At 31.0% G+C, this 118,148-nt stretch overlaps 3 protein-coding genes across 10 annotated transcripts; 1 reads left to right on the forward strand and 2 right to left on the reverse strand.

Annotated features, from left to right (window-relative positions):
* The first annotated feature begins 17,294 nt into the window (after positions 1 to 17,294).
* Positions 17,295 to 29,897, forward strand: LOC143223880 (uncharacterized). The gene is made up of 8 exons (XM_076452354.1): positions 17,295 to 17,481; positions 18,870 to 18,995; positions 21,421 to 22,351; positions 22,420 to 22,963; positions 24,440 to 24,595; positions 24,965 to 25,227; positions 27,181 to 27,325; positions 27,519 to 29,897. The coding sequence occupies exons 1-8, from the start codon at positions 17,439 to 17,441 to the stop codon at positions 27,756 to 27,758; spliced, it is 2,448 nt and encodes an 815-aa protein (XP_076308469.1). The 5' UTR covers positions 17,295 to 17,438; the 3' UTR covers positions 27,759 to 29,897.
* On the reverse strand, positions 29,098 to 57,546 carry TyrRS (Tyrosyl-tRNA synthetase). Of its 8 annotated transcripts, none has more exons than XM_076517759.1 (15): positions 57,373 to 57,546; positions 49,947 to 50,043; positions 47,954 to 48,100; positions 45,012 to 45,187; positions 44,418 to 44,547; positions 43,027 to 43,107; positions 42,554 to 42,605; positions 41,347 to 41,529; positions 41,032 to 41,117; positions 38,270 to 38,402; positions 36,890 to 36,904; positions 34,279 to 34,358; positions 33,132 to 33,328; positions 31,130 to 31,274; positions 29,098 to 29,732 (listed from the first exon to the last, which is right to left on the reverse strand). In XM_076517759.1, the coding sequence occupies exons 2-15, from the start codon at positions 50,016 to 50,018 to the stop codon at positions 29,622 to 29,624; spliced, it is 1,608 nt and encodes a 535-aa protein (XP_076373874.1). In that variant the 5' UTR covers positions 50,019 to 50,043; positions 57,373 to 57,546; the 3' UTR covers positions 29,098 to 29,621. The 8 variants fall into 8 exon arrangements, with proteins under 8 accessions (XP_076373874.1, XP_076373873.1, XP_076373877.1 ...); XM_076517758.1 differs by having other exon boundaries at positions 49,947 to 50,074; positions 57,373 to 57,509; XM_076517762.1 differs by lacking the exon at positions 57,373 to 57,546 and adding an exon at positions 52,347 to 52,635.
* Positions 57,547 to 64,992: 7,446 nt separating this feature from the next.
* On the reverse strand, positions 64,993 to 113,485 carry Cul5 (cullin 5). The gene is made up of 18 exons (XM_076517766.1): positions 113,437 to 113,485; positions 111,361 to 111,470; positions 106,701 to 106,800; positions 105,753 to 105,932; positions 104,227 to 104,368; positions 102,987 to 103,207; positions 100,371 to 100,464; positions 91,009 to 91,139; positions 89,952 to 90,059; positions 86,216 to 86,280; positions 83,465 to 83,597; positions 80,318 to 80,449; positions 78,018 to 78,141; positions 76,888 to 77,060; positions 76,620 to 76,781; positions 72,944 to 73,062; positions 68,221 to 68,344; positions 64,993 to 65,648 (listed from the first exon to the last, which is right to left on the reverse strand). Exons 1-18 carry the CDS (start codon positions 113,452 to 113,454, stop codon positions 65,454 to 65,456), a joined length of 2,331 nt encoding a protein of 776 aa, XP_076373881.1. The 5' UTR covers positions 113,455 to 113,485; the 3' UTR covers positions 64,993 to 65,453.
* Between the last annotated feature and the right edge of the window lie 4,663 nt (positions 113,486 to 118,148).

A 118,148-nucleotide genomic window follows, 5' to 3' on the forward strand; every position in this document is an offset into this window, starting at 1 on the left:
ATTTATTGTACCAATTGAGCTTCTCACCTAGATGAGTTTTGGCAACAATTTGAACCGATCACGAACTAAATTAACATATAACATTGATAAATACATGCTTTACAAAATTATACAATAGTAACAACTCCGATTTCACAATATTTTACTTTTACAAACTTAAGCTGTAATGCTTTTGAAAAGTTCCAGACTTTTTAAAACATGAATTAAAGAGGCTGTTACATTGAATATTATAAATATATTTTGTTACAACTTTGTTCAGAACACGTGTCTAAACGTCACTAAAACACGGAACAGAAATACATTTTGGTTTTATATGTGGTAATATTAATACAGAAGCATAGACACACACACATGTATATATGCATTTACATTTATACAACTTGATGTCTAAAGTATGTCGAAAACAAGTCACAGATATGATTAGACAATATGTCAATTACAATACATAAACCAATAAACAGTTTGAAGCTAATGGTAGTAAAGCGGTCAATACAATAATAGAAATTACACTGTAAATAGCTTACGGAGACTTTAGACATATCAGTGACAAAATCCAGGAAACTATTATGGAAGACACAGCAAATAGAAACTACGTTTGAAATCACCGATTTTCTGTCATTTCTGATAACAAAAAGTATACGGTTTAGCGAGTCAGGATTATATTGGTAGCTGAAAGCTTTTAATGTGCGTAAAATAATCAGACTAGCTTGTCGAAGTAACGTCATGAAATCGAACAAAGTAGGTTGTTACTGAAAAGTAAAGTGTATATCGATTAGCCAAAATACGTTATTCGACATATAATGAAAACAATACATTATTCAATGTGTAAAATACATATAATTAAATGATACGGGAAGAAGTGCCCTTAGCAGAATTCCAAGAATCAACAAGTCTCCTAAACAGTATTCCAGAAATGTAAAAGTATCTTAAATAGTATTCCACGAATAGAGAAGTTTTCTAAGCAGTGATCCATGAAGTCTGAACTTGATCACCTGAAACATTATGATGAAACATTACAAAAGGAAACAGTTCGTTATACTAGGTCCGGCATGGCCAAGCGTGTTAAGTCGTTCGACTCATAAACTGAGAATGGCGCGTTGGAATCCCAGTCGCACCAAACATGCTCGCCCTTTCAGCCGTGGGAACATTATAATGTGACGGTCAATCCCACTATTCGTTGGTAAAAGAGTAGCCCAAGAGTTGGCGGTGGTGGATAGTGATGACTACCTGCCTTCCCTCTAGTCTTACACTGCTAAATTAGGGACGGCTAGTGCAGATAACCCTTGCGTAGCTTTGTGCGAAATTCAAAACAAACAAACAAATCATTATACTAATGTAAAAAAAAAATGGATATTGTTTGGTTAACAATAAACTTTCGATTAGTTGATTAAACTATTGATTCAAATTTTTTTATTGGTCATAAAATGTAAAATAAATTCCCCATATTTACTGAACTGTTTATTAAACATTAAACTTTTTATTAAAGAATATTGATATCATAAAGATATCATATCTTGTTTAAATGTGAATTTTACAGAAAAAAAACAAACTTTGCTGTCAAAAGAACTACTCATACTGATTAATTTTGCAGGTTCACATTTTTTATAAAAATATGTGCTAATAAATGAAACGTAGAACTTGGTGCAGAAAGTGTGTGGCAATCCGAACGTTTTAGTTTTTACGTTTGCAACTAGGATAGGTACTGTGACGTAATAGTTGCCAAACAAACCGCCAACGCCAGCGCATTGAATGTAAATAAACATGGCCAATGCATACAAAGAAACAGAGGCGGAGTCTGTTTTGACTTTGTGTTCTGAACAGTGTCGAGTAGTGTCCTATCAATTCAAACCTACTCTGAACGAACCTAGAACAGTTACTTTTGACACAGATTTGACAAGTTCTAGTGATGAGGACAGTTCCACGAGCGAAAGTGGCGGAACTGTGAGTGATACTGATAGCGGCCAGGCCGGTTACGAGTCAATCATACCGCCAGTGGAAGAATGGTAAGCCTAAGTCATGACAACAAATATGGTCTATATTATTTTACGTGCAATTTTAAGCATCTCGAAACCTGTCTGGTGTTTATAAATTATTGGTATCACAGACTGGGTTTTATTTGTTTATACTTTGCCGACTATGGTAACTAATACTCGGCTCTTCCACAATCATTGTACCTGGTATTTATGACTCGTAACAAAATGAATTTTAATTAACGTCATAATTCTGTTTATAAAATTAAACTAGATGTAGCAGGCTGAATAGTTAATTTAATATTTACCATAAATGTATAATTTATACGACATATTCCTTTTCTACAACCATAAGCAACGCAGTAAACCATGTTATCATAAAACAAACATAAAGTAACAATATCAAGACAAAAAATTGTATAACAAGGTATGTAATCCGAAAAAAACACCGATAGATTTACATAAAACACCACCACTGAAAGGAACAAAATGATCGGCCCGCAACGAAGCGTGTTTGGCAACTATTACGTCATAGTTGTAAAACGTCACGGAAACAGCCAAACGACCGAGAGGAACTTGTGTTCGAGGATCGCATATTTTGTTTCATTTATTACTCAAAAACTAGAGAGTTTAAAAATATGGCAACCACACAGGAATTTTACCTAACCAAAGTACATTTTCTAAGGTAATTATTAAATTTGTTGAAAATTCACCTTTAAGGTACAAGACTTACGTAACTGTTACCTGCTAATAATAAAACTGATTCAAAACCAATAAGTTATTGTAAGCTGCTGCCTGCAAACAATAAAGTTGATTCACAACAAATCAGTTATTGTAAGCTGTTGCCTTCTAACAAAAAAACTGATTCACAGCCAATCAGTTATTGTAAGCTGCTGCCTACTAACAATAAAAATGATTCACAACCAATCAGTTATTGTAAGCTGCTGCCTACTAACAATAAAAATGATTCACAACCAATCAGTTATTGTAAGCTGCTGCCTTCTAATAATAAAACTGATTCACAACCAATCAGTTATTGTAAGCTGTTGCCTGCAAACAATAAAAATGATTCACAACCAATCAGTTATTGTAAGCTGTTGCTTACTAACAATAAAACTTATTCACAGCCAATCAGTTATTGTAAGCTGCTGCCTACTAACAATAAAACTGATTCACAACAAATCAGTTATTATAAGCTGCATCCTACTAACAATAAAATCATTTATAACCATTGAACTTTGGCCTGTATGAGAAGAAATAAATATAATAGTTATTCAACAAAGTCTGTCAAAAAGTTACTGGTTTATAAATAGTATGTACCTCAAGTTGTACTATGGGCATTTATTAAGAAGCAGAAAACAGACTATAAAGACAAACAACAGGCCAGTAGTCAATTAGAAAAGTCGCAGAGGAAGACCAAAGGATATCTTTGTAGAACAACATTATAAAAAGTAAAGATCTGGACAAAACAAAGGCCTAACACAGCGGAGAGCCTTCACAGCTGTCCTGTGGAACAACTGACGTCTCGAAGGGATTGAAGACATACAGAACTAGTCTTTATAATGATGACACTACTTAAATAACGCACTCTGATGGGCACTTCATGAAAATAGTTTTTTAATTTTAAAAAATCGTCAATTCTCTTATTTTATCTCGTATTGTGATATTAAATAGGAAGACGATAGGAAAGTTCTAATTTTGTTTGTAGTTAAGCACAAACAAAATAATGGGCTATCTTTGTTCTGCCTACCTCGGGCATCGAAACCCAGATTATAGCGTTGTAAGTCCGCGGACATACCCGCTGTGCCACTGAGGGGCGAAAAGAGTTCTAAGACTGACATTTACCAATTAAATACGAGTTACGATCACTCATGTGCACTTAGGTAAGCGTCGCAGTCTTCTAGTTGATAAAAGAAATACGATAAAATTTCACCAAATAAACAAAATAAAACACGATTTTGTGTCGACCGTGGATTATTTGAAACATAATAAGAGAGGATTTCTTAACCAAGCCTTTAAATAACAAAATACAAACAGAAAAACTGGCAGTTATCAATGATGTCGAGAAACCCACTTGTTGAGAAATTTATATGCAAAAACGGCTCGTTTGGGTTGAGAAAATATTTTACATAGAAGAGCGAACAACGTTTCGACCTTCTTCGGTCATCGTCAGGTTCACAAAGAAAGAGGTAACTGACCGGAAGCTGACCACATATTTGAAAGGGGTTGTGTAACTGAGTGTCGGAATGTAGAGGGCGGTATCAGATGTTTGAATATATAATTTTATTTATTTTATTATATTAATATAGGTATAAAGGCGTTCCTTTATATTGGTTTATTTTAGGTTTAAGTTGTTGTATAAGTAAGGCTTCTTTAATTTTGCGTTTGTTTATGTTTGTTTCTTTATTTAGTATTTGAGTGTTTTCTATGGTTATGTTGTGTTTATTTGACTTGCAGTGTTCGAAAACGTGTGAAGGTGACTTTTATGTTCTTTGAATCTGGTTTCCATTTTTCTACTTGTTTCTCTAATATAGAAGTTGTGGCAGTTATCACATTGTATTTTATAAATAATGTTGGTGTTGTGTTTGTCAGTGTAGTTTTTACATAGTATAGACCTCAGTTTTGTGCCTGGTTTTTTGAATAAATTTGGTATTAACTGGAATGTCATATTTTGTTACTAATTTTTGCCAAATGTAGGTTATTTGTTTGCTGATGTCAGGAATATATGGTATACAGCAGTATATGGTTTCGTGATTTTTTGATTCGTGAGCTGTATTTACTTTAGTTGGTTGATTTTGCTTTCTGTCTAGGTGTGTGCGTATAATGTTTTCTACGGTTTGTGGAGGAAACTTATTGATGTTGATGAAGTATTGTTTTATTTTGTCTAATTCATCGTTAATTTTATCTGGTGAGCATAGTTTTATGGCTGTGTTTATTTGGTTTCTTAGTATGTTGAGTTTTTGTTTTGTTTCATGTGCTGAGTCCCAAGGAATGTATAGTCCAGTATGGGTGATTTTTCGGTGGATTTCTGTTTTGAATTGTGAGTCGGTTCTTGTAATTTTGAGGTTAAGAAATGATATTTGATTGCTTTCTTCCTGTTCACATGTGAAGTTAATGTTGGGATGTATAGAGTTAATGTGATTGAAAAAATTAAGTATGTGTTCTGTAGATTTGAATCCCGCAACCGTGTCATCTACATATCTGTACCAGTATAGTGGTGGATGTAATGCTGTGTTAATTGCTTGTGTTTCAACTTGTGTCATAAAAATATTGGCTAGAACTGGTGATACTGGGTTGCCCATGCTTAGGCCATTTGTTTGTATATAGTTTTGGTTGTTGAACATGAAGTTTGTCTTTATCGTGGTGAATTCTATGAGGGTTGCTAACTGGTTACTGGGAATTTCTATAGTTGGGTTAGGGTCTCGGATATAGAGTTCTAAGGCTATCTTGCAGGCTTCAGTGGTTGGAACTTCTGTAAAGAGGGATATAACATCGAAACTGGCCATTAAGGCTTTATGATTAAGTTGATTTAGATTAGACTTGAAATTAAAAGAGTCTTTGATGAATGAGCTGGCTGATGTTACATATTTGGAGAATGCCCATGCTATGTATTTACCAAGATTGTAATTAAACGATTCATATGTGGACATTATTGGTCGTAATGGACAATCTGGTTTATGAGGTTTGGAGATGCCGTATATTTGCGGTGTGCGTGAGTCGGTTTTACGTAGGTAGGAATAAAGTGTTTGTGAAATTGTGTTGGCTTTTTTCATTTGTAGTAGTAATTTGTTCAGTTGCGTCTCGTGTGTCTTTGTTGGATTTGTGTGTATTGGTTTAAATTTGTTCGTGTCTGATAGGATGTTATTCATTTTTTGGATGTATTCATTCGTGTTCATTATGACTATAGCGTTACCTTTATCTGCTTTTAGAATTTTTATGTTTTTGTCTTGTTTTAGGTTTTTAATGGAATTAATGTCTCTTTTTGTAAGGTTGTTTTTTTAGTTTTCTGTTTTGTGAAATTATGTTGATGGTTTTGTGAGAAAATTCTTTGAAAAAATCGTTTAAGATGTTGTTTTTAGGTGTTTCTGGAAAATATAATTTGTAATTTTACCTGGGAAGTTTGGCTGTTGGATGTCAATAAAATTATCTAAGTTGTCTTCTTTCTGTTGCTTGTGTTTGGTTGTTTCCTTGTTTTTCTTCTCTGTAGAAAGTATCACAAGTCTCCTGGCTAGGTCTTCTAAACATGTTTTGATTTCTATGGTTGGAATGTACCTGGGTACTATTGCGAAGTTGAGTCCTTTGTTAAGTAGATGTTTCTCGTCTGTGTTTAATTGACGGTCGGATCTGTTAATTATGAGGTTAGTCAACGGTTTGTTATACTGATTATGCCAAAAAAGTCTGCTAAAACAAACCAAAGTTTGATCTCAAATTATGTCTTTTTTTTATAAATCTCTTTCTTTTATAGTACATGAAGGAAGAGTGTATTTCATTTGTGCAAAGAGCCTTTGGTAAATACTATACTTGTCAGTTAAGACTAAAAGTTAATTGTTTCGTACAGAACATCACATTATAAACTGATAATTCTTAAGCTTTTGTAGAGAAGGAACAGTGATGAAACATCACAACAAAACTTGAAAAGTTAAACAATTCAACAGTTATTTCCCAAAAATTAGTAATGAGTAATTTTAAACATGCAATATGATAACCTAGTGGGCCGTTTGCAACTGTCTTTTGTCATTCCGATAAAATCAAATCACATTGTTTCTAAGGAAAGAAAGGTGACTGCAGTGCATTTTGGCAGAAATGTTTTGGTTTTGATGTACAATAGAGAGCTCAGCTGCACTAGTAACTGAAGGAATTTTTATGCTCGATGTCACTGCTCCTTGCATTTTACCAAGCACAAGTGGAAAAAAACTGCTATTAAATTAGTGCTTTTTGACAACCTTGGTAGTCACCAACACAAGCCAGGTAATAGCGTGGGTATTTCTGATATTATATCCTCTTCCTGAGTTTGCTATTCCTTCCCAACTTCAGCCTGAAGATTCAGCTTAGCCTTCACAGATCTTGTGTTTCAGATTTGTGATGTTTAGTCTCTTTCTCCTATCACTTATTCCACACAACCTTCCTTGTTATACCTTCAAGATCCTGTGATCAACATGTTTTTTCTTACCAATGGTTGGACTGTCGATTTTTTGATCAACAGTTGTTGGGTTCGTTATTACTACTTTATGAGATATATCAGCATCACATTACCTTCTATCACCCGTCACTGTCTGATGATGGTTCATTCAGATAACTCTATAGCAGTGGCACTTAGTCCAGAGTGTTTCTATTTTCAGATCTTGGGTCTTCTATACTGGGCCCGTGAGTATCATATTCATCTTATTGCATGTCATTGCTTGCTACTTCCAATCTGATCATGGATTGTCTTTCATGCCTGCACCGAATCTATCTCATGGAGTGTTATTAGATATAATCGTTTTCCGTGATCTTTGTTTTCTATGGGATTCTTCCCAATTAAATGCATTTGCCACGTTTCTAAATACTAAGTTCCCCCTCTTTTAGTCGCTTGCAACATATCCAAAGGCCCTAGCTTTTTATGCTTTCAGCAAGGACTAGTCTCACAAATACCTTTATTTGTACCCTCCCATCTGATTGTTTCATTGGGTGATTCCCTGGTATGCTCCATTCCTTTTGGGATCCTTCTGAATGCACCTTAATGGCCAGCACAACCTTGGTTTCCGAGTTTACAGCGTCTACTCCTCTTATCACTAGTTCCTCTTCCACTGTTTTCCTCCTTTTTTTGTCATCCGTGATCCCCTGTTCTGCATCACAATCTTTTCATCCTGCATATTCATGTCTGGCTTTTATCCAGTCATTGGTGAAAAGATATGGTTTCACATGTAAGTCACCTCCTTGTTAGCTATTTTAATCTGTCCATATTCTATGGTAGTGTACCAACGCAAGTGGAAAGTCTTTGGCTCTAGTGGCAGAATTTCTCACTTGCCTCTTCAACCATAGGGCTTCGAACTCCTTGATTTCCAGATACCATTGGGATTTTACTTTCACTGTTCTCGTGCATTCCTTCTGGTTTCAGAGGCCTCCTACCCTTCTGAATTAGGACATTAGTGTGGCCATCCTTTCCTTATTCTCTTTGCTTCATCTGTCACTTTAGACCCATTTTCTCTTCTCTTGGCCTGTGGACATCGTAGGTCTGATTTGTTTACATTTCACATATTATTTATCACCTTACCTATCTTCTCATTTATTCCTATCATTCCTTTCTACCTAAGACTGTAGCAGCTTGAGAAGGTTGTTCCTACTTTACTCCTATTTCCCTTTCTTCTACCCTTACCCTTGTCTGGGCCCCAAAAGACTTCTATGTCTGATAAGGGTTCTACATTGTTATATTGTTCATACTGTTACCCTCTGGGGTATGTGTAATCATCTTTATTCCTTGGCAGTTCTCCTCACTTTGTGATCTTCCCCTCCTTCCCTTATGAATTGGGTCTGTCTTTTTGTCTATTTATTCTACTCCCCTTCACCATATTTCTTCTGTACTTTGTTCCATGTTTCCTTCCATCAATTCTATTATCTTATATTTTTCTCGCTTCACGTCATCGTCGTCCATTAGAGTTGGCACATGGACCACACCAAGTATGTTCATCTCCCACTATTCTTATTGAATCATGCTTTCTTCCACGTCGGGGTTCCATCTTCCACCTCTGGCTGTGCTCCACACTTTGTTGCAACTTTAACTGGTAAGTTTTGTTAATTTTCTTTCTTTTTTTTAATCATACAGATCCCGCTCTATGGCGAGTGATGCCCGACCAGCTATTCTTTTATTTCAAATCTGCACCGTAAGCTATTGACTCGCGCTTTCTTATCCATTGCTCCATACACTCATCGTCAAAATGGAGTGTTCTACGAGATCACTGGAAAGTTATCTACCTCGTGATTATTGCTTTATTAACATATCTGTTATGAACCATACCATCCACAGACTTCATGGGTAAAGCAGAAAGGGATAGCTGCCCATTCTTGCCATGCCTTGAGTGAATAACTCAGTATGATCTGCTTTTTAAACTTAAGATTTATTGGTTCCCCATTGCATTGTTTCCACTGGTGACGTTCTTTTGGACTCTTCACTGCATTCTCACACTTCTTCCTTGATTGGAGTATGGGTATACTTACCAATTTCCAGTTCCGAGCTGGTGGGGCGATTGATCATGGAGGTACCCTTCTGAATGGATTACACGAAAACTTTATCTGTAACCATTCAGTAGAGAGTAGGGTGTTAGTGTTCCACTAGTGTAGATGTGACGTGGTCTGCACAGGTGTTTATATATCTCCTTTCTGGTGGACAAGGCCTTCTGATTACAATACATGTAACTGATCCATCTCCTTACATCTCCTTCTGGACAAATGGTTATGGCGCTCGACTCGTAATCTAAGAATCGCGGGTTCGAATCCCCGTCACATCAAACATGCTTGCCCTATCAGCCGTGGAGGTGTTTTAATGTGACAGTCAATTCGACTATTCATTGGCAAAAGAGTAGCCCAAGGGTTGGTGATGACTAGCTGCCTTTTCTCTAGTCTTACACTTACAGTCTTACAGACAACCCTTGTGAAGCTTTGTGCGAAATTCAAAACAAACCATCTCCTTAAAGGGTAGCGTGGCATCCTGGTGCTATTTACACAGCCACTGCAGTTGATCCATCACCTTACTGGATAATGTGGCCTCCTTATGCTATTTACACAATGATTGGAGTCAATTCGTTCCTTTCTTGGGAGACGTGGCTTCATGGTACAGTTTATACAACTACTGAAGTTTGTCCATCACCATGTAATATTACGTGGCCTCCTTGTATTATTTATAATACTGTGTAGTTCATCCGTCACTTGGTTGGTTGATGTAGTCTCCTACTATTACTTTACATAATAATTAGTGTTGATCCGTCACCTTACTGGATGACAAAGCTTTTTGTTACACATTAAATATCAAGTAATCCCTTAAGTAATGTCCGATTTTAGGTTCACAAAAAAGAGAAAGGATTTTAAACGTTTTAATGTCATTTAATCAATAATGTACGTTTCATAATGATTGTTATTTCCTGCCAACTATTCACAAGCTTCTGAATGCCAATTTTATAAACTTCTTGGGGTTTGAAGGAAAAGAATGTAGAGAGGATAGTTTTGACATCTTAATGTATTCCAAGCCCTTTTTCATCAAAATGTTTCTGCAAACTTCGGAATGTATGATAATCAGATGGGGCAAGGTCTGGGAAATAAGGAGAATGTGAAAGTTTTTTTTCGCAATCTTGCTCCTCAATCTTTGCAGATGTTGTCCTTGCTTATGGGGCCGTGCATTATCCTGGTGTAACACAACACCTTTAGGACTGATCAAAGCAGGCCTCTTTTATTTTAGAGCAACATTCAAATGCTCTAACTGTTAACAATAGAAGCCTGATGTAATCGTTACACTGAGTGGCAGCAACTCGAAGTGAATCACATCAATAATATCCCATTAAACGCTTAACAAGACATTCCTTGGGTGGAGGTCAATTTTTGGGCTGTACTTTAGCCAGTTTACCTGCACTGATCCAATTGCCTGCGGCGCTTAACATTTTAATAAGATTTATATGCAAAAACGGCTCGTTTGGGTTGAGAAAATATTTTACATAGAAGAGCGAACATCGTCAGGTTCACGTGACCTGACGATGACCGAAGAAGGTTGAAACGTTGTTCGCTCTTCTATGTAAAATATTTTCTCAACCCAAACGAGCCGTTTTTGCATATAAATTTCTCAACAAGTGGGTTTCTCGACATCACTGATTTTAATAAGATATCCATTTTTCATCTCCAGTCACTAACTTGTTTAAGAAAGTTGAGCTACGTTCACGAGAGTGCAAAGAAGTGCAAATGTCTACTCTTGCTCTAAGGATGGCTTCTGTTAAATCATGGGGGGCCCATTTTCCACGTTTTGACACCTTTCCAAGCTGTTGCAGATGAGAGTGAACTGTTGAATTTGTTGAATTAAGCTTCTGAGCTAGTTCTTCAAGTGTTATAGCACAATCTTCATCAAGTACAGCCAGCAGCAAGTCATCATTGAACTCAACAGGACGACATGAACGTGGCGCATCACTTCTGGTAAACTTCTGAAACCACCTTCGACATTTTCTTTCACTGAGAGACTCCGCACCATAAACACTTTGAATGTTTTGTATAGTTTCTGCTGCACTATTGCTTCTTTTAAACTCGTAAAATATACCTAATGTGCTCCTCAGACACATCCATCTTCACAAGGCCTTATTTAATTAATGATCTGAAAAAGTAGAGTTGGGTTAGTTTCCTTTATTTGTCTGAACATTTTTACATACGTCCTGCTACATATTTTAGTCATTAAAGCCTTCTACAATGACATAAATGATGATGCACTTTCTGTATTAAATTTTCGGACATTACTTATGGGATGACTTGATACATACTGGAGTTGATCCACTACAAATGCAGTTCATCCCTTTGATTGGGAGCCTCTCCCAATATGGACGTCGTTTCCCAGCTAATCTTGTGAGAGGAATTAAGTATCTATCAGAAATACATTTTCAGTATAGGCAGTGGCGGATTTAAATTTTTGTGGACCCAGAGCTAGTAATACTTGTGGATCATACATCCCATGTAATTTTACATACAATAAAATTATCAATGGGCCCCTATTAAAACCATGGACCCTCGGACTGAGCCTCCTCTGGTCTCTACCTAAATACGCCAGTGAGTATTGGAAAATAATAACATATGATAACAAAAAGATTATTAGTATAGGAGATACTTTATTCCACATGCAGAATGTTAATTCTGGTAAGACGTCTGCTGTATCAAAGTTATTATAGACTGCTTTTTCGACTTTGGAGAATGTAATGCGGATGCTGTTTTCACAACAACTGAGAACAAAGCAACTTGCTTACAACTAGAACAGCACTTATTCTTGATGACGAGAAACCCACTTGAAATAAAAATGTATCTCATAACCGCTGGTATGGGCATTAACTCTTTTATTGATAAGCAGAGAACAACGTTTCGACCTTCCTAGGTCATCTTCATATCTTTGTTAACGTGAAGATAACTAAGGAAGGTCGAAACGTTGTTCTCTGCTTATCAGTAAAAGTGATGACCCGTCATAGCCAGGTGGTTAAGGCACTCGACTCGTAATCCAAAGGTCGTGGGCTTGAATTCCTGTCACAGCAAACATGTTCGCCCTTTCAGTGGTGACGGTCAATCCCACTATTCGTTGGTAAAAGGGTAGACCAAGAGTTGGCAGTGGGTGGTAATGACGAGGTGCATTCTCTCTAGTCTTACACTGCTTAATTGGGAACGGCTAGCGAAGATAGCCCTCGAGTAGCTTTGCGCAAAATTCACAAACAAACAATAAAAGTGTTAATACCCATACCAGCCGTTTTAAGATACAGAACATTTAACCACTGTATATCAGTGTAAGTGCAGTAGTTGTAGTATTAGAGTGGTATAGAACAACATTTCTCAACCTTTTTTATGCCAGGGACCAGCTCACTGTTTCCATATACTGTCATGAACCACTACAATTTAAGTACAATGAAAAAATATTACACATTAAATTTGAATACTCTGTTAAATTCTGTTTGGCTTGTTTTATAAAATCCCATGGACTGGTGCTAGTCCAGAGACCAGGGGTTTAAAGAGACTGATGGAGAAAACTGACAAGATTGCTGCAGTGGAGTGTATTATTTTATTAGCTAGTGTAAAACCCGTACATTAAAAATATGTATTGATTGCATGGAAAACTACAATGCCTATTTGTATTGTAGATTTTACCATTCACTACCTTATACTGTGACTTGGTCTTTTGATCTTTTTGCAGATAAATTGACGAGTTTTGATATCAATGCTTTCTGTGATTTTGACTTAGCACAAAGCAGTAGCTAGAATTTTTCCACTACTCTCATTGTGTGAAAGTGTTTAAGCTTATACTTTCTCTTTGAATTTGGAAACTTAAACTTTTTGTGCGTCATTGAGGTCATTCTTTATCTTAAGGTTAACCATAGCGTTGAGCTGAAAGATTTGAGGAAGACTTCACTGATCATTACTTTTATAAATTATAATGATCTTCCAGCCCCATCACCAAAGAATATGAACTATTCCAATTTTTGAGATTATCTAGCCTTTAAAGGACGAGAGTGAAAACGAGATGCTGAATAAAACAAGTGGCAATTTGACTTCTGACTTCTCTGGACCATTAGAGGTTACATCAAAAGAGCACAGACCTTCAACGTCATCCTTTAGTGGTTAAAGCCCAAGAGTTGGCGGTGGGTTGATCACTAGCTGCCTTCTCTCTAGTTTTACACTGCAAAATTAGGGATGGCTGGCGCAGATAGTCATCGTGTAGCTTTGCGCGAAATTCAAAAACAAACAAACAAAAAACCTTCTGTCAAAATTAGGGTCAGCTAGCACAAGTAGATTTAAGTAGAGTTTAACAAATAACAATTAGTTATCAGCAGAAACCCTGGACATCTGCAGATATTTTACTTGGGAGGTCAGTGTTCAAAGTTTTGCCATTACAGGCAAGAGAGTAAGCAAACTCCCACAATCACATTTGATGGGTTTAATATTTGTAAGTTAAGTTTAAGCTATACTGCAGTCTTATAACTATATATGCTCTATAACAGAAAATTTTGTTTAACCCAAACCACACTGTCTCATGAGATGTCTAAACGACTGCATGAGACTCTTTTGTAACCTGGTATTGCTGGCGTGTAGCAATAGATTAACTCCAATCACACTGTGTCAGGGATCAAGGGATGTTAACAAGACCACGTCAGTCTGTTTTAAGATCTGAGTGAGAAATGTTATGTTCAATATCTAAAAAAAACAAAACCACCGTGGAAGTAAAATCCGTGATGACGAGAAAACCCACTTTTCTCAACCCATACCAGCCGTACATATATACATGGTAGCAAAAGTTTTTCGTTATTTAGGTAATACCCACCTTGCACGAAAGAGACACTCTGTGTAAAAATTTTTTAAAGAAAAATGTGCATTGTCATTTGTTACCAATGTGGAGAACTAAATGTTTAATGTCAGCCAACTAATCATTAATAGTGAATTTCTAGATGCTTGGCCACTCCAGCTTTCAGTTGTCACACTAATGGTGATCTCTTTGTGGAACTATATGAAATCATTGGTGTACAATGAATGATGACCATACACAGACAGCTTCTTGATCTTAAGAATAGCATTCAATGTCAACTTCAGTAGTCAGCTGCATGCTGATTACGTACTGAGATGAACGAAATTAGTTCAGCAAAAATGTTTGTTTGTTTTGAATTTCATGCAAAGCTACACGAGAGTTGTATGCGCTAGTCATCCCTAATTTAGCACCCACTGCAAACTTTTGGGCTACTCTTTTACCAACGAATAGTGGGATTGAACGTAACTTCATAATACTCCCAGGATTAAAAGGGCGAGCATGTTTAGTGTTACGATGCTAAGGATTTCACAGCCTTTTTTTTCAAAACAAAATATTAAGTATACATGAAGAACGTGTTACATAAAACACGATATATAAGAAATATTAGCTATATATCAGGTATTTTAGATAAATAGCACTATATATGTAAACATTCTTATTCGGAATATATTTACAAGATATTGTATCAAGCTTAAACATAAGATCTATTCTGTGCTTTGTATCGATTTTACACAAATGGAAGACCTTCATTTTGTAGCGAGGCACACATTGAAGCTAATAACAATATTTACTGAATGGAATTCAGGGGAATTTCTTGTTGTACGTCACTGATATTTTTTCTTTAAATTGTCAATATATATTATTTCTTTGGCTTCTCTCCTATATTTTACAATTTGTTTTCCTATGTTAAGCAATAACTGGTATATATATATATATATTTCATTGGATATGATAACAGAGCATATTTTCTTTAATATTGCGCTGAAGGTAATAATACCACTTGCTTTATCGATAAAATTAAATGATTCACTTTCACATGATTTTCGACTTCGTAAATTTCTCGCCAAATAATTATCTATTTCGAAATATGTTTTATTGTAATACACATTTTTGCATTCTTTTATGACGTAATCACTTTATTTGTCATCATTTCCTCCATCATCACAATAGTCAAGTGAGGGCAAACGTCTTTATCAGTAAAATCCATATTGTTCTGTTCATTGTGTGCAATTTCAACATTGATAAACACAATATTTTTCTTGTAATTTACCTGTAGTCGTTTTCTTATACCTTTTATTGCATTATTAATCTTTGTCAATACACTTTTTGACTGTTTTCTCTTACGTCTACGACTCAACAGAAATTGATAATCTATTACATTCACAACGACAATAAAACCATGTTAAGCGCTTTGAAGATATAGACTCTTTTATATTGTGTAAGACAAAGGTTCAATTTTTAATCAAGATTGTATTTTTTACAACATTCCTTGAAATAATCGTTAGCAATTTTGATCCACTCCTTCACTGAAGCTAAAAACAGACTAAATCATTGTCAAAGAAGGAATTCGAAGAAAATCTTATTCTCCAATAAATGTAGGTGGTGCATCTGGGAAGCAAGATTTTAAACTCTGAAAATTGGTTTGGTTTATTTTGGAATTTCGCACAAAGCAACTTGAGGACTATTTCCGCTAACCTTCTGTAATACAGCAGTAATAGACTAGAAGAAAGAAGCTAGTCATTACTTTTGGACTACTCTTTACCAACAAATAATGGGATTGATCTCAATACTATAACGTTTCTGTGGCTAAAAGGACAAGCACGTTCGGTAGCGGGGACACAAATCGTGACCCGCAGATTATGATTCGAGCGTCCAAACCATCAAGCCATGCTAAACCTAACTCTGAAAATATATTTCAAATGACCCATGCGTATGTACACGTATGTATTTCCACTGACATATAGGCACTCAGTTGCTTGAAGCATTGTTTCCCAAACTTAAGTGTTCTTGTACCACTTTTGAGATTTCAGCTTTATCGTTTTATCACCGAAGGGGATAGTCAGTGATGTCCGAATGCTGTCTGAGGGAAGAACCCCCCAAGTGGCTCAGCGGTATGTCTGCGGCCTTATAACGCTAAAAACCGGGTTTCGATACCTGTGGTGGGCAGAGCACAGATAGCCCATTGTGTAGCTTTGTGCTTGATCCAAAACAACAACAACAACCTGAGGGAAGAGGATAGTCACTTAACAAACGCACATAATATACAAAAGAAAACAAAAAATGCACAGAAAATTATTAATTTTATTAATGCTGTCAATTAAGTGTAAGTGTAAAGTAACAATCATTACATTTAAATTTGCATAAGTATCTGGAAATAAACAAATTGATGACTGTTCAAATGCAAGGGGTGGAACTGCTTGTGACCAGACAGCAGGACATGAATATTCGACTTGATGTAGATTAGCTTAAAACAAACAATGCAGATACCTCATGGTGTCGGACCCAGGTGTGAAATTTTTTAAATTGGATATTCCCGTTTATTTTCTGTCCCTTCCAGATACCTGGTACCTTTAACCCAGTGTTTATCAGTGTCAATTTTGTAGTTACTCTGATAAACGAGAACCGAAATTACATTGAAATGTACAACTAAGATATAAAATGAAAACTTTTGAACAGAAAATAAATTTTATAGAATGTCTTAATATTATTATAATATTGAATATCATTAAGTAAAGGCCTTGTTCTAAGATTGATTTATTTCTTTTCTAATTTCTATATTTTTCCTTAAAATAGGTCCCCCCGCTAGTACAGCGGTATGTTTTCGGATTTACAACGTTAAAATCAGGGGTTCGATTCCCCTCGATGGGCTCATCAGATAGCCCGATGTGGCTTTGCTATAAGAAAAAACACACCTTAAAATATTTTTATTATATTTCATCACTATTTCAACTTTGTTTATCTGAGAGACCACTGAGAAAGAGAGTATCGACCCTGAACGTCTTTTTTTTATGGTTTTCGGTCATTGCGCTTAGTTTGAATGAAAGTATAGAGTGGTTGAAACGGAAATGCAAGAATATCGTAATTCTATGTTATTTAGTTGACTGTTATATAGCTTGTAAATATTAGCAAGATTTTTGAACTAGTTTTAAAGTTAATATTAAGTTGTATAAGTTAAATTTAAAGGGTTAATATAGTGTAGCTCAGGAATGGTATTAAAAAACAGTTTTAATGATCGTGATTGTAGAAATGTAACAAACTTGCGTTCGGATTCACTGACTGTCTACAAATTATCATTCAGAAGTAAATTTATACATTATAAGGAGTCTGTGTAACACACTTTATTTGGAGTTTTATAAACAGTAACAAGATCCTGATTTTATGTCGACGTTAGTCTACATCGTCAGGAAACAGTAAACCGTTTCATGTATATTATCTTGATTATAAATGTAAATTATAACTGAACTTTGATGTATAATCTTATTCCAGGACTTCAAAAAACTATGGGAGCAGGTAGGCCTTGTAAATATTTGTTTATTTCAAATAATGTATAGTTATACTGTTTAAATTATACTGATTCTCGTCTTACTAATCTTAATATTTATAGGTGCAACTACGAAAGTTTAACTTAAATTTCGAATGGATTATTTTACATTTTCAGCATTTGTAAACTTCAAAATTTTGCCAAAATAAATTGGGTGTGCTGCTAAAAATTAAGAAGCTTAAATTATTTAAGAAGATGTATTCATAGCAGAGACCATTTTAATTAGCAATAGTTCAAAAATTAATAAACTAGGAGTTATTATGAAGCACTGTCCTATCCTGACTTTTTATTCCAGTTAATTTTATTATGGCTATGTAATTGCCCGTTTTTAAACTGATGGAACACGTTTCATTTAATTTTTTTTAACTTGACCCACTTTTGAAGTATGGGCATGATTCATGATTATGTTTTAGATTCCTTCTTTTTTATGCTATGTGTAAATGAAAAAGTTGTTTAAGCAGGGGAGAAATTCTGTGGGTACATGTTTGAACTGCTTTGTTTATATATACATTTTCTTTTCCCTTTTTCCAAAAGGGTTCACTTCACCTAGCTGAGAACCTCTACTCTTTTGAGAATTTCTCTCCTAGTTTTTAGGTGTAATTATTTTGGTATGCCACATGAAGAAAAAAATTTTATGTGCATGTCTTTGAGTTATGATTTTGTGAATGAAATAATCAAAAGTATTAAATAATATTTGTTTATATTTTAGTTCACGTTTTCTAATTATCTTAATTAATAAATCAAGTAAATAAGTTTTAAAATGTAAAGTTTCTTTTTTTGTGAAATATTTCTGGAAAACATGAAAATGATTTGGAAAAGTGAAAAATTAAGTAAACATGTTTAATATTTTAATATTTGCTAACTCCTACTAACATATTTTTTTATATGGTTAAACCTTGTTTGTTTTAAAGACAGTTAATTTTTTTTCAAGTTGAATTCATTACTTTTGAAAAAGTATTCATATTAATACTGAAAGAAGTATTAATATTATTTTAGTAATCATAAAAACTAACCTACACTACTTATTGTGGTATTTTAAATGTAACAAATCAAATTACATTATTAATATAATCTAAGAAAGAAATTTAGGAAAAATGTTTAGTAAATGTATAATATTGAGATAATGTGTATTAATCTTGATCTAATTAAAATTTTTATGTTCACATATATTGAAGAAATTATTTTTTTTTAATTTCAGTAAAATGTATTAAAGATCTGAAAACTAAACTTAGAAGAATTTATTTTAGGAACTCAGCTAGACATGATTACATATAGTTGAATTAATCAGTCATAATTTTGGAACATTTTTCTTCTAACAATTACCATGTACAATGATTCACTAGTTACTTTATGCTAGGGGTGGTGGCTGCTGTTTTAAAAGTACATAAGAAAATAAAAGAACTCGAAAACAAATATTTAGAAACAAAGAAACAGTTGGAAAACTTGTGGGATCAAACAGACACAACAGATGAAGATGAACATGGTAATTGATATTTATTATTGGTCTTTTTTTTGTTTTATTTGTTTAGCATTGTTTTAGTGTGGATGTTTTTTAGTATATAAAAAATAGATCCTTGGAGTAGAATCAGTAGTTTAGAATATTGAGTTTACATATTAGGTTGCTTAGAAATAAATGTCCTTTTTGAACTGCAAAGTTTGGAAAAGTGTAAATCAAAGCAAGCCCAATTTCCTTCAACACACTTTTGCTAACGTGTAACGATGCTGTTTATGCCCCTGCTATAGAAATCAGAGTTTCTGTGGTCAGTGAACTTGCTGAAAGCTCCTTCTGCAGCTACCTGGTTTTGAAAGCGTTTATTGTTCGAAAAGTTGTCAAAGTGTTTGAAATAATGAAAATTTGTAGGGGAAGGGTTTGGGGAATAAAGTGAATGAGGCAGATCTTTGATTCCCAATTTGTTCAATTATTGGAGCATCATCCTTGGCATGTGGGGACAAGCATGGTCATGAAGAAAAATAGGGTCTCTTTGATTGACCAGAGCTGGTTGTTTCCCATGCAACTTTCAGTGCATTTTAGCCAGTTCTTGACAGTATTTGTCTGCTGTAGTTACTTCCCCTGGATTCAAAACATTATAGTGAATTATGCCAGCCACAGTCAACCATACAGACACCTTGACCTTTCTTTGGTGAAACTTGGGCTTTGTTAAATGCTTTGGGACTGTTTTGTGATTTGAGCCATTGTGCAGATCATTTTCAATTGTTGTACAAATACACTTTTTTTTTTCATTTCATGTCACTATTTGTTCAAGAAATGGATCGTTTCAGTTCCTCCATAGCAGATGAGGTCTCCTAATGCCGATTTTGTTGATTTTCAGTCAGCTCATGCAGAACCCACTTATCCAATTTTTTTCTTTCCAATTGCACTCAAGTAGTTGGCAATGCTTGATTTGCTTGTGCCTCGCTTTTGTGCAAACTCATATACTGTTGTGCAAGGGTCTGTCTCAACTGCTTCCCTTAATGTGTTTTCATCTAAGGATGGCTTCCTTCCATGACCTTTGTGGTCTTCCAGACTTTCTTCTCCATGTTGAAACCAATGCTGAACTGTATGTTCAGTAACAGATCCTTGGGGGCTGTGAAACTTACTCTGGATAGAGTTGAAACAGCAGACAATTAAGACAGCCTGTAAGCAACAATAAGTTGCTCAATATTCAGCTTGTAAATGTCATTGTGAGGATTCCAACATTTATTTCTGGACAACCTAATAGAATCTATGATTTTTTTCACCAAGCCTGTAAGTGTGATTCTTGTAGTTAGAAAGGTATTAGAATATATCCACAATCACATGGAAGCACATTTAATTAACTATTCTCTAAATAGTTTTAGATATCATATCAACCTATTGGAAATTTTGGTTAAGATTTAGGTATTTGAATAAGAACGGTGCTTCAGAATTAACAAAATCTTTGAAGTATATACACCTTTTGATATGTTTACATGCAGCTAATCTCCTGGGGGAGATGTACATATTATTTCAGATTCAATGAAAAAAGCTTTACTTGGTATTTGAAAATAGATGCTATACAGTTCACAACAAAAATAATATACAAGTCTTGTTTTTGTAGAGATCCTTAGCTTATCAAACCATGTCAGATTTGAGAACTTTTTGTTAAAGTTGGATCCATAAGATTTTAACATATTGGTACCAAGAAAGAGGAAGTCTTAAATTGTTATTTATATATCATATCCAACAGATTTTATCTTTGTATATAATTGGAAATATAGTGCAATAAAGCTTTGAAAACCTTTTTTTCCAAATAGTAATCTTTTATTGATAGTAATGATTCTTGTAAACATGGAGATGATAATTTTGGTTTTTAATAGGTAACAGTATTTTATGTATTAAAATTTAATTTTTTTGTTTAAAATTGTTTGTTTTTTGATTAAAATCTCCACCTACCAACAAAAACTTTCGTACACATTCTGCATATTTGATAGCCCTTGATGAGTGCATTGTAGTTGATGCTATTTATCTTGAAAATTAGATTCAATACTAATAAAGGATGCACTTTTTGGGATAGAAACTTGGAAAGAAGGTAAATTTTGAGAGAATATGGAATTTTTGAAAGACAAGAACTAGGATGGAATTATTGGCAAAAGTTTTGAGCAGTTACAGAAATAATAAAATTAAGATTATTTTGTTACTTTATATAAAATAATGCTGAAATGTCATTTGAGTAATGTGGAGTTTTGGTTCCTTAGCTATCTTTAGCACAGGAACAAAAAATAGACAGCTTACTAGAATAATAGTTGGTTTATGATAGTAGGTTCAAGTGTGTGTGAAGTTGCTTCATTTTTGTTTAATTTAACTATGACTAATTATTTATAATTTCTATAGATTTTGGTCAAGGTTCAGATCATTGGAAATTCATGTTTTATTGTTTTTGTTTTTGCAGAACTGAAAAATCTGCTGTTTTTATCAGAAGCACAGTGTGATTTACTTGAAGAACAACTTCTTTATGCCCGTAATGTTTTGACAAAAAAATTAGATGTGAAAACTGTGCCTTCTTCTGATCCAGGTAGTTCTTGTTCCAAAGTTAGCACTGTGGAAAATCTCCGCACTGATTATTCTCAAAATTTTCTGTGGAGATCATCTTATGCAGAAGATGGACATGTGGAAAGAACTGATAGTACAAGAACTGGCAATAACTGGAGTTTGACAACTCCTCAGAAAGTATTTGATTATCCCAATAAAAAAACAGAAACCAAGAAACAAGTTAAAAAACAGCAAATTCCTGTAGATCAGATAAACCCAGAACTTCTGCAAGACAGTAATAGGATGTGGAATAGTGAAATGCACATAACAAAGATAAAAACACTTCATGCTAATGAGGAACAGAAATTCCTAAACAACAATCACCATCCAGATGATAAGGTACCTATCAAACCTGCTACTTCTCTACCTACAAAGGAACTTGAAACATTAACTACAGAAAATGAAAAGCAGTTTCAAATTTCATTTTCAAATGAAATGCAGAAGCAGTCCCAAACTAAAAGTAAAGAAACCATTGTTAAATATTTAAAAAATCAAATTGTAGAACATAGAGAGATACAATTTCAAAATATAACATCTGAACCCACTGTGAAAGAATTTCAAAATCAGTCAAGAAAACCTATTGAAAAATATTTTCAAACTTCAACCCCAAATCTCAGAGAGAACCAGTTTCAAAATCAAATTGTGCAAACTAAAAGGAAACAATTACAAAATGCAACTACAGAACCTGTAGAAAAACATTTTCAATCTTCAACTCCAGATCTTAAAGAAAAACAGTTTCAAAACCAAGCTTCTGAACCTATTGAGAAAGAGTTTCAAAATCAATCAACAGAGTTTCAAAATCAATCAACAGAACCAACACAAACTACAAGTTCCAAAATGAAAAGAACCTATTTTCCAGAACTTCAACTCCAAATCTTGAACCAGTAGAAAAATATTTTCAAACTTCAACTCCAAATCTTGGAGAGAAGCAGTTCCAAAGTCAAACAATACAAGCTACAAGGAAACAATTCCAAAATGAAACTAAAGAACCTGTGGAAACAAATTTTCAAACATCAACTCCAGATGTCAACAAGAGGCAGTTTCAACCTCAAACTACACCAACTATAAACCAACAGTTTCTGAATTTAACTTCAGAACCTATAGAGAAACAATTCCAAAACCAAGAAACAGACTTTGCTCAGGAACCTTTTGAAACTCCAGTCTTAGATTCTAAGCAGGTTCAAAATTCAAGAGCAAAATTATTGAAAAGCCAACAGTTAATATCTGTCACTACAACAATGAAAGAAAAACATTTTCCATCTTTTAATATGGAACCCTCAAAACATCAGCTCCAAACTCCATCTTCAGTCAAAAAACAAGGAAGATCTAAAAAAGTAAGAACTTTGCATTCAAGCCTAGAAAATGAAGAAAAAAGTTTGGGGAAAAAAGATAGAAATACAAAGGTAAGTGTAAACTAAAATTTTTTGTGTTATTAAATCAAAACATGTTTGTTCAACATTTTTAAGTTTAAAAGAAATGAACTTCATTTTTAAAAAATTGAGAACTTTCAAATAGTGTATTTAAAATTTCAACTTAATTTTCTTTGTTGAAAGTGATATTTAAGCCAAATGCTCACAAAAATTTTCAAGTTACATTTCCTCATTATTTGATAGCATGTACCTAGTTGGAGGGGGGGGAGAAAGAAAATCTTGTAGTAGCATAAACAAGCGTGTACTTTGAATATAAACAAAGATTTCTTATTTTAACATTATGAATTTGTGGCATAAAACCATTACAAATAGGTTTCTTTTACTTATAATTTATTAATATGGAGAGAGTTTGATCTTTGGTAAGTTCTCACCCAAAACATTGCCAAACCAAGATTCAGATTTATACTAGGCCTATACAGAAAGCTAATGAATTTAAGGCCAATGCCATGTTAATTAATCTACTGCTAGTTATTACAGTCATGTAGGGATGTATATAAATTGAAACATTTACCATATTTCCTGGCACTGAAGATGCATCCCCATTCTAATTAGCTAAATTTTGAAAAAAAGATAAACATCAGAATATAAGGTCACAGCATGTTTGGTGGATTGTTTAGTGATGTACGGTACATAAATCTTCTTGCCCACTTCTCGTTTTTTGATCTATATGCTTATCCTATTTACCTTTTAAAGTGTTCACCTTATATTACCATTTGAATATCTGTATTATTACCAGTAACAAAGTTATTCTAAGCTTGAGGAGTTAAAGAGAGTGCTGGTATTACAGCACCAGATGTACAGTGACCTGCTCTTGTTTATTTATTTGTTATTTAATACTAAGTAACTTACACATTTCATTCTGGGTTGTGTAGAGGGGCTTGGATTACTGTCTAGTATCAAAATGCTTCCTTTGGACTTAGGTTTAGGCCTATGAGCAAAATAACCTTCAGCCTGGAAGATGCAGAGTAAAATTTTTAGACTTATTTTGGAGAAAAAATAGCAGCTTCAAAGCTAAAAATATGGTATGTCTTATTACTATAATATAAATATATTTCTTTTCAACCAAGCTAAATTTGTGTGTGGAGACAAGTAGAAAAAATTTCATTGATTCACCATTGGAAGTTTTGCACAATATTAAGTAGTTAGCTGGATGGTTACTACTTAAACAAAATTGTGTATGGTTGCCATATGAGTAAAACAAGTAATATAGGTTGTGACAACTTGTTGTATACTAGGAATTGCATCTTTGAAACATTCTAGGTTTAGTGCATGTAATAGGTTGTATAGTTTGTTTGTGTTTTATACCTTTTAATTAAAAGTATTAGGTTCAAGTCGTTTTGTATGCTACTAAATTAACCTTTAGAAAAATCCATTACCTATTTGAAGATTTTCATCATGAAACATTGTAAGTTATATAAATGTATAAAAAAAATAATGGTACAATTTCAGTGTGATTACCTTCTCCCTCAACAAAGAATCAGGTGGAGAAGGCAGAGAACTGCATCATGTTCAGATATTCCACAAGCTAGGGCTAGTAAGGAACATGCAGGAATTATTAGACATTTTCAGCTCCGAGTTCGAGATATTCCTTTTGTAGCAGGAAAGGTAGAAATTAAACAAGGTTTTAAGCTGAATTTAAGTGTATAAAAGTAACTTAAAAAAGCATGTGAAGAAATTATTCTTAAAACATTGCACATTGGCAGTATTTTTATGTATGAAAGAAAAAATTAGCATGTTATTTTTGTAATATTTCATATACACTATTATTATATGCATAAATAATTTTTAAACTGTCAATTGTTGCATCAGTGAAAAGTGGTATGTTGAAGGCTAATATTCAATTATACGCTTGTATTTTTTTACAAACAAAGAATAATGTATACACTATTTACTTCAGTCTTTTTGTTGATCTATATGTAACATAATTGTTATCTTTTGATATTATATATATTTGAGTTTTCAAATTGTTTTTAGTCAACCTCTGCCAGCCATTCTGTGACAGTTAACATGCAAAATTTGATAGCTATGTTGAAGAAACACAACCCTAAACTTTGTACAAGAGGTGCCCATCGACATTCTTGTAGTGTACCCAGGAATGAATCCAGAATTCCTGTAGAGGAATTTGTTCAGCCTAGCAAGCCCTTGAGGAGTGTAAGAAGTCTTGGTAATTTAGATGTTTGTAAGGACTTCAGTGAACTTCTGACTGGGTTACAGGATGAGTTTGAACTACTGGCATTGTGAGTATTCCTTATTGACTTGATATACATGACCTTTGTTATTTTGACTGAACTTGTAACTACCATGAAACTACACATACTGTAATTTTAATGTGGTAGCATCTTCATGAAATTTATCAAGCTGGCAGTAAGCATTTCAAGTTTGTGCATGATTTTTTCAGTTATGTATTTTTACTCACGATGAGTCGCTGAAGTCAATCTAATTTTTATCTTTCATTTTCATAAACCTCTTACGTATGTTTTTAGTAAAAATATCTGTCTACCTTAACACTGTAAATAGATTCACTCCATGTAACTAATCTTGTAACCACCACATAAAAATGACACATATCTAAGTTACCTTTTTATCTTCTCTAGAATGATTGCATATTATTATGTACAATTACACATATTCATTCTTACAGTCAAAGTTAATACAATTTAATATTCACTGTTATTTAAATTTATAGGATTACTATCACTTCAAGCCAGAGCAAATTATCTCAGTAGGGAACTCTTTGTAAAAACAGCATTACATTATCAGCATATTGTGCTTGTGTTACTTAATTTAAGAAATTCCACTTGTATTTTTAGCCATTGTTTTTTGTTGGAATTTTGTAGTCCTTTATTTTAAATATGCATTTTAAAAGCACAAAATATAAATGCATAACAACAACAAAAAACTTTCCTACAACTATTATAATATAACTGGGTTATAACTAAACTGTTTGTGCTACAATAGTTTCCTTATTTTTTTCAAGGCAACCTTGATGATAGCAAATTAAATGTAAAGCTAAATAATTCTAAACTGGTAACAAGAACAAGCTAACCTCAAGATTTTAATTTACTGCTTTCTTTGTTACCCTATTGCTTATAAATAACCCAAGAGCAAGTGTTAGAATTATACACTTTTTGTTTAGAGCATATGCTAAGAAGGGTGTGGCATGTAACTCATTACAGCATGGAAAGCAGAGGCTATAAGTGGATATAACTTATGTAAAAGTTCTTGGAAACCTAGAAGATGATTTCAAGATGGACAATTTGGAATAGAGGTGTCACGTCAAAGATCAAGAATTTATTTAAATATATACTTTTGGAATTTAAACTTTTTACGTGTATTGATAATTTAAAGTGTAGTTCTGAAAAAGAAAAGTCATGACATATTTTGACTTACCCATATACAAAGGGTTAATTTGTTTTTATTATTACTTAATAGTGTAATTTGGTTCCTAATGTTCATATATTTTCCTTTCCCCTGTATTTTTATTAGTTTTTTCAATCTGAACTACTGTAATTTCATCAGAATGTGACATTTTAAGGAATATTTAATGATGTAAATGACTGTTGACAGACAATGCTGTGATGTTTTCAAATTTTTTATGGTAGGATATTGAAAAGAGAATAGTTAATTAGAACAAATGTGATCATTTAGGAAACCGTAGGAACTTTTGAGTTGCACACCAGATTTTGGTACCCTATGATAGTGTAGATGAGGTTTGTGTGATGATTTAATAAACTAAATGGAAAGATATGCATTACACCACATATGAACAAAACTCCAGTATTAAATTTAAAAGTTTTTGTTATTAAAAAGCCCAGTTTTAATTCCAATATTAAGTAGATCATAGAAGTGAATCAGATTAGCTATATTTTTATATATTTGTTCACAAACAAAAATTCAGTTGGTTGTCATAATACTGATAACTTGTGTGGGTGGATTCTATTACTTGTTTTACAGAATATTCATATTTTAACAATTTTGTATATTTAATTTTAGTTGATTTAGGAGCAGAAATTTCGAATGGTATTAGAACTAATGTGACTTAGTTAACCCTTTCCTTTTCACACCTATTTTTAAAACTAATAGAAATGAACTTCACCAACAGGGAAAAATAAAAATATTCTTTATATTGTCTAGTTAATAGATCATTTAACCACATGTGAAAAATAACTTTATCTTTTATTGCTGAACAGAGAACATGCTAAAGTTAGGAAATATTTTACAAGAGCAACTGATCCAATTATCTTAACCCAGCTGGAAAAAGAAGAGAGTAAAATCAACCAGCGGTTGGACATAAAGAGACAGCAAATTGAACATCTTCAAAAACTGCAATCTCTGGTAATAATTTTTTTCCTTTTTTAAAATTACTGATGGGGTACTACATTATTAGAAAAGATGTTTGTTTAATACCTTTAAAAGTTAGAACAGTGTCAACATTTTTGTTGCAACTTAAATTTAAATTAATACAGCAATTTTTATTCTCTGTTCATATTTGTCTAAATTAATTCATTTTAAATTTGTCATATTTCAGATACAACAAGACTATAGAAAACACAAGACTATCTTAAATCCTAATACCTTGGGAAAAGTTCAGGTAACAACAGAAATAACCACTATGCCACCAGCTGCAGGAGGCTCAGTTGAAGTCTGTACAACTACCACTAGTCCTAGCCTTGATCAACAACCACCCAGCACAGTACAAGAAAGGAGACAGCTTCTTCATGACCTGCAAGACTTGCAGGCAGTACTTATGGAACATACTGCTTTGTAAAAGTTTTTAAAACTGTTATCTGTTTGGATAATTTACTCTGTACATTATGGATTTGTACTTCTAGGTTATGGTTTAGTTTAGTATGTGTTAGTACTAGGAACCTGACATTCACATGTGATACATGGTGCATGTAATATAAAGTCATGTTTCATGAACATTTTCATTCTAAAATATTTTCGTACTTATTGTCTTTGGATTTCACTTGGAGGTAGTTTTATTAAAGTTGATGAAATACATTTTACAAAGAGCATTTTATAAAATACATTAAAAGTGCTTCCAAAAATTAAGTGATTAGTTATTTTGTATATTTTTCTAAAAAACAAATTACATTGTATGAAAAATGAAATTTTAAATTAATATGTATACTGGAATGTTTTTTTATACCCTCAGTGGATATATAAATTCTTGTACCTGTACAAAAAAGGTTACTTGCATTGCTCTGTGCTTTTGGAGTTTCTTAATGTCTTAGTGAAATGTTCAGCTGGTAGGTTCTTGTTTTTAACATGTTTTGATACTACTAATGAATATTTTATATGGGACAACTTTATCCTTTTCAAAGAAGCAAATATGAAATGGCAATATTCATTACTCAACAAAAGTTTTAATAGTCTAATTATGAAATGTCCAAGTCCCCATTCCCCACTAACCTGCACAAAATGTTAGAATAAATAGGTATGGTTGTGAATAGATGCACACCTTAATGTAATTCTACTCATTACAGCTGTATGATTTTAGTTCCTTTCTAGAACAAATTACTGATGAAATCCTTTGAATGTGTTAATTAGCAATCATCATTGTCAAAGATGAGAAAATTGGTTTTTGTTTTTTAAATGCAGGAAAAAGCTCTTTTCAGGTGGTAACCAATATTAAAACTGAATACAGCACTATTAGACAGGGCAAAACATCATATACTGTTAGACAATATATGATAGAAAGTTCAGTGTTCTTAATATACAAATATTTATTTCATTAATGAATAATACCAAATTTGTCACATTTCAACATGATAATTTTAAAAAATAATCTTAGGGAAATGTAACTGAAAGTAGTTAATTATTTTCTTAAAATATTTAATCTATAAAGAAAGTGTTCAATGAAGTTTCTTCATTGCTAATTTTGGTACAACTGAGATCAGTGTTCTGAAAATACAATTTTATGTTGCAGAAATCAGCTAAGTAATGATGTATCTGTACACATTAATTACTCTGATTTTCTACATCAGAATACTGTTAACATATCTCCTTACTTTTAAATATCTTTTATAGTGGTACACAAGTAATCCATTGGTAACTGAGATTGAGATCTACAGATGCACTAAAAAATGATAGAAGACTAAAAATTATACTGAAAAGTAACATTTTATTTGTGAAGTAAAAGATCTTATTTCAAGCTATTTTGAGAACAGAATTTGGTGTAGGAGCTCCAGTTCTAATATCCAGCAATGATTTACCAAAATCAGTATATATACAGTTAAACTATAACCTTGAAGAATGGTTAAATGCTAAAGTTATCCCTTTAACTTTGCTTGTGTTTAAATTTCATCTTCATGCTTTGGTGATTAGTATTCCTCAACTCTTTACTGGACAAAAAAGTTTCATTCAAGAATAAAGGATATTTACACATTCATAAATATGTTTTACTATTTATATTAAAATTTAGAACATAATAGTTTATTACACATTTACCATCAATGAAGTAAGATTTTGTACACCATTTAAAGAATTAAGCGTTATAGGAAAGAATACATTACATTAGTATTTGGGCCGTTGAAGAGTACCTACGTTTTTTTTTTTCTTAAGTAAAGGCATTTGAGTTTAAATATATAACTTCATGTTCACACTAGTTATTGTTTTAGTGCTTTTGTTATTTTATTGGTGCTCCCTTTAATGACTTGCAGACAACTTTACCACATCTTGTCACAAGTGGGTTGTTTTGCCACTCAGCTATGCAGTCAGGAGATGTTTTTAAGTCAGCCTAATACATAATAAAAAAAATAGTGAAAGGACATTTTTGTAATATTTGTAATGAATAATAAAGTTACAAAAAACAACATCCTTTTAGTACTTGGAAAGTACAATTATCTGACTTTTCACAATTATGTTCCTCTTTCAATAAATCAGTGATACACCATTCCCAAAACTTAGTTGTTGTTTTGTAAACATGTATGTATATACACACACACACACAAGTTCAAAGTTTAATTGTAATTCTCAAATTACTAATTTATTGGACACACAGTTCACGTCTGATAAAGTATATGCCCTACACAATATTAAGTAATTTGACGTTTTTGTCATAACACTTGGTGTAAAAATGGCTAAAGTCTGCAGTTTCCATGTAAAAGACATAGGAAGCAGCAACAATAACTAATTTATGGCAATAGTAATAAAAACTGTTTTGTATGTAGATCTGTGTGTGTGTATTTACATATATTTGATGCTTGAACAGTATAGATGGATTTGAGGTTTAAACTACAACAATCCAACTTAACATTACCTCATATTAATATCAATCAGTTGTGTAAAAGGTAAATGGAGAGTAAGTACAAATTCCTTCAGGTTTTAAGGATTACAAACTAGATTAAATATCATCACACAATGGACCAATATTAACATTTATACTGAACTTTTCTTTATTATCCATACCTTAGAACCAATGACAGAAACTATCTTTTCTCATTCATAACACTGCATACTTTGATTACTTCCTTTACAATGAATGGTTAGTACAAATAATCTTCTATTTCATTATCTTGGAAAAATCATTCTTAAAACATTTTTGTGCTTGAATACAAAGAATTAGGCTAACCAACTAAAGGCAATAGATTTTCCTTAATAAATATTTAACTTGTTTATGCAATATATAATTATTACTTTAAAAACAAAATAAACTAGTGGTAGTTTTATAGTTGGGTTAAATAATTTAACCTAGTACAATTATCTTTTCATAATTTTTTAATGGTGTTATTTGCCTTTTCAAGTATTAAGTTTTTTATAGTTTTAACACTATAGAAGTGATTAATACAACTTCATACAGTTTAATGGAATGACCTGAATAATTAAGTTGTTTTATTCATCCTTACCTTTTTTATATTTAACATTAATACATTAAATGTTTGACTTGTATGTGAAAGACTGCACAATCAAATTAAAGATCAGATATTTTTCTATGAAACTCACAAGTAAAATTATTTTTGAAGTTTTCTCAGGAGTTTTTCATCACGCATAAGCTTATATCTTAGCCTAAAGAAACAAATAATAAATCAATTCCATAAATAACTTCTATTATCCTACATATAAACCATTTTGTATATTGAGAAAAACAACAACTAGTTTTATCTTAAATATACATTTATAATTAGTAATTCTAACCTGGAGTTTCTCCCAGATTTTCTTTTTAGGGTTAAGTTGTTCATCTGATTGAATACCAAGAATGTCATATCCTTCAACATAAACTTTATCCCCAGGATTACTGTCTAATGGTAGTTGTAGCGGTTCCACTTGTCTCGGCTCTTCTCTAGCATGATTGATGTGTTAAAAGATAATCACAAACTTAGCTTTTAAAGTTTCTAAGCAATTTTAATTATCACAAAATATACTATTTGTGAAGTAATGACAAAAAGGTTTTTATATTGAATTAATGTACATGTAAAAACTAGCTCCTAATTATTGTTATTGCTTATTTTTGTAAAAATGTTAAATAATTCACTAATTGAAAAAACTTTGTTGTCACCAGCATTATTTTCTCCTTATTACTTACATGATTTTACATCCAGTTGAATCTTACATCTTATTTCTCAAAGGAAGTTTACTGGGCAAATTTAAACAATTTAAAGAATCCTTTGGTAGTGAAAAAAAAGTGTTAAAATATTTGTGTTTGCTCATTATTTAAAATGGTTTGGAAAAGATGCTGATACATATGGATTGAGTTTTATACTTTTATAAAATGTTAGGTACTGTCAGTCCTACTCTAAAGGTTTAAAGACCAAGCTCTTTCTGCTACATAAAACTAATGAAAATGTACTGTAATATGCAAAGAGAAAAGGTAACTTATGGACATACGTAAGATGTGCTACTTAGGACACATAGTTAGGTTTGAGAGATGTTTGACAAAGATTTTAATGGGTAATATCAAATGAGGAAGAGCAAGAGGCTAGTAGAAACTTGTATCTTTTCTTGTCATTACAAAATGGACTGGGTACAAGAAGCTCAAATTAAGACAGCTAGTGCAGGAATCATGGAAAAGAAAACAATGACAAATTTCTCTGTTTAGTCCTATCCTCTTTTTGGTTTACTTTTTAATTATAATGGTGAAAATAATTAAAGTTCTTAGCATCAAGAATATACATTTTAAAGTTCTTATTATGTATTTTCTAAATTTGTTTTTCATTTAATGATTCTAGAAGTATAAGATGCAATAAATATACATATTTTACACACACATTTATATAAATTACAAAGATATCAAAAATCTATTCTGTCAGACATATCAAATGCTGAATAATTTTGAACCATATGAGATAATGCAGCATTTTCCAAGTGTGAGGTGTAACCTCTCATGATTTTTTGTGAGGTGGCAGTGATTAGGAGTACAGTCAATATTAAAATTAAGCATTTTAATATACTCTTATTTGTGAAAGTAATTATTATACCATATACAGAACTTTAACGTGTAACTGTATACTGTGTCTCACCACTTAATATGCTCATTTAAAAGAGAGAGAGAAGTGCATGAATATTAGATGTTTGCAAAATGTTGACATAATCAATAACCTCTGAATAAAACTATGTTTACATTTCAATTAGTTTTACACAAAATTTTATTCATTAACCACTTAAGTGTTTTCTGTTACTTTTTTATACATCTTATTTAAAAGATGAAGGTATTTTAATATCACGTAATTTACAGGTACATCTGGCAAAAACGTTTTATACATCTATTAACATATGACAAGTAGTAGTTTTATGTTATAATATTAAAATATTTTCATAAACTAACAACAGAAGTGTGACAACTTATAGTCAAAATTATCAATAATGTTTTCCTATTATTCCACAATATAATTATTAAGGTCTACTTTTGTCTAGGGTATTTTTACATATAAGACAGAAGTAATCTGAGATACATGGGTTAATACTGAGAAGAATGTGATGTAAAAATTCTTTTTTTTTAAATATAAATTCAACACCTTCAGTATTTTTGTCTTCATTCTACAATGGTCTAGCAGTATGTCAAATGATATGAACATTTGTTTTCCTTTTAAAAACGTTCATAAAGAACCAACATGAGATAATTTGTTTTAATGTTAATTTTTAGTTCTAGTAATATTTTTGTTAAAATCCTGCAGTGTGATTTCTTCAGGCAAAAACTTACATAGAAGCACATAGAATCATTCCATGGGATTCTATGCCTCTCATTTTAGCTGGTTTCAAGTTGCAAAGTACTACCACTAAACGACCAATAAGGTCATCAGCTGGAATTAGTTTAGCCAGTCCACTGATTATAGTCCGAGGGCCAGTTTCATCTCCAACGTCAACTTGAGACACATACAAACTGTCTGCATCAGGATGCTGCACAAAGAGAGATTGACAACAGTGATAAGTTTCATATCTTACCGACAATAACATAGAAACATTATGTTAAATATAACAGAATAATTTCAGGAATTTCTAGACCTAATGATTTAATCAATACCAGTTAAATAAAACTAAATAAGAGAGTAAAATATAAGGCTTACTTTCTATTTTTAGGATAACACAAGCAACTAATATAACCTTCAATGTTCATTTAATACAATCTGTTTAGTGAGATCCACTGGTGGTGGTTTCTTCAGTTTATCACACAAACATTTATCTGAAGGATGTTTTTATCCACTTAATTAAAAATTATTTTCAAAAAATACTCGTTATGTATATTACCACTTTTTAAATAAGAACAATTTAAAAACTTTTGGCATTAAACTGATATATGTAATAACAATATATTGTGGTATGTACATTTATGTAATGTCACAATTTGTAATTTTCATGAGCAACACCTATACAAGAATTTGCAAGGTAGGCCTATAACCACTTAATAATGAGTAATGTAATGTGGTTATATTTCTCCACTTTTTATTACAATTCCACCATCAACCATAAAATTCTGATATAAGTAGTTGGTTAATTTCATATTACTACATTTTTAGATCTTTGATGACCTATAAGTTGCTGTTCTAACACTTGTGAAAGTAGTCCATGGATATGTAGGTTTATGTTTAGTTCTGAAATTCAACTGTTCAAAAGTATGATACATGTATCATGCAGAGAAGCTAAATGAACAGAGAAAAATAGCATACATGTCCAAAATATACTTGTGTGTCTAAATCTACTAAATAATATATCTACAACAGAGAAAAGGGGTATAACATGTAATGATAAATCAGGGTCTTGATTTCACAAAAAAGGCACATCAAGTAATTTCAACACATAGTAATCACATCATAGACTTTCATTAGCTGCACATCAACATTATTTCTCACCATTTGCACATCCATTATCTTTCCCACTCTCAAGTCTAATCTAACAGGAGAAATTTCATCATCTGTGTTAGCTTTTCCTCCTAAAAAAAACAACAACAAAAGCCAGTGATTATGCAGAAGTTAAAAACTAACTTGAAAGTAACACTATGGATTTTAGTTAGGTAAGCACACCAATTTACCATACAACTTCCCAACTGAAAAACATTTTATAACCAAAATTATAAAGCTTCTCAAAAATTTTTAGTTTTTAAAATTACAATTTTTGTTAGAAGTATAGGCCTAGCTAATCACCTACTACTGAAGATAAACATATACTCAACCAGTGGTGATTCAACAGTAAAAATTCTAAAGAGTTTTTCTTCACGAGATATACTAGTGTATTATCTCAATCATTCTCCATACAATAAAGATTTGGCATAATATAATTAACCTGGAAGCTTTTATCTCAAATGCTACATGGTGAATAAAAAACTATTACTGTCATGACAACCTTCAATGGTTCTCTAATTAATGATTATTATCAGGTTAAAAAACTTGTTCCTCTGGCCTACTTAAGTTTATAACACAAGTTATGATACACTTTGTGTGGATTTCTCAGATGGTTATTGTACTTTAAATTATCACACTATTAAGTAAAACCTATTAAAAGAGGTGAGAACATTAGCATAAAGACCTATTAAAACATCAACTATTTTGAAAATAAAGACTGAAGCTATCCATAAAATATTCCACTCTAAAAACTAAACTGAGTTTAGGTTTTATTTTTTGTTTATCATGGAAAATGAACTGCAAGAAAGAGAACAACAAAATTCATTTATTTTAACTGTATGTAAAAGGACTTAAGAACTAACATACTTTCGCTAAGTTAGACAAGTTATTCAGCAGTGACTGACCAAATCTACTTGTTACATTTATCTATAACAAATGGTATGGTTTCAAATTTTATATTTAAAGCATGAAAATTTTCAAAGCAGAATTAAAACCAAACTTATTTGTGGGACAAATAAATAAAAATTATGTTACTTCTTAAAGCCACAAAGTTAATAAGAAGTGAGAATCTACATATTTGACATCAAGTGTGCAACAGGGACCAAGGCAGGGGCTATATCATTTAAAAGAAACTGAAAACTGTTAAGAAGATGAATTGTTTGTTTTTGCAGGATTTTAAAGGTCTAGTATGGTAATAATATGATGTAAAAAGAAAATTTTGTCCATTCTTACTGTCACATCTACCTTAAACATAATTAGTTTAAGAATGTTTTGACATAAAATAAATTAATTATCACACAAAATGTCTATTAATGATCCTTAATTGTAAAGAAAGTTATATACTCAAACTTTGAAAGCTGAAAAAAATCTTCCTGTACAAATATTTATGCATTTACTTTTGGTTTCTGTTAATGGAAGAAAGTTGAGAGGTTGATTATGGGTGTATCTTTTAAAACTATTACTTCAAAACAGAATCATCTATAGTACCTTCCTTAATTCTTAAAGGGCTTAAAATTTCCTGTTAGAAAATAACAAAAGTATAACTTTGTATCTTCATAAAAAATTAGGAATAAATTAATTAATGTAAATAAAAGAAAAATGTTTCATTAATTATTTTAAAAAATTAAATAGAAACAAATTTAAAATTAATCCAGCCTTGCCAAGAGATTAATTACATCTGCGACATTATAGTAGTGGTAATGACACCAAACATGATAAAGTATTATGTTTAAATTACTGAAGTATTCCACTTTTAATTTTAATATAAAATAAGTTTTGCTGCAATTCAAATTATCTTGTATAGAAACACAACTTGTGAGAACTGTAATTGTTTGGTGGGAACTTAATCTGACACATAGCTGTATTTATAAATCAAAAACAAAACTTAAAACTAGTATACTTATCAATTAAGAAATATGTTTTGTTTGTTGTTGTTGTTTTTTAAATTCTAGCTACAAAAATGTATTAGAACCTTTCTCCTAATGACTTATTCTTTGATTTTTGAAGATGGAAGATGTTTTGCTGAGAGATTATTACAAAAACATAACCATATTAGTTATTTATTACATACTCAGTTCAAAATATGTTTGATAAGTAAAGTGGATGGTTATTGATACTTACTAATCAACAAACTGTTGGGCACATTAACTGGTTACATTCAACTAAAAAAATATTATTGCATGAAACTTGGATAGCTGGGATAATCATGAACAGTAATAATCAAAAATAAAAATTTTAATATATTATTTTCATAAATTATGACACTAATATACCATGCTGAACTACCTAACAATAATTGAGAAGTTATAATGGCCATATTTTGGTTACATGGATAATTAAAATAACTGAAAAACTAGTTGTGATTTGTTGATTATTTTTGTGTCATTAATTTATTATTTTGTCCAACATTAATCAGTGTTGTCAATGCTCACAGGCTATTAATTATACTGATTAACTGAGTTAAACCTTCAGCCCTACTAAGTGGAACCTGTTAATTAATCCTTTATATAATCTAACTGATCAAAAAATTAATCCACACTGCTAAACCTAAACACCAAAAACTATAATCATCTCATATTAAGTGGCTAAAAATTATATGTTAGTTAGAAATATAAAACCTCACCTTTTGTTGAAGCATCTGGTCCCATCAACCACAGGAAATAAGAAAAAGTGTAAAGGTTAATGGTTAATAAGTTCACCATCCTGAGATTAGTTAGAACATAGCACCACCAATTATCAAAAACACCTTGTCTCTTCATAGAAAATTAGGAACAAGTTAATTCATGTAAAGAAAAGAAAGATTTTCAATTTTCAACTACAAAATGTAGTTCAAACTTTTAATGTTACAAGTTCTACAAAATATTCTTATTATAATTTTCTGTGTTAAGTACAATGATACTGTGAACCTGAAAATTTTATTTAAAAATAAGTTTCACTTTAGCCTCAAAAAATTGAATACAAATTATTCAGTAAATGAAAGCTTAAGTTGATAAGATGTAATAAAAAACAACAACTTTGTATCAAATAAATAACACTATGTGACACAAATTTTGTTCCTGGATAGTATGTGTTATTTCTTAATTGCTTATGTTGTAAAAGTACAGAAAATGACCATTATTCCCTTCAAACTTTGCTTTTATGACCTAGATAATGAAATTTAGAAATTAACCTATTTTCTATGTAAAAACGGGCAAATTTGCACATTTTCATTTACATAAGGTCTAAATAAAACAACATATGAATCAAGATTTACATGTATTTATACTAGAGTTATACAAAAATAAACAAAAATGTTTAGAAGTGAGTAGTTTTCGAGATTTGCAACTGCAATGTAAATCACTTTCACATATCAGCCCCAAATATAGTCTCCCATCATGTTTTTGTTATACGCTCCAAGGTCACAAAAGAAAAGTTTGAAGAGAAAAATAGGTCTTTTCCATTTACTTTAAGCATAAGCAATTGGGAAATAATACTTTCTGCCCAGAAACATGAAAAAGTAAAAATTTTGTTACATAGTGTAATTTGTATTTGGTACCCAAATAGTAAAACATACCCTAAACAAAACTATTTAAAAAGACTGATGCAAGGATATAACTTAGTACAGAAAATAATGAAATTATAAACAAGATGGTTTATTGCACATTTATTTATGCAATCTTCTGGCTGTACTATTCTTTATAAATAATCAAATATGCATAGTAATGGTCTTATCTAAGCTATTTTCTTCACTGTAACTAATCCCTTATTTGTTTATCTAACAGTTTCAGGTAACCAAAGGTTTACACACACAAAATAATTATCCACAGTGTGTGTAATTTCTTTGATATGAATCTTACCCAAGTTCAAATGAATTATAAAAAAACAAAAAAACAAACAATATCTTTATGAGAGAGAGTGAAAAGAAATGATTATGAAATGTTTTATGATTAATTTTCCTTCTTATTAATTATGCTTTGCTTAAAGATTAATCAGTTTTTGGGATATTGTTATTAAGCCTACTTACTCTTGCCTACAACAGGGTAAGCAGTAGCTGCCAATTTCTTGAGCTTAGGATCCTCAAATGTTTTTCGAATGGGTTCCAGAAGTCGATTGAGGTACTTCTCCACTGCATTTTTAAGATCACCTGGATGAAGTTTCTAAATTTGAAAAAAAAAAAAAAAAAAAAAACCCTTACATTAAAGTGCAAGCTTAAAGATATTTATGTTTGCTGTAGCCTGACCAATCCAACAGGTTCTTCTTTCAATATGCTGACACTTCCAATAACATTTGCCAACTGATAAGTTTTTATCACCATATAATGGTTAGGATATTGTTAAATACATATAACTGTTTTAAGTACAGCTCAAGTGTTAAACTTAGTAATATTTAGAAGTGATAGTTTATCACAGGTTTATGTAACTGTGCAAATCATGTGTTGTGTAATTCAACTATTTTAAATTGGCAACTATTGTATTATTGCATCATGTTTTAGAATTTTGGGTTTATCTCAAAAGTGATATATCATCTCATAGCATGTTGAAAATTCTAGTCATAAGTTTCTACTTATAAATATGCATCAAAATATAGTTCAAACAAAACAAAGCTAATAATAGATATAATCAAACAGATCTAGACTGTTGGTTTGTAAGTTTAGCTGTAAATAGTGTATGTTGGAACTTTTTTTCTGAGTGATATTATTGCAGACTGTACTGTAACAACAGAGTATAAAAGTAAAGATTTTCTTGTCAATTGTGTTACAAAATTATTGAACAAACCCGTGTGGATTTTTACCAAAGGGAGACAATTATTTAAACCTCTAGATACAACTGTGGTAACCAACAGTTATAGTAATAACAAAGCAAGAAGAATAATTTGTCATGTCAAATTTTGTTCTAGGGTCATCAAACCAGCCTGAAAGGACATTGACAACAACAACAATAAAAAAGAGAGTTATTTGAAGCTCTGGATACAACTTTGATAACCAACAGTGTGATGTATGTGAAATTATCATAAATTATATTTTCTTAACAAAGTACAGTATAATAATTAATCTTGTGTTCTAGTGTAATGAACTATCCAGAGAGGGCTTTGTGAAGGTTTTACAGTTTACCAATCTAAATGCTATTCTTTGTACTATAAACATTTTTCATACAAGTAGGAATCTGAGCACACCATCATATTTTGTGGAACTTACATTCAAAATTTTATAAATGTATGTAAATAAATTTTGAATCAAACTGTAGTTTCTATTCAAATTTCAGCATTATACATTAACTTTTCACCTTAAAAGTAAATATTAGAAAAATTGGCTAAATATTAATTTTTTGTGTCACATGGTACAGTGTATCCAGTTTTAGCTAATATTATCAGAATTATCAATACCAACAAGCTGGAATATAAAATAAGAACCTCCTACTTTTCTTACTGCTGAGATATCGTATTTACTAAACACCAATAATGGCTCCACCCACCTTCCTCATTTAAACAAACTTGTTTACCTATGCCTATTTTTCTTAATTACATGTTTACAACCAATTCAAAGTATACATTTTGAACTACATGAACCTGCCAGTTTTCCTAAATTACTTGTGCAGGTAAAGCTGTCGTAACCACTGGAGAATTTGAGAAGTGGTGATAAAGGTAACATTATGATTAGAAATGAGATATAGACAAAAATACAGTTTAGTTAGAAAGCTTGATAAATTACAGTGAATTTTTGTGGTATTCATATGGTAATTTATAATTTTTTTTGTTATTTCAAAATGTATATATAAAACAAAAAATTATCTTCTTTATGTTCTTCATGTGCAAAATTCAATGAGGCTCTCAGTTATGGTGTACAAGTGCAAACTCTTTATAATGTAAACAGAAGTAGAGATCATTACTTTCTGTATAAATTTTATTTACTGTTCTGTGTTTTAAAAAAATAAGTAAAATATAAGAATTTAGTTGTAAACAATAATATGTATATTCAATATATGGTAGCTGAAATATTGTATTTTACAAAATGTTGGTACACTAGTACTAAAACATTTGTATTCTGTAGAGGACAATTTTCTGCTGTTTCATACAGTAAAATAATCTTAACATTCATGAAGTGACTTGTAACTTGTGTGGTGCAATTATTACTTATACATGGTTTAAAGATATAACAAATAACTGATAAAGATAAATAAATGTATACTGTTACAAGATTTTAGCTACTTAGAATAAATAATTATTGCTTCCTATTATAATTTGTAGTCACTCTTAAAAATAAAGGGTAATTTAGGTTTACTTCACTTTTTTTTTAATGGTGGTAACAAAGAAATAAAATCAACTAAGTTCATATAGTTAAGGTAGAGAAGATACAAGATTTAAATAGTTTTTCATAAAATAAATTTCATATTGCAAACAAAATATGACAATTTTCTGATAAAAAAAGTATTTTTCATCTTAAAATCAAAAGTACTTTGCATGTTTGATAGACAACATTCTGAAAGCAAACACTGACAAGCATAACTTTAATTAAAATACTTATTAAAAAGCAAAATATTCTGGTATTTTGTGTACAAAAGCCTTATAGTCTTTATTGCTAGTTTGCAAGACTTCATATGAATGTGTGCAAACATTATCAGAAGGTATGGTATGACTAATCTAAAGGTTATTTTAATGGTTATGTAGACTAGTCCTGTAGTCAAAATTAACAAAGTAAAAAGTCTTTGAAAATACTGATGTTAAAAACACATACTAGCAATGATACACCCTAAAATTTAATGTGGAATAGTTAATAAAACTAGTTCTTACTAGTTCAGTGAAGTCATTTTCTAAGGACTCATAATCTTTGTAGGACACATTTCCTCCATTTTTGGAACTTCTTTCAACAACAAAATCTATATAAAATAGATTAAGCAAAATTTAGATATTTTACAAATCTATAGGTTTATAAAAAAAATAATAATAATAACTGTGCTTAAGTTATTTCCTAGAAGCTTGCAATAGAAGAGCAAATATCAGAACCAAAGGTGAAAATTTGCATTTTTTATATTATCTATAAAATATTTCACTTCCTACAATAACACACACACACACAAATTTCTGAAAAACCAAGCACAAACACACCTTCACCTTTGAATACAGAGAAAATAACATGATGTACAAAAGCTAAAACACCATTTTCTTCTTTGTTTCCAGGTTCACAGAATGCTTTCTTTAATTTCTTTTTAACTGTAGCCTGAGTGTCAAGCAAGTCAATCTTTGAGTCTTCTTCCGATGCACTCATCTTACCACCTGTCAACCCTGGAACTGAAGGAGAAATTGCATATAAAACAACATATTTCAACATTAAATAAAAATTATTTACTGAAAGGCAGCTTAACTGAAAAAAAATTACTAGCATAACACACAATATTAAATTTTTATATATATCTATATTGGGATGCCACAACAGACTGGACAGACTTTCACTGTTAGTTGAGTTCTGATGTTTAATGACAAAAACTTAATAGAAAACACGAGTAAAGAAACTGAGAAGAAAATCTGAAATATACTGAATTTTATCTAACGTTCACTTTCAAATCAGTTTTCTCCTGAACAACATAATCTGGTGTACATCAAGTGTATTGTTATCAAATTTAGCAGTATAGTATTACCAAATATCACCAGAATCTTCATAATAGTTTATTATCTAATACATTTTCTAGAAGTTATATCTCATAGCTAAAACAGTAAAATTATTTATTTCCAATAATGCAGAAAACATGCATTAATACTGTAATGACTGGGGACCAAGATTAAATAACATAAAACATTAAAAAGACTTGTGGACTTCTTAATTTAGATGTTTTTATTTTAATTACCAATAAATAACCAAACTTATAATAATGGTCAGTATAAAGAAAGAGCAGAATATTCTATAAGAAATAAAAAGGGGAGAAAAATAATTGTAACAAACATTAACTGTCTCTTTCTTTTTTACTTAAATGTTTATACACAGTTTTATATCAGCATTTCATACACAAAAACGTCTACTGTTTCTCAAATATTAACAAAAGATATTGAGTTCAAATGAAAAGAGTTCTATTTTAATATCGCTTCTAAAATAAGCCATATATTTTGAACCACCAGTGTAACATTTAAAACAAATAATTTGAGAATTTATGTAGTTGAAGTAAAATGAAATTATAATTTGTAAGCTTTTTCTACTTAACCTCTTTCTGCTAAACATTTCTATTTTATAATTAATGGTTACAATAAGTGTTATAAAGAATTTCAATAAAGACGTGTGTGTGTGTGTGTGTGTTCTAATTTAAGGAATTATTCTACTTACCCATGGGGTTCATCAAGTGAATCCTCTTTGTATAACCTAGCTGTGGCAAGTACTGAAATATGTATTCACACTTTCAATAAGTTTGTTAGTTTTATGAAGTAAAACTATACTAAAAATCTTAAATTAATATACACACAGTTTCACATCTTCTATGACACAAGTTAATTCTTCAGGAAAAATTTAATTTCTATTAAATATCATAGCATATCAATGTTTAAAACAAACAACTGACCATTCTAATTTATTTCCAGCTACACAACTTACATGTACAGTCACCTAACAAAAAGTAAGAATAACGTTTACACGGATGAACAATTTTAATTGTATTTTTAACAAATTATGTACTATCAATGATCATTTCCTTCATAACCTAGTTTTACACTTTTCATCACCTACAAAATATTACATGGCATCTTTATTCAAAAGCATCTCAAGATTTTGTTGTTCATAACTGTTGAAATAAAGAAAATAACCTTTTCAGCAAATGTAAAAATCTTCCTTTGATCAACTCCTCCAAACTGAGCATCAACTTTAAGATATTCTTCATCCAAAGCCTGGAAACAAACAAAGAGTCTGTCAAATACCCTGATTCTATATTTCAAAACTGAATGATTAAAACTACATTTATGTTCACATTACCTTAACTAATTCACTTATAATAAACAAAGAACATAAAAATTTAAATTAATATGTTTATAGCAGAGATGATTTATAACTTGGATTCTTTACAATGATACATGTGATGGCATCCAATAAAATTTCAAAAACAAGTGGATTTTCAACATGATGTGTACAATTTTTAAACTTGTTTTATACCAACTTAAGATTATTCAGTAGTGAAATCCTCAAAGAGGTAATCAGCTGGGTGGAATGGACCTGTCTTTGCAAGTGAAAATACTACATTTAGACTAAAAAATCACAATCTGAGTGTCAATCAATAAATGTTTTGTGATGGAACAATGGAATGCATGTGCATCTGAAAAAACAGTTCAAATAAGTCCTGGTACAAGCATCTCCTTAAAAAATAAGTTCTGTTACCCAGTACTGGTGAGTACCAGCCTAATTTCAGCCCTGAGGTTATTGTCACTTAGTTAACATAAAACTAAGAATATCTTCTTATATAAGCCATTAGATTTTAGTGTTCCTAAAACAGCATTATTGAATAGTATTTTTTTGTCTTGTGCATATGTGACCAATCTCCATTGATATGAAAAGTTTAGAATGTTCTTATAGCATAAGCCCATAAACCATTTTCATTCTACTTTTACTTACCTAAGTAGACTAGCTGTGTCAAATGAGCTCAGCCAACTTAAGTGGTGACAGATCATTAATGTCAGTTTAGTTGTTTTCATCAATACCATCAAAAGTTGGCAGGCATAATGTAGGTCAATATCACATTACTTACCTGCAGCTACAGAAATTAAAACAACTATATTACTTAATTCTACAACTACAGCAAATAAACATTATAATACTGTTTAGGGAATGAAGCACAAAATTACACTGTGTACTCTATCAATTTTCAGATTCCCAAAGAAACTAATGAGAGAGATTACAAAATTGTATCATTAATACAATTACAGAACCTTTTATATATATCTAAAAACTGAAAATAAACAATGTAACAACCCTATGTACAATTATATCAAGAGTGCTTAAAGAGCTAAACCAATCAATCCAACACATCCATCTGAAACTGTTTTTAATTGCAGAAAACACTAAAAAACAACTTTGACAGAAGTAAAAGCTGTAGTGTTTACACTGAAGTTTAGAGGGAAAATAAGATGGTAGTTACAAAATCCTGAATCTCCAACCTCTATGGTTTAATGCAATTTTAAAATGTTGCAAATTAGGATCTTGTTACCTGAAGTCCTGGATAAAGAAGACTACTTATTAGTGGATGATCCACTTGTTTCACCACTTCTGCTCCTGCTTTTTTAGCATCATGCTCTGTTACCATAGACACAAGTCTGTAAACATCCTTTGTAAACTCCCTGAGAACCATTAAGATTTAATGTATAAAGAACATATGCTTTAAAAATATAAAACACAACACTGAATTATGATAAAAGCTTTTATTCATTATTTCATTATAAAGACAAATTATACTTATTTATATTTATATTACATCTGTGACAAAAAATTGAACAAAAATAACAAAATTCATCAAATGCACTAAAACTTTAGAATGAAGTAATTCTGGAGTTCTGTGGTATTTTTTTCTTTGGACTCAAGAATAAAAGTTGATATTCTTTGTAGAAAAAACAATAACTGATATATGTTTCCTTTTTTAAATTGTAAGTTTTTATTGTATTTTTTTCTAAAGTGTTAATACTATGTGATATCTCATAATTCATCTATTTCTAACAAAATCAGTAATTATATGAAGAACAGAACTTACAGTATAAAGTGTAAGTTAAGATAATAGTCACTTTGTGAATTAAAATTACATTCTTACTTTGTGAACTGATAATCTGACCCCTTTACAAACTTCAGTTTCTCAAGAGGTACTCCAATCGACTGAAGCATTGCCTTTATTGCGTGCTCATAATACTGGGTTCGTAGTTCAAGAAGTTCCCAGGGTGCTTTCATGTTATCCAGGTAGGCATGCAGGTCAGCAAATAATATTGTTACCTGAATTCACCATACAAATATAGATACCATTAAAACTATTTGCTCCAGCTAACTTTATCTGTTAAAAAACAACAACATTTGGGATTTAAAATATGGTTACCATACTGATGTCAACCTTTCATTTCATAATAATTATAATTAGTCCTCACAGCCTATTCAGTTGCTGTGGTCCAAATAACAGAGAAACCTAACAAAATAATAGTGACAAACATGGCACAAAGAGAAGCAATGTGATAAAAGAATCTGAAAATGACTGTAATGAAACATATAGGCAGCTTATACAGTCTTTTTCTTCAGTGGTAAGCTATGAATACCACTAGAAACTTTTCAATTCAAATATACCACATCTTTGAAACTTAAAACTAAATGCCTAATACTGATGTAAAAGGAAAGCAATATTGACACTATAGTTATACATTCAATGTAAAAACTTCAATGGCAATTGATAGTCAATAGTGGTAGACTTAAGATGTACTGAGAAATGATATGAAATATATTTTTCATGCAAGCATAAACTGTTCTTAAAAATAAGAGAGTACCCCATAAAAATTTATTTCATTTACCTACTAACCCACAACTAAATGTACCTTGAGACATTCTAACCACATCAATATCACTTTGTTATAAATATTTTGTGGAAGTAATAAAAAATGCAAAGTTTATACCAGTTTTCAGCCAGATGATATTTCTTCTAGTTGCCATTAGCCCTTTTGTAATGGCCATGTCATTGTGTTTGTTGACTTGCGTTCAAAGTGTTACTGAACTACTATTCACATCAGTAAGTCTGGTACCAAATTGTTGATTATAATTCAAATTTGAATATTACATGACTTAATTTCTTAACTTGAAAGTAAATATTAAAATAACACATCTAAATATCACTTTTTTTGTGATTCACGTGGTATGTTGAATGCAGCACTGGTTAAAATTAGATGTTTGTGATGTCAAAATACAATAGTTTGTACAAATTAGGAACTCAAATTACCAATATTGACAAGCTAGAACACAAAATAATAATCTAATATCTTTTTATTTTGCTGAGATATAGCTTATATATGGAATCAAACAGTACCCCTGTTCACCTCTTTCCATTTTTGGAAACAGTCCTTTATATTCACTTACTTCAATATATTACATGCTAATAACCAATTGACAGCACAGAATGTCCTACTAGTGGTTTCTTCTCAGCCATTTCAACCTGTCAAAAGGCTACCAGCTTCTTTAAAACCAAAATTTCAAGGAGGTAGTTTGTATCTTTAGTTTGCTCAAAGTTTCATATTTATTATGCTTAATAAATTATAGTGGAATTCTATGGTATTGATACATTAATTTATGTGTTTTGGTTATTCAACTGTATATATAAAACTTTAAAAATTATAGTTTCATATCCTCCATATGCAAAATTTTAAGACTTAGCAACCTACATCCAGCAGCAACCAAGCTGAAAAGTCATAGTCAGAAGAGAAAATTGTGTGCTTTACTTCTTTATTTTCTATCTTTTAAGAAACTAAGCACATAGTAATAATCTATATATATATATATTGCATAATATAATATATAATAACTGAAATGTGACTTTATACTACAAAATACTGTTCACTAAGACAGAGCCAAGACCAGATCACTTTGTAAAGACTAATAGTCAGTTTTATATTACTGGATACAGTAACGTGAGTGCATGTGCACTGCACCAATGCAAGTTATGCAATGTTAGTCAGGCATGACTAGAAGGTCAACACATTAAAAAATAATAACTGTGTATAAATATATAATATTATGAAATTTAAGATGCTTAAACATTTGTGTTATAATTTGTGCTTCTAGAATGAAAAGCAGAAAATTTATATTTATTTCCTAATTTTTTTTATGGTGGTTACATGGTCAGTCAAATTTACAGACCCTACATAGGGTGGAGAGAATAAGAGACAAAACATAGTCTTACTGAAAACAAACATCTGAAATGTATTTAAGAGGTTTTAGAGATTACACAAATAATACTTGTAATTTTAGAGATGAAGAATAGTTTTAATCATAACAGAAAAATCACTTCCCACTTAGACAAGTGACAAACAAATCTTTATTAAAAATACTTCATTAAAAAATCAAATACTACATTTACAAAAATGTTTTAATCTTTACTAAAAGTCTACCAAAGTTGTGAAGATACACATTCTGCATCAAAAGTTATAGTTCAAATACTTACCATGTGCAAATGTGTATAAGAACTTGTGTATATCATACAAAGCCCATTGTGAAAGTGTTACACAGACAAATTGGTAAATGTAATATCAGTAATGTATGCAAAATATAAATTTTCTCATTGTAGATGAAACCACTTTAAAATACATATGTTCAGCTAAGTAACAATTCATTAAACATTCAAAATTAGAAACATCAAACAAGAAGCACAAGTAAAAATACATATTCATCTACATTAAACACAATAAAATGATTAAAATATCAAATATATAATTCTCATTAGTTGTGTGACTGAAAAAATTACTGCATTTCTCATTTTAAAACCTTGTATGTCTATCAGTACATTGATAACATTCCTTTTGACTCGTTACAAATTACCACTACCAAAGTTCATGATTTTAAACTTTTTACCCCATTTAAACACAAGCTTGTGAGGGAATAGTTTCTATATTTCAAATTTTGATTTTATTTATAAAATAAAAAACATTAGAATCTAAATTCAAATTCTAGGAGTAAATTAACCAAGTACCAGAAAACAGCAAAATGTAAGTATCATTTAACACACACCTCACATCCAGCCTTCAGAAAATCTGCTATTTTTGTCATTGGAACAAAGTATGCTACATGAGGTTTTCCTGTAGTGGCTGTTCCCCAATAAATTTTCAAATCTCGATCTTTTAAGATTTCATTCATTCGATCTTCACCAATTATTTCCTGGAATATAATAAACAAGACTGATAAGAATAAGCCATCCAACAGCAGAACAAGTTATGAAATAAATATCAATATATTTTCAGTCCAATGACAACTCAAGCTGTTCATCACTGAACTTACAAATATAAAATACCTTTCCTTACATTTACTAAAAGCATTTTTAATATTAGAGAATCAATATTTAACATTACTTTCATATCACAAAAAGTGTAATCGGACATTATTACATCCATGATATACTAAGAAGTATACTGCAGTTTTGTACTATGGAGTTAAACTAAATCTTTCAAATACCTTAATTAATAATAGAAAACTAGAAACTGCAGCATACAACTGAACTTATTTTATTTAGCTTTATGGGTTATGTGTCGCAGTAATTACTTCTGCCACCAAAGATGGATGGAAATTATGTTTTCACCCCTGTGGGTGTTTCTCAGCAAGATTTCTTGAAAATGGCTGAAGGGATTTGGACAAAAGTTGAAATACATTTGGACTATGAGCCAGTTTAAAAGTGATTTGGTTTTGGATGGTGAAGGTCACAGCAAGGTCATGAAAAACTAAAAAAATGTCTATCTTTTAATACTGGAACAGATTTTTCATACTAATTTTGCTCTGCAACCCAGTAATAAATGATCAGATTTTGATGAAACTTAGTGAACATATGTAGAATACTATTCCTCATTATCTTGCCAAAAACTGTGTGTCTGTTAGTAGTGACAGACATTTTGACACATTTTCATATTTTTTGAGAGCTGAATACGATCAGAGGTATGCTTTCTACAGAGTGCCCTCTAGTTGTATAATTTTTCCTGAAGCCAATAACTTAAATGAACTATACTGGTTTAACTAAAGTAAATTTCAGTTCTTAAAGTATGCAATTAATTACAAAAACTTACTTCAAAAGTGGCATAAAACTATTTTATCTTTTCTCAAACTTAAAACACATAAGAATGATAACTTTGTTGTAACACAAAACAAAACACAACACACACGGAATAAGAAGAAGAGGACCGGTTATTTATTGTGTACATCTTTATGACTGACAATCTACATATAAACATACTCCGTGCATGCGTGTGTGTGCAATTTATAAATATACTTGCATTGAAACAGATTTAAACACAAGAAATATGTAATGCCTCTAAACCTTCTTTTACTTCCTATCACCTTAACAGTGACAAACAAGATTTGGCAGATAAACGAGAATTTTTTTTTCTCCCCTTTATCTGTATTTCTTGAAATACTACAATATAACAAAGTGCATAAGAATCCTTTAAACAATACACACATTAACTCTTAAATGCCTGAGTAAAAGTTACTGAGTTAAGTAAAAAGTTTCATTAAATACATCCAATGAATTTTAAACACATTTCATATTAATTAATATACATATATTTTTTGGTTATTTTCTCTGCCCATTCAAGCAAGTTACTTAGATCAACATTGTGAGCAAAATGAAATTGATATGGTCAAGTGTAAAATGATCTCTAAGAATAACAACCCTCCACCTCATACTGAAAAATCAGACTCAGGTAATGACTCCTTAGGCACTATGACAGCTAAAAGATTCCAGTTTGACTGAACTCCATTAGGGAAAACCTTATGCTTTCTCAGATTCAAAAACTAATAATTAGTCTTTTGTATTAGAGATACAAACATGATTTTCTTAATTTCTCATTAATTACTTGAGTTTCACTTTATCAAAAACTGCTTTAAATGAAACAAAACTGGAAATCTGGAATAATAAAAACACATTTTTATTACTTGGGTGAAAGTATTGAAGATAAAGAAAAGTATCTTGTATATATAAAACTTAATAGTAACAACTGTACAGAAAAATACTTACCTGCAAATTTCTTTTAATCATAAGTGCTTTCCCTTCCATACCTGTTGTGTCTCCATTCATGTAGTTTGACATTTTATAGTTTTAGTTGTATTGTCCTCTACATACACAGTGAAGAAAAATTTCTTGAGCTGAATGAAGATGTTAAAAATTTTACTACTACTTAATGTTACCCAAATACTGAATATAAACACTTGAAAAAACTAAATACCTACAACATTACATACAATCCCAGTGACTTTTTATACTTTCATTCTCTACAGATATAACTTTTTTGGAAAATATTTGTACATTAAACTTAAATGGAATATTATAATGTAACACACCAAACTTTTATTAAAAGTAAGAAACCAAAACACCATTCCATAAATTATTATACAACTTTATAAACAAGATTTAATTTTACCTTTTAAACAACACAAACTAGTTTTACTTTTAATAATAATAGGGTTAACTAGAAATTTGTTTGGCTTTAAGATAGAATAAATAATAGATAATAACAACAAAAGTAACAGCAAATAATCATCATTAATATATATGCATACACACACACGGAGCCTACCTGTTGTCCTGTAATTTTAAAGTCATAATCAAGTTTACAGATACGTTGGTACGAATAACGCTTATTTCTGTTCTTGAACTTTTTTAAGCCTAAAAGTCTAAATTTGAGACTAGCGTGTTAAAATTCGCTCAGTTTCAGATCCCTTTTCCCACCGGTTTATTTTTGAAAATAAAAACTCTATAAGATAACTATGGTTGTGTTTAATCAGACAGAAAACTAATATACATAACAATGACAGTTTGCTACAAACAGTACACTAACTTTCGAAGTAGTTACTATCACAATATCGTCTTCGTATGATGCAATCCGATATAAAGCTTGAATCACAGAACGATTTCCAGCTTAATTTAATATAGTATTAGATTAAGATTTAATGGAGGGCTCAATACAATAAAATATTATTGTTTACGATTTGTTTTGAACTGAAACAGGCTTATTGTATTTATCAAGAGTATATTAGTAGTTAATAAATAAATAAATAAACGTTTAGGACGAGATGTGAAATAATTAGATTTGATTTTGAATTTCAACCAAAGCTACACGAGGGCTGCCTGCACTGGCCATCCCTAATTTAGCTGTAAAGGACTAGAAGGAAGGCATCTAGTTAACACCATCCACCGTCAACTTTTGAGCAACTATTATACCAACAAATAGTGGAACTAGCTGTCACATTATAACATACCCACAGCTGAAAAGGTGAGCATGTTTGGTGAGACGGGGATTCGAACCAGCCACTCTCAAGTACACTAATTACAGTTAGAGTTTAATAAATGAGTAATGTCGATATATAAAAGTTAAAATAAGTTTTGTTTTTAAACACAAGATACGAAATTGGCACTATGAAATGCTATACACGCCACGGGTCTCGAATTTGGAATTTTAGCGTTATAAGCTCTCAAGCTTACAGCTAGCTGAGCCACAAAAAAGCTTTAAAATAAGACTTATAAAAGGAAAGCTTTTAATATAATTTTTTATACTTTTGTTAACTTCCTGAGGGTAGAACGCTAATGTATTAAGTTTTCCAATGGTTAATCCTTACATATGCAATACTTACATACTATCCAAAATTCAGTACCCAAAAATTAGTTCAGTACCCAACTTTAATCAAGGCTGACTAGCCGTGGGGTGTATAATACGTCAATCCCACTAGTTGTACAAGAGTTGGCAAGTTTCTAACACAGCAATAGTTATACCATAATCAATTTTGGAATCGATAACCACGAAAAAAAAACCCAAAACACAGTATACAGAAAGTTCAAATAGCTCTTGTAATTAGTTCCATTAAGTTTCCAGGTCATCTTTTCTAACGGTACTGATAATTATAATTTAAAAACGGGTTAGCTCACAAGTTAACGGTATGTTTTTAAACTTACAACACTAAAATTTTCGGTTCGATTCCACACAATGAACAAAATTCACACAGTTCAGTATATAGCTTTAGAGTAAGAAAACAACGCCATTCCACCTGATCAAAATATGATGTTCCTAAAAAGCAGATTTGTGTATTAGTTTTTTGCTTTTGTTTTTTGTTGTGGGAAGAGGAGATACGACTTTACCTTGTATAAGAATTATCTTTCTATAACAATTTTAACACAAACAAGACTTCGTCATATATTTTCACCATCTGGTCAGGTCAAAATTTTCAAAATACAAGGAGTCTGAGAGAAGTATTACGTTTATGATTTACAAAGTTAGAAGCTAAAACGAGCCATTTATTTATAATTTAGGTATAGATAAAAAAATAACAGTTATACAATATAGATAAAATGTGACTATAATCACACATCACGAATTTTTAACAAATATAACGCAAAAAATAATTTATCCAAACAATAATCTACCTATGTCAAGGCTAACAACAACGCGTGGTGCAAAAACTTGTAGTCCTGGAGTAAATGGTGCGTAGATAACCACAGAAACACGGAAACATTAATACATATATAGACAATGGTTTTTTGTTTTTCTTAAATCATTCATGTACAGCTCAGCTTGACATGCTCACGAGTGTCCGTTCAACTAGCACCGAGTCACTTCCCTTTGTTTACGATTAGCCCCTACCCTCTGACGTCATTACAAAAGAAAAACCTGACAATACCTGGCATATTTATTTCAAGTTACAGCTCTTACAGTAAGAAAGATTTGTTTTAGAACATGTACGATGTTTGAATCACTCAGACGATCATTCTTAAGTAAAAACAAATCATACTCACTGTAAAATTTGTAAATTGTAATAAAATATACTTAATCAGCAAGTAAACTCAAAACTGAAACTATTAATATTTGACACAACGGTTGAACCGATTTTAAAGAATATTAAAACTTTAGTCGAAATAAATTTTAAAAAACGTGGTTACACTTTGAAAATATAATTTCAGTTACAAAATGAATGTGTTCATTTTTATTCTCACAATAAATAAACTTACAATTGCGATTTGGAAAATCCTGGTATTTTGGTTTTTATTCGTATTCAAAGATATTTTCAACCAAAAGGCAGCTTATAAGATATTTAAATAACCATGTAAAAGAGCTTAGGACTGGCCGAGGATTCACTTATGATTATTTCTAATTTTCAGCTCATGAGTAACGAGAAGGCAGTCAATCAGCAGCACTCGCTTTTTCCCAATAACGTACCAACAGTAAAAAGTACAGACGTTTTCCACAGCATCGATCGTTATACTGGAATCTTCTATCCAGGGAAGGAATCTAGTCACCACCACCCACAACCAACTCTTTTATCAACGTAACATTTGGCCCTAACATTATAACGTCCACAGGGCTGAAAGGACAGGTGTGTTTGGTGTGACAGGGATTCGAACCCGCGACCCTCAGATAACGATGGCCTTAACCATCTGACCATGCCGGACCTTTCAAGGTTAACAATCAAGCATAATAAAATATTCGTAATATTTGTATGTTCTTCTTAGTACTAATGGTATATATTTTTTTAATTTAAGTACAACGAAGTTTCTAAAACGTTAGTACGTTCCTTTGAAAAGAAATAAAATACATTTTCTTTCATAAAATAATGTACAATACAACTAAAGTACACAAACTTCTTCAATTACCTTTCCTATAAATATAATGCTGTGCTACCAACAGTGTAAGCGGTATTTCTAGAGTCTGTTTTGGAGAATGAACTCGACTTTTCAGCAACCGCTACGAACTATTTATTTTTTTCAAACTTGTCGCTGTAGTCACAACAAGCTGAATCTAACCTAAATCTAAAAATACCGTCCAATGTCGTAACACAATAGCTGCATATTTCATAACTTGCAATGTGGTAAAATTCAGAATAAATGACAGATACAAAATTAACGCATGAGTTGTTAACTTTTTAGTAGTTTATTCACTATGAATTTAATAATAAAAAAACAGAATTCAGGTGGTGTATTGAAAGTACAAGAACTAGCTGTATTGACAAGGCCTTAAACCACTTGTATTTCATTTGTAAAGTACAATATAAAGATTTTGCTTTGCAATAGCAATGCATGCCTTTTTTCTTCAAACTTAGGACGATAAGATATTTGATCAAAACTGTGTCAACAAATAAAATTGTTTGTTTTTTAATTTCGCGCAAAGCTACACGAGGGCTATCTGCGCTAGCCGTCCCTAATTTAGCAGTGTAAGACCAGAGGGAAGGCAGCCAGTCATCACCACCTACTGCCAACTCTTGGGCTACTCTTTTATCATCACATTATAACGCTCCCACGGCTGAAAGGGCGAGCATGTTTAGTGTGACAGGGATTCGAACCCGCGACCCTCAGTTTACCAGTCGATTGCCTTCACCACCTGGCCATGCCGGGCCACCATTATTAAAGGAAGTTGCACTTTAAGAAGTCTGCAATTTTGATACATTGTTTAGGCATCGTATTCGTAATTAAAGTAATTAGTATGGATGGCAACTGTCTGACATTGAAACACAAATGTAGAAGACGATGTTTCGAAAGTTTTCGCCTTTCGAAACTTAGTCTGCTAGAACAAAAAGCTGCCGTCCCTTCAGTTTAGTTTCACCAAACCTACAACTAAATCACATAAAAGTAAAAACTTCCCAAAATATATCTGTTATTAGTTTAGGAAAAACCAAAATCATTGTTATATTTTTAATCAATAGTTTATGATAAAACATTTTACACTTTTTACAACAAACCAAAATACGTTGTAGAGAAATATCTATTTTTCTTTACCACTGAATCCGAAAAGCTCAGCGGAGAATAATTTGCACATAATGCATGATTTCCTATTCTTATATCCAATGCGGTTTTAATACTTATTTTAAATACTAACGTATCCGCTAAATGTAGTAGATGTAATCTGTTTCTCAAACTGTAATAACACTTAAATTCAGTTCTTCTTTCGAAACTATTTAATAAACTAATCGTACACTAAAGCTCGTCTGTTGTCTGGCTTTCACATTTATTCTAATGAACAACTTTAGGCTTAGCAAAGTTGTTACTTTTGTTTGTTTGTTTGTTTTGTTTTTAATTTCGCACATAGCTACACGAGGGCTATCTGCGCTAGCCGTCCCTAATTTAGCAGTGCAAGATTAGAGGGAAGGCAGCTAGTCATCACCATCCACCGCTAACTATTGGGCTACTCTTTTACCAATGAATAGTGGGATTGACCGTCACATTATAATGCTCACACGGCTGAAAGGGCGATCATGTTTGGTGTGACGGGGATTCGAAACCACGACCCTCAGATTACGAGTCGAACGTCTCAACCCACCCAGCCATGCCGAGCGAAATTTGTTACTAACCGGTAAGAATGCATAAATACAGCGTACAGCTTTATCAGCAATTACTCAATTTAGAAGTAAACTACAATAGAAGTGTATACACTGTACTTTTGAAACAATAATTTATTTCTTTTCAAATATGAAGACTAAAGTCGGATTTTGTTATTATTTATATAGCTTTAAAACACTTAATACAGAGGTTTAGCATGTTATATTAAAATGATTTTGAAGCCTTATCAAATAATTACAGTCCATCTCTGATCATGCTCTGTTTGATCACAGTACATTTTGAAAGAAGAACTGTAAAAGGCTCTGTCGTAAAGATATCATGTCCGAAACACATCTTTCTTGGTTGACTTTCCATTTGCCTTCTGATGTACGAGGATGCAAATCTCTACGCCCTTTTCAACACTGATCCTCATAAAAATCCACAGGTAATGTTTCCGGCCACTCTACGGGCATTAGTTTATTCGGAATGGTAAGAATATCAGCTTTATTCTTCATCTGCTTTAGGTTTAGGAAAATTAAACAGATATGTTGTGGAAGCAGCTTGTGTACATGTGATTATCGTCCCTTTTCCAGACGGAACCCTTTATGTTGCGTGCTGTTGCCCAAGGCACGTGAACGGGTTTTCCCACTGATTTTTAGGTTCGTGAGTTTTCACTTGTTTCAAAGAGCTGCATTTTGCTTACCATGGCTAGGATACAACTTGTTCTGGGTGGTTTTGGTGCCCCAAATTTATCCATACTCCTTTGTTGTACAATGCTGTTAAGAAATTCTACATCCCCGATCTCAGCAGATATTTATGAGCTGAGTCTACGAATATTTTGCGTCGAAAATGATAGTTACATAAATACTCTTCCTTAAAGCAACCAATTCTCAACAGAATCACATTATCTACATAACGCCACTATCAAAATGTAGTTCTGATACACGCGTCCTACTATAATTTTATATCAGCTGTGGTTGTCAGGAAAATGGAATATTCAAAACTGCTTTAATATAACATACTGAGCCCTGTATACATTAAATTCATCCCCCATTAGAAACATATATTTCAAAAATATTGGCACTTATTACACGTATTGGTTAAAACCCTTATTGGATACGGAAGTTATCATATGGTTAACATATTATATATATTTACTTTCGTTCACACCTTTTTAGACTCACTGGTGTAAATTTCTTCCATTAATGCTATTGTCGTATGACCATTAACAAGAATAACTTTCTGGTCTGACATTTCTTTTTTGTTACTATATGTTTCATTAATCTCTACCCTAATTCTTATTTATAAAGACTTTGACAAAAATGCTCATAATTACAATTCACTTAGTTAATTTAGTTCACACTCCAACAGTTGTTGAATTTCATAAAACTAATGATTACAAACAGTACCTGGACTTTTACCATATCTGACTTATTCCAGACATCCTAATGAGCACTGGTATTGGATGAAAGGTTTCGTTGGCGCTGGTCATGGCAGATATAATATTACACATTCTTTGCTTTATTTATGTGCTATGAATAGTTTTACAATATTTATATAAATATATTTCGCCATCACGACATACGTAAACAAAAGTACCTTTTACTCTTATGATCCTTATGTAACGTATATCATAAACACGAATTCGTAACTTTAGATGTGCAAAATAAAGAAATGACGGAAAAACACGAATGACAATCACACGCTTCAACTGTAACATTAAAGGCTACGATATATAAACTGTATAAAATTTAATATTCGGTTATTTTTTTTACGCACGTGGCAGTGGTGGTGTCATAACTCGTTGCCATATGCGTACGATTCGATAATGTAGCAGTAAAATGTTATCTCAGAACAAATTATCATACAATTTAAATAGTTATTTTAGTTATACCTACTTACAATAAATGATATTTTCAAAAGACAATTTTTTACAACATACACTTTTAAAGCTCTTAAAGTTGTACATCTTTTCATTTGCAACACATTAATTTTTGTTATAATTTTACTTTTAGGCTTAAGCTGCCACATGAATTTACAACAAAAATTAATATTACTAATGTCATTAATGTAATATAAAATTTCATATCAATGCTGCTAAATTTTTTGCTAAGTTTAATCAGGAACGAGTAATGTTACTCACAAGTATATAGATGCACTTAAGCAAATTCAAGGATAGAGTTAGTCACAAATACTTCACCGAAAGTTTCTGGAAAGATTTTACTACCCTTTCCAACGTTTCATCCAGGCATTACCCAAAAGACGTGGCACCAACATAAGACACAGAAACGAAACTTTATCAATATATCATGTGCTGCCATCTAATGGAAGCAATAAAAATGAAGTCAGTGGCATTTTCAGTTCAAGTTACGGTTTTTTACGAGTTTCTCTGAAAGCTATTCCTTAACTGTCATTGATTTAACAGTGGTAGACTAGAAGGAAGCTAGTCAACACCACCCACTGCAAACTCATTTATCAACGAATAATGAGATTAAACGTATTGTTATAACGCCTCCGTGACTGAAAATGCGAGTCCAATATTTTGATATTCAATAAGATCATGCCAGGTCTCAAAGTTATATTCATAATCTTCTTAGTTATGGAAAACGAGTAAAAGGGTTGTCATGACGAAGTCGGCACTCATTTGATGATACCATTTGCAATATCTATCAAACATTCTTATAATAATTCTTATAAACTTCTTTACAGAAGTTCCAACCACTGAAGCCTGCAAGATAGCCTTAGAACTCTATATCCGAGACCCTAACCCAACCATAGAAATTCCCAGTAACCAGTTAGCAACCCTCATAGAGTTCACCACGATAAAGACAAACTTCATGTTCAACAACCAAAACTATATACAAACAAATGGCCTAAGCATGGGCAACCCAGTATCACCAGTTCTAGCCAATATTTTTATGACACAAGTTGAAACACAAGCAATTAACACAGCATTACATCCACCACTATACTGGTACAGATATGTAGATGACACGGTTGCGGGATTCAAATCTACAGAACACATACTTAAATTTTTCAATCACATTGACTCTTTACATCCCAACATTAACTTCACATGTGAACAGGAAGAAAGCAATCAAATATCATTTCTTAACCTCAAAATTACAAGAGCCGACACACAATTCAAAACAGAAATCCACCGAAAAATCACCCATACTGGACTATACATTCCTTGGGACTCAGTACATGAAACAAAACAAAAACTCAACATACTAAGAAACCAAATAAACACAGCCATAAAACTATGCTCACCAGATAAAATTAACGATGAATTAGACAAAATAAAACAAAAACTTCATCAACATCAATAAGTTTCCCCCACAAACTGTAGAAAACATTATACGCACACACCTAGACAAAAAGCAAAATCAACCAACTAAAGTAAATATATCTCATGAATCAAAAAATCACGAAACCATATACTGCTGTATACCATATATTCCTGACATCAGCAGACAAATAACCAACATTTGGCAAAAACTACTAACAAAATATGACATTCCAGTTAATACCAAATTTATTCAAAAACCAGGCACAAAACTGAGGTCTATACTATAAAAACTACACTGACAAACACCACACCAACATTCTTTACAAAATACAATGTGATAACTGCCACGACTTCTATATTGGAGAAACAAGTAGAAAAATGGAAACCAGATTCAAAGAACATAAAAAGTCACCTTCACACGTTTTCGAACACTGCAAGTCAAATAAACACAACATAACCATAGAAAACACTCAAATACTAAATAAAGAAACAAACATAAACAAACGCAAAATTAAAGAAGCCTTACTTATACAACAACTTAAACCCAAAATAAACCAAAATAAAGGAACGCCTTTATACCTATATTAACATAATAAAATAAATAAAATTATATATTCAAACATCTAACACCGCCCTCTACATTCCGACACTCAGTTACACAACCCCTTTCAAACATGTGGTCAGCTTCCGGTCAGTTACCTCCTTCTTTGACGATGACCGAAGAAGGTCGAAACGTTGTTCGCTCTTCTATGTAAAATATTTTCTCAACCCAAACGAGCCGTTTTTGCATATAAATTTCTCAACAAGTGGGTTTCTCGATATCACTGATTATTACATCAATCTCTTATTAATACTCCAAAATTTTAGAAATATTAAATAAACATGTTCAACAAGCAAATGTTCTACAAACAAATGTTAACACTTCTAACTCAGAGTTCTATACTATTGTTACGTCTTTTTTTCTTGTGCTTATAGTTATTATTTTTAATATTAGCTTCTGGTTGGTGAAAAAATTTCCAATATGTAGTTGCCATAGAATACTTTTAAGAAATGGATAGGCTGACTAATAGGATGAATGAGTAACGTCATTGCACAAGGTTTTGTTTTAAAGTAACCTTGAAGTATATTTATTCAATTTGATATACCGTCTAACTGTTTCATGTAATGAAGTGACCTTCTTCAAAAACAAATAATTGAAATCAAAATGCAAAACTGGAAAATCATTTTACTTGATATTTAATTCTAAATCAAAAATTACAAAGTAAAATCTAAGAATTTTTAAAGAAAACTTTGATACAAAGTTGCATAAAGCTCTTATTGTACCTTATCAGTGATACTTAAACTCCATTGTGGTGGACATAATTAGTCTTGCAAAATTAAAAAAGTTAAATCTGATGTTTAGGAAGCTAAAACCTAGTATCTATTTTATCAAACTGGATTTTCTAATTGGTATATTTTATAAGCAAATATCTAAACCACTTTGTTATGAAACAAGCTTTCACTTTAACATTAATATGAAAATTTTTATGCTTTTAATTTCTTTGTATTTACTGTATTTCAGAAGTTAAAATGTTTAAATATATAAATATGCTATAGATGTATACAATGAAGCATCAAAGCCAGTCTGGCCAGGTATAATAGAAAATTATTGTAGCTGTTATACCCTTTTGAAACCAATATTTTTAAACATAATAATTCTTGATTTTTAGGTATTTGCAAAAGATACATATTATCCTGAAAATATAAGCTGTGTTATTAAATGAACAAACAATAAATATGAAATCAGCCATCACAGAACTGAAAGGATGAATTATTCAAGCTCTAATTGACAATCATAACATTGTTATTTCATAAAAACAATGGATCATAACAAAGTTCAAAATAATGTATCTGATATTGTAAGTATAATGCTTCAAAATACATTTTAATAATATTGCAAAATAAAAACTTCTGGGAGGAAATTAGGTTAAGTGAATCATACACATGGTGCAATATTATAATGGAAGGAGTCAATAAAAATTATAAAATACTTTTACAATTGAACCTTCAATTTATTGGATACATACACTAAAAAAATTTGAATTACAGATAGTTCTTTATAGTTCTTTATCTGTACATTTAAATGCATAAGTGTTTATCAGAACTATTATTAAAGTATATTGATAAATTTCAGTATCTAATTTCAAAGAATATGTTGGAGAATATAATTTACACTCCTTTAACACAGAATAAAGGTCAAGGCATAGTATAACTTATCACACATTCTAAAAAAACAGGTAGTGCATCCTGTTAAAGGATCAATATATATATATATATATAATGATCTCCTTACTAACATACCTTTCTTTAAATGAAATGTAAAATGCTAGTTAGTGAAGAAAAATTTCTAGGTTGAAATATGACTGCAGAAAGAAACCAACAAATATTAACGGAAAAGTCCTTATTTAATAATATTTGCCATAAAATAATAATGTTAAGCTTCTTGTATTTTTAACCCTACACAATTTTCCACACACTCAAAAAAGTATAACAGTATTTCAACCACACTGTCTACCTCATTTACAAGTTGAAATACCATTATTCTCTCATCTTTCAGCAAAAAATCCAAGAGGACTGAATAAAGACTGTACTGTTTAAAAATACAATAAGCATAATACTGTTATTTTATAATAAACATAATTTCGTGTAATTATGGTTCGCCAGTAAAAAGCATTCACACCATAACAAAACAGATCTTAGCTTAAAAAAATGTTTACTGGGAACAAAAAATCCTTCACTTTATGAGAAAAATAAAAAAAAGTAAAAGGATAATGGCTATGACAAAGGCAAACAGTAAGATCCTAAAATAAACTGATGAGAAATTTGTATACATTTTACATTAGTTTCAACAGTATAATTAACTATTAGATGACAATTAAAAACAGGATTTCTTTAACATTTCAAATGCACAAACTGTTATGTGATTAAAATAAAAATGAAAAAAATCCCTTTATTTTTATTCAACTACTTATTTTCTCCATCCAAAAATCATCTACAGATTTTTTTTCTCCTTAAAGATATACAATAAATAAAGAGCTGGTGACCAAAAAAAGTAATTACATGTTCTTCTTATGTTGATTAATGTAAACATATATATTGTTATTTTTGCGTAAATTATTAAGTAGGGTGACAATACATCTGTGGATGAAGAATGTTGTACCCAATTTTTTAAAAAAAACACCCTCAAATTCCTCAAGTTTCATTTCTTATATTTGTTATAAAGTCTGCAGCAAAAATATAGTAGAAATAAACATTCAACCAATTATTAGTTTAGGTGTAGCTATGTCATGCAACAACACTGATGTAGTTAAAATAGGTAAAACATTGAATATGCCATAGAATATTTCTTTAAACAATAATATCCTAAGATATATGTATAAAAAAGTAACTAATAAGGCAAGAGTCCATGGTTTTGCTTTACAAAATATGGTCACTAAATTATAAGGTCAGTCTGCTTCAGGTAAAAGTGATTGTGCAGAATTTCCTATGCACTTATTGAATTATATTATAGTGACAAAAAGTAAGTTATTCGGAACACTCATAAACAAGTATCAGTTATTTATCTACCTAATCTTTAGCTCTAATTGCTGCATGTTTTAAGATTTAACTTTTGTTCTACTTACACAGGGTGTTCGGAAAGTCACTGTGTGGTTTTGTAATCATATTTTATTCAGTCTATTTCAAGCTAGCAACTGATAGCGGTGTTTAGAAACAAAATAAGAAGGATCCAGGCCTGTATTGATGCTAATGGGGTCATTTTCAACATTGTTTATAATTGTCATTCATATTTACCTCCTGTATTCTATATTAAAACGTCTATTAATAAATATATAAGTGCATAGTGAGTTTCCAAACACCCTGTATTTGCAAAAATTTGGAAGGTGAAATTGTATGCATTAACTTTACTTAGAAAAGAATTTTTCTAAAACATATAAATCTTGTATAAAAGCATATGTAGTAGTTTTCTGTTTGCACTACCATATCCAGTGTTTATGATTAATCATATTTCTGATATAAAACTTCACAACCCACCACACGTACCAAGCTAAAAGGCACAAACTGAATTCTTAATTACAGTTTGCATTTCTACTAGTATCATTATCTATACAAACACCCTTTTTTTGACATATAACTGGCACATACATAATGCAAATTTTAGTATCTTGAAGATTCTTCTAAACTTTTTTGTTGCACTGCAGTTAGATATTTAGTTTTTAAATTTATTTTTGCACAGAGCTACACAAGGATTCATTTATCTGTGCTAGTTGTCCTTACGTTTGAACTGATAGACTAGAGGGGAGGCAACTAGTTAAGAGCACCCATCACCAATTCCTGGGTTCTCTAAACAAATAGTACAATATGACTCACTTTTATAATATAGCCGTGGCCTAAAAGTGTGAAGCATGATTTTACATCAATCTCCCAATCAGTCAGCAGAATTTGTTCCCATGTTTAACCAAGTAAAAGGGTTGACTGTTACTTTCATAAGTGCTGTATTTGCAGAGATGTTACTGTAACTTAGAACTTACAATCTGCATCCCTCTATGCTAACTACTAAGCCAAACCCATTCCCCATATTCTTATAATTATTTTACAAATCTACCGATAACAGAAATGTAAAAATGAATTATTTACTGATAGTATGATGTTTATTTAAGAGTTCTTCATGATTGTATTTCAAATTATTTGGTTGTATTCTATGTTCTAAAGAAATATTTTTGAAAAATAGGATTTTCATTTTGCTTTAGAAAAATGAAAATATAGATTCAGAGCTTTAACAACGTTTAGAAACAAATAGTTACAGTAAATTTTTGTTATCTCAGTTAAAGATGGACACTCTGTCCTAACAAAATCATTAAGAAAAGAAACGCTAGCTACTCTGAACACGAATAAAAAGTTACTATATCATGTGAATTATTATTAAGAATGAAAATGTTTTATTAACAATACAAAGTTATTTTCTTGTTGAAGGTATTATAACAGTATGAAGATTCCATGTTTTTCTCTTGCAGTCCTCCTACATTTACATTGGCTGTGACCTTCATCTGATGAAGTTTGAATAGGATACAGTTAATAACAAACAGCTGAAAAAAAAACAATAACAAAAACAATGATTACACTTTTTTTTTGTTCTCTACATAAATTATTTTTATTTTGAGACTGGAACTCATATGATCCAAGTAAATTTTGCCTATCACTATTACATAGCTTTACATCTCATACGGTAGCCGAGATTTATAAAGCCACAAATGTATATTTGTTTTTAAACAATGCAATCTATAACATCCCAAATGTAGGAACAATAACCTGGCTGTTAATTTTTATATACTTAATATTAAATGATGAAAAGAATTTAAAACTAGTACTTACAGCCAGAAAGGGCCATAAATTCATAAAGTGGCACAGTAAAACTATTATCAAAACATGCCTATTGTCTTGCTAGATAACAGTATTGGTGATGTGTCTAAAATACAAGTCAATAGACACTTAAACACGTTTAACAACTATTGCATGGGCTGGAGACAATGAAATTTATAGTGTGAAGGATACATGAAACTGGATTTGGAAAATATTTTGATACAACTATAGAACAAACAATTAAAATTTGCTATAAAGAAGTAACTTTTTGTAATTATATTTTTTCCAATAATCTCTGCTGTTTTTATTAGAATTAGATTTGTACTAAAAAATTCAGTCTTTCAAGAATCTGCTGTAAATCAAGAAAAATAAAATAAAGTTATAATTATCTTCACATATGTGTACTACTTGTATAAAAATCATTTATGTTGTGCTTTACTTGAACAACGTAAATTAATTAAAAGAAATCTCAAAATGCATCATACAGAATTAGGGTTTGGTGAAACACAAGAGACTTATGTACATGAGAAATAAATTATTGGTAGCCATCAGTTTCTGGTTCCACAACACATTTCAGTTTTTGTACTTGATGAAAGAAACAAGCAAAAAGTTAAAATGGAATACTGTACTAGTGTTAATATTCACAAGATGCTCATTTTAAATTAAAATTATCTGTGAAAATCTACCATTTCCTAGTCAGCTCCAGTTGTGTACTTACCATTTCTGATGAAATACTTTAAAATGTGTATACAACTACAGTTTGTTTCACAGAAAATTTGAAAAAAACAATAGAACTAGGATTTGGTTGAATGGAACATAGAAATTTGGTAAAACAGAAAACAAAATACTGGTGGCAATGAACTTCTTGCTAAAAAGTATTTTCCTATTTTGATACTTGACAAAAAAAAAAGCAAAATGTTAGTATCACTGAGCACAATATTTGTCTTAATATTAATATGGTTTTTGTTTTCAGATATAGTTACATGTAAATTTATTATTTCCTTGTCTATTTAAGTTGCACAACTCCCACTTTTGACGAAATAAACTGATATATATGTATTCAAATATAGCTTGTTTTTCACATGGAAATACTTCAACAGCAACTTTATTTGTTAAAATCAACAGCATCTACTATTGTGAACACAGTGATCCTGCATAGCAACACTCTTCCATTACCTGTTTCCTTGTAGTCATTATTTATACAACATAAAAATACGCCAATAGAAATGATAAATTATAAACAACAAAACAATGCTTCACAATATACTTCAATTTAGTTTCTTTATTTGCAGCAACCAATGATTCCTTTCATGATTTTTGCTTTCCTTTGTGGATGTCATTGTTTCAGATATGCAGGTCTCCACTGTATTCTTACATGCCAGATTCTTTGGATTTACAGCCAAATGTATAAATAATATTAAATTTCTAAGCAGAAACTGCAACTTTTCCATCCAAAGAAAATACTTCTTCCAGGCCAAAGCTTTGCTGCATTTCACTATAACACAAATCTTCTCTCTTTTTCCAGTTAACTAAGTTTAGGCCATGTAAATAAAAACATTGATATTTTCTTCATCCCTCCTCATGTACTTGTGGTCAATAAGCCATTCAATCTGTTCTTTAATCATTTTTTTGGAAGGTAGGAACATGTTTTTCAGAATTTCAACAAGCTCAGTCTGTAACTGTGCATTGGTAATCTTCTTCCTCATTTTCATTATTTTCACTATTGCTTCCTGTAGCACAGAAAATAATAGATATCAGGTTCAATAAATCATATACATATATATATTTTTTTTATAATTACTCTTAACTTTGCTGTATCGTCTGATGAAATGGTAGTAAAACAATATCAGTTGTATCTAGTTTAGCATCTTGTATGTCTTGTGATTATGCTAAAATATTCAATTACCAGTTATTCTCAACTTAAACAATTTCATGACATATGAATAGTAAAATGTATATTGAAACAAAATAACCATTATCAAATTCTGACATCTTTATCCATGAACAGGCATATCAACAGTAAAGTGTACTAAGAAGTAATTACTGGAAACTGGATGTTGGTATGCTAGTGACCTATATTAATCTATGCATAGTGTAAAACAGTAACTACTGGACTGTGACTACTAGCAACCCACAAATATATGTGTCAACAATAATCACTGTAGTTTTTACTACTTGACTATGACTGTTAACAATCAATATCAGAGCAGTAACAGTATAAATACCATTCATGATGTTAGAAAAAACATGTAGGTTTATGAAGTCTTGATAGAAATAAAACAGAAACCCTGTAATCCATGCACTTTCACTAAAGTGCTCAGATTACAAGGTTTTTATTTCATTTCTAGTTTGATTACCATAATTTTCTGAATGCAATACATATTTTTCTTGCTAAAAATTTATTTAGACGTTAAGGTGTATATAATCTGTGGGAAGAAATGTGAATGTTTTTCCTTCACAGCCAGTACAAACCATCTTTTCCAACACATGTTGTGAACAGTATCCTTCACAGCCAGCACAAACCATCTTTTCCAACAAATGTTGTGAACAGTGATGCATACTTTCTACAAACATTACCATCTGATGTGTCTTATTTCTCTCTGTTTATAAGCTATAAATGCAAATTTTCTCCTGTTTTCATTCATTTTTAGTATCTTTAAAGATGAGTTTTGAAATAAAATGATGAAGAACTTAGATAAAATACTTTATTAAAAATTCTTTTTTTTTTTTATCAACAAGATCTGTGATGTTTACTAAAGATGTCAAATTTTTGTATAAAGATACAGAAAACAAAAACTTATAGTATGGTAACTGATATTCACTTTGGAGTCACATGATTAATTGAATTATACAAGATCGTAATGAGAAGGTTAAGGATTTTTTGTTTGTGTTGTTAGCTGTATTTTTAAATCAACTTTATGAAAAGAAAATGGCCAAGTACTCTAAGTATTGAACTAAATGTCAGTACCTGACCATAAACAGCCAGTAAAGCTTTGTTTTGTTAGGTTTTGACTTGATAGTGTATTTTTAAATTAGTCTTATGAAATGAATAACATCATTTGTATGTACAAGCAGGTAGGAAATATTTTAGAACAAATTACATGTACCTCATTGTAGCAAAGCTACTTCATATGGCCATGACTAACAAACAAAGACTGTAAATTGGTCTGCAAAAATGTTTATTTTCAAACATAGAAAGTACAAAAGTAAACTTCCAATTAAAGATTATGTGGACACTTTTAACACACTTGTCATCAAAGGGCTATTTTGTTCACAGTTTCTCAACATTTTAGGTGCTTATTATTATTTAGGTTTAATTGACTCTTTGTTCATAAAGATAACAGTGTATATTATACTTGGGAGCATATTATGTTTGAAAAACTGTGGAAAAAAGTTGTTCCTAATTAACTATGACTGTTGGAAAATTATAGTTATCAACACTAAAATGATGTAAAATAATTAATTAATACACTAGTGATTGAAAAACCAACCAATCCTGTAAATAATATGAAGTTCAACAACTAGACTGATAATAATGGCAAAGTAAATAATCTGTCAACAGTACAGACTACAACACTTAACAACTGACACAGACTAATGGTAAAGTGATGCTCAACTGAGACTCATGGCAAACTAAATAATCATATCCATTGTAAGTATCAGTATTAAATGTTTTAATATTATTATGGTTTAAAAGATTATTTACTTATTTAATAATTAAACATTTTAAATATTGTTTGCTTCTTCAAGATAAGTTGTATGACAATTATAAAAAAAGTATCTGTCTGGGGACTATCTCATCACAACTTTAAAATTATACATATTTTAAATTTTTTGTTTTGTTGGAATTCTCTTATTGGTACATATTTGTCTCAAAATCCTTATGTGTATATTTTTTTATGGGTGGGTGGGTTAAAAATTAAATACTAAGAATAAAATATTATGAAAAACTGAAAAATTTCAACATCAACAAAATTATTACAAAAAGTCTTTAAAGTATTTTTTAGCATTAAAGTTGTAATTTATAAATTCTTACATGGGGTACTTTGTTCTCTAGAATACAAATATTTTTACAGTATTATTTCCATACAGTAAGTAAATATTACTTTAGTAATACTGTTGGGCATTCATCATCATTTCTGGAACCATTTTCAAATTTAAGGATGATAAAACGTACTATACTGCTAATGTTAATTGGAATTGCTAATAAAAAAAAAAGTTATAACTGTTTCTTGTTTAACAACTTATAAATAGTATTTACTCTTAAAAGCCAATATGCTGAACCAGCATGAAAAGTCTTACCTGTGTTCTTAATATCCTAAGCTGAACTATACTGTCATTGTCTTCTTCCTTACTCTTTTCTGTAGACAACTGCAACCGGCCTATTAGATTAACCTTGCCTCTCCTCTGAACTTTACCATTCTTACTAGTTTAAAAAGAAAGTTCATTTTAGAATATTTTACACAAAAAATTAATTAATTTCAACATAAAAATATGTTACTGAAAAAAACATGTTAACATTTATCTTGAAAATTGGTGAACTTATAGACATATCAGTTTTTTTTTTTAAATTATGGAAACTGTTTCTAGCTATTAAGACATAACAAAACATAAGCATAATTATGTACATAAAAATATTATTTCAACTCTTTTACCTTTAGTATATCATTACATACTGAGTAACTTGGTAATAAAATACTGTAATTTTTTTCCTATTCACATAAATAACTTTTAGTTTATCATTCTGGAGTACAGCTTATATCCTCACAATGACTAAATGCCATTTTTAATGATTGATTTTTTGAGTGCTTTATCTAGACAGTTTGCAAACAAATTTAATTTACTTGTTTATAATGAAGTTTGGTTAACATCTTTCATACATATTTTAACTAAAATTGAGTCCAAAAATAAAAGTATTGTGCAGATAATTTTGGTTTCACAAACACAGTCCTCACACCTACCTCTTTTAAATTGAGTTATACAATTAACCCAATCACTACTCAATACTAACATTTTGCATAGTCTATGCAAGTCTTGCCATATATATTTCCAACAATAAAATTAGTGGATGAAATTGTTTGAAACTTCATTACTAAACATACACAATAACTGTATTTTTATTTCAGGTTATTGCTTTACTGCAGCCACACTTTTATTTATTGTGCTGAATAAATTGTGAGGTTAGAAGCGTGAATATCATACATTTGCCATAAATTATAACAGCTGTTAGGGGTCACTTTCATTCAGTCCAGCACAGATGCATTTGAATATTGCTGTAGATATGAATGTATGTAACAGTTTCCCATAACAGGTGGTTTGAATAATATTGCCTGACCCTTGTTAAATGATACATCATGTTGCAAGAGGTTACCAAAGGTTACAGACTCCATAAATTAAAAACAAAATCACTTTACAGAACTCAAAAGATTAGTCCTTCTCACATTCCTCTCATTATAGGCAAGATTTATTTGGAATTTGAAACTTAAGCTTTTCAGTGTATTGAAATTCCAACTGTGAATGTCACAGCTTCCCCTGTATTATTGAGACAAATGTATTTAGTCTGTTTCACAACAAATATACAGGTTTTATAGTTGTCACTTGTACACTGAGCTTTAAACCCTTTGCAAAATATCAGAATAAGCTCCATATATGTCTGTTGGACTGTTTTAATTATAAACAGCAAAAACAGAAGTGTGGGCCTTACCCCAAACAGAGTAAGAAGGAAAAATTAAAAATATAAAATCCTTATGTGGTACTAGTAGAATGTACACATCACACAAGGTTATCATTCCAAATGCTAAACTATATTTTTATTATGACCTAAATATAAAATTACACCAAAATTATTAAACTCAAAACCACTAATTAAAATACAAAAGGATATAAAAATGGCATACTCTTCCAATTCAAACTGCTAAGCCTAATTCAAGAAAAGATCATGCACTCGCTACTTGATAAATCTTAACCTAACATTCATGGATCAATTTATTTCCTAAAAATGTATCTATTTTGCATTGATTTTTCACCATAATAATTAATATAGATAGATATAATATAGCATGATTTAAGCTACTATGGAAAAACAATAAAAGTCACATACATCCCATGATGTTTTTTACAGAAGCAAATTTTCTAAGGCTTATAAAAAGTAGTATTGACCACTACCAAATACGAACTCAACATAAAATGAGAGTTAGAATAATAAGCACCACCATGCTCATGTTGTAAAATACAGAAAGCAGCATTTCATCACATGCTTTGGTTATCATCTTATGATTTGTCAAATGTGAAATACAGCAATTGGAATAACATGGTACTGAAGTGACACCTTCATCTGGGATTGGCTAAGATTTTAGAACTGAGGTTTAACATGTCTAGATGCTGATTTATAAAGAAAACAGAATAAAAAAGGTTTAGATACCAATCATAGCTGGTAGAACCAGTACTAAAGTGCAAGAAAATTTTTTTTATAATATTTAAACTATTTTTCTTAGAGAGTGCTTTTTTGTAGTGTCAATCATATTTTGGTATTTTTTTAGATTAAATTTCTCTTCAAAAATTCATTGAACAATATAATATAGCACAAATAATTGAATGTTATGCTACTATTTACAAAAACAAAACATGAAATTCAATAAAAGATAAGTTCTCTATAAGTTTCTCAATTCAAAAAATGTAATTTTGACCACATGATAAGACAAAATGGCTCCAGTAGGTAAGGGATTAAGTATTTAATTTAAAATTACTTCCATCTATGAAGGTTATAAAACAGTGCTAAGACCAAAAGTAAAAATTAAATTTTCCTCATGGTAACTAAAATGCATGATGGAGGTTTCCCTTACTAATTAACCTTTATTGGAGGCAAAGCATCACAAGACACTGACATATGGGGCTTGTGCCCTGATTCTATTTGGCAGGACCTCAAATCCCCAGATGGTGTCTTGAAAAATCAGAAGAGAAAACTATAATCTGTATAATGCTGAAAATTCCTGAGCTACGAATATTTTAAGCACCTAATGACACCTCTAATTGGGTGTTTACATCCAGTAATTTATCTACTATATACGTAATTATGTTGGTTTTTTTCCCATAACTAAAGCCTTCTATTTATTATTCAACCATCATCTGTACTCCTTCATAATTCATTGTAATCCTGTTAACCAAAGAAAATGTTTTAACAAATGTTGAGAAATGAGCAGCATTAAAAAAGCTTTCTATCTTTGAGGTGTATGAGTAAACTCTGAAAACTTAAAATTAGTTTTAAATGTGTTTAACTGCTAAGTGCACAAAACATTTTCATGCCTATAGACAATCAATTTAGATTGTACTCATAAAATATCAAAATTACAAACTTCAGTCAACAGAATTTTGCCTTAGCACATGAAAAGACTAAACAATAATCTTTCTAACAATGTAAGCTTGGTTGAGATCTATGTTATATATTGCTTCTTGCAGTTTAGCACAGAATGAACTTGTGAAAATATGTTTCAAGCTTGATAAAATCAAATATTCAGTGATGTACAAGGAAACATGACAGACTCACCATACATATTTCAAACATATTTATAATAATATTTGTATCATAATGCTAGTAGTTAGTAAGTATGTTTTTTCTCGCTGTTCAGAACATTATTAGAAAGATCCTTGTAACAAAATTACTAGTTCTGCAATAATCAGTCCATAGGTCTTATGTAATGAAGTAGACAGAGACAAACCAGACAACAATATTTTACTTACCTTTAATTCATTATAATTATGAAGCAAAATAAACTTAAAATATTTGCCCCAACAGAAAAAAATGTTCACCTTTTAGAAGTTCTTAGGTCATGGGGTATTGTAATTTTTTATTTACGTTAATTTCTTGAACCTATGTGTTTTCCTAACATTGTGATTATATTTTATTAGATTTTGTTGAAAATGTAACTGAGAAATTATTCATTCATTGTAGGATATAGTTAACTAGCATTTTCTTTATTCATTTCAATATTATGAACACTGCAAGCAGTGCATGTGTCATAACAATATTTCTACAATGATTTCATAAAGTGAGGAATATTGACTCCAATAAATATTTTCTCCGATTTTAAAACTTTGTACTCTAAATTTTCCCCATTTTGAAAATATGGTCTCTTCCCAAAACATGTAGATTAATCAGTGATATTACATCACTGTCTTGCTGAAGCTAAAAATATATTATAAAAATATGTTTTTCAAACTAATGACTGACCTGAGTTGGCAAGATAAGTATTTTATCAATCTCTGAGGGTCTGAACATCATTTATGATCTTTTCATTGTTTTATTGAAAGTTAAAATCAATCCCTTTTGTAACATGTATATACTTTTTTAAGGGTACAATATTTCTTAAATACTGAACATTTTCCTTCATATGTACTTCAAATTATGAGTCTGCCAAAACAGAAGGGGTTGCTAACTAAAGAAAAAAGTTTATCATATCAAGAAACTCCTATTCTACTTTTCTTGTCTATCTACCACTTTAGAGCTTGCTTAAGTAGGTGACAGCAACAGAAGCAGATGACAGGTGTTACAGCTCTTCAACAGTTCCAAAGTAAACAGTTTAACTTTACAATAAAAATTTATTTAGCTGAACATTATGAAGGTATAAAAGTATCAGTTACCAAACAATAAGAAGTATTAAAAGAAGAATAAAGAGAAAAAAACATGATATCCATTCTGAGAACCTGAAACTCATTTTAAAATAATGTTCATACTTTCAAAACTAACTGCAATACTATTCAAAGTTAACTAATTCAAGTAGCACTTTGACTATTTAACAGTTGTAAACTATCCTTGAATCAAAAGAGGTTTTCAACTGTGTCACTTTGTTCTTGAATATCCAACACACACAAAAATATTAATAACTTAATTTCTGTTGAAAAACTATCACCAGTTCAGCATAAAAAGTTCAGTTTCAAAAAATATCAATTAGAATAAGTTCAAGGCTGTTGCATGCATAGATTATTCATCCTGAGCTACTGCAAATAATGAATTATTTACTGTACTTACATTACAGCAAACTCTTGATTAACCCAGAACACAGTGCTGTCTATAAAGTCCTTTGGAGATTTTGCCTCAGGTTCACTAAGTAATACTTGCCGCTTTAACTTAGGAAATGCAACAAGAGACTAAAATAAAAATCATATTGATTACTAGGTGTATTTATTCCCATCAATAAGTTTACATACATATACAGTATAACTAAATATATGCAATCAAAATGCTAATTTTTCAACTTGGGAAATGCAAAATGCTACTTACAAAATTTTATTATTAGTGCTTCAGAACACACAATTTACTTAAATGAAAATCATACTTCTTTTCATTAGGTAACTTTCTCATTACTCCAGCTGTATCATGCACCACTTCCAATCCAAGTATTCTTCACCCATGTGTGAAATGTGTAAGATATAAAGGCAGAAAATGAGAATAGCACATCCATGTGAGAGAAAGTGTGGCACAAAAGTGATCTTAGGTACAAAAAGATATTATAACTCAATCTCACAATGAGAATGATGGGTAAATAAAAATGGAACCTTGGGTGTAGAGTGGATAGAGCATGGTGAGCTGTACTTGGTAAGTTAAATACATCCAAAATCCTCTCACAGGATACTGACATCTGCACAAGGGTAGAATGATTATCATACCATTTTCACCTCACAACCAGGAACTCAGGATTTAGAACCACTCTGATTCCTGGATATGAATCAAGGTCTAGAGCTCTGAGATATTGATTTAGGAACTTGATATCTGATATCAAAAGGAAGTCTATGACATGTAATCAACTCCCCTAAAAGTGGAACGGGCCGGGACTATCCGAATGGCAATAACATTCCTGTTGTAAGAGGATGAGGGATAGAAAAGGACAGAACTGTGACAATCCTATGAACCACTGCTGTGACCCACAAAACAGTTTGAGGAAATCGAAGGAAGACAGACAGACAATCCTACACCTCTGTGAGGACTTATGGTTATTGGTTCACTTGAAATCAAAAACTGCTTGTGAAATATTGACATCCATACTTGGGTAGGCTGAGGGCTCCCAGCTGAAGGGGTAAACTGCATTAAGTCTCACTCCATTGTATTGGTTATTAATGACAAGATATTATGTCATCAACATATGCAGAACATCACTGCTATACTCTGTAAATGAATGGTTATTGGATGGAGCCCATTCAGCAGGGTGTTTCCTTGGTCAGCTACCCTAGTGGCTTGGAAATGGAAAGTGGCAAGGGGAAGAAAGGAGAGTGAAAATGTGTTGGAGAGTCTGAAGGAACATCATCACTAGATATGGTGCAATGGGAGACCACAAAACCTTATTCTGAAAAGCAAACCATATTAAGTTATTTGCTCCAGGCATGGTAGAGATGGGCAACAATCCCTTTCTACTTTACTCAAGAAGTCCATGAGTCCAGGACAGGCATGTTTATGATGTAAAATATCAAGAGGTTATTTGTCTGTCAGCTATCTGGTGAAACACCCCATCTCAACAGTGAGTGTGGAAAGCCATGGAAGATAAAGCACGAGTCAAAATGGCTGGACAGTGAGGATTTATATTTTAAAAATTACATGGTCAGGCATCATTTGCCACTGCATAGAATCCATATGAGAAAAGCCAAGGAAAGAATGAAAGTTTGAATACAAATGTACAAGATAGAGTCACACTGAAGTTGGAAGAATGGCCACAAGTGGTAGATGAAACCTAGATGAAGAAGAAAACATGATATGATGGAGTTTGTGAGAGATGAATATACTGGGAGTGGTCCACATGCCTAACTGCAGAATATTCTCCACTAGACAATGATGGTAAGAAACAAGGGAGAAAGTGAGTGTTGTATCAGATGAGAGGACACCTGGAACAAAGGCCAGGAAGAAACCAGACCAAATTAATCAAATGCAGACACAATTAGTAAGGATAAAAGATGAGATATCATGAAGGAAGGAGGATTGCCAGGAGATGAAGGTTCAGGATCATGTACCTCAAAAGGAAGCAGTATGGGCTATATAACAATGAAAATCCCTGACATGACCAGATCTAGATAAGGTATAGGATAAGGCTGTCCAATATTAGGAAAGTGAGGAGACCAAAGACCCAGGTGAGAAATTCCACCACACAAGTAATGGTAAGCTTGTCAGTGGGAAACCCCATGGTTGTAGGTAGATCAACTACGGAATACCTCCATGGAAAATGGAGAGATTGAACTAGATAACAAAGAAACAATTTGACATGTGAAACTGGATCTTCTTGCAAAGAACTGGACAAAAGCCAGGTGTGAAGATGCAGGACTTGACTGTTGGGATGTACAACAATAAGGAACAATCAGAAGAATCCAACAAGTAGTAGAGTGGACAAGAGAAATCACCTCATGAAGTAATCAAATGTGTGTGCACATAAAGTTGCTTGTGCAACCCTGCTGAAAGCATCGACTGCCAGAACCTGTGAATGAGGTACAAGCAACCAAAGGAGAGGTAACTTCATGTTGAGGCCTGTAGCAAAAGCATCCACATGGGGAGAACTCCCACCAGTGGCAAAGACCCCTAAAAAAGAGGGGTCTTACTGTTGTGTGTTTTATGCACATTCATTAAAATAATGTAAATTATCGTCAGCACGTTTTACAATTTCAAAATAGCATTTATAGTAATTTCAATGATGTTTAAAGATTTGTTGTTTTTAAATTCATACTTTAAACACTTGTTTATTTTATGTTTTTAGTATTATTGCATATCAAAATGAAAATGGAGGATGGTGTAAAAGTGAACAATTTTCGGATGCAAGTTGTCAAAATGTGTTTAATTTAACATGCTTCACTATGTTTATTACAGATTTCATAAACTGGCATTTTATACCAATTTATTCACTGTTTCATAATTATTGCCAACATCATATATACATACTCATTCGATATGCAAAATTAAAATATAAATAATTATCCTCTCTCTATTTACAAACACATGGACACCCCATTTACTGAGTGCAAAATGAGTGCCTGGACACACAAAAAAAGATACAAAATCAAAGCCTCCATCAAATATTATTTGAAAGCACATGTAAACAGGTTCATTCTGTCAGAATATGAAAAATCATAACCAGGGGTCAACAAAATAGAAAGTTAGATTTAAATAATTATTAAATTTTGCTTTGTTGTGCAAAACTAAATCAACAGTCAAGAGAAATTACTTTTAAAGCCTCTCACTCTCAACTGTTGGGTTAGCCTGAGAAAAGTCACGAAAAACAAGCATTTAAAAATATTCTGTCAAAATATCATAGACGAAGATTCTGGTTGCCATACATCTAGTACAGTTGATGAGTTCTCTTTCCAGACAATAATCCTAAATATGTTATATCCCTGATCAGAAATTCTTATGGAGTATATAAAAATGTGATAAAAACTTGTCCAGTTAAATTTTGATTCTTTTTTTCTTTTTAATCACATTTATCAAACATAATTTAAATTCTCCTTTCCAATTTCTCTTGCTTTCATATAAAATATGCTCAGGATACTAATAACTTGAACTTGTTGTATTTTGACCTCACAGGTCTTGTTTATTAGTATTTAAAACCAGTACTGTATAAAAAGTCAGAACTTTATATCTTGTACACACAACTTCTATCTAATAAAAGGAAATTTCATGTTGTGTTTTTCAACTAATATGTTCTACAAAGCAATGAAGATTTAAAACTCACCCAAAGTGTCCTCCTCAGTTCAGCCTCTGGAAGTTCTGTAGCTAGTCGCAAATTTTCAAAAGAGATTCTGTCATGCTGTCTTTGATTCCAGGCAAACAAAACAGCCATTTGGAAGGTTGTCACATCTAAATCAAACTTTCCTACTTGATTACTAAATGTGATCTAATGAGAAAAAAAAATAAAAATTTCAAGATTTTTAATTCATACACAAATACATCTAATGCAAAAGCATGCTGTTCCTAAAATTAACATTTAATCATACACTTACTGTTCCATTAGACATATGATGGTACCATTGGAGTTTTCTACCACTGTGTTTTCTACGATAAAAATCCTCCACTTCAGGGATGAAATCTTCTAATTCTAGAGGTAAAGAAACTTGGACTCTCTCACTCCCCCTGGCCCATGCCCCAGCATTCAGGATTTTAATGTTTATAGAATCTGAGAAAAAAACAGACCACTTTTAGACTTATAAGCAAAGTATGTTTTGAAAAGAAAACCTGATAATAAAATAAAGAAGCATTAGAATACTGTAACTACATGTACAGATTTACATAATCATCACAATAGAACAATCAACCTTTTGTTTCAGCATAGATATTCCCAGAAGACTTTGCTATTCGACCTAGAAATATTTACAGGTAGACTGCAAAACTTATTTTTAAAATAATTTTTGTTGTTTGTGTAAAACATTTTGTCCAAAACTCCTTTGAAAGTCATTTTGAAGGTTTAAAGATCAACAGAGATTCACAAGCAATTTTGAAAATGACTAAATATGTGTGTGACCATGACTACAAATATGACCCTGACTCACACATTTAGTTTGGGTTTAACAAGAATCGAAACTAGGCTTCACTTAAAACTAATAGGCTACCGGCATAGCAAAAAAAATGTCTCTCTTAAAGAAATGTTGGAGACCCTTATTTTAGTAAGATAACTAATTGTATTCAGTCCATAGATATTTTTTTGAGACTCATGGTGTGGGTGAAAATTCGACAATAAAATAAACAAAAATTGTTTTTATGCATTAACAGTCTTATATTTCTTTGTGACAAGCTTTTAAGAAACATAATGTAGCCTTTTTTTGGCTTAAATAACTGACTGCATTGATTTTACACATAAGGATAACATCTTGCATGTTCCTCACCTACAAATTTGAAATGAAGAGTTAGCCACTTACCCTTGAAAAAGAATTGCAGAGTAGTAGGCTCAAGTTTATTGCATAGAAAAATAAATTTGCAATTGTACATAAACCTGCACTTATTTATTTTGTGTTCAATTCCAATTGATGTGACACGTAACATTCTACTTGTATTAAGTTACACATTTGAAAGCTAAATCAATGTCTAATCACTTTCATTCCAAATAAAGTAAGAAAGAGTACAAGATTTTTCTTACCTGCAAGACTTCCTTTACTATTTCGATGTGTGTCTTTAAACTGTTGATTTAAATCCTCACTAACTTTTACATCTTGAAACATTCTGGCAAGCTTGTTGACATAATCAGCAGGCATTCCAACGTCCTACATTAAAAAAGAAGAGCATTAAGAGAACATCTGAGTCATAAGGGAAAACTTTCTCTTGCATAAATGAATTTTTAGTTAAGAAAACTAAAATTAAACTGCCCTTCACAGTTTTTCGTTTTATACTGTGCAATCTGTAGGCTTAAAAATACAAAAATTATGGTGTTTCATTAATCTAAATAAAATCTGGCAACTTGAACTTTGTTGTGTTTTTTCTCTTCAAAAATCAATCATAATATAATGCTATTTACTGTACATTTTATTTATTTTTGTACCTTCCAACATTTGTTTTATCAAAAATATTAGTTTGTTGATCTTGAAAACTTTATTGGTTGTTTATTCCAAATTATTTACAGATTTCCTCTATATGTTTACAAGAGAATCAATTGTAACTGAATGTGTAATGTATTTCACACCAGTAAGAATTTCATGACTTGTAATCTGTTATTACAGTGCTTGGTGTCAGAATAACGTACATACAAAAAATGCTAGTTGTTAAAATACTTAGATAGAAAAGTAGAAAGTGTATTTACTTCAACAGTTTACTTGTACCCTTCTGACATATACCCAGTATATGTTTTTGAACACAAATAATTGCTGACCTGGTATAAGATGCCAAAATATAAGTTAATAAACTTTTCAATCATTAATTATGTTACTTTTTAAACTAGTTTAAAACTATGTATCTTGGCAGCAGTTGAAAGAAAGGCATAATAAAATTTTATTGAGAATATATTATGTAGAACGAGGTAATCTTCAGCATATTCACGATAAGTTGAATCAGGGTGTGCAGAAAAAAACCTGAAAACTCTTTTTAATAGATGCTCAAACATTCAGTACTATTATAAAGTATACAAACAATAGCTTCAACTGCTAAAGTTATGGAAAATTAATATGCAATATCATGATTAACAATTATCTCAATGTGCCTACAAGCTGGGTACTCTTACCACTCTTATCAGATATACTTTAAGAGCCACAAAGATAAAGAATACAAACCTTAAAATTTCCAAAAATGAAGAGCAATTTTCAAATAACAATGTCAACTGTTCCTCTTACAGATTACTCACTGTTTATGAAGCACTATTAATATCACTAAAACCAAACACCTACACTGCATACTTGATATTTTTTGCTTTTGTGATTTTATTGTTATACTTGATTTGCTACATTCAACTATAGATATAAAACACAGATGTTAAATTTATGTGTTAAACTATTTAATATGATTCAGTACAACATGAGGACTTGCTAAAATCCATGCTTAAAATTAAAATGGACTTGAAATCTTCACTCCATTAAAGCCATGTAAATCCTGTTTATGAGTTCTTAGAATACTGAACACTTTTGTCTGTCATAGATTTTATCATAAAAATCTTGAAAAAAAATAAAACTTCACCAAAATATACGATTTTACAAAAGGCAATTTTTGTTGTTGTTATAGTGAACTTTTTGTATTTGAAGTCATGAAAACCACAGAATAAAAATAACCAGCATTTTAAATTCCGTGAGCAACATGTATTGTTCAAACATTGATGAAAGTATATTCTAGGATTTTTTGATTATCTAAAAATTATTTAATACATCTTGCCTTTTTACTTATAGCTTTAAAGCTGGTTAGTCATTTAACAATATACTTATGGACAATAACAAGAACAAAACATGCTCACATTGTACACAGCAATATTAAGATTACTTAACAAAGTTGTCTAGTTGTTTTTGCATTGGTTTCTTATTGCATTTTAAAAAAAAGTAAAACATTTTCTGATTGGAAATTCAAATCAATTTTATAAAAAGTTTTCAATAAGATGAATACAATTTCTTGAGCACAATAAACAAACAAATGAGAATTAATCATATTTAAAAGTTCTGATTTTGTTTACTACAGGTTAAAAAAGATTAAATTGTAAAGTGACAAAATATTTTAAGCAAAACACAAAAGCTAAACATAAAATTCAAAGTAATTATTTTAAAAAACAAGTATTCTGTTTATAGAATTTATTTTTTTCCTATACAGAAATCCACAAAATGAAACAATTTTTTATAGTACAACTCTTTTTTAGTCATTATAACAGCTATAAAATTATTTAATTAGAAATTATCAAACATATCTGTAAGTAATCAAATTAGAATTCAGTAATATTTCTACTTTATTACAAAGATAAATATGACTCACTCTCAACCACTCCACCATGTTCTCTTCTTTTTCATTATCGGCTGATGAGTCTAACACTAGTCGACGAGTCAGGTGAGCTTTATGGTACCTCATGAACACATCCTTGTTTTGGACATACTTTAGAACCAAGAGCTTTATCACAGTAAAATAAATAAATCATTACATTAGTAAAATATTTTTAAAGAAATATTTTGTATATAAATATCTCTGCACTGTTCCTATCATGAGTATCAGAACCCAGGTTTTAGTGGTATGAACCTTCAGGTTTAACCTTGAGCCAATGGAGTGTAATACCAATAAACAAATCTCACAGACATATGATATGGACTCCACTTGTTAATTGTGTACCATTTAGACGACTAATTAGAAAGCTCATATATTTATTATCTTCTCAAAGCAGTATTATGGATTTGTATTAATTACCATAAACATCTCCTGGAGTTATTTCACTTTTAGTGCTCATCAAATACATACTAAAATTATTATAATACCAGATATTTTTGATAATTAAAAAATATAACATCTTTTTATTTATTATTATAATTATTTATAAACTATGAAGAAAATAACAGATATTTATTCTACATATTCACTATTAATTTGTAAATGTTTCATAAAACAGCAACTACAAAAATTAACAGAATAACCTGAACAACATAAAACTAAAAACTACAGTTAATACTATAAATTAACCCTTTTGCTACGAGTTAGGTATAATATACACAGGTTCATCTACACATTTGTGCATGTTAAGTATTTGCACTATAACTATTGATACAGTATGTGTATCTACACAAAATTTGGTAGACGTTTAGTATAAGTTAATAAAATATTTTTACTAAAGATTTGTTTGTGAAAACAGTCTTTTTCATTACTTGTCTGAGAGCAAAGTGATTTCATTTCATGATTAAAAATACTATTCTTTATCCCCAAAATCTCAAATATTATTTACTTAATGTCTAAAACTTCCTAAACACATTTCAAATCTTTGTTTTCAATAAGACTTTATATTTTATTTTCTATACTCTAACTTTGTGGGATCTGTCACTTGACAAACATTGCAACCATCATAAAAAAATTAGGAATAAATATAAACTATGCTTTTTTTGTGCTAGAATAACTACATATCATAACACAAAAATATAAATGTTTAGTCTAACTAGCTTAAGACTCATAATGCTATATAATTATATATATATATATTTATTATTTTTTATTATATTGACCTACTAATCATTACATAACTTGCATGGATGCAGCGTAAGTGCACTCATGTTACGTATCCAGTAATACAGAACTGACCTTTAGTATTCCCTATCTTGGCTATTTTTTAGGTTTAATAATTTATTTTCTTAAAATATAGAACAATAAATCAAAAAGTACAGAAAACAATCATCTCTTCTCGCTACGACCTTTGTACTTTGTTGCTGCTGCACATAGGTTGCTAAGCCTTTTAAAATTTCGCACATTGAAGACACCAAAATAAATTTTTTTTTATGTTTTGTATATGAAGTTAAATAACCAGAAAAGTCATAAATAATTACACTGATACCATAGAATTCCATTATAATTTATCAAGTTTAGTAACTAAAATGTATTTAGCTTTAAAAAAATATGAAACTTCAAGCATGTTAAAGACACAATCTACCTCATTGAAATCTTCGATTGAAAGGACATGGTAGCCTTTCAAAGATTAAAATGACTGAGAAAACCCCTCTGGGGACATTCTAAGCAGTTGATTGGTTATTAATGTGTTATTTACAGTAGTAAAAGTATATAAGGGACCATTTCAAAACAATGTAAATAGCCATCATGTTTGATTCAGTACATAAACCATATCTCAGCAAACTAAAAAGACATGAGGTTCTTATTTTATATTCTAGCTTGTTGATATTAGTAATTTGAATTTCTAATCTGTGTTCTGACATCAAAAAACATCTAATTTTAAATAGTTCAGTATTCAACATACTATATGACTCACTAAAATCTATATTTAGATGTGTTCTTTTAATATTTACTTTTCAATTAAGAAATTAACTCTTACATAATATTAATATTTGGATTATAATCTGCAATATGATACCAAACTTACTGACATACATTCATAAAATAGTAGTTCAATAAAGTTCTGAATGCAAGTCAACAAATACGATGACATGACCATTGTCCTGTGAAACACAGCAAAAGGGTTAAACTTAAAAAAAGAAGCCTATTTCTGATAAACTTACTGGAAACATATTTATGTTTTACAGCTTGTATGCAAATTGCATATATTACTATAGTGTAAAAGTTGCCACCAAGTACGAGTGAGAAAAATGTTCTGTGTCTACACATCTTATAAGATTATGGAAAAAAAAATTAATGCATGTGTAAGTACTTTCAGGTATGTCAATAACTTTATTGGTAACAATAATGCTTCCAATAATCAGAGAAAGGACAGAAAATGATATACAGAGCTAAATAACTTTCACACAAGAACATCAAGCAATTCCTTATAATATATATTAACACAACTGTATTTTAACAGAATGTGCACAAGATATTAAAACTCTCCTAGGCTTGAAGATAGCTCAGCATTAAGAGAAAATCTGGATCAGAAAAAAAGAGTTAACCACTATACAGAAACCAAAACAAGATTATATTTCCCAGACCATGAATCTATAAATATCTTTCTTGATTGTAAGTAAAAATAATTTTACAAAACCTACACTACACAGTGAACATGTCATTATAGAATTAAGCAGCAACAAATAGGGCTAACAAATAACAAGCTGTACATAACAACAGCAGAAACTTTACATGAAATGTCTGACTGTATAAACTAGATGGAAAAGAAAAACTTAGCATGTTGCATATAAACACATACCTGCTTTCATAATCTCTGTATACTTCTGAACCTGCTACAAAAAATCTAGAAAACTTTCTTACGAAAAAAAAACCAAAAACTATGTGAGATAACGAAGAATTGTTGTTTGTTGTTAAGCATAAAGCTACACTAAGGGCTATCTGAGCTCTATCCACCATGGGTATCGAAACCTGGCTTCTAGCAGTGTAAGTCCACAGACATACCACTGTTCCAGTGGAGGTTGATTAAGATCAACTCAATAATTAAAACATTGAATACCTAATAATTTAGTTTTTACTTACCACCTCCTTTAATTTAGCTTCAATTTCATCTGACGTTAGTTTTCTACTAAGAGGAGTCTTCCTGAGTAACATATCACAGTAATTGGCTAACAGTTCTGGACAACGGGATTCAGGTTGTGTCTTATTGCCCACACTGAACAAAGCCAAAGATTATATCCAGGAAATTAATTTACAGATATCATTCTATAAATTTGCAACATACAGAAGTTGTTAACTTAACAAAATGAATAATTTTTCTTATCAAGAAAAAAAATTCAGCTTTTCAGAAGAACCAAAATTTGAAAGATATATATTTTCTTTTCAAATTTTCTTGCATTGACAGTTTCAAACAACACTTCAGTTCTGAATAGAAAAGGAAAGTTTTCATTTATAAACGTTCTAAATATTCAGAAATAGTTGTCATTAATTCTGTGTTAAAATTGTACATTTTGAATAAAACAGGACCTATGAAAACCACAGAAAAAAGATAACTTAATTGGGCATATAAATATTCTTCTTTACTGTAAAAGCTACAACTTTTAAAGAAATTAAAATATTTGTTTTGCAATTTTTAAGGTTCCTTGTGCAAAATTATTTAAACATTACATTAGAATGCTTCAGTTACTAATTATTTCATTAAAACATTTTAAAAAATATTTTCCAAGAATATTTTAATGGCAAGAAATTGAGATTCATAAATTTTTATGTTTTACTAAATAAGCCCAGTGAGGGTGATATGATTTCATTTCAAGAATATCAATGTGACTTTCATAAATATCTTGGGCAGATCTTCTCTTGCTGACCAATCAGTTTAATGTATTTGCTCAGGAAATTCATGAAAAGCTACTCAAGAGCTCTTTGCTTCAGCTGTTCTTACCTTTGATCAGACATAAAGCAGCTATTTAACATAATAACCTGAACAACATTAAACTAAAAACTACACTTAATACTATAAATTAACACTTCTGCTACAAGTTAGGTATGATATACACAAGTTCATCTACACATTTGCACACGTCAAGTATTTGCACTATAACTATTGACATAAAGTAGCTATTTAACAGAACCCACTCACAACTTTTTAGTTACTTTAATCAAATAGTGGTGTCTCACTGTCATTCTTATAAGACATCTACAGCTCCAAAGAGAGGAGGCAAGATTTTTGCTGCAATAAGATAAAACCATAGACTCATATTCATAGTCCTGTATGCTAAACACTAGCTCATTTGCCCAGTCCAGCTAAATAGTTTATAGAAATTCCCTAACAGGTAAGAAAAGTTAAAAATACAGCAAAACTGTCCAATAGCAGAGGGAAGGGGATTTGTTGATAAAAGTAATAAAGTTTCATTTTACATTTAAATCCTATTCTTGGTACTTTTTAACCCTTGAATAGCTGAAAATATTTCAAAATAACTAAATAAATTATGTGATATTGAAAAACTTTAAAAAATATGAAAATACATCACAAGAAATAATCATATCTAAAGCAAACCAGAAGTAGCTGACAAAAATAAGATTCATTCTGATACTTCGATGACTATAGATGTCACCTTACATATTTTAGTTGTTTTTTTTTAACAAGAATGAACAGAACAATTACACATAAATTAGAAAGAATATACACAAATGAACCAGCAAACAAGAAATAACGTATCAAAAAAAAATTTACAATAGGTTACCAAAGTTTATACAAACTGTTTCCATGCAGACGTAATTTGCTTTTAAAAGAACAAACATAATCTAAGCAATAATTACAAGATGGTAACAGCTTAAAAGCAACCAAATAAAAAACGTATCTCAAAAATATACTGGTTTCTTTTTTCTTTTACAATTTTCTTTGAAAATCAAATAGATCAACTCTATATAACTTCAATAAAATAACTTCAACATCTACCAAATACAACTTTTAAAATGTTCAATCTTCAAAAACTTTCTATCCATACAGTTGTCTCAGAATTAAAGAAATATATATACATTTGAACTTAAGAGCTTTATTCTAATTATAATAATTTCTACATATTTTCAATCGTTTCTTTTATATGAAATACGTTAACAAAAATATCATACAAAAAACTTTCCATGACATAGATAGTATTTCTGCGACTTACTTAGACACAACAGATCATTTAACCTGGCTACCAATTAAAACAGGTCAATGGCTAGATGCATACATAAATTTTACCAAAGTTTCTACAGATAAATAATTAACTGAAATATATGTATATAGAGAAATCTCAGTTGGGTTTTGAATTTCACACAAAGCAAAAGAACAGCTATCTAAACTAGCTGTTCCTAATTTAGCATCAACATTATTCATGCCTGTTCTCGCATAATTTCAATGCATAACTGAAAGTGTTATACAGCTCAACCTTAAAAAAAATGGCACAGTTTAACTCCATATATAACTAGAGAAGGGAGCCAGTTAATATCACCCATCATCAACTCTCGAGCCACTTTTTACCAATGAATAACAGGATTTACCATTACATTATAAGGTCACCATGACTGAAAGGGAGAACATGTTCTATGTGACAGGGATCTGAACTCACAGATTGTGAGTCAAGAACCTTAACCATCAGATCCAGAAAGAAGGCATCATATTTAAATGGTAAAGATATATATTTAATATTTAAATAGTAAAGATGTATGTACATATTTAATCCCTCATTCATGATAGTTAAAATAGTTTGTTGTACAACAAATAAATTTAAGAACACTTTCACTGAAATTAACATTAATATTAGTTTAAATTGTACACAAATAACAACATACCCTTTTTGCTTCGATGGCAGCTCTAATCGAAATACTGAGGTATCATTTACTACTTGTTTAAAAGCCTAAACGAAAGAAACATATATTATGTACACTTTACAATCACAGTAATAACAGTGTACAAAAGTACACTTTATATCCATAGAACTAATAATTTGTCCTCTGATATAAAATAATTACAATGGTTATAAAAAAAAATGGATCTAGCATGTAGACCAAAACATTCCAACCTACCAATGTTGGGCAAATAGCCTAATTGTCAATCTGCCACAGAAATTCATAAATCTTTCACAAAGTTGTTTTTTTGCTTGTCAAGAGAAACATCAACAACCCAATTTAACCATAACACACCTTGTGAAACACTACATGATGGTTTTACCAATGTTCACCTCTCACTAGTCATACACTGCACCATAAAATACTTTGCATGAAAAAAAATAAAAATCTGTTTAACAAAATGGTAGTTCATTTTAAACATACAAGTAACCATAGTATGAATAATGAGCACAGCTCAGCCCTCAAAATGCCAGGGTTTAACTCACACTTCCTGACCAATTTCTTTACAAATTAATTTTCCTATTTGTTTTTGATACAGTTTAAATACCTTTTTCAGAAAATTCTGAAGAAATAAATGCCAATTTTCATTTCATTGGTTACAAAATAAATTCACAAATATTTTTTGGAAAAAGAAATCAAGCACTTTCTGATAAGAATATACGATTGTGGTGAGATCATACCAACAAAAATCTAGGAATAACACCAAAACCAATTATCCATGTTTTCTAATCAAAAGTTTAGCACAAAATAAAAAAAACATTTTTATAAAAATAATTCGATTTGTAGTTTAGAATTAATATTAAACAAATAATACATAACAATTTTTAGCTACAGCATAGTAGCTCACAATTGTTTCGTTTTTATAAGTACAATCTTATAGCTCCATCTCTTGACTGATTTGAGATCTACTTACAGCTATTCCTACTGAGGATTCCTTCTTGTTTTACAAATTATTAAAACTCAAAATTCTTAGTGTATTTCTGAAGCATGACAACAGATGCAGCTGTTATAATTTATATCACTATTTATAAATACTGTTCAGTCCAAGAAAACTTCTGTATCAATCAAACATATACCTGAAATTATCATTCACAATGACAGGGTATTTAGTGTCAAACTTGGTACATCAGACCATAAAACATATTTCAGCATGTTTTTTTTTTTTACATAACAAACAAGACAGGCACCCTTATGGTAGAAAGCTTATGCACTAATGAAACTATTGTTTCAGACATAGAACATGAGAATAATATTCCTCCCTTGATAATACTCTTATAAAACATGAATAAAATTTATGGAATACACTAAAGGTTTGGTTACTTTTAAGCAAACAGCTACACAGTGAACCATCTGTGTTATCCACCCTTATACTGAAGCTAGGTTTTCAGCATTATAAGCCTTCAGGGTAACTAGTGGGCCATATAACAGTGAAATTTGTTTTTGGGTTAATAAGTAATTTGTGAACCTCCAATAATATATGTGTAACATGTATAACTTTGATTTCATGCACAAACTTAATCATGCTCCATTTTTGAGGGGCATTCAAAGTGAACTTTCAGCTAGTGATTTTTATTGTAAGCTAATGCATTTTGAAAACTATTCATTTTACTTTCTTTGCTAAAAACAAACAACACAAGATTGTATTTGTTTTTGTACACATTACTTGTTTTTTTATAAGAAATAAAAAACAAAAATGTTTTGAAACTGTCAACATCAATTGTTGAATACAAACAGTAATATACTTGAAAACGAGACTAAATAATTCATCTTTTGTGAATAAAAACTTATCTTATTTAAAATAATCTTAAGAAATAAAATGTTATTAGAGGATGGTGAGGAACCATGTAATTTTACACTTTATTGCTATGTTAATGCAAGAAATGGTTTCTTGGAGGCCTAGAGAACAATAAAATACTCAGAAAACAAGCAGTAAGTGGCATTTTTGGTGTAGTCCGAGTGCCACCCTATATACCAGTAAGTAAGTATGAAGGTTTGTGCTAAGTTTTTATTAATAGTGAGTGCATATTATAGGCACTGTATTGATTTACACTAAAAATCAGTCATTTGCAAACTTTAACAACAGGCACAGTATGCATTACCATAATATTTTCATAGTATATGTAATAAAACACATTATATATGAAAAAAGAATCTGTTAAGTACAGGTGCTCATAGTTTAAACACAATAACTATGTTGTCAAAAATGTTGAAATGGTCAGCAACTGTGACATCTAATAATCACACTATTTTTCAAGACTGACCAGGAGACATGTCTAAGTATGACAAATGTGACATTGACCAATATTCACAGGGTTTCTGGACATTTTCAAGATCACAAGAGTGATACAAAATTGGGAGAGCAATATTCTAACACTAACAACTAAATTTCTAGTGACAGCATATCGTGGGCATTATGAGCTTTAACTTTTCACATCATATTAATGCTTTGTGTTAGCTATAGTTGTGTTTTGTGCAATTTCAATGAATAATATTGTGATTTCATGTGTGTTTCTTACCCTGTTTTCCTCTTAACAATACTCTGATAAAATATGTTTTTGTAGTTAAAAATTACATGGCTATTATGTGTGTTTCAATAAATGAAATCTAAAATAGGACAAAAAAGCCCTTAGGGGGATCAATCCTTTATAAATAATTGCATCAATAAAAAATGATATTTGAAAATAGTATCAATTTGACATTTTCTGAAATTCGTTTATCTCAATAACTTGTAAGATCAACATTGAGAGCAAATAAAGTAACTTATTTAATAATTAACTGTGTAGTTTCAGAACACACACAATCATGTTCTTAATTTGTTTGTTTGTGGACTTTGAGCAAAGCTACTAAACATATATCTGTGCTGACAGTCCCAAATTTTTAAAGTGATACACTAAAATATAATCAACTACTCAACTTTACCCACTGCAAACTGATGAGTAAATGTTGTCAGACTGAATAATGGGATTCCACTGTCACTCTTTTAATTCAGCCTCAAAGTGGAAAGCAAGTTTCTGTAGCAACAGAATGTGAGCTAGAAACCTGGATTCACAGTCTGGCATGTTAAACATTGTGCCATGCTCAGCCTTCTCAATATCTAACTGTTCATATTAAAACCACAAAGTTATCTCTTCCTTTACAAATCATAAAAACATTACGTATTTCCATATGTACAAAAATTATATGAAACAGATAAATATAATAAATGAAAAGAAAAAACAGGGTTCGTAACATACTGAAAAATGTTTTCATCTGCACCTTCTACACAAATATGCAAGAGAAACTTTTTAATTGTTACTAACAGTAAAAAACAATAACATAAATATACAATTAAAGTAATAAAACAACTATAAACATTTAGAAGTGGAACTCCTTAACTGGTAAAACACAATACTTAATACGTAAGACTGATAATAACTTGGCTTGCATTATTCTTTACTTACCCATTATAGTTTCATTAAAATTTGATAAAAGTGTGATTTCAATTATTAGAAGTCTAACTCCCACATGTTATTACAAATATATTATTATTGAGTTATAGAGCTTGTTGGAATATCTTTCAACTTTAGAAAAAAGTACAATAATATAGTAATAATGTTTCAACTTTTGTCTTTGTTAGAGTATGTTATAAGATACAAGTCAAACAATGTGCAATAAAAAAAATATCTAGAATTCAACAAACCTTGTCCCTGGCAGTAAGAAACCTTGGATCATCATTGAAAGCTTCTTTGACTAGCGAGCTAAATCTTGTGAAAAGATCTAGTAACTGTTCCACATATTTTTCTGAATCCTGAAAACAAGTATTGCAAGTTGTAATTCTTAAGACTATTAAGAAAGCAATGACAAAAATTATCAACTCCCACTAGTTGGTTACAATTAACTTGGCTAAATGTATAATCAAGTATTTATGTTATATTTATGTACAAATTGAGAAATTACCAGCAAATAAAATACTGATTGCCTGATATATTAGTTTCACACAATGAATATTCATAAGTTCCTTCCAAAGTGATGATACTCTGGAATAAATGATTTGTTACTGAGAAATATTAAACACTGATTTTATCATTCATTTCATTTTGACACCTATTTGATTCATATTAACTTTATACTTATCAAAGTCTAAAAATAACTTTTGATTTATAAAAAAAAAAATAAGACACTTATGTTGCTACCTCATATATTTTTTGTGGCCTCTAACCCCATTATGACTATTGGTATTACCATAGTCTTTCATCCTTTAAAGAAACGTCACTTACTGTTAAATAAAATAATATTCTCACACACAGTTTACTGTTATTAATAAAATCTATAATAAACTAGTAAAAAAAGTATACACAATAAATAAAAACTATTTTGATCAAAATGTGTGTATTATTCAAACCTGTGTTGTACTTTCAAAAAGATGAAGCCAGTTTCAGAGACTGTTAACTGTTATGTGCAATATTTCATTTTTAGGAAGTGACAATGTTATGCAAAAAGGACAAGTCCATCATATGTATTGGAAAACAGAAAAATGTTACTGATCTACTACAAACCAGCTGTATGAATATAATAGATTTAACAAATAAAATATGACACACCAATTAGAAAAACAATAAATGAATACTTTAGTGGTGGTACTGAAAACAATCTGATATTTGTCAACAACAGGTAACAAAATAAATCAAGAGAAATATACCTCATGTTATTTCATGTTTTAAATTTATATTCTTAAAATCATACCTTTCATAGCCTACCTGAGTTACTATATCTGCTGAAGCCATCATGTCTGCAAGACCTCGGTCAATGATGTGTTGTTCTAAGTCTTGCAACATAGGAGTTATTCCATTTGGAACCCTATCCAACAGCTTGAACATGAGTTGTAGTTCTGTCACAAAAATGTATAATGTACAGTTTTTGCTCTTTAATCAGGTACACATTATCTTTTTTATATAAATCATAATTTTTAAGAAATATCAGACTTCACAGAGATGTTTTAAGGAATATGAAGCTTATATCTTTATCACCTTCACAATATTAACAAATATCCTATGATATTTTTATTTTAACTGGCTACTCATTTTATTTTTGTAAATCAAATATATAACTAAAAATAACATGCCACTTAACACACACTAATAAATGGTTACAAATATATATCTAAAGATATGATACTGCTTTCTTTTGTTGATGTTATAAGTTTCCTATACTGAAAATGTATTTGCAACTGGTACTTGCATCCTGTTACAAGATTAACTATTCCTGTTCAGTGCTGCCCTCTATATGGGAACATTTTCTTTTTGCATATAACAATCCTTCTGCTCCCCCCTATGGGAATTTAAAGATTCTGATATCTCTCTCATGCAAATTATCATGTGTCAGTTCCTCACCAATAGGAGCATGATATGCTCATGTGATGCATATGACTCCCTCTACACTCCTCTACTAAAATAAAACTTCAAAGTTTGGCAGAAGATATCAGCACAGGATAAATATGTGAAGAAAGGGTGGGAAATGTGAGAAGAGGTAAGTGCCTATTAGATATACATTTTCAGTATACAAAAATTACAACTTCCAATACAGTACTTCCTTCTACTCACAAAATTAGCTAGAATCCAACATTGATATGAAGGATAGAAGGTGTGAAGGAATGTTAAGATGTGCCTCCCTAAAGCATCCAAATGATACCCCTGGAAATGAGATAAAAAGGAGGGAACTGTACCACATCTAAGCTTAACTATGGAATGTGTGAAATATAAGGGTTTAAAATGAGAGAAGCACATCTGAGTGAGAGTGAATGTGGCAAGAAAGTGATCCTATCCACAGAAACATACTGTAGCTCAATTCCACAATTAGTAAGTACCCCTAAATATAGAGTAAATAATGTGCAGTGGTCCATACTTGGTAAACCAACTACATTTAACTTCCTTGCAAGGTATTAACATCTGTGCAAAAGTAGGATGTAGATCATATCTCTTTACCTCAAACCCAAGAACCAGGGATTAAATACCACTCCAATTCCCAGGCATGACACAATGAGAACTTGACATCTGGTATCAAAAGGAAGTCTGTCATGTACTCAACTTCCCCAACCACGGAACATGCTGGGACCATCCAAATGGCAATAACTTCCCCATAAGAAGAGAGAGAATGAAGAATAGCAAAGGACAGGACCAGAACTATCCACTGCTATGATACACAGTGCAAACAGAAGAAATCGAGGAAGGAAGATAGACACCCTTAACCTATGTGAGAACTTATGTTGCTTGGTTTATTCTAAATCCAAAACCTGCTCATGGGGTACCAACATCTATGTGAGGGTAAAATGAGGGCTCCCATTCAAAAGGGAGTACTTCATTTTGATATGTCACTACACTGTCATTATTTATGACAAATAGGAAGATACCATGTCATCTACACCCACAAAACATGACCACCCTACTCTATAACTGAATGGTTATTGCATTTAACTTATTCAGGAATTCAGGAGGATGCCTCCATGGTCCACCAACTAGAATTAGAGGATGACAATGAGGTGGAGAGTCTAGAGAAATGTCATTACCTGAGACAGAGCAATGAGTAACCATGAAATCTTATTTTGAAAAGCACACCATACTGAGTTATTCACTCTAAACATGGCAGAGATGGGCAGCAATAGCCTTCTACTTCACCCATGCAATTCATAGATGGTATGGTTGGGAACAGACATGTTTATGAAGCAAAATATCACAAGGTCATGAAAACTCCATGTAAATGGTCATGCAGTAATAATGGATATAGAGTGCAGATTTCAAGTTAAAGAACACCTAATCAGGTGCCACTCTCCACAGAGCTGGATCCAATTAATGATGAATGAAGAGAAGGCCCATAAAAAAAGAAAAGAAAGTATTAATAGAAACTTTACAGTTGCACTGTGGTCTGAAGAATGGCCACAGGTGCAAGACAAAACTCCAATGAGGTGGAAACTATGATGTGATGGAGATAATGGAAAATGGATATATTGAGTGTGAATCCATAAGCTGGATTCCAGAGTCTCCTCCATTGAATGATGAAAGCAGGCACAAGAGAAACAGTGAGGTGTCAGATCTAATGAAGGATACCTGGAATAAAGTCCAGGAGAATAAGGTAGGGAAGAATAGACCAACTGAACCAAAAGATGAACCCAACTGGTAAGGGTGGAAGGTCAAATATCATGAAGGGAGAAGGACTGCCAGAGGATAAAGAATCTGGAATGTGTACCTCTGAAGGAAGCAGTACAGGCAATATAACAACAAAGAGCTCCAACCTGGCAAGAGAAGCCTATCTCGATCCAGTCAAAGGTTAAGATCAGAAATAGGAGAAAATAAGGAACCACCCTTAAGAGCTGCTGAGGTCTTCAGGAGAAAGGAGTGATCTGGATAAAGAACAGGAAGGGTTATAAAGAGCACATGAAACATCAACGATAAATCTTGCCATTAACATTCAAAGGCTATGACAAGAAGGAAATGTGTTTTAAGAGAAATATGAAACATGGAACATGAGGAAAGTTGTTCAAATGAAGGTAAAGTAAGGGCATGGAGGATCTCCGACATCTCAATCCAAAAGCGTAGGTCACCTGAGAGAGTAACATATCCACAAGGAATACATGAGCATGGAAATAACAGGAGAAGTAAAAACTTATAACACTGATAAGAAATGAAACGTATGGGATAAGACTGTCTGAAATCTTGAAAGCAAGGAAGCTAAAGACCCACAGTTAAAGAGCACTTGCATTGGTATATCTCAATGGAAAACTGATGGATGGAACCAGCTGAAGAGGAAGAGATTCAACATGTAAAATCAGATCTTCCGGCCAAGGACTGGACATAAATCAGACTTTTAAACACAGGATCTGAAGGGTCAATGTAAAAAAACATAACTAAAGTTGATGAAGAAACCAGAGAGAAAGTGGAGAGGAGCAGTTGTTGTATCTATGAAAACCAAGATTGAGATGACTAATAGGAAGCAATCAGAAAGACTAGACAAGGACTGGAGTGGATGACAGAAATCACCCAACAAAGTAATTTGATGGCAGGGGTTCATAAAAATACTTCTGTGAACAATCTTGACTAAAGACATCATCTGCTAGAGCCTGAGGATGAGATTTACAGGCAACCAAAAGAGAGGTAACTTGGAGTTGAAAGTTATAGCAAAGGCATACATGTGGGGAGAACCCCACTGAAGGCAAAGATCCCTAAAAATGAGGGGATATAATGCCCACTCTGTGGGATGCATCTGGTCAGGGTGCAAAACACAATTGGTGTGCACTCTGAAAGCAACAAACACATAACATACAATAAGCCAAACATGATGTGCATGGGCCCTGTATAAGAAATCCAATGTTCAAAATCTCTGGAACAAGTGCTCCTTTGGTGGTTGGTATGCACCAATACTGTAGAATTGTCTGAATCAACCATCACTAGACAATGTTGGGTGAGATAAAGGAAGTGATGCAATGTCCAACATACAGCTAGAAGTTCAAGAACACTGAGATGCAAGGAATTTCATCTGCAGACAAATGGTCCAAAGTATCCTATTAATTTACGTCTGCCCCCATCCATGAAGTAACTTGTCTATGTAGAGATGTGGATCTGGACATAGAGGAGGAGGCAGCATGTCCTCTGAAATATAGGCTTTGTCTAATCACCTACGCAAATCGTCTCACAGGAAAATGGGAAGAAAAATAAGGGTGGAAATGGGATCTCAAGCAAGGTTCTATTGATTGTGAAGCACCCACTAAAGGGATCTCATATAGGCATGACCAAAGAGGATCTGTTATATCATCAATAACATCATCCCTAAAAGCAAATGAACTCCACAAGCAGTAAGTGACAGAGTTGAGAAGGCATGGCAAACTGATAGTTCCAATGAATGAAGTTGCAAAGGAGAAGGCTGGGCCCAACTGATATGAGTGTTCAAAACCACCAAGATTTGGAGTGGGTCTAAAGAAGGAGTTCACTAGTTCGATTAACCAGCCCACCCAAGCCACCACCAAAAGGAGTTCCTCAGTACAATTGGCGTATTCTTATTTGAAATGAGCTAAAAGAAGCCAGTTATCCATGTAATAATGAAATCAGAGTCCTGGAGCATGGAGCAAATGTTCGGGCTACTTGACAAAACATGAGGTCCCTATGCAAGTCTGCAGGGAAGGATTCAAAACTGATAAACCACCCCAAGATGGACAAGCTGAAGATAAGGATGAAACTTGTGTAATGTCAGTATATGTAGATAAGTGATACCCATTTTGAGCATCCAGAACCCTGGTGAAAACACCCATCTCAAGGTGAAAAAATACTCGATGGGGAACTAGGGCAGGGAAATAAATTGGCTAAGGCAAGATAAATCAATTACTGGCTACCAATCCCCAGTTTTCTTGCAGAGAATGAAAAGGCTGTAATAAATATCCTGGGAAAAATGTGGAACAGGTTTTATGGCCCAGTCTTATGGTAATTCCCAAACCACTTCCAACAAATATTGGCTGGCCAGGGGATCTCAAGGCAGAAAGAAATGGACTAAGGAGAGACAGGAGGTTTGGAAAGAAATGGAACAACAAATCCAAAGTACTCTTTGTCACTGATAAAGTAACGCCAGTGATGAAAAAACTCAAATAGCTAAGCTTCAACTGGACCAGAACCCACTGAATAGACACTGGTGTTGACAGTGGGTGTGTCATCAAGGCAAGCAACAAGGAGTACTCCAAGTAGAAGGGACAGGTAAATGCTATAAGAGGAAGGATGGAAAATGATAACTGGAAATAAATGAGGCTCTGACTGAGACAAATGGCTACAATATTTGTAAGTGTGGACTGTTGTTGGAATAAAGTCATCCAAGGCTCTACAATTTCTTGGACCATATCAAAAATATAGCTCCTAAGAAATGGGACCACATCACAAGTCCCTAAGATATTTCATAGGTAAATGGACCAGAGCCAACATGGCATCATGACCTACAAGGTCCCAACAACAATGAAACCGTATGTGTAATGCCAGAGCTTAAGATGATATGTAGATTGAAGTGGAGGAAAGAAAGGCAAAGGTATCTCCAGAAAAACACACAGAATTTCAGTAGACAGCCTCATGTAGGGAGTTTCTCGAAGAAATATAATAGATTGATAAGGGTAAGATGCAAGCAAGAATACTGGACACATGTAAGACCAACAGATGTTTCAGGAGTCACCTACAAATAGGCAATAAGGAACCTACCAACTGTTAGTCTAAAAATGGATAGTCGGCACAATGGTAGGAAAGTGCAAACTGAAGTACATAGGGGACCCATAATGCTGATTGAGTGGCAAAGTAATTATCATGAACCTGAATATTAGGTGAAAGAGGTAAAACCAAAAAAAGGTTGAAAAGACTGTTCATACAACAAAGGAAGACAAGGTGCATAAGAAATATGAGAAAGGGATAAAACATCATAAATCTAAAACACAAAATCCATAAAGACCATATAAAGCCTAGATGACTTCTTGGGTTGAAAATGGGAAGGAAAGGCACAATCTGGAGGAAGAAAAAAAGAATCAAAATCCTCATCAGCTTGGGCAATGTCCAGGGACACAGGTTGACCCATGTAATCTTCAATCTATTGGTGTATAAAAGCAGGTAAATCTGCCTTTAGGTCACCTTCACCTAAGGCCAGAGAAAGAAAAACAACTTTAGTCACCCTCAAAGTGGTAATGCTAATTTTGAAATTCATTGCACAGAAAGGTTCACCAAATTTAAGTGCAAAAAAATAATGCAACTCGAATTAAGTGATATTAACAGATGATACAGGTTGAATAAAAGTAAATTAATTGAAAAAAACAAAACACTCTGTGAAAAAACAAACATGAAGCATTAAAAACAGGATGAAAGAAAATTTGAACTCAAGTGCTAACAAATGAAAAGTGATGGTTCTGTAATGTAGAGGGAGTTACATGCATCATGCTCCTATTGAACAGGAAGTGGCATATAATTTGCATGAGAGACATGTTAGAATATTTCAATTCCAATATGGGGGAGAAGAAAAGTTGTCTATAGAAAAAGTGTGCATGAAGAGGGCAGCAGCTAATGACAATAGCTAATCTTGTGAGGAAGGTGATTACTGTATTGAAACCACAAACTTAGATAATGAATAATGTTAACAGCCAAACTAAATGTGGTTCAGCAACACAAAATTTAGCAAACTTAAATTTTATGTAGTGGAGTGAACTAACAATGCAGTATTAGTTCAAGATTTTGGTGACTAATGTTTACTAGCCATGTCTGTTAACCTGTACAAGCAAACTAATAGCACTCACCATGTAATTCAAAATATACTTTTTAAATTTTATGAAATTTTAATAATGAATAAATGAAGGAAAAGAATATTAGGCCAAGACTGTAAAGTGACAACAAGAACAAAAAAAAAAAGACAATTTCAAATCTGTGTACATATCCATGGAATGCTGTAGGTTTACGAAACATGCATTTTGTTCATACAACTCTCTTAAGAGATTTCATTAATGACATGTTTGACCACAATAACAAATGAAAAATAAAGGAATGTATATTTAATGCTTTATTTCACAAAATCAAATATACTTAGTTTTATTTGAGTTTACACATTTGGGACAGAAGTTGTATTTTTAAGATGAAACATCATTTAGAATAACACTTTATTCCATTATTGTACATTTTAACCCTATGTGGGTAGGCTAATGTGTACAAGTCATGACCTTTCACAATTTTGTTCAAAATTTAATTAAACTACTTTATTATCAATATACATGAATAACTGACATCAAATAAATCATATTTCAGTATCATAAAAGTTTTATTTCTTAGGTTTCAAAAGTAACTATTTAGATAAATCCTCAATCTCCCATTTATGAGAATAATGACATTTGTTCCCTGAGTCTTGCCCATTCTCTAATTTACTTACCACCACCCTGAGAAGTACAGAGTTTAATGTAAATTACTCATTTCAATAAAAATATTACTAATCAAATTAGTAATTTTCATAACACGCAATCTTCTTTGTTTACAAAGGCAAAAATAGAAAATCAGACCCTTGCCACATCAACACATTAGCTACCAATAATTCTGTTTAAAGATTTATATCATTTAAAACCAACAGAAAGACTACGTGTGTGTATATATGATATTTCTTTGAATTGCTGACCCAGGCTGTGCTGACAAACCTTGAACAGGTAAAACTGCAGTCTACAGCAAAAGACACAGCCAATCAAAGAATTAATTTGGCTTCTACACATCACAGATTCTTTTTTCAATTTCACCTCTGGTGAAAAATAAAAATAATCTTTAACGTATATATACAATTGTAAAACAGTTGATCCACTGTGTAATACTGAATAATTAATTCAATGAAATGTCATAACATTATTCAAATACCTGTGTTGATTTAGGTTACTATAAGGCAAAGACTCAAAACCCCATAAAGTTTAATCTGTCAAATGATGCATCATGTTGTCTTCAGTAAATAGCATTGTAACTGTTGTTTTCTGTTTCAAAATTTATCTCACCTTGCTCAGGTTAAACAGCCAAGGAAATTATTTTAAGGCTTTTATACTTTAGTTAAAAAGTCACTTAAATTGTAACATTCATAGGACAATGTTAGCTTTTTTGTATATTATTAGTGTTCTTAGAGTGCATTTTTTAAATGAATAAAAATGATTTAATGTACCATTTGTGGGCCTAAATTTCATTGGTGATTGACACTAAACAAGATTTGAATGTAAGTACTGTATTTTTTGTTTTATATGTATATTTTTTATTCATTTCTATAACTAACTAGAATATGAAAATCAGAAACTTAATAGATTAGGTAAAATAATGAAAAATTATGATAGTTCTCCACAAGGTATTCTTAAAACTGGTTTGTGTATTACAACATTTAAAACAGTAACTTGAGCTATGTGCTTGCTGGGTGATTTACAACTTGTATGATAGGATTATTAGACATTGATTAAAGGGCAATAAAATGATAAAACAAAGTAGAAAAATATATAAACAGTTATGAGCATTTAACTATTTAGGATAAAGAAACATAGATTCCTGTTACAATTCTACAGTTATTCTAGATATTAAAAAGGTAATTTAGATTTATTTCATATTTTTTATGATGGTTAAAAGATCGATCATATCAACTAATTCTATATAGATTTAGGGTAGAGGAAATAATAAATAAAATATAAAGTTTAACTGAAAACAAGGGGAACTGAATTATTTAGGAGGTTTAAGAGATTATGGAAGAAACATTTGTCAATTTTCAAATGTAGAAAGTATTTTTAATATTAACATGAAAATTATGATGAACATGGATCAGCCAACATTCCAGCCACATATACTTGTAAACACTTTAGTAAAATTATTTGATTAAAATAAATTCAACTTTTTGTGTGTAAAAGACTCAATGTTTACTGAAAGCTTGCCAGATTTCATGAAGATACATATACTGTATTAAAAGTTACTTTGTGGTCAGAAGAGCAGTGTAATCCACCAATTCCAAACAAAAAGAGCTAACCCTATACCAACGGTGAAGTATAAGCATACATGCCATGACCATTTTAACTTACATTTAAAATTTAATTAAAGTAGTTGGCATTAAATTGTAGTTCATAATTCAAATTTTAATCTTATAAAAATTTTAACCTCTTAATTTTAAAATAAAATACCTAAATAAATTTTCTTTCTTCACTTCTCTGTATTATGTGACACTTTTTCACTACAAATTGCTCATTTTAAATTATTTCTACCCTTATGTCATCAACAAAGTTTCCTCTCTCATAAATCATACATTTACTATATTTTCGGCAATGCTATTTCACTTTATATAAAGTTGATGACATTGGCAAATGCCAGTATGAACCTTAAAATTACATATCAAAACTTTTTATAAACTTCAAAACATCAAGTCACAAAAGACTCTAATATTCAAACCATTTATATTCTTTTGATGTATAGAAATCTAAAAGTGTATTATCAAATGTTGAAAATGCTGGTGAATAGATATATTTTACGATACCTGTGCCTGTACTACAAATGCATTACACCTGTTTTATTCAACCAATAAAACAAAATATTTACAAAAATAATACGTTTAGAAAAAACACAACACTTACTTTCTGTTTCATTGTTTTTTATCATACTCTGGCACTCAGCTAGGATGGTTTCTTTAAAAGCAGTAACAAGGACATTCACACAGCACTCTGTTAACTACAGTATAAAAAGTAAATTTAAAAAAAATTAGAATAATTATAATACTTATGGTTGAAGAGAGAGATTCAACAAAGAGAAGTCCAACAATTAAAAAAGGAAATTCTTGTAAGTTTTCACAATTATTTTTCTGATCTTGTTAACCATTTTTGAGCTACAACAATGGTCTTACCTTGTTTATGCTCATCACCAATGATACAAATATTTATTAAAAAAATATGAGACACTTACAGTTTAGTTGGAATTAACCCTACAACAATAACAACTCCATTTTTTGAAACCTTTTCTGTGCATGTCACTGAGTTACATTCAAAATTTACTTAAACTGCTTTACTGTCAATGTATTTTAATGAAATTATAATTCAAAGTTTTATATTATCAAAATTATTATTCCTTTATTTCAAAAGAAATCTCTAAAACATTATTTAAAATGCATATTATGCCCTCGCAGTTGCAGATTCTCAACTTTAAGAGCTGGAATAGAAGAAACTATCACTATAATATAGACCAATGTTTCCTAACTGCTGGGGCAGTTACTTGTTACCGTGTTGTGGATCATTATTTACCTGGCCACAAACAACTGTACAAATATACGTTACTAGGATATGTTGATATATTCAACAGACGTATCCTTGCACAGTAGCTTTTGTATTTGAAAGCACTGTTGTAGATGACTCAGTGAAGATATTCAAAGGACAGTATGCATGTTGTTTACCAGTAATTTGAGTGCATTCTAACAACTTATCCCAGAAAAAACCATTATGAAATTCTTAGATCAAGATATGCCATAGCCACTTGCAGTGTAGAAGCTAAGTTGTTAAGCAACAGTTTTAAATTGAATAGCATGCTTATAACAAGAAGAAAGATCAAATTTCATGATGCATCTTGTAACAAGTGCAAGAAAGTTAGTCAATATGTGTGTTATACTGAAGAAGTAAAAATTAATGTTAGTCAATTGTTGAGAGTGGTGTCCTTAGTATTTTGTTATTTTTTCTCACCTTATACATTTCAGTTTTACTTCCTTATTTCAGTTAAATATGCATTATTTCTGTTTTAAAATTCATATTTGAAGGGTTTAATTATACATTTATTCTGTGCTTTGCCTTGCTAAACAATTGTTCACAAAGTTACAAGTGCAAACAAGATTTTGGTGGATGCTAAACTGTCTCAGTTAATATTAATTTTATATCTGCAAGCACCTGTTGACATCTATTGACATAAATAAAATAAATAAAAGCTTTTATTATTTGCTATAAGACAAATAATAAGTGTGCAAAATACATTACTTCAAGACTAATGGAATAATTGTTTTTTTTGTGATTACAAAGAGATAATGAAAATCTATTTAAGTTTTGATCTCACTGCATTTAAATTCCCAGTATTTTTTATGTGAAAATCAATCACATCAATAAAGAATAGAAAAATATTCACACAATACTTGAAACAAATAAAAAAGTAAGATGTTTAGAGAAAATGCAAGTATCATATATCTTATAAAAATCATACAAGCTTATACACAAGAATAAAGTTACATGTTAAATTTCAGATGAAGCAAACATTTGCCAACTCACAAAGAGGACACTGGTAATTTAACAGATTTTTACTCTCATTATTAGTTTCTTCTGTGTTTTCCATGCTCATGTAAAGTGGTTTCCATGCATATTTATATTTCAATTTCAATAATAAATGGTAAATCACAAGAAACATTTTTATGGTTCGAAAAAGTACTACACAAATGGTCAAATATTACATTAAAAAATTCATAAAAATTTTTCTAAGGAGTTTAATAGTCAATGAATTTTTTACACCTCTTTTAACCCACAGAATCAGAAGCAGTCAAATGTTATCCTTGCAGCTACATATGTATTTATTACTCTAAGTCGCAGTATCAAATATTGAAAACTATTTAGTTGTAACATGTTTACAGCTTATCAGTGACAGGTTAGCTATAACTAATAATATTATCCAGTATAAAGTATTATGGATGGCATTTTCATAAATTCAGTACATTATTATTAACTATGATGATGGGTTAATATTACTTCACAAAAAAACATATCTAAATTTCAGTTTATTAATTTGTCAGTATAATTTTGTCTATAAAACAAATACATGGAATGGATAAATCTATATTAAATGTTTTATAAAATCTTAAAACCTTCTATTATAATATTTTGTTCTTAAATATTGCACATATATATTATAGATTTTTAATATATATGACAAATTTTATTTTCAGGTTATTTATTGAGAATTCATATCTTACATTTTCATACAGATCAGTAAAAAAGTAGACTCGTCTAACCAGCAACAATATAAACTTTGACATCTATTTTTGCAGTTTTACACTTGAGAATTTACGTCCTATATTTTTAAATAAATAGATATAAGTTTATGTAAGTATATAAAAAGTAAGTAAAAACAGTAAATGTAATAATAAATACACACAACAATTTGAATGTTATATAGTCTCTTCCTGTGCATCAACCATGATAAAAGTTTACAATTTCTAGATAACTCACCGCCTGTACTGATCCAGAATATGATTCAAGATATTTTGTTGCTCTCTGTTCTTCCTCTTTTAACTTTTGGTCAGCATACCACATGTAATTTTGTACACCATTTGATTCTAAATACTGAGGTGCTTTGGATCGATAGAAGGCCTCTGTTGCTTCAATATATGCTTTTTCAAAATTTTCTCTATATATTTGAAGTTTATCATCTGGATTTGAGCACAGATTAACTGTAAATATATTTTTAAGAAACAATTACAAAATTGAACTTAACAGTAAAACCACCACCATATGAACATTAAATATCTGTCTGTTTAAAAAGTAATCAAAGATCAACACTATCTGGGAGATTACTGTTTCTTTACTTTGAATTTCACATAAAGCTACTACAGCTCTAGTCCATAATGGGGAATTAAACCATTGAGTTTAAAGCTGTACATTCTGAGACTATTCACTGACCTACAGGGGTCCAAATCCAAACCTCAGGACAAAGAAGAATAACTTTCAGCAATAAAATGTCAGTAAATTTCTAAGCCACATGAAGTTGCCTTGTAACAAAGATACACTATCACAAGCTCATGAAAATGAACTGAATTTGTTTTCTAGTATCTTTTACTGATCAAGAATGGAATAGTCAAAAAGCAAAATAGTGTTTAATAGTATTTTAAAAGAAGCTTTTTTTTTGTTTTGGGTTCTAAAAACAAATGTAGTTTTCTACAGCTTGAAATCCAACTTTTCAATAAAACAAACATTTTAACAGCAGATTATTTTATTATGAGATGCATAATTATATCTAACTTCTATACACACAAAAATAATAATTTCATATGATAGCAATAGTTGCAGAGTTTCTATAATTCAAGAACACACTATTATGGGGTCATTTAAACAATACAGTGATAGAAGGTAACATTATGCAAAACTTATATGTGTGTGAATAAATGAGAAAATTCTGGAAGTGAAAAATCTCCAACAAAGCAAAACATACATTTTCTCATTTACTAAAACATATTTTCAAAATATATATTTTAAGAATCCACACTTTTAAAAATCACACCCTATGGGCTAGTTCTACTTCATTTTATATTCTTAAAATGATAAAATACTTATCTGAAAATTAAGATTAAAATAAGAAAAGTGACAATATGTAAAAATTAGAATGAAAATATTTTATGTACCTAAGGGGAAATATTTTAATAAATCATTTTAAACACAATATAAACTGATATATAAACTGAAAGGTCTTTACCATAAGATTCTCGAACGCCTATCACTAAGTGGGAATCAAAAGCCTCTCCATTACGTTCAGCATGAACTAGTTTCATTGCACTGTTCTGAAGTCTGTGCTTGATGTTTGAGAATATACTCTGGTTCCAGCTATCTAACATTAACTAATTAAAAAACACATATATATATATATATAAACACTGACTACAGTTATGTACACTTTCTAATAAAACAACAGATATAATTAGAATCTCTTTACTACAGAAAAGTTTTGGGAGATGTTAACTATATTAATGCTCACTATTAAGCACTCTGTTTAAGAAAATAACAATGATAAAAATTTTATAAATAAAATATTCAATTTTCACTATCTTTTATAGAAAAACTAGTAAATTTAGAAATGTTTATAAGAAGTTAAAAAACAGTATGGCCAAAAAAAAAAAAGTCAGAAAAAGATTAATATACCTAAGCTTAAACACACTTTTAGTATTTGTAACTTTGATATGTGAAAGTCTGAAACCATTCTACTTGATTACTGCTAAAATTAAGTTGGTATCTTAGTGTTATATGTAGCAAGAAACTACTTACGTAAATACTTGAGATAATTAGTTACCCCATTAAAAGCGAACAAAACACTTCCACTAAAATTAAATCACATTAAGCTGCGATGCTTAAGGTAACTATTTACAACTCAGTATAATGTTAATTATCAATGCTGCAATGTAAAATGTGCTTTGAGCTAAATGGATTTAAAAGTTTTGGTAAGGAAATCAAACAACTTAGAAATAAAACTGAGAATGGTAATGGCCTAAAAATAACATGTTAGAATTAAACTTCAGCAAAAAATAAATAAATAATGGTTTCTTGTAAACTTGACCAAAATACCTGTAAATGATTAAGTTGTGTAAAAAGAAATTATTTTATAATATTTTTAAAATTTCAACTTTGTTACTCAGCTCTTACGACAATAGCAGAGAGATAATATTCTACTATAAACATGGACTAAACAAAAGCTTACAGCTTAAGAACTAGGTTTCTATAAACCAAATACTCCATCAAAATGTTTAATTCTCAAACTATTTCACAACTGTTTTACCAAAATTTTTAAATTTCCAAAAATAATATATTGTTTAAAAGGCTTCAATAAAATTATGCACAAAATGTAATTTAACCCTGCAATATTGTCTTAAAGAGACACAATATGCCTAAAAGCTGATTGAAATATTTAAGTCTTGGACAGAGTCAAACAAGCTTTAGGCTTAACATTTAAGATATAATCTACTATACTCAGAATTAATTTACCAAATATTTATATCAAAAAGAGTATTACTTCAATATTACAACAATGAGAATTTTACTAACTATACAAACTATGACTGCTGGACCATCAACAAGTACACAGATGTAAGTGGCAGTCACATTGTATATCAGTGTGAATGTTTCTCGACCAACCCGTAACATTGCATTACTGAATATAAACTCAGTTTTTTAAAGACAACTTTATACTGATTTATTAGCTTAGAGACAGATTATCCTTTGGCAACTAACTTTCCTCACTATACTGTCTTCACTAGGATTTTTTTTGTTAACTGAAGCAGACTTCCCAGACAGAGTAGCCTCCAGCTGCCCAAATGGCATGGGTAGGTAATTACACTGGGTAAAAAACTTTCTCCACTCAGCTATATAGGCTTTCAGTAGGGCTTGGTCTTCCTGATGTGCAAGCACTCTCTTAAAACAAAATATTTAACATTAACAGTTAATACTATTTTTACTTATTTTTTCTAATAAACATTCATTACTCTAAAAAGGATGAAATGCAGTAAGCAATTCAACAAGTAAAATAATTTGAAAATATACTCTGAACATTGAAAGTGCATATTTACTGACATACAGACATATCTACAGCTGTTGCTAAGTGTAAACAATTACACAGGTATGTAATGGTTTTATTGTCTTGAACTTTTTATATATTCTACAGTAATTCTTGTACATTGAATCTGAAAATATCCATTTTTCACCAATACATACAAATCTTTTCTTTATTTTTTTTTATTTTATTTATTTTATTTTTATTTTTTATTTTATTTTTATTTATTTTTTATTTTATTTATTTTATTTTTATTTCCTATTTGTAAAAAATCCTTACATGATTTAAAAACACCAATATCTTTATTTTAAAAAATCTGTGTAGCTGAATTACAGGAAATCCATTACTAACACCAAAACAACTTTTATGAAGTTAAAATTTGCAAGCCTGTGTTAACAGACTGAATGAGGTTTAAAATATTTCAAATACATATCTAATTCTTTAATTTTGAAAAAAACATTATTCATTTAAATTCAAAAAGGGAAGAAAAATTCCAATAATTCCATTCTGATACTGGGCAGCTATAACTGGTTAGCAAAGAGCATCCAGTGACACACAACTCATAACAAGTAAATATTTACAGATTTTTATTTCCAGATATCACAGATATTAGTTCTGTCATTGCTTACAGATTGTGCTTGTCTGATGAAGTCCAGTATGTCTTCCTGAAGAGCTCCATACACCTTAGGTGGACCTTTGTCATCCCACAAGCATACAGAGTGCACAGACCTAAAACCATAAATGAAAAAATATTAAAATATAAGTTTAAAATATAAAAGAAGTCTTTCAAAATATGAAATACATGAATTAGCATAATATTTAACTTCCAAATATATTTAGTTAAAACTTATCCAGCTGTTATATCAACAAATAAAAATTATATTTTTAACATAAATGTACATAGCCTAGCTTGGTCGCTTAAAATAATTCTTATTTTAATAGCATGACAGGTGTTAAAGGCTCATTAAAATGAGGACCAGATAATAATTTATTCATTACAAGTAGCATTCACTTGAATTCTGATATTCAGAAAACATAAAAATTATTAGATTGTTTTTGTTTTTGAATTTTGTGCAAAGGTACACAAGGGTTATTTGTGCTAGCCATCTCTAATTTAAGTGTAAGACTGGAGAGAAGACAGCTGGACATCACCACCCACTGCCAACTCTTGGGCTACTCTTTTACTAATGAATAGTGGGGATTCACTGTAATATTATAATGCCACCATGGCTGAAAGGGTGAGCATGTTTGGTGTGATGTGGATTGAAACCCACGACCCTCGGATTTTGATTCTAACATCTTAACCACCTTGTCATGCAGGGCCAAAAATTATTAGTTTCACAAAATGAGAATAACTGAAAATATACATACATCTACATTATAAATATAATTTATTCACACAACATCATATTTAAAATTTCTATTTAATTTACTTAAATATGTCAATTCTTTGATATTTCCAAACATTTGAAAGACCTCATCTTAAAGAGTTTGCCCATAGTTTAATAGAGAAAATTATTCAGATTATACTCACAAAAGAATTTCTACAAAACATTCCTTAAAAAAAAAGCTTTAAATGATGTTAATGACATAACAAATTGTTTTCCAACATGTTAAAAGAATTATTTTAATATTGTAGACAGCAGCATTGCATGTTTCTGATGTTAGTTGATAGTGTAGTGATATAAACTTTTAAGTAATTTAAAAAACAGTCACCATCAATATTACAATGGTAATGTTACCTAGAAACCAAGTAATTATAGACTGTATTGTTTTCAATGTGCATCTCAAAAAAGAAGTGATTATTAACAACACAATATTTATCCAAGATCACTAGTTTTATTATTTTAAATGCTGATAATTAAACATTTCTTGCTGATTTCAATTTGATAGATTATTTAATACTATTCAAAAGTGAAAAAAACATTTACTCTTTTAATATTCATAACAATTATATAATAAACTAAAACATGATAGTAAATGCATTATAAGTTTTTTGAAAATAATTACACTTATTTTGTCAATAAAAATATGTTAATTCAAGACAGGGACTTGATTTTATAATTAAGTTATATAAAAGTTTTTAAAGTACCATAATCACAACTATCACTAACTAGAGTAAAAAAAAAAAAAGACTTTTTTGACATAGCTTAATAGGAGCATATATTACAGAATACAAACATAATTTACTTTATATATTTAAAAACAGCTGGTATGGGTAAAGAAAGCACTAGTAGAGGAGCGAATAACATTTCAAATTTCTTTGGTCATCATCAGGTTCACAAAGAAAGAAAGGGTTACTGACTGGTAGCTGACCACATGTTTGAAGGCAGTTGTGCAATTGAGTGTAGGAATGTAGAGGGCGTGCTTAGATGTTGGATATATTTGTTAATATAGGTATAAAGGTGTTCCTTTGTTTTGGTTTATTTTGGGATTGAGTTTTTGTACAAGTAAGGCTTCTTTAATTTTGCATTTGTTTATGTTTGTTTCTTTATTTAGTATTTGGGTGTTTTCTATGGTTATGCAAAATTAAAGAAGCCTTACTTATGTAACAAACAAAGCTCAAAATAAACCAATACAAAGGAACACCTTTATACCTTTATTAATAAATATATCCAACATCTAAGCATGCCCTCTACATTCCTACACTCAACTGCACAACTGCCTTCAAACATGTCATCAGCTACAGGTCAGTAACCCTTTCTTTCTTTGTGAACCTGACAATGACCAAAGAAGATCAAAACGTTGTTTGCTCCTCTACTAGTGCTTTCTCTACCCATACCAGCTGTTTTTAAATATATACTTTTTTCTACAAGTGGATTTTCTCGTCATTACGGATTATAATTTATTTTAATTATTCTTGGTTCAAGATACATTTTTGATACTCTTCCCACTTCCTTGTGCTTAATCTTTTTATACTACCTTTCATTATAAGACTTATAACTCTACAGATTCAGAAAATTTAAACTCATTTTACAGAACAACAAACCAACACTGAAAATGCTTATTCATATGCTTGGTCTCTAGCCTGAGTTCTCTAAAGATATAATTAAAACCATGAAACATTTGCAAGTTATCATAGCAAACCCACAGGTCAGCATCATCATCCCTGCTCACATCTACAAAAATGTACTGGATTATTTTTTTCTGGGTACTAATAATTGGAGTGCTGGATATGTTAAAATCAATTTCACATGCTATCACTGAGACTGAAAGTGACAAACCAATGCTGTCTAACTAAGATGTTACTCATATCTGTGATGATGAGACAATCCTATCAAAACAGAACAGGACTCGATGGCATTTTTAAGCAATGGGAATTCTTATTCTCTTACTGTCCAACTCATAATTTACGTATTAGATAAAGGTTGAGAGATGTTAACACTTGGAAGAAAATGAGTATGCTGAAACCATGAACATGATCTTGAATCTAGCTTAGTTTATCCTTTTTGTGGTTAACCTGATTGTTCTGTATAATTTAGCTTAATACACAATCAGCCATACATTGTGAAGCATTGAAGCTTTATGTAAGTGCTACCACAAATATTCCTTTAACATTGGACTTTATGAAGATTGACAGTTATCTATAATTGCTAAGCTTTCCACCTATTTCAGCTGCTTGTTTATGTGAGTCATGTAAAAACAAAATAACAGTAATCAACAATGAAGCACACACCTAAATTTGTTACTGTACATTATAATCAACACCTCCTCTAATATACAAAAATGGGCACTGACACAAGAGAAAATATAACTTAGAGACCACCAATATAACAAGAGATCGATCAGAATTCATGTGTTTTTTTTCCCAGTCAAATGCAGTATTGGTAACAAGTACTACAATTTCTTAAACATCTTGTCTGTTAAATAATGTAGAATAAATTATTACCATTAATATATAATATATATAAGTTTATTTTGGTGATTTAAATGATTCACATGACACAAATAGCATATATTTTATGGTTCACATCTAAATATGCTGTGAAAAAAACAAAACTACATGATTAGTCATTAAGGACTTATATTAATAGCCACTTGGTTAGTCACTAATTAAACTTTATTAGATCTTTGGGATTGCTTTTAACTGTAACTCAAAACACTTAATTGTTATCAAGTGTTCATCTATTTAAGATGAACAAAAAATATATATATTTTTAAATAAATAAGAGATTGTGAAAAATAAAAAAAATCAGATACTGGTAAACAGAAAATGTTAAAGTTCAGAGTTCATGTGTAGTGAGTGAGCTTAGTGGTTTCAATGTTGCCAGCAAATTAAAGAAAATAAACTTAAATCTACATATTTGAGCTTTCATTCAGCAACTCACATAGTTTTAGTTTAGGAATAGAGATGTGATGCAACATTTATTTTTTATCCCTTAGAAAATGTGTGATTCTCAGTATACTACTCAAGCTATTTGTAATCATACACTGCATCACCAGGTTATCCGTGATAAGGAGAAAACCCACTTGTAGAAAAAAATATATATGTAAAGACGGCTGATATGGGTTAAGAAAAATTTTTTATGTAGAGGAGCAAACAACATTTCGACCTTTTTTGGCCATCATCAGAAGGTTGAAACATTGCTCGCTCCTCCACAAATAAAAAAGTTTATCAACCCATACCAACCATCTTTACATATATATCATCAAATTTTATTTATTCATCTTCCAATTTTAGCACAAAATTCAAAAACTTTCAAATATTTTATATCCAGATGTTTTTAGAAAGTATATATATTAACTAAAACTATTATTCAGTTTTGCTACATTTTTTAAAATCTCACACTCAGATGCTAAAACTTTGCATCAAGAGTTTTAGACTGTTAAATAACTGAAATCATTAGAAATTGATTAAAAGCATAACTTTATATTCTATTAAAGATATATTTCTTAAAAAAATCAACATTTATGTTATTTGAATGACAAGCTTCCAAGGTGTGGTGAGTAAATTATATTGGAAGTAAGACACTGTAGTCATTAGAACGTTCAAGTATAATATGTAATGACGTAGTACTATCACATTTTTATCCTGCTTATTGTGTATTTCATGCATGATAAAAATTAAGATTATGTAAATAAATTCAACATATTTCTGCTTCACTAAAATAGTATGAAACATCCATGAAAAAACATGGTTAAAAGATTTTAAGCTTGCATGATGGTGAAGATATAGACACAAAGTAATATCAAAAACTCCTTTCAAGTCTATGTAATTAGTTACACATCTACATTAATTTATATTAATATATTAACATCCTAGCATTTCAGAAATCTTGAGATACGCACCAGAATAGATCTTGCCATTCGTTACGACTCACGTGTTCTTGCCGTAACAATTTTAATATAGTTGGCCGCATTTTAGGCCAGCGGTCTTCAAACTGTAGCTGCCCTTTGTCCTAAAAGAAAATTTAAAATGTTATGACAGGTTGCAATACACCTATTAAAAAATCATCTACTACTAAGTTATTAGGATAAAATTATGAAAAATGCTTTTCTAGGGACAGGAAAAATTAATTGTTTACATATCTTGCAAATAATGAAATATTCCATTATTTTCTTAAATTTAGTTTTGTTAATAACATTAGGCCAGCTTATAATGTTAATTATGCTATATATATAAAATCATTATAAGCAATTGCCTTGTTCACTGATTAGTGTCACATGTACTAATCAACTAACTAGAATTACAATTAATGTTACAAATATAATAAAGTAATTGACATTAGGGGTTTTCAGTCATTGCCTTTGATTATTCTAACTATCCAAGTAACTGAAATGTTATCTATTATTACTTCAACCAGTGTAAACAATATAAATTAGGGTAAGACTGTTGTAAAAAAAAGTTATGGTAAGTTATGTTCAATATTCTTCACTTGCACACACAAAAGAAAAATACAATTACTTATGAATAACTTGCTCATTTAACTGTGTTTATCAGAAAGCACTAGTTACAGATTAACAACACTCAATGCAATTTTACCAAGTCACTAGTTCTGGCAATCTTCAAGAACATTTTTTACAAACTAAATACCCATTAACTCAACTGAACTTGTTCAAAAATTAGATAAATGTGGCTATCCCACCTTTAAACAAACTTATCAGCTTCAGAATCTTATCACATCCATTGTGAACAATAAAATAAATTTGGCATTACTCTGTTTTTTACTTAGTTTCTTTTAAACTTTTATGGACCAGTATCAGGCCTGAATCATTTTTCACACAATATCCATAAGCATAAAGAACAATTCACGTTAGATTTTATGTTTTAAGTAAAATACTTACCATAATCCTTTTTAAGATTAAAAGCTTTTTTATTTTTTTTAATTTCAATAAGTCGTAGCATACTTGTATTTCTTACAAGACATTTTTACATTCCATATTAATCTACTGAGGAATGCATTTCTGGTTTAAATAAAAATTTCTGAAGAAAGACATTTCTTTTCAGCTGGCTTAACTTAAATATTGAAAAAATCCCAAGTTTGGTAAATACTTTTTCATTTGGTTTAGGCATTATCTTTTTCTGTCTCTTCTAAAAATCAACAAAATGGCTCTTTATTAGCTCTAAAACTTGTTTCCATGAAAACATCAAATGTGACAGTATTACGATATGTGGTAATCAATTGCTGTTACGATTTTGAAGATATCTTTCTCAGTACCAATAAATGAAATATAAAATACTATCTTCTTAAGAATGATCTACTATAAAACAATCTCAAACAATTCAAATAAATAATAATACTACTTTTACAAACATAACTGAGAACGCATTTATAAGAGAGTAAGTGCTTGATGTCTTAACCATGTTTTTTGAAACTCAAAAATAAACTAGTGCAATTGATTAGATTTTGAATAGGGTTTGATTACTGAATTTTGAGTGAGAGAATAATGGAGGATAAATGTTCTGCTGACTGAACTGTAAATCTGCAATTTAATTTATTGATTTAGCTTTTAATTTATTCAAGCCCCAAATTGCTTCAAGTTCAATTAACTTGTTTAAATTTAGTGCTCCTGTTTAATAAATTATTAATTTTATTTGTTCCTAACATTTATTTTGAGAGGCTGTGGTATAACAGTTAGTACATTATCACTATACTAACGTTTCTACTTAATCGATAGTATCGGTAATTCACAAATTTCTACTACTTAATATTAGCAGTGCAAGTTTTAATACAATGACTTGAATTTAATAAGAACTAGGTTTTAGGCAAATCTTTTTAAACAAAGCTAGTATAAGAAATTATACAAATAACACGCATACGTATACATTTTCAAACAGTATATTCTTCCAGTTTTTGATAAAACAGTAAAAATTATATACATATATATATATATACATATTAGACTAAAAGAAAAAGTTATAACCTTCAACATCGCCGCCATTGTTGATTAAAGTAATTCGTAAGATTGCCATCTAGTAGTGGTTTTATTTATAAGTATATATTTAACGAATTTGCTTTAAAATAATTATTAGTTACCGAATTCATAAATAAGGTAAAATAAGGTATTAATCTCTGATCCGTTTTTTCTAAAATATATCCATTAAATATCATTAATTGAATTTACTTTCGTAATTTAAGGTCATAAAATGAGAAGGCAAATAAACCATCGGTATTCGCAGTAAAGTCTGAGGGTTTTTAGCAAAAATCAGGTTTCGATAACTGCAACGGGCAAAGCATCGAAAAACCTATGTGTAGCTTTGTTCTTCGTAACAAACACACAGATTAGTCCAAATAATCACTTAATATTTCTAACCTTTTTTTTTCACCATCTAAACAGAGTAGCTAGGTGATGAGAATGCGCGACTCGTAATCTAAGGGTCGCGGTTTCGAGTTCCTATTATACCAGCCATGCAGCCCTGTCAGCCTTGGGGCGTTTTAATAAGTTTATAATTCCCACTATTCGTTGGTAAAAGAGTAAACCAAGAGTTTAATATTGTTAACTTAGGGATGGCTAGCACAAATTGCCCTTATATAGCTATGGGCGAAATTCAAAACAATCAAACTTAACAGACCCACCCTGGACTATTGTCATAAGCTCTATCTTGAACAATGTAATCAAATGTTCTATTACTCATTTTGTTCTGCAAGAATAAATTGAGAGGTTTAAACCTTTCTCATAATTTAAAATTTTCAAACTACATATTCCAAAAGGTTCACATGTTTTTTACTTACGTAATAAAAGTAAATAAAGTAGGTAAGTTCAGGCATAATGGAGTTTAAACAAATAACACAGTACACACACAAAAAACACTATAGCCTTATACTTGTCGTATAATCGCTGTGGTGAAGTAATTCGTGATGACGAGAAACTCACTTGAAGTAAAAACCTGTTAACCTGAAGATGATTTAAGAAGGTCGAAACGTTGTCCTTTGCTTTATTAGTAAAACTGTTAAAAATCATACCAGCCGTCCTGAAATACAAAAGTAACTAACGTTTGTTTTGGGCTCAAAACCCTCATACTCTTTGTCACGGCGAGTTTCAAGTTATCGTAATGATGGTTCTAGGTTTATCTATTTAGTCTGAAAGTTATTTTTTGAAAGTTCAGTTCTGTTCTTGTTTTCTTATAGAAAAGCCACATTGGGCTATCTACTGAATTCACTGAGGGGGAATCGAACCCCTGATTTTGGCGTTGTAAACCAGTACACTTACTGCTGTATTAGCGGCAGACAAGTTCAGTTCTGCTATTTCGTATATAGAAACATTATTTTTTAAAAAAATTAACCGTGGCGCCAGTGCATTAGATCTGCGCGTGACCCATTTATGACGTCATATCTACACCCTAAGAATGTGTGTGTGCGTTGTTTTTATAGCAAAGCCACATTGGACTATCTGCTTAGTCCACCGAGGAGAATCGAATCCCTGATTTTAGCGTTGTAAATCCGTAGACTTACCGTTGTACCAGCGGGATCCCCTCAGAATGGAAAAAAATAAAGTTCTTCTTTACGGGAAACGGAAGCGAAACGGGAAAATTCACATGTACACAGGATAAAAATTTCACGAAGTTGGGGGTTGCACATCGCGTAAGAAATCTTTTCCCATTATCATCTAAATAAGAGTTACAATATAGTAAACCAAAGATTAAGGCACGGGTTTACCGGGCTGAAGCCCAGGACTTCACACGAATTAGGGGCCCTCAAGCTATGACTATAAATGTATTGCACGTAGAACCTAAGGCCAATAAAATTCTCAATCCGGCCTTGATTATAGTATGATACTGTTAGGTTATCTGTGCACATGTTTATAATATTCTACATATGGTTTCGTGAATGAATTCTTATAACAAATTCTAACAGTTTTATGATAAACAACAAAAGTAAAACTGAAAGGCAAATAGCTTTTAATCTTCCATAGATCCTTAAAAACATATAAGAATTACCTTGTCAATTTATCAGTCATCAGATCCTTTCCCAATACAATACTTATAATATTTACATTTAAAGCCTCGATAAACTTTTTTCAAAACATTCTCAAGGTCTTAAGATAATATTATCAGACTCAATGTTATTATACAAGAGATTTAAATTAATTTCAAGGGCGTTTTATAAGAGACGTGAATAGACAAATATAGAATATTTTATTAGCCTCAATTTGTAAATTGTTTTTGCAAACTGTATCAAACAATATGTTTTTTCTTTACTCATAACATTCTATTTTAGATCAGAGATTCATAACAACTTAGTTTTACATGCATTTAAGTTAAAATAGAAGATACAGAGAGAGTAAATTTGCATTAAGATATATTTACATAAAGACAAAATGTGTGTTTATTTGAACTCCTCCGAGTGTAGTGGACCAATCTCAAACAAAATTTGTGTGTAAACGCTATAAATTATGAATGACCTAATAGGTAACAAGTTGAATTTAACTCTAGTTTTGTTTTATAAAGCCTGTTGGTTAATTACTCCCAGCCTATTGAGTTAATATCAAACAATCTTGGCTGGTTGACGCTTTAGACAATAGTTGAAGTTTTTAAAAGAATTTAAGTTCAAAGTTTGAAAGTTGCAGAGTTGTTTCCCAAACAACCATGCTTTTACCACAGTTAATGAAATCGTTAGAGTGTTCAGGGGTGGGATCACCTCATATTATTTATTTTATGGTAGATGGAAAACAAACTACAAATGCTGTTTATGAAGAAGCTTTGTTACATTATAAAATTTTGAGATAAAGTTTATGTTCAACTTATTATTTTGAAATACACGATTGCTGTTAAACATAGATTGTTTTAATTAAATTTGAACATTTCTTGTCAGATGATGGGTATTTCGGATTGTCCGATACATATTTCAACTTTTGTGAAATAATTCTCAACAGCCCCATAGATCTCTCTCTCTCGGTGTTTGGGTAAGAAAAGTTCATACCCTGGAGGGTCAGGTTCTCTATGACCTCTTCCTCCTCCCCGTACTTATGTTCCTGCCGGATTTGTATTTATGATTGTAAAACAGAATATTATTTCGAACCTTTTCAGGGCAATGTCCATGTATTGTGGCTCATATATATTGATTATTTTATTCTATCAGCAGAATGTCAAGTTTGTTGGTGGCATTTTTATTATTATTATTTAATTTTTTTTAATTATTATTTATTTTATATATATATATTATGTATTTATTTATTTTTATGTTTAAGATATAAGTTAACTGGGGAGAGATACTTAGGACTAGCTTCATCATGTATGAGGTACCTATCTAGTTCGCATAGTAATTTGTTTTTCATCCAATTCCTATCGAAGTACATTATTGTACTGTGTAGGAGTCTATCTGGTACGGTTGGTATGATCGAATATTTGTGAATGAATTGAGATGATATAGTTCTTGGAACTCTGTATGACGTTGTGAGGAGTGTGTTTTGGATTGTTTGTAGTTTGGTTTTAATTATTTTATTGCATACAGTTATCCATGTTGGAGCTGCATAATCAGGTCTAATATATGTTTTATAGATTTTTAATATGTTATCTGTAGATGCTCCACTGTTTTTACCAGTTAGACTCCAAGCATAGTTAGTTCTTCGCCAAATTTTATTTTTAATTTCGTTCACATAATTGATACAAGTTAGTTTTGAATCATAGGTCAGACCTAAAAATTTTGCCGATGGGGCAATCTGGAGTAGAGTGCCATTCATATATAATTCTGGCTGTTGGTTTTTGTGTTTTGTCAATTTCGTAAAGACTACGAGTTGTGTTTTTGCTGTGTTTATTTTTATTCTATATTTTTGACAGTATTCACTTATTCTATTTAGTTGCGGTTGTATGTTAGTGGCTGCTATCGTGGGTGTTGCGGCACTTTTCCAGACTGCCACATCATCTGCGAACTGTAAAGAGAATCCATGATTCGGATCCCTCAGTGGCATATTGTTTACATACATGATGAAGAGTATAGGACTAACCACTCCTCCCTGAGGGACACCAGCTTGTGGAGTAAAGTATTCAGAAAATGTTCCTTCAACATTTACTCTACATTTTCTGTTTTCCAAAAAGTTAGATAACCAGCGAATAATTCCTCGCGGTAGTTCCATTTCATTCATTCGGAACCTTAGACCATAGCGCCATACAGTGTCGAATGCTTTCTAGATATCAAGGAAGCAAGCGACAATACATTCTTTATTGTTGAAGCTATCTATTATGGTTTCGGTTAATCGGATTAGGTGGTCTGTCGTTTGTCTAAATTTTCTGAATCCATTTTGTTCTTTTTGTAATTTTGATGTTATCTCCAAGAATGTGGAGAGTCTATTACTGATTATTCTTTCGAGAATTTTGCCTACACAGGTGGTCAGGCTGATTGGTCGGTAGCTATTAGGTTTATTTGCTGGCTTTCCTTCCTTATGGAACATTAATATATTTGCAAGCTTCCAAGAAACTGGGATGTATCCTGAGGATAGAGATAAGTTAAAAAGTGAATTTAGGTGGTCAAACAATTTCGGAGTGCCCTTTTTTAGAAGGATAGCTTGTATTTCATCTTCACCTGGTGCTTTGTTTTTTGTGTTTTTTATTGCTTCGAGTAGTCCTTGAAGGGATATTTCATTTGTTAGTAACGTGCTTGTATAATCTGTGTCGGAACTTGTATTTGTATCAGTTATGT

This window comes from Tachypleus tridentatus, chromosome 8, assembly GCF_004210375.1.
Source record: "Tachypleus tridentatus isolate NWPU-2018 chromosome 8, ASM421037v1, whole genome shotgun sequence".
Classification (NCBI taxonomy): Eukaryota; Metazoa; Arthropoda; class Merostomata; order Xiphosura; family Limulidae; genus Tachypleus; species Tachypleus tridentatus.

What these genes read in the sequence shown, in the direction of transcription:
- LOC143223880 (XM_076452354.1), top strand. Translation starts at nt 17,439, where the DNA reads ATGTATAATCTTATTCCAGGACTTCAAAAAACTATGGGAGCAG. An exon ending in GAGTTTGAACTACTGGCATT is followed by an intron (nt 25,228 to 27,180) that starts GTGAGTATTCCT and finishes ATTGCTGAACAG; the next exon opens with AGAACATGCTAAAGTTAGGA. An exon ending in TTCAAAAACTGCAATCTCTG is followed by an intron (nt 27,326 to 27,518) that starts GTAATAATTTTT and finishes GTCATATTTCAG; the next exon opens with ATACAACAAGACTATAGAAA.
- TyrRS (XM_076517759.1), bottom strand. Translation starts at nt 50,018, where the DNA reads ATGTCAAACTACATGAATGGAGACACAACAGGTATGGAAGGGAAAGCA. An exon ending in TGATTAAAAGAAATTTGCAG is followed by an intron (nt 48,101 to 49,946) that starts GTAAGTATTTTT and finishes ATTATATTCCAG; the next exon opens with GAAATAATTGGTGAAGATCG. An exon ending in TCACTTGATGAACCCCATGG is followed by an intron (nt 41,530 to 42,553) that starts GTAAGTAGAATA and finishes TTTCTCCTTCAG; the next exon opens with TTCCAGGGTTGACAGGTGGT.
- Cul5 (XM_076517766.1), bottom strand. An exon ending in AAAAAACAATGAAACAGAAA is followed by an intron (nt 91,140 to 100,370) that starts GTAAGTGTTGTG and finishes TTTTTGTGACAG; the next exon opens with AACTACAACTCATGTTCAAG. An exon ending in TTCTTACTGCCAGGGACAAG is followed by an intron (nt 86,281 to 89,951) that starts GTTTGTTGAATT and finishes TCTTTCGTTTAG; the next exon opens with GCTTTTAAACAAGTAGTAAA.